The 134,725-nt window shown below is 39.5% G+C and overlaps 1 protein-coding gene, 1 non-coding gene and 1 pseudogene across 8 annotated transcripts; 2 read left to right on the forward strand and 1 right to left on the reverse strand.

Moving 5' to 3' along the window:
• The first annotated feature begins 36,586 nt into the window (after positions 1–36,586).
• LOC109554940 (ferritin light chain pseudogene) lies at positions 36,587–41,943 on the forward strand (annotated as a pseudogene).
• A 28,656-nt stretch (positions 41,944–70,599) lies between these two features.
• ZFX (zinc finger protein X-linked) lies at positions 70,600–119,421 on the reverse strand. 7 transcript variants are annotated; one of them, XM_070783911.1, is made up of 8 exons: positions 119,299–119,421; positions 94,262–94,350; positions 90,501–91,070; positions 78,830–78,979; positions 78,468–78,611; positions 77,874–78,026; positions 77,204–77,344; positions 70,600–76,357 (listed from the first exon to the last, which is right to left on the reverse strand). In XM_070783911.1, the coding sequence occupies exons 2-8, from the start codon at positions 94,320–94,322 to the stop codon at positions 75,174–75,176; spliced, it is 2,403 nt and encodes an 800-aa protein (XP_070640012.1). In that variant the 5' UTR covers positions 94,323–94,350; positions 119,299–119,421; the 3' UTR covers positions 70,600–75,173. The 7 variants fall into 7 exon arrangements, with proteins under 7 accessions (XP_070640012.1, XP_019811396.2, XP_070640011.1 ...); XM_019955837.2 differs by lacking the exon at positions 119,299–119,421 and adding an exon at positions 110,948–111,724; XM_070783910.1 differs by lacking the exon at positions 119,299–119,421 and adding an exon at positions 110,398–110,531.
• Positions 119,422–131,117: 11,696 nt separating this feature from the next.
• Positions 131,118–131,222, forward strand: LOC139181774 (U6 spliceosomal RNA). The gene has a single exon (XR_011565516.1). It is a non-coding gene; the product is annotated as a U6 spliceosomal RNA (small nuclear RNA).
• Positions 131,223–134,725: the final 3,503 nt, after the last annotated feature.

A 134,725-nucleotide genomic window follows, 5' to 3' on the forward strand; every position in this document is an offset into this window, starting at 1 on the left:
ATGGAATTCTCCAGGCAAGAACACTGGAGTGGGTTGCCATGCCCTTCTCCAGGGGATCTTCCCAGCTCCGTGATGGAATCTGCGTCTCCTGCGTTGCAGGCAGATTCTTCACCATCTGAGCCACCAGGGAAGCCCACTTTTTTCTGGAGATCCACCACAAATGTCATTGCCATAAAACCTCTGGATTGCTTTCTCTCTGCACCCCTACAACTTTAAGTCTGTTCTCCAGCTGAATTTTCAAAGCACCTTACTCTATTCACCATGGCATTTAGCCCTTTCTGCCTGGTACTCAGCTATTTTATTTTCTGGTAAAAAACACATAACATTAAACTTACCATCGTTTAATCATTTTAAGTGTACAGTTCAGTAGTGTTAAGTATATCTGCACTGTTGTACAACACATCTCTATAACTGCTTCAATTCAAAACACTGAACCTTTATGGGAATGTAAATTGGTACAGCCACTATGGAAAGCAGTATGGAGGTTTCTTTGAAAACTGAAAATAGAGCTACTGTATGATCCAGCAATCCCACTCTTGGGCATATATCTGGAGAAAACCCTGATTCAAAAAGATACATCCACTCCACTGTTCTTAGCAGCATTATTAACAATAGCCAAGACATGGAAGCAACCTAAATGTCCATCGACAGATGAACAGATAAAGATGTGTGTGTGTGTGTGTGTGTGTTTGTGTGTGTGTGATGGAATACTACTCAGCCATAAAAAATGAAATAATGCAATGTGCACCAACATGAATGGACCTCGAGATTATCATACAGAGACAAGTAAGTCAGGCAAAGACAAATATCATATGATATCACTTATATGTGGAAGCTAAATTGGGAGTTTGGCATTAATAGATACAAACCATTATATATAAAGTAGATAAATAAAGTCCCACTGTATAGCACAGGGAACTATATTCAATATCCTATAATTAACTGTAATAGAAAAAAATATATGTGTGTATACATATACTGAATAGTTTCACTGTACACCTGAAAATTAAATACACTTTAATTAAAAAAAAACTGTAAAAAATGAAAACTGAAGCTTTATATGCATGAAACACCAATTCCTCCAGCCCTTGGTAACCACCCTTCTACTTTCTGTTCCTACGATTTTGACTGCTTTATAAGTTGACTGCACTTCTTATAAGTGCAATGATACAGTATTTGTCCTCTTGTGATTCTTTTGCTTAGTATAATGTCCTCAAGGTTTCCCCATGTTGTAGCATGTAACAGGATTTAAAGCTGTATAATACACACACACACACACACACACACACACACACACCACTTTCTTTATGCATTTATCTGTCAGTGGCCTTTAGGGGGGATTACTTTCACCTCTTTGCTACTGTGCATAATGCTATGATGAATGCTATCTCTTGGAGATCCTGCTTTGAATTCTTTTGAATATGTACCAAAAAGTGGGGTTCGTGGGTCATATGATAGTTTTTAATGTTTATTTTTTGAGGATCCCCCATACCATCTTCCATAACAGTTGCACCATTTTACACTCTCATCAACAGTGCATAAGGGTTCCAACTCTCTGCATCCTCATCAGTGCATGTTCTTTCCTGTTCTTTGGGGAACAGCTGTTGTGTTCGGTCACTCAGTCGTGTCCGACTGTTTGCGACCCCATGGATAAGTGGTAACAGTACCTTGCTATTACAGTACATGTGGTGTATTAGTTTCCTAGAGCTGCTGTGACAAATAATCACAAATTGAATGGCTTACAATAACAGAAACTTATTCTCTCCTACTTCTGGAGGTTAGAAGTCCAAAATCAAGGTATCAGCAGGGCTGGTTCCCTCTAAAGGCTCTGAGGGAAGAGCTGTTCCATGCCGCTCTTCTAGTCTCTGGTGGCTGCCGACAACCCTTGGCATTCCTTGGCTTGTGAGAGGATGACTCTAACTCTCTACACCTCCAGATTGAAACAGCTATCTTTCCTGTAGCTTTTCTTTTTCTGTCCTTTTTAAGGACACTGTCATCGAATGAAGGGCCCACCCAATCGGATGGGTAAAAACAGTTCAACCCACTACAGGTGTCACTACTAGACTAAGCTCCATGAGACCAAGATCTATGTCTTGTTCATATTTCAATTCCATTCAGTCACTCAGTCGTGTCCGACTCTTTGCAACCCCATAAACTGCAGAACACCAGGCTTCCCTGTCCATCACCAACTCACAGGGCCTATTCAAACTCATGTCCATCACATTGGTGATGCCATCCAACCATCTCATCCTCTGTCTTCCCCTTCTCCTCCTGCCTTCAATCTTTCCCAGCATCAGGGTCTTTTCCAGTGAGTCAGTTCTTCGCATCAGGTGGCCAAAGGATTGGAATTTCAGCTTCAGCATCAGTTCTTCCAATGAATATTCAGGACTGATTTACTTTAGGATTGACAGGTTGGGACTTTCAAGAGTCTTCTCCAACACCACAGTTCAAAAGCATCAATTCTTCGGCACTCAGCTTTCTTTATAGTCCAACTCTCACATCCATACATGACTACTGGAAAAACCATAGCCTTGACTAGATGGATGGATCTTTGTCGGCAAAGTAATGTCGCTGTTTTTTAATATGCTGTCTAGGTTGGTCATAGCTTTTCTGCCAAGGAGTAAGCGTCTTTTAACTTCATGGCTCCAGTCAGCATCTACAAGGATTTTGGAGCCCCCCAAAATAAAGTCTGTCACTGTTTCCAATGTTTCCCCATCTATTTGCCATGAAGTGATGGGACCGGATGCCATGACCTTAGTTTTCTGAATGTTGAGTTTTAAGCCAACTTTTTCATTCTCCTCTTTCCCCCAAATGCCTAGCACAGTGCCTTAAACACAGAAAGGGTTCAGGAATTCCCTTGAGGTCCAGTGGTTAGGACTTGACACTTTCACTGCTGGGGCCCAGATTCAAACCCTGGTCAGAGAACTAAGATTTCACAAGCTGCAGAATACAGTCAAAAGAAACCTCCCCCAAAACACAGAAAGGGCTCTGTATGTCTACTGAGTTTATAGGTGAACAGACTGATGGTTGGTCAGATGATGGATATTGTCCAACCCACTGGACTGACACATGATGCAGTCAGAATTGGGAAGTGCACATTAGAGTTTCACATTCCTCATAGAAACTTCATAATCACTCTAGGTAGGGCTTTAAAATACAGTGCACAGAACTCAATGAAAAAACCACTCATCTTCATAGCCATGTAGCTTACATAAAAAACTTCTTCCAATCTTTGCAAATAGATCCCAGGCAAAGGGTGCCTGGCCTTGGGAGATTAAGGTAAACTTGGCTGAGACAACCAAGTTGCACAATGAGAGTCCATAGCCCCCCGCCCCCCGCCCCCCAGTTTCTGCGAATTCTCAACTCTCTACTGCATGGTCCTGATTTGTTGTTCCTGTGTGTGTTCTTGATTCCCTTCCTTGCCAAAGGTCAGACCCTTTACCAGATGCTGCACAAGAGTCCCAACTCACCGCTTGCCACAAGCATTTTGTACATTTAGATCTCTACTGAAGATCTGTGTAGGGGGGACACAGATCTGGTACACTCCCCCCAGTCTTCGGCCATAGTGCTCACTCCACTTTCTCCGGGATTCACTTTTCCCTTTCTCCTTTCTCTCTGGTTCAAAACACAAATTACTTTCCTTGTCATGTGCCAGGCCCTTCTGTAGTTCTCTGTTTACACTTCTGGCCCTATGGCCATCTCAGCTTCTACTTGAAACAGGCTTATTTTTAAAAGTCAAGGGAGGTAGGCATGCAAGAGAAAAGAGAAGGACAAAGGTTGGGGAGAGAAGAAAGGAAGGAAGAAGGGAGGGAAAGAAGGAAGGGAGGGAGAAAGACAAAAAAGGAAAGGAGAAAAGAACTTCTCAGAATTCTCATATGGGCTATTAAAATAATATTATTTTCTCTTCTTGTATTTTATAAATATTAACAATAACTTAAAGTGGGAAGTTCTCTGAGTAGGGAGGGAAAGTGAACAACAGCCTTTGGTCCATTTGCTGTGGACTCTCCCAAATCTTGGCCTTCTTACCGGAGTGAAGCAATCCTCTGCTCAAGTTTACATTTAATTATAATTGCAACCGTCATGATGATTAAGTCTCTCCCTTTGTCATTGTCTTTTCTTGGCATCATTTCGTTGGCTCAGCTTGCATGCTATAGCCCTCAGATGAATCACAGAGAATCTGTGCTTTTTAACTGTGGCAAAACCATAGGCAGCATTCTGTTTATTCCCAGAATCAGTTCCAAAACAGCTGTTTAATGTTCATCCTTGGTTTTGTCATCTTATTTCAGGGAATTTTAACAGCAGCATCTTCTGTTTTCAATTCCCCTGAAGAAAAAGAAAACTGTGTGCTGTGTGTAGGTGCTAGTTAATGACTTATTTCCTCTCTTTCCTTAATCAGGAAATTTCATAGTTCAGCAGCGGCAGGGTTCCCATGAATGTGGCTCTGACCTGAGCCAAACTGTGTGAAACACTCCACCGTGAAAACAGCTTGCTCTGCAAGCCTCTGACTGTTCCAAGCTGAGACCGACCAGAAGCTTCCATTTGACACAGTGGTAAGGAAAGCTTGTCAGTTTTTCATGGGTAGTGATGGTTCCATCTCTTAATAGAATCAATCAGCCAAACATTAAGTCATCCATCAACTGGTAATTTGGACACAAACTGCCTGGTGTGTTTTACTTTAGGGAGATTTCCTTCTGAAAAATGACTGTTGAATAATGGACACACTTAATATCTTGTGGTGTGAAAAAACACTCAGGAAAATTAAGACAAATTGTGCCCAATCTGGGTGCAAGATACTGCTTAGTAGAGAATCACTGCTTGAAGGCTAACAACTTTCGAAAACGGTCATTTCTAAATGTCATCAGCCATGTTTAAACTGCTTTTTACCAAAAGGGTTCTTCATGCTATTGCTATACATTAGAATTACCTGAGGACAGCTTTCCAAAAAAAATACTGGTAACTGACCCTACCTTCAAAGACTATGATTCACTGATCTCAAGTGAAACCTGGACAGTGATCTTTTTTTTTTTACTTATTTATTTTTAATTGAAGGATAACTACAATATTGTATTGGCTTCTGCCATACACCAACATGGATCAGCCATAGGTATATATATGACTCCTTCCTCTTGAACCTCCCTCCTCACTGATCTTTTTAAAGTGCTCTCCAGGTATGGAGACAAGTGAACCCTCCTAAACTATTGGTGGGAATGTAAATTGGTAGAGCCACTGTGGAGAACAATATGGAGATTCCTTTAAAAACTAAAAATAGAACTACCTTATGATCCAGCAACCCCACTCCTGGGCATAAATTCAAAGGAAACCACATTCTGAAAAGATACACGTTCACTGCAGCATTATTTAGAACAGCCAAGACATGGAAGCAACCTTGATGTCCATTGACAGAGGAATGGATAAAGATGTGGTACATATACACAGGGGAATATTGGTGGTGGTTTAGTTGCTAAGTCATGTCCGAATCTTGCAACCCCATGGACTGTAGCTCGCCAGGCTCCTCTGTCCATGAGATTCTCCAGGCAAGAATACTGGAGTGGGTTTCCATTTCCTTCTCCAGGGGATCTTCTGACCCAGGAATTGAACCCAGGCCTCCTGCATTGCAGGCAGATTCTTTCCCAACTGAGCTATAAGGGAAGCCCCAGTGGAATATTACTCAGCCATAAAAAGAATGAAATAATGTCACTTGCAGTAACGTGGATAGACCTAAAGATTATCATACTTGGTGAAGTAGGTCAGAGAAAGGCAAATGTCGTATGATATGGCTCATATGTAGAATCTAATTTTTAAAAATGATACAAATGAACTTACTCACAAAACAGACTTACAGACTTCAGAAATAAACTTCTGGTTACCAAAGGAGAAATGTAGGAATAAAATGAGGGATAAATGGAGAGCCTGAGATGAACACACACACACTGCTATATGTAAGACAGATAAAAAACAAGGACCTGTTGTACAGCACAGGGAACTCAGTATTCTGTGATAACCTATATGAGAAAAGAATCTAAAAAAGAATGAATATATGTATCACTGAATCACTTTGCTATACACAACTCTGTGAATCAACTATACTCCAATAAAATTAAAATCAAAATAAATAAAGTGATCTCTAATGTGTAGCCAACTGGAGGCACTGCTTTCTGCAAATCACAACTACAAACAACCTTTGAAACCTCTATATTGTGTATGGGGGACACACAGTGTGACTGCGCATTTTGCAATAAGTCAACTTAGTATGTAATGACCTGTCTGTGAAATAGAATTTGTTTTCTTTCTATCAGAGATATATTAGCCTGTGACAATTAGTCACTGGCAAACCTCAGACTCACTTCTGTTCTCTCTCTCCTTTTAAGCCTAATTTTCATTCCATACTATCTTTCAGAGACAAGATACCTCCAAAGCCCAGTTCAGTTCGCCACAATGTGAGCCCTACAAGGAAACTCTTCATATCACCATTTGCCAAAGTAGTCTTTGTCCAGGATCCATTTCAGGAAATGGCCCGAAATCCAACCTCTTATTAAGCCAATAACTTGGACTCCACCTTGATCTTCTCCTTTCCCTCGTCCTTCACGTCGAATCCCTTGCACCTTCCTCAAATTCAATCAGCTCAGCCTTCAAACAAGTCACAATCATGCACTGCTCACCATCGCCGGGGCCACCTGCCTACTCCAACTATTATCACCTCCCACCCTGACTGCAAATGCCTCCTGCCTCCTGCTTTCACCCCATTCAAGCCATTCTGAGCCCAGCAGCCAGAGTAATCATTAATGTGGTGATTTAGAAGCCACTTTCCTGCTGGAAGCCTTTCAATAGTTGCTGACTTCAAGTGGAAGAAGATCCAAACTCCCTACCTTGGCCTCCAAGATCTGGCTGCTGCTGCTGTGTCTCACCCAGACTTGTCCCCCTCTTCCTCTCTCCCCCTCCTTTCCTCCCCCCTCTCTCCCCACCTCTCTATCCCCCAACTCCCTCAACAGGATCCACTCACATAGGTTGCTGCCTATTCCTGGACCATAAGAGATGCTCCCTGGGCACCTTGCCTTGGTGGCTCCCTTACCCTGCTGCTCTTCTTTTACATTCCCCTCTTCAAAAAGGCCCTCCTTGATGATTTTATCTATGCCACAGCACCCAGTTTCTTTCCTTTCTCATGAGTATTTAATTTACCTGTTTGTTTTCCATCTTCCCCCATGGGAACTGAAGCTTCATGGGGAAAAGGACTTTCTTTTATTCGCAGTTGTACCCTCAGCACCTAACAGCATACCTGGCATGTAGTAGTTCAGTTCAGTTCACTTCAGTTGCTCAGTCGTGTCCGACTCTGTGACCCCATGGACTGCAGCACGCCAGGCCTCCCTGAACCTTAACCAACTCCTGGAGCTTACTCAAACTCATGTCCATTGATTAGGTGTTGCCATCCAACCATCTCATCCTTTGTCGTCCCCTTCTCCTCCCACCTTCCATCTTTCCCAGCATTAGGGTCTTTTCCAGTGAGTCGGTTCTTTGCATCAGGTGGCCAAAGGATTGGAGTTTCAGCCTCAACATCAGTCCTTCCAGTGAATATTCAGGACTGATTTCTTTTAGGATTGACAGGTTGGATCTCCTTGCCAACTTAAACAGAGTCAAAACTTAAAACAATAAATGTGTTTAATGTGTAACTCTCTCAAGAGTCTTCTCCAACACCACAGTTCAAAAGCATCAATTCTTCGGCACTCAGCTTTCTTTATAGTCCAACTCGCACATCCATACATGACTACTGGAAAAACCATAGCTTTAATTAGATGGGCCTTTGTTGGCAAAGTAATGTCTCTGCTTTTTAATATGCCATCTGGGTTGGTCATAACTTTTATTCCAAGGAGCAAGCGTCTTTTAATTTCATGGCTGCAGTCACCATCCGCAGTGATTTTGGAGCCCCTCAAAATAAAGTCTCTCACTGTTTCCATTGTTTCCCCATCTATTTTTCATGAAGTGATGGGACCAGATGCCATGATCTTAGTTTTCTGAATGTTGAGCTTTAAGCCAACTTTTTCACTCTCCTCTTTCACTTTCATCAAGAAGCTCTTTAGTTCTTCTTCACTTTCTGCCATTAGGGTGGTGTCATCTGCCTGTCTGAGGTTATTGATATTTCTCCCAGCAATCTTGATTCTAGCGTGTGCTTCATCCAGCCCGTCATTTCACGTGATGTACTCTGCATATAAGTTAAATAAGCAGGGTGACAATATACAGCCTTGACGTACTCCTTTCCTTATTTGGAACCAGTCTGTTGGTCCTTGTCCAATTATAACTGTTGCTTCTTGACCTGCATACAGATTTTTCAGGAGGCAGGTCAGGTGGTCTGGTATTCCCATCTCTTTAAGAATTTTCCACAGTTTGTTGTGATCTACACAGTCAAAGGCTTTAGGGTAGTCAATAAAGCAAAACTAGGTGTTTTTATGAAACTTTCTTGCTTTTTCAATGATTCAGTGGATGTTGGCAATTTAATCTCTGGTTCCTCTGCCTTTTCTAAATCCAGCTTGAACATCCAGAAGTTCACTCGCCTAGCGCCAGACATCCTGGAATGTCAAGTCAAGTGGGCCTTAGGAAGCATCACTATGAACAAAACTAGTGGAGGTGATGGAATTGCAGTTGAGCTATTTCAAATCCTAAAAGATGATACTGTGAAAGTGCTGTACTCAATATGCCAGCAAATCTGGAAAACTCAGCAGTGGCCACAGGACTGGAAAAGGTCAGTTTTCATTCCAATCCCAAAGAAAGGCACATAGTAGGTACACATCAAATCTTTGTGTAATCAATGAATAAATAATGACAGGATAATTCACAGAGTGGATAATGCCACAGTATGAAAAGGCAAAATGATAGGATACTGAAAGAGGAATTCCCCGGGTAGGTAAGTGCCAAATATGCTACTGGAGATGAGTGGAGAAATAACTCCAGAAAGAATGAAGGGATGGAGCCAAAGCAAAAACAATACCCAGTTGTGGATGTGACTGGTGATAAAAGCAAGGTCTGATGCCATAAAGAGCAATATTGCATAGGAACCTGGAATGTTAGGTCCATGAATTAAGGCAAATTGGAAGTGGTCAAACAAGAGACGGCAAGAGTGAACATCGACATTCTAGGAATCAGAGAACTAAAATGGACTGGAATGGGTGAATTTAACTCAGATGACCATTATATATACTACTGCAGGCAGGAATCCCTCAGAAGAAATGGAGTAGCCATCATGGTCAACAAAAGAGATTGAAATGCAGTACTTGGATGCAATCTCAAAAATGACAGAATGATCTCTGTTCGTTTTCAAGGCAAAACATTCAATATCATGGTAATCCAAGCCTATGCCCCAACCAGTAATGCTGAAGAAGCTGAAGTGGAATGGTTCTATGAAGACCTACAAGACCTTTTAGAACTAACACCCAAAAAAGATGTCCTTTTCATTATAGGGGACTGGAATGCAAAAGTAGGAAGTCAAGAAACACCTGGAGTAACAGGCAAATTTGGCCTGGGAGTATGGAATGAAGCAGGGCAAAGGCTAATAGAGTTTTGCCAAGAGAATGCACTGGTCATAGCAAACACCCTCTTCCAACAACACAAGAGAAGACTCTACATATGGACATCACCAGATGGTCAACACCAAAATCAGATTGATTATATTATTTGCAGCCAAAGATGGAGAAGCTCTATACAGTCAGCAAAAACAAGACTGGGAGCTGACTGTGGCTCAGATCATGAACTCCTTATTGGAAAATTCAGACTTAAATTGAAGAAAGTGGGGAAAACCACTAGGCCATTCAGGTATGACCTAAATCAAATTCCTTATGATTATACAGTGTAAGTTAGAAATAGATTTAAGGGACTAGATCTGATAGACAGAGTGCCTGATGAACTATGGACGGTGGTTCGTAACATTGTACAGGAGACAGGGATCAAGACCATCCCCATGGAAAAGAAATGTAAAAAAGCAAAATGTCTGTCTGAGGAGGCCTTACCAATAGATGTGAAAAGAAGAGAAGTGAAAATCAAAGGAGAAAAGGAAAGATATAAGCATCTGAATGCAGAGTTCCAAAGAAGAGCAAGGAGAGATAAGAAAGCCTTCTTCAGCAATCAATGCAAACAAATAGAGGAAAACAACAGAATGGGAAAGACTAGAGATCTCTTCAAGAAAATTAGAGATACCAAGGGAACATTTCATGCAAAGATGGGCTCGATAAAGGACAGAAATGGTATGGACCTAACAGAAGCAGAAGATATTAAGAAGAGGTGGCAAGAATACACAGAAGAACTGTACAAAAAAGATCTTCATGACCCAGATAATCACGATGGTGTGATCACTCACCTAGAGCCAGACATCCTGGAATGTGAAGTCAAGTGGGCCTTAGAAAGCATCACTACGAACAAAGCTAGTGGAGGTGATAGAATTCCAGTTGAGCTATTTCAAATCCTGAAAGATGATGCTGTGAAAGTGCTGCACTCAATACGCCAGCAAATTTGTAAATCTCAGCAGTGGCCACAGGACTGGAAAAGGTCAGTTTTCACTCCAATCCCAAAGAAAGGCAATGCCAAAGAATGCTCAAACTACCGCACAATTACACTCATCTCACATGCTAGTAAAGTAATGCTCAAAATTCTCCAAGCCAGGCTTCAGCAATACATAAATCGTGAACTTCCAGATGTTCAAGCTGGTTTTAGAAAAGGCAGAGGAACCAGGGATCAAATTGCCAACATCCGCTGGATCATGGAAAAAGCAAGAGAGTTCCAGAAAAACATCTACTTCTGCTTTATTGACTATGCCAAAGCCTTTGACTGTGTGGATCACAATAAACTGTGGAAAATTCTGAAAGAGTTGGGAATACCAGACCACCTGACCTGCCTCTTGAGAAACCTATATGCAGGTCAGGAAGCAACAGTTAGAACTGGACATGGAACAACAGACTGGTTCCAAATAGGAAAAGGAGTACATCAAGGCTGTATATTGTCACCCTGCTTCTTTAACTTATATGCAGAGTACATCATGAGAAACACTGGGCTGGAAGAAGCACAAGCTGGAATCAAGATTGCCAGGAGAAATATCAATAACCTCAGATATGCAGATGACACCACCCTTATGGCATAAAGTAAAGAGGAACTAAAGAGCCTGTTGATGAAAGTGAAAGAGGAGAGTGAAAAAGTTGGCTTAAAGCTCAACATTTAGAAAACTAAAATCATGGCATCTGGTCCCATCACTTCATGGGAAATAGATGGGGAAACAGTGGAAACAGTGCCAGACTTTATTTTTTGGGGCTCCAAAATCACTGCAGATGGTGATTGCAGCCATGAAATTAAAAGACGCTTACTCCTTGGAAGTAAAGTTATGACCGACCTAGATAGCATATTAAAAAGCAGAGACATTACTTTGCCGACAAAGGTCCGTCTAGTCAGGGCTATGGTTTTTCCAGTGGTCATGTATGGATGTGAGAGTTGGACTGTGAAGAAAGCTGAGTGCCCAAAAATTGATGCTTTTGAACTGTGGTGTTGGAGAAGACTCTTGAGAGTCCCTTCAACTGCAAGGAGATCCAACCAGTCCATTCTAAAGGAGATCAGTCCTGGGTGTTCATTGGAAGGACTGATGCTAAAGCTGAAATTCCAGTACTTTGGCCACCTCATGCGAAGAGTTGACTCATTGGAAAAGACCCTGATGCTGGGAGGGATTGGGGCAGGAGGAGAAGGGGACGACAGAGGATGAGATGGCTGGATGGCATCACTGACTCAATGGACATGAGTTTGAGTAAACTCCAGGAGCTGGTGATGGACAGGGAGGCCTGGCGTGCTGTGATGCACGGGGTTGCAAAGATTCGGACACGACTGAGCGACTTAACTGAACTGGATCCACAGAGAGATAATCTACATCTAATAATGATTCAGGGTTCACTGCAGGTTTTGAGAAAAGGAAAGTCAGCTTTTACTTAATGTGTCCACTATGGCCATTAGCTCTTGTTGACACGTGTATCACCCAAGTCATTCTTATAACACGCATCACGGAGAGCTCTGGCTGTAAGTACAGAAACCAACCAAAGCCAACTGAACCAAAACAAGAATCTACTTTAAGGCTGCTGGTGTGCCTCATGGAACCTAAGTGGAGATTAGAAAGGGACTAAAATCAAGGAACTCAAATTCTTCGAAAGCTGGGGATATCTCTCCCACTCTTTCTTCCCCATTTTGCTCTGTGCACCAATTTCTTTCTTCTTTCTCTGCAGATCAGCTTTCTGCACACTTGCTATTCACAGTTTCTGAGCTTTTATATCTCTGCTGTCCTAGAATCCAAATGGAACTCAAGTCTCACAGAATTGAACCTTCAGATTTCCTGAGAAAGAGATTCTGATTGCTCTCGGTAAGGTGCTTAACCTCGGACAATTATCTGCAGCCAGTGAGACAGAAAGACACATACAAACACTCCCTCTAAGTGGACCATGTTGAAAAATGGTGATGAGGGTGAGGGAGTTTGGAGAGGGTGAGGAAGCACTGATTTTTTGCTAAGTGGACACCTCAAAATATATCCACTAGAAACTCCAATTAGTTGCTGGGACATGCCTGTTCTCACCCACTCCTGTCTGTCTTTCCTGTTTGCTCCCTGCGACTAGTTTACCTCTGGAGGATCCAGGTTTTGGGCTGATTTGTGTAGTTCCTGGAAGCTGCCAGGCTTTGAACTGGGCCTGTATAGGAGAAAAAGAAGAGAAAAAGAGAAGCACTTTTATGTCACAGAAAGAGGGGAATTAGATCAAGGAAAGAATAAGTGTATTTTAAGCATCAAGGCATGACAAAGGATTTCTAAGAAGAGAACTGGATTAAGAAAAGAATAAGTACATATTAAGTGTGAAAGCTTGATGGATTATTTTAAGTTGTTGCCTTTGAGTCATTTTTTTTCCAAACCAAATGACTCAGCCACTAAGAGATTCTTCTGTTGTATGATCAATCTTACTTTATTGCTAATAGCGCAAGTTCAAATGATGTATTCCTGATTAAATGCTGTAATATATCTATATTTTCCATATATGAAAAATATACCTATATGATGAAGCAGCCTGTCTCTCCATAAAGTCCTTAGGTTCACTTTATGAAGCATCATTTTTCAACACTGATGCTTGAGTCTATAAAAGAGACCCGTAAATATAGCTGGATGAAAAATAAGTAGCTGAATTTGTGTATAGGAACAATGTCATGCAAGACAGAATGATAAGACATATTTAGGAAAAAGTCTTCCTTAAAGGCCATATGGTACATCGGTCAATATTCTGGCTTTGTGGCCTAGTGATTCAAATCTTGGTTTCTGTTTCTTTACTAGCTGTGTGATCTTCAATAAAATATTTAACTTAACATAAAATAGGGGTAGTAATAGCATTTGGGTGATGTTTACTTGAAATAATGGATTGTATCAGTTAGAGATTGTGCTAGACTACAAACAACAGAAACCCTGACTAAACAGTAGCTTCAACAGACCAGGGGATTAGTTTTTCTCACTCACCAAGAAGCCCAGAGGAAGGTAGTCAGTCACTGGCCTTGGTTAAGGGGTTCAAAGATTTCAGAGCTGAGGTCTTTGCAGCTCCCATGACTTTTCTCTCATGATCCCAAAATGGCTGCTGCAGCCTCAGCCATCACATCCATATTCCTAAATAGGAAAAAGGAGAGAAGGTTAGTGATTGAATCAAGAGAGCAAAAACTTTCCCAGATGTTTAAGTTAGGGCAGGCTAACAGCTTTAACAAACAAATCCCCACTCATTAGGAACACAGTGGATTAGCACAATAGTTTACTTCTCACTTCTGCCAACATCAACTGATAGCAGAGGGCAGGGGTTGTAGGGAGAGGATGGGATGCAGCTCTGCTCAGTACAATCATGTAAGGACCAATTTAGAGTATGAGGCTTCCAGGTTTATACTGGGCATGAATATCCCACCAGCAGGCAAGGGAAAAGAGAATATGGGGAATTGAATAGGAAGGTTTATGGATCAGATTGAGAATTGAGGTACTATATTTTTGTGCATATTTCATTAGCCAGACTTCAGTCACGTGGGTCCACACAAATGTAAGGGGAGCCAGAAAATAAAGACCCTAAGTAGACAATGCCTCCTAGCAACATCTCTCTGTCATGGAAAGGGAGCATGAATCTTTAGGGACACAGCTGTCTCTGTCACACTGGAGATCCACAGCCATTTGTACAGAAATTTTATTGCCTAGAACTGTGGCATCTGATTATCCCTGCCTGTAATACAGGCTGGGAAATGTAATTCTCAGCTGGATATCACTGCAACCCTAGCGAGCTTAGGTTTCTCTTAGTGAGGAAGATACTGTGTAGGCAGCTAGCAGTGCCTGCCACTGGAGAGCCCAGTGCTTGGTACTCAGTAAATATTCAGTAAATGCTAGCCACTGTCACTGTAGATGATAGTTTTCTTAGGGAAAGATAGCCTATCTGACATAGCTGTCTCTCCTTTTGAAGTTACTTATTCGGCATCCTGATTGATTGATTGCTGAGGCTGGAATGAGAAGATTTGGGTTTAAAACCTAGTTTGAGCCCTTCCCATCACCTCTGAACCTCAGTTTCTTTCTCCAAAAAGTGGGAAGGGTTCAACCTGCCTCACTAGTTTGTTGTGTGGATGAACTGAGGCAATGAGCCGGAATGGGCTGAAAGCACTATTATACACATATTACACATACAATATTAAAACTGAAAGTCAAGTGGAAGCAACCCACATGCCCATTGCACTGCTTTCCTAGGGCTGCTGTAATGAATCCCACAAACTGTGCGGCTTAAAACACAGGTACAGTCTCTCAAGAGAGGTATTGGCAGGGCCAGCCTCCCTCTGAAGTCTCCAGGGGAGAATTGGTCCTTGGCTCCTCCAACTTTTGGGGGTGGCTGGCAAGATTTGAAGTTCCTCAGCTTTCAGCTACATCACTCCAGTCTCTGCCTCTTGTCAGCACATGGCCTTCTTCCTGTGTGTCTCTTCTCTTCTTGTAAAGACACTGTTTAATGGCCCACCTACTCCCACTTTTAACCTCATTTTAACCAATTGTATCTACCATGATCCTATTTTCAAATAAGGTCACATTCTTCAGTATTAGGGGTTAAGACTTCAACATATCATTTTTTGGGAGCAACACAACTCAACCCATAATATTTGTCAAATGATGAATGGAAAAATAAAATCTGATATAACCATATAATGGAATCTTATTCAGCAATAAAAAGGAATGAACTACTGACACATGCTACAATGTGGATGAACCTCAAAACATTATGCTAGGGACTTGCCTAGTGGTCCAGGGGTTAAGACTTCGTGTTCTAAATGCTGGAGGCCCAGGGTTCAATCCCTGGTCAGGGCACTAAGATCCCACATGTTGCACAGTGCGGTCAAATAAATAAAATTACCAAAAAAAAATTATTCTAAGAGAAAGAAGCCAGACATAAAAGGTCACATTTTGTATCATTTCATGTAGACAAAATATTCAGTATAAGCAAATCTATACAGACAGAAAGTAGATTAGTGATTGCTTAGGGCTGTGATAGCGGGGACTGGGGAGTTGCTGCCAATAGGTACAGGGTTCCTTTTCAAGGAGGACAAAATATTCTCAAATTGACTGTGGTGAGAGTTGTGCAAAGAAAATGAGCAAATGCAGTCATCAAAAAAAAAAAAAAAATGCCATTTGCAGCAACATGGATGGACCCAGAGATCCTCATACTAAGTGAAGTAAGTCAGAAAGAGAAAGACAAATACCACATGTTATCTCCTATATGTGGAATCTAAAATATGACACAAATGTACCCATCTACAAAAGAAAAACAGACTCACAGATATAGAGAACAGGCCTGTGGTTGCCAAGGGGGATGGGGGAGGGGAGGGAAGGAATGGGAGTTTAGGATCAGCAGAGGCAAACTATTTTTTTTGAGGCAAACTATTACATACAGGATGGATAAACAATAAGGTCCTACTGTATAGCCCAGTGAACGAACTCTATTCAATACCCTGTGAGAAACCATAATGGAAAAGAATATGAAAAACTATATATATATATAAACTGAGTCCCTGCTGTACAGGAGAAATCAACAAAACAGTGTAAATTAACTAAACTTCAATAAAATTTACAAAAAACAATATGAGCAAATGAAACTCTGCCATTTTAAATAGGTTTACACCTCTAACCTTCAATAAATTACATTTCCAGGGTCATGAAAGAACCTATGCATGTCATCATATAAATGCTGCTAGAAAGCTTAAAGGAATCCTGTGCTGGGAAAGAAGAAAAGACTGTCAGGCCCTCCCTCCAGCACCCTTTCCCAAATTCCCCATGGGAGGAGGAGGCATAGCTGACCAAGGGGACCAGGGAGAACTGACAGTCACTGTTGTCTTCATTTGCACTCTTTGCCCAGCATCTGGAAGTCCCTCATTAAGAATGCAATGACTTTAAAAAAAAAAAAAAAAAGAATACAGTGACTTCCTTGATCTACAGTCAGGACATCACTGTGTATCTTGGCTTAGCTCAATTTTGAGCCCTCTGTCATCACTGGCTGGAGTAACCCCACTGTTTTCTCTTCCCTCATTCCTTAAAGCTAAATTCACATTTAAGCATTCTGATTCTTTTCCCAGGTCAACTTTGACACACAATTCAAGGCCCTGTTCTTAAAATTTTCACAAAATTATCCCTGCAATGTCACAACAGGATATGAAAATTTGGGACATCTATTACCACCAGACTGTTGTTTAAACTTACATTTTTATTTCTATTTCCCACAGCATCTAAACAGTTCAACTCCACTTAATCTTGCAAAGAAAAGGGGACAGACTCTCATTTTTACCGACAGAAAAGGCAGCTGAGAGCTGCTGTTTTGATCTTGCATACTGTCACATGCCTGGCCCAGGGCTGGGGGCTGTCTGGGATCCAAAAAGATGAATCAGACCCAGAATCTGCTCTTATGAATCTCTGAAACTTGTGGATAACAATGTGAGTGAAATGGAAAGAACTAAGATTTGTGACTCCACTGCCTGTAAAACTCCCCCGCCTTACCTATGTCCCTCTCTTGGTCTTGAATGATTTCTCCACTTTCTCGTGTACATTGTTCCAAAGAAAGTTTCTCTGGCTCTCTTCTCTCTTCACCTTTCAGTAATACTTCTTTGGGGGGTAAGTCTTTCCTGCCCCCAGCTCAGCCCCCAAATCAAGCAGGCCATTTCTTCTGTTTCCAGCTGCCCTAGGGCTAAATACAAATGTCTGTTACATTAAGAAGAAGAAAATGGAACTGAAAGAAAGTCTGCCTAATTTGTAAAATAAAAATGAGTTTCGATCTCAGTAGATTATGTATTATTTGTGTAAGAACTGGGTTTACATCGATCATCTTTTCCGTGGCAGTCAAGTGTGGAATGTGGTGAAGTTTAGAAATGTAATTGTATAGACATAAAAAATTGCATCTCTATAACCATCACTGGGACACTTTTCTCAAGATGTTATTTCAGTGTCCTTTGGAGCAATAACGATATCAACTGAGAATGTTAAGAGAAGCAACTTAAATGTTATGGCTCGTTTACTCCTGGGAAGGCTAATATGCTCCAGAGTAAGACTATTGCTCACGACATAAGGTACTCCCAGAGAGGCTGAAAACACTTCAAGACCATTAAAATAAAATGCCAGTCATTCCTGCTGTTCAAATATTCGTCAACTTCTAATTTAAGGCACCAACACCTAAGCATGTAATTGTGTTATTCTCTCTGAGAGCTGGAATCTGTCTAAGCCAAATGCTTGGGAATTATGGACTACTGGGGCTACAGGAGTCCAGAAGACAAATGAGGTGGATAAAACGTGGGTTTTTTGCACTGGCACATTCAACATTAGAACTCCGTTACCATTTGTGTTAAAATGCATTCAAAGATGCAAAGTGCCTGAAGTGACTTTCCTCAGCTGAATTGAAGAAGAGGTTGGGGAAATGCTTAAACCACCTCGGGATCTCAACTCAGAAATTTGAGAGAGAGAGAGAGAAAGTCACACACCTGTGCTCAGAATTATTTTCTACACTACATTTTCTCTACAGTTAATGGTCCACTTTTGAATCAGGATGTTGTCATCTTGATAAAGCTGTCCCCTCTACCTGACACCCCCCCTCTGCTGCCACCCTGTTACTAAAAATTCTTTCCCTGATGAGCGAGTGGACCACAGTCTGAAAAGACAGGTTGGATCAGAAAAGGGCAATTTTAAAAGCCAATGCTGTGAAAGGTGATGCTTCCCCATCACATGGGGAAATCATTTCTGTTGAACGCCTACTACCTTAGGAGGAGACACTTAACACTCATGGACCCCATTGGCATATCGGGGCTTTGCCTGGGACACCATGCCAATTCAAACTGTCACAGTACAAGGAAGGAAAAAAGCCTAAATCAGCTTCTATTCTTTAATAGAAAGCAATACTGTAGTTTAAATTAGCAAGGCGCTGCTGAACCACTATTTAAAATGCGTTTGCACTGACATCCCAAGAAAGGTTTTTTTTTTTTTCTTGTTTAATTGTACTGTCAGTGTGGAATGCTTTCACTTAAAACCATTCTGAGTTAGACCTTTTAATAGAAAGTGACAATTTAAATTGCCATGATAGCAGCGTAAATGGTGCTTAAATTCATGACTAAACTGATGTCGCAGCTGGCTCCAGACCAGTTTGTTAAAGCTGCAGAAAAGGTGTTGGGGGAAGGGCAGAAAGTAACTCAGTGGTGAATCATTCATTCCTTTTATATTCATGGTAATAACATTAGCTGTGATAAAGTTGTCTTGCTCCCAATGGATGTAATAATGTACATTTCTATTGCATTCCACATTATTCCACTCAAACGTTGCCCTGATTAACACCTATTACGGAGGAATGGCTCCACTCACAGACACTTACCTCTCTGCAGTTAACTTTGTTTTCTTGTCGTCACTCCAATAGTCCAAAGACAGGAGCTGTGGCTCCCATTGGCTGGCTGGAGTCCGGAAATGTAAGTGCCAGATTTACCTAGTGGCATTCTTTACTCTGCCAAAAATCAGTCAGATTCTCCTGGTAGCCCATGGAAATGCCTCTCACTGGCTTTCCAGGAGCACTGTCCCCAGAGCTGAAGGTGCCATGTGAGATGAGGTCAATTCTGCTTGAGCGGTGCTATTGGTCAAACTTGACTGCTTTATCCAAACCAACTGGTTTGCCAAGCCAGTGAGGCCACATCTGGGGGCCCAGGGGGTGAGGGCACCATAAATTCTCAGGCAGTAGTGGATCTGTGAACCTGGAAAGGCACTCATAAATGGGTTACAGTTGAGTTTGGAGCATGGGGGACAGTGGGACGGATGATGACAGGGGCTGGGAAGGATGGACAAGGAACTGAAAAGCCTGTGGGACTGAGGCCCACTCAGAGTCATCTTCAGTTTGCTTGGTTCTGAAACATATCACCTTAGAAGTAAATTAATCATCTTGTTTTTCTTTTAGGCACAATATGTGAACTAGATTATTCTAGAATCACCATTTTAAAATATGCTGCACATTCTTCCTTGTGAGAAGACTCTTGAGAGTCCCTTGGACAGGAAGGAGATCAAATCAGTCAATCTCGAAGGAAATCAACCCTGAATATTCACTGGAAGAACTGATGCTGAAGCTGAAGCTCCAATACTTTGGCCACCTGATGCGAAGAGCCAACTCATTGGAAAAGACCCTGATGATGGGAAAGATTGAAGGCAGGAAGAGGAGAGAGAGGATGAGATGGTTGGATGGCATCATCAACTCAATGGACATGAGTTTGAGCAAACTCTGGGAGATGGTGAAAGACAGGGAAGCCTGGTGTGCTGCAGTCCATGGGGTCACAAAGGCTCAGGGCATGACTTAGTGACCACACAACAACAACAACATCCCTCTTTATTATGTAAAAGTTACCTCAAACAATTAAGAGTTGTAATTGGGTTCACAGTACTGGGAATGACTCTATTGTCTTCAAATTTTCCCTAAAATAGGCATTACAATTTCTGAAATTTGAAGTGACTGTGGTACTCATTTGGGGCATAATATTAGAGTCTTAGTTTTGGCATCTGGGGAGGGGTTACAGAGAGACCATGGAAACCATACACAGATTTTTTCATAGTTGGCATTACTAAGGAGAGTTCATTTCTTTCATTAGAATTTCAAAGGATTTTGCAAACCAAAAAATAGTTAAGAACCATTCATTCAATCTCACCTTACTGAAAACCAGAAAATGGAGGCCCAGAGAGGTAGATGATTTCCCCAGATCACACTGCTAATTCTTGGCTGGTTTACAGAATCCTGGTCTCGGTTTCCCAGTCCAAAACTGCCTTTTTAATTTTTGTACAAATCTTCTTCCTTTTGCAAAACAATGGATACTGCGATGCTGTGCTTTTCTGAAAGCCACTCTCCTGGCAAATTCAACTTTCTGGAACACAACTGTTTCTGGCTGAGGCAAAAGAGGCCCCAGAGCCACTGAAATTTTTGTCAAGACATTTCATGCACCTGAGGGGGCCATGAGAGATCACTGAATACACCATTCATTTATTCTTCCACTTATTTAACAAAGATTTATTGACTTCAATGCCTATCAAGGCTTTTAAAAACAAAATTCTGACAAATTGTGTTATCCAGTTTCACAGAAAATAGCAGAGCATGAGCTGGAAGAGGACTGTAGAAGACAAAAATATAGATTGAGAGTTGTGAGATATTTGTTTGTGGTCTGCCAACAAAAGGCAACAGGGACATCTACTGTCGAAGAGCAAAGACTAAGCTGTCAAGCAGACAGCAAATGAGTTCTCACACTGTCTTGTCTGTGAACACACAGTTGGACAGAGTATGTTTTAGAAAACTCTTCATTTAAAGGGTTAAAATGTATGCCATATGATGAAAACATATGTCTACACGAAAACTTGTACATGATGCCCACAGCAGCATAATTCAGAATAGCCAGGAGCTGGAAACAGTCCCAATGTCCATCAACAGATGAATGTGATCTATCCATACAATGGAACAATATCTGAACATAAAAAGGAAGGAAGCAATGATGCATAGCACAATGTGAAGGAACCTTCAAAATATTATGTGGAGTGAAAAAAAAAAACGCCACAAAGGACTACATATTGTATGATTGCATTTAACTGATATATCGAGAATAGGCGAATCTACTGAGACACAAATATGAGTTGCTTAGGGATGAAAGATAAATAAGCAGGGTGACAACATGCAGCCTTGACGTACTCCTTTCCTGATTTGGAACCAGTCTGTTGGTCCATGTCCAGTTCTAACTGTTGCTTCCTGCCCTGCATACAGATTTCTCAGGAGGCAGGTCAGGTGGTCTGGTATTTCCATCTCTAAGAATTTTCCACAGTTTGTTGTGATCCACACAGTCAAAAGCTTTGGTATAGTCAATAAAGCAGATGTTTTTTTTGGAACTCTCATGCTTTTTCTATAATCCAACGGATGTTGGCAATTTGATCTCTGGTTCCTCTGTCTTTTCTAAATCCAGCTTGAACACCTGGAAGTCCATGGTTCACGTACTATTGAAGCCTGGCTTGGAGAATTCTGAGGATTACTTTACTAGCATGTGAGATGAGTGCAATTGTGCGATAGTTTGAACATTCTTTGGCACTGCCTTTCTTTGGGATTGGAATGAAAACTGACCTTTTCCAGTCCTGTGGCCACTGCTGAGTTTTCCAGATTTGCTGGCATATTGCATGCAGCACTTTCACAGCATCATCTTTTAGGAATTGAAATAGCTCAACTGGAATTCCATCACTTCCACCAGCTTTGTTCGTAGTGATGCTTCCTAAGGCCCACTTGACTTCGCACTCAAGGATGTCTGGCTCTACTCCAGTGATCACACCATCATGGTTATTTGGGTCATGAAGATCTTTTTTGTATAGTTCTTCTTGTATTCTTACCACCTCTTCTTAATATCTTCTGCTTCTGTTGCTGCTGCTGCTAAGTTGCTTCAGTCGTGTCCAACTCTGTGTGACCCCAGAGATGGCAGCCCACCAGGCTCCCCCGTCCCTGGGATTCTCCAGGCAGGAACACTGGAGTGGGTTGCCATTGCCTTCTCCAATGCATGAAAGTGATAAGTAAAAGTGAAGTCACTCAGTCATGTCCGACTCTTAGTGACCCCATGGACCACAGCCTACCAGGCTCCTCCATCCATGGGATTTTCCAGGCAAGAGTACTGGAGCGGGGTGCCACTGTCTTCTCCGTCTGCTTCTGTTAGGTCCATTCCATTTCTGTCCTTTATTGTGCCCATCTTTGCAGGAAATGTTCCCATGGTATCTCTAATTTTCTTGAAGAGATCTCTAGTCTTTCCCATTCTATTTTCTTCTATTTCTGTGCACTGATCACTGAGGAAGGCTTTCTTGTCTCTCCTGGCTATTCTTTGGAACTCTGCATTCAGATGCGTATATCTTTCCTTTTCTCCTTTGCCTTTAGCTTCTCTTCTTTTCTCAGCTATTTGTAAGGCCTCCTCAGACAACCATTTTGCCTTTTTGCATTTCTTTTCCCTGGGGATGGTCTTGATCACTGCCTCCTGTACAATGTCATGAACCTCTGTCCATAGTTCTTCAGGCACTCTATCAGATTTAATCCCTTGAATCTATTTGTCACTTCTACTGTATAATTGTAAGGGATTTGATTCAGGTCATCATCATAACAAAATGCCTGGATAGATGAAGCACAAGCTGGAATCAAGAGTGCCAGAAGAAATATCAATAACCTCAGATATGCAGATGACACCACCCTTATGGCAGAAAGTGAAGAGGAACTAAAGAGCCTCTTGATGAAAGTGAAAGAGGACAGTGAAAAAGTTGGCCTAAAACTCAACATTAATAAAACTAACATCATGGCATCTGGTCCCATCACTTCACGGCAAATAGATGGGGAAACAGTGACAGACTTTATTTTGGGGGCTCCAAAATCACTGCAGATGGTGACTGCAGCCATGAAATTAAAAGACTCTTGCTCCTTGGAAAAGTTATGACCAACCTAGCCAGCATACGGGGAGGGAGGAGGGAGGAGGGTTCAGGATGGGGAACACGTGTATACCTGTGGCGGATTCATGTTGATATATGGCAAAACCATACAATATTGTAAAGTTAGGGAACACATGTATGCCTGTGGTGGATTCATTTTGATATTTGGCAAAACTAATACAATTATGTCAAGTTTAAAAATAAAATAAAATATATTAAAAAAATAAAATAAAATAAAAATAAACATTACTTTGCCGACAAAGGTCCGTCTAGTCAAATCTATGGTATTTCCAGTAATCATGTATGGATGTGAGGGTTGGACCATAAAGAAAGCTGAGTGCCGAAGAATTGATGCTGTTGAACTGTGGTGTTGGAGAAGACTCTTTAGAGTCCCTTGGACTGCAAGGAGATCCAACCTGTCAATCCTAAAAGAAATCAGTCCTGAATAGTCATTGGAAGGACTGATGCTGAGGCTGAAACTCCAATCCTTTGGCCACTTGATGCAAAGAACTGACTCATTTGAAAAGACCCTGATGCTGGGAAAGATTGAAGGCAGGAGGAGAAGAGGACGACAGAGGATGAGATGGTTGGATGACATCACCAACTTGATGGACATGAGCTTGTGCAAGCTCCGGGAGTTCATGATGGACAGGGAAGCCTGGTGTGCTACAGTTCATGGGGTCACAAAGAGTCGGACACGACTGAGCAACTGAACTGAACTGAGGGCTGGGAAGGAAGGATGGGGGTAATAACTAAAGGATTACAGGGTTTCTTTTAAGGTAATTCCAATGTTCTAAAATTGACTTGTGATGGCTGCACCTATCTGTGAATATATTAAAAACCACTGAATTATGTACACTTTAAATGGGTGAATTGTATGCTGTGTGAATTCTATCTCAATAAAGTTGTCATTTTTTAAGTGTACAAATGAATGCTTAAAGCCTACATTTTAACTCTGGGGAAAATTGATCTTCTCTTTCGAGCCAAATTCTGAACCCTTCCTGGTCTTGGAGAAGGGGTAACACCAGGTTCTTAGTGGTGTCTGCTTTTGTTATAGTAAGAAAGGCTGCAGCAAAATCTGTGAGAGAGCACAGAATGTCAGAGGATATAACAAGGGAGGGAGGAAAGAGACTAGTTAGGACTAAAATTTATAGATATATGTTTATATTATATATAATATTATATGTGTGTGTCTATATATGTCACAACATTCTGTAAGAGGATAAGCTTGGGGTTTGGGCTCAGTCATCTAGTTCCCGTAGTAACCTTTAGGAAGATAATTCTCAAAACAGGGAGGGGGAGGCTATGTGATAGAAATAAGCTTACCGTCTTGAAAGGCTGTGTCTTGTTGGAGGAAACCAACTGCTGATGTCCAGGAAAAGGAAGTCATCAGCCTCTTGTGTTTCAGGATCAAAGGAGTGAAGCTGCCTGGTGGGGTGGGGATGGGGGCATGCAGAAGACAACATGAAGGTCTTGAGAGAGGGTATGAGAGGGGACAGCCCCTCCATTGTCTTTGGGGACATACGAGGAGCCCTCTGGCGCCTGGCGATCCTCGGGACTGGAAAGAGGGCAAGCGTTCTGAGTTGCACTAAGCAAGAGCCGCTGGGCCAGCCTGGGCCCAGTACTTCTAGGGCCTCCAGGCGCTGGAAAGGGTTAACTGGTGTGGCTATGGGATGGGACACTAAGAACTGTAACCTCTGGAAGCCTGTACCAGGAGCCCATCACCCAGGGAATGCAGCACGCTGGCCCAGGGGAGGAACAGCACTGGCCAGTGGCCACAGAAGACCGGTGTTCTCTGCAACGCCTGGAGGGAGCAAGGCCAGCACCAGGCAGCAGCCAGCTGGAATCTTCCGTTCGGACTGTGTGAGGCCCAGTGTTCTCAGACCGCCCAAAGGGCTGTGGAGAAGCCTGAGAGGCTGATGTTGGATTTCCTGTCCACCTGGCACACAGGGTCCTGCATCTCTCTCGACTGAATTTGCAAAAAATAAAAGAGTTGCAGCATGCTTATATGCTAAACTTTGTGGAGAAGTTCATGCTGGTTACAATGAGAATAGCAAGCCTTAGAAGCTGAACAGAATTTTGAATTTATGGCATTTTTCACAAGCATCATCGCATATGGCCCTCATCCAAGTCCTGAGGGAATGTAGCTGGTTGACGTTATTCTCCCCATTATCAGATGAAGAAATTGAGGCTTAGTGAATTGCCCAATATCACATCATGAGTAAGTGCTGAAGCTCTGATGTCGGTTATTTTGACCCCTAGTTCACTGGGCCTTGGGTAACACCATGCCGCCTCTTGCAAAAAAAAGAATACATAGGCCTTCCCGCCCCCAAAAATCTTCTGAATTTTCCTGGCTCTGGCCTGAAAGGAATGATCAGAGTCTAGAGCTACATTCTGAATAACCTCAGTCTGGCCCCAGCTGCTTTTCTTGCTTCAGTCTAGCACACTCGCTCAAAGAAAACCTCCCTCCATGCAGCTGGCCTCTCCAGACTAAGTTTGGCCAGGCCCACCCAGTTCATACGCACCCCGACCCAATCCTGCCACCTCCACTTGCGACACCAAGATGCTCTGTTCAAAGTCTGCTGAGAAGGGAGCTTTGGGGGAAAAACTTTCAGAATGTGTGCGAGAGAGAGAGTCATACAAATAAATATCCAGGAAAGAGAAATACAGGTAGAGTGAGAAGCAGGTTCCAAGGCCTTGAAGTGAAGCATGGCAGGCACGCTGCTGGAGTGAACAAGGGGAGGAGGAATGGAGAAGAGATCAGAACCCTAGGGGGCAGAGCACGTGGGGTCTAGTAGGTCTTCCTAAGGACTTGGGTGTTATTTTGAATAAAATGGAAGGGGGGATGTTCAACAAAGGAAGGACGTGATCTGACTGGGGTTTTCACGAGATTACTGGCTGCTGTGTTGAGAATGCAGGTGGACAAGGACAGAAGCGAAGAGGCCACTTGGGAGTCTGTTTCAGTAATCCAGGTGAAGTAGGTAGGGATGGAAAGATCTTAGAGATATCCTAGTTTAACCCTACTTATGAAGGAATGATGCTAAAGCTGAAACTCCAATACTTTGGCCACCTCATGCGAAGAGTTGACTCATTGGAAAAGACTCTGATGCTGGGAGGGATTGGGGGCAGGAGGAGAAGGGGATGACAGAGGATGAGATGGCTGGATGGCATCACCAACTCGATGGACATGAGTTTGAGTGAACTCCGGGAGTTGGTGATGGACAGGAAGGCCTGGCGTGCTGCAATTCATGGGGTCGCAAAGAATCGGACACGACTGAGCGACTGAACTGAACTGAACTGAACTGAACACATATCAAAGTGGAGAGATCATGTGGGCAGCTGGATATAGGGATCCGGAGTTTGGGAGTGAGGTCCAAGCTGGAGACAGAAATTGGAGAGTTATCAGCATGCAGGTGGTATTTAAGGCCCAGAGGCATTAAATAAGATCACTCAGAAAGTGAGAGTGGACACAAAAGAGGTCCAAGGATTGAACTGCCTGGCACTTCAGCATTTGGAAGTTGGGAAGATGAAGAGAAAGCAGCAAATAGGATGAGAAAGAGTGATCAAAAAGAAAAGACAATAAATGTCCCCCAACAGATGACTGGATAAAGATGTGGAACATATGTATTATATAGTGGGATACCAGTCATAAAAAAGAATGAAATAATGCCTTTTTCAGCAACACGGATGGACCTAGAAATTCCTGTACTAGGTGAAGTCAGACAGAGAAAGACGTATGATGTCACTTATACATGGAATCTAAAAACATGATACCATTGAACTTATTTACAAAACAGAAACAGACTCAGACATAGAAGACAAATTTATGATTACCAAAGTGGGGAGGAATAAATTAAGAGTTTGGGATTAGCAGATACACACTGTGTGTGTTAGTTGCTCAGTTGTGTCCGACTCTTTGCAATCCCATGGACTGTAGCCTGCCAGGCTCCTCTGTCCATGGGATTCTCCAGGCAAGAATAGTGGAGTGGGGTGCCATTCCCTTCTCCAGGGGATCTTCCTGACCCAGGGATCAAACCTGGGTCTCCTGCATCACAGGTAGATTCTTTACTGTCTGAGCCACCAGGAATACACACTACTATATGTAAAATAGATGAACAACAAGGACCTATTGTATAGCACAGAGAACTATATTCAATAATGTATAATAGAAAAGAATCTGAAAAAGAATATATAAAAAACTGAATCACTTTTCTGCAACACAACATTGTAAATCAACTATACTTCAATAAAACGTTGTTTGGAAAAAAAAAGAGAGAAGACGTAAGAGGTGAGTGGGGTATTGCGGGAACCAAGGAAGCAAGTGTTTTGAGAAAGTGACCATCTTGTCAAGTGCTGCTGCTGAGGACTGAGACGTGACCATTGGGCTCAGCCACGTGGGAGTCATTTGTGACCAGGGTAGTTCTGGTAGAGAGATGGGGACAAAACGTGGCTGGGTGGGCTCATGTGAGAAAAGTAACAGAAAAACTGGAGATAATGAACAGAAGCAACTCTTCTATTTAATACAGAAGGAATAACAGTACATGGGTATGCTGATGGGAACAGTCCCGTAAATAGAGGGAAATTGGCGATGCAGTAGAGAAAGGAGTATTGCAGAAGCCAAGACCTTGAGAGGAGATGGATCCAGTGCACAAGCGGAGGGAGCGCTCTTGGCTGAAAGCATCAACAAGTCATCCATCTCACTGGGGAGGAAGTACAGTATATGGGGCCAGATGCAGTGGGGAGGGTGGCTCTGGTGCTGGGAACTCAAGGAAGTTCTAATTCTTTCCATGTTCTTAGTGAAGTAGGAAGCAAGGTGAAGCTCAGGGGAGAGAGTAAAACTAGGGAGAGGAGAGGTTGAAAGTTTGAGGAGAGTTTTTGAAAAATATAGTGGTGAATTTTGCTTGAATTTCTATGAGATGGAGGACAAGTTCTTTACTCAGTAGTTAGAGCAAAGACATGCAAAGCCTGGAATGAGCTAACCCAGACTTAGGTTCATAGTAAGATACGTGTTCACAGAAGTAGGGGAAGTGGGGGTGCAAAGGACTCCAAGATGCCTGCTGAGGGACAGGAGGCACCCCATCCTCTCCATCGGGTGGCAGCTGAGGCCACCAGTCATTCACCGTGTTGGCCCGAGCAGGACCCCAGTGTGAGGTCTGTCGGTGCCTCTGGAAAGCAACAGATGAAGAGCCTTCCGTCCATTTTGCTCCCTTCAAATGGAAGACAGGATGGAGCGAGTCAAGCAGGAACGCCCCCCACCACCTCTGAGTGGCCACCCTACTCCTCTGTTGACACTGGTGGCCGTGGCAGTGAGGTGAGCTGGGGACTGCTATGAAGAAGGAGAGAAGAAGCCTGTTCTGACTCTCTACACTCCAAGGAGCTCCATGCAAAGGCAACGTTTCTCAATCATGCAATGTCAGCTTCTCCTGGAATATTGTTAGAAATGCAACCTCTTGGGCCACATGTGAGACCTACTACATCAGAGCATCTAAGGGAAGGGCCCAGCAAGCTGTGTTTTAAGTAGGTCATTTTCTGATGCCAATGGAAGTTTGCAAAACACCGCGTGAAGGCAGCCTGGAAAAGTTTCTATCTGCTCCTATCCAGTAGTGCCACCTATTGGGCAAGCTCTCCAGATGCTGAGCGGTTAATACAAACCCTGGGGAATTTCCTTTTATTTTTCTATAGTTAAACTTACAAACCCAAAACAAAAGGCAACCTTGTCTTGACTCTTCGCATTATGCAAACACTAACTTTACATGGCTGTAATGAATATATTGAGACTCTTACATTTTGGTTTTCTCCATAAAACATTTTGTACCCACTTTTCATGTATTAGCCTAACAGAACACAAAGTCATTATTTTTATTGTAAAATTCCATTATAACAAAATTACACAGGCACAGTGACTACATTTTTCAAAGTAAACTGGACACATGGTCCGACCGAATATAAACAAACAGAGACAAATGTGGCCTAATATTTAGAATTACTACCATCCCAGGAAATTGTAGAAGTTTGTTATCATATTACAAATCAGTCCGTTGTTCCACAGTTTTATTTTTTAATTAATTAATTTATTTAGCTGTGCCGGGTCTTAGTTGCAGCATGCGGGATCTTTGATCTTTGGGTGGCATGTGGAAGCTTACTTGTAGCACGTGGGATCTAGTTTCCTGATCAGGGATCAAATCTGGGCCTCCTGCGCTGTGAGTGCAGAGTCTTAGCTCTGGACCACCAGGGAAGTCCTGTTCCATGGTTTTAGATGTCTGCGCTATTTTCAGTTTTCAGTAGTTAAAAATAATAAAGCCATAAGGACCTTTGTATAATAAACTTCAGTTTCTATAAGTTATTTCTTTGGGATTAAAAAAACCTCTAAAGCAAAATTTCCAGCCCAAAGGTCTGATAATATCACAGAATTATTTAAAATAAGTTAACAACAACAACAACAAAAAACATAAAAATAATCCAAATGTATTAACAAAAGAATCGGGAACTTACGGTAGAGTCATCATGGGTGTTATTCTGCAGCCATCATCAATCATATTTACAACAAGATTTAAAACAGCATATTATCAGGGAATTCTGTCAAGGTTGTGGCTTCCCAGCATCTTTGGAACACCTTTCCTGAGTTGGTCCTGCGTCCATAGCAGAAGCCAGAAAACTTGCTTGGTCAGCTTCTCTTGCAGACAGGTCAGGCAGATTTACACGTGATTTAGGGTTCGTCCATCAGACATGCCAAGGTAAGACTCTGATTCAAAAGTGAGCAATGTGAAGAAGCAGAGAACACCTGGAACCCACTTTCTGGTGAGGGTGGCACTGGCTCCCAGCATGGAGAGGTCCTGGCATCCTCAGCACCACAGACAGAAAACTCTGGGTCTGTGTCTAGCAGTTTTCACCATGTAGTGTGGCTTGACCATTATTCCTGGATGAGTAGCCTTTAAGCCCAATACTCTGGCCTCTCAGAGATCTGTGAACTATCTAATTTTCTTTAACAAATTCCCTTTCTGTTTGTGTATTTGTTCCAGTACTTTTTTAATATTTATTTTTATTTGGCTGTGCTGGGTGTTAGTTGTGACATGTGGGATCTTTTTAGTTGTGTCATGCGAACTCTCAGTTGCAGCATCTGGGATCTAGTTTGGGGCATGTGGGATCTAGTTCCCTGACCAGGGATGGAACCCGGACCCCTGCACTGGGAATGCGGAGTCTTAGTCACTGGACAACCAGGGAAGTCCCTGTTCTAGTACTTTTGCAGTGGAACAAAACATCCCCAAACTTAGTGGATTATGTGGCTTAAAGTAGGGTTTCTCAACCTTAGCACAACTGACATTTGGGCCAGATAATTCTTTGGAGGGGGGGATGTCTTGTGTACTGTACGATGTTTAGAAGGCTATGGCACCCCACTCCAGTACTCTTGCCTGGAAAATCCCATGGACAGAGGAGCCTAGAAGGCTGCAGTCCATGGGGTCGCTGAGGGTTGGACTCGACAGCGACTTCACTTTCACTTTTCACTTTCATGCATTGGAGAAGGAAATGGCAACCCACTCCAGTGTTCTTGCCTGGAGAATCCCAGGGACGGGGGAGCCTGGTGGACTGCCGTCTATGGGGTTGCACAGAGTCCGACACGACTGAAGGGACTTAGCAGCAGCAGCAGGTCTCTACCCACTAGATGCCAGGAATAGCCCCCCACCAAGTTGTGACAACCAAAAATGTCTCTAGCCATTCTCAAATGTCCCTTGGGAGCAAAATCTCCTCCAGTTGAGAACAGCAAATATTGGAGAATGTCTTGAACTGAGAGGTTCTGACTTGGGGTGTCTTATGTAGTTACACCCAAATGGTGGTCAGAACTGCAGGTTGGCTGGGAATCTTTCTCATGTAGTCTCAAGATCTCTCCACATGGTCTCTTTGGACTAGTTTGGGCTTCCTCACAGCATGGTGACATCAGGTTAGTTGAACTGCTTCTGTGGAAGCTCAGGGCTCCAAGAAGGTGTCCCAAACAAGTGGGCACAGGCACACCTCAGAGATGTTGGGGGTTCAGTTCCAGGCCACCACAATAAAATAAATATTGCAATAAAGTGAGTCACACAATTTTTTTGGTTTCCCAATAGCATATAAAAGTTATGTGCACACTATACTATAGTCTACTAAGTGTGTAATAGCATGTCTAAAAAAACAGTGTGCACACCATAATTTAAAAACACTCTATTGCTAAAAAATGCTAACCATCATCTGACACTGCAGGGTTGCCACAAACCTTCAATTTATTGAAAACAAAAATTTATGAAGCACAATAAAACAAGAGTTCAGTAAAAACAGGTACGCCTGTCACGCCTTTTAGGACTGACTCTCAGAAGTTACATGTTACCACTTCCACCAGAGTCACAGGACTCAAGAGGAGAGCACGTGGACTCCACCTTGAATGGGAAGAGTGTTACAGTTCCATTGTAAGATGATGGGAGATGTTGTGGAAACTCTGGAAAACTCTGTATCTGTCACAGCACTCAACATCATTACTCATCAGAGAAATGCAAATTAAACGCACCAGAAGACGCCACAGCACGCTCACCAGGATGGCTAAAAATAAAAAGACTCACTAGGGACCAGCAAGGATGTGGGGCGCTGCAACTCTCATACGTCGCTGACAGGAATGTAAATTGGTACAATCAACTTTCCACAAAATTGTATTGACTAATGCTAAACATATGCCCAGTCTATGATCCAACACTGTCTTTCCTGGGTTTGTCACCCAAAGGAAATAAATGCATATGTTTACCAAAGACATAAATGAGAATGTTCACAGAAGCTTCAGTCAGCAGAATTAGAAAAGAGGGAAAAAAACAAATGTCTAGAAATAGGAGAATGGATATATAAATTGTGACCTATTCATTCAATAGAATGTTACACTGCAATATAAAAGGATAAACAACATATACACAACAAGGATGAATTTCACACCCTCAGCAAAGGAGGTCAGCCAAGTACACTTGGAGTAGTTCCATCTCTGTAACGTTCAACAACAGGAAAAACTAATCAGTGGTAATAGAAATAGAGGAAACGATTACCTCTGGTGGGAGGATGGGATGAATACTGACTGGAAAGAGACACAAAGAACTTCTGGAAGGCTGGGGATAATCTATATTTTGAGCTGGGTGGTAATTACACAAATGTATTCATATGTAAAAGCTAATCAAGGTATAGAGTGTTCTAGTGCTAAGCACTTTATTAAATCCTTCAATAAGAAGTAGAAATAAAGTCTTTTTCTGTTTAAAGTAGCTATGGGATTCTGTCGCTTGGAATTAAGGCCCTCCTCACCTAAAAAGGATGGTGGCCCTCACCACTGGAAGGCCAGAGTCACACCATGCTCCTATGTAGCCAGCCCCTCTGCAAATTAGGCCTGCTAGCAAGTCATCTCCTCTCAGGATGCACCCAGGAAAACTTTCCTATAGGATGGAAGTCCACAACCAAGCATCAGATCAGATTAGATCAGATCAGTCGCTCAGTCGTGTCCGACTCTTTGCGACCCCATGAATCGCAGCACGCCAGGCCTCCCTGTCCATCACCAACTCCCGGAGTTCACCCAGACTCATGTCCATCGAGTCAGTGATGCCATCCAGCCATCTCATCCTCTGTTGTCCCCTTCTCCTCCTGCCCCCAATCCCTCCCAGCATTGTAACCTTAAAATACTAAAAGCTGAGGAACCAAAAAAAGTAGCTGTTGAACTTACATAGTGAATAGCAGTGTGTACACAGTTGAAGGATAAATTTGTAAGCTGAAAGGTTACCTTGAGAAACTTTCCCAGGACACAACACAAAGAGATAAAAGGATGAAAAGAATGAAGAGAATTGTAGAGGCGGATGGGAGGAATGATTCAAGATTACAAGTTACAAGATTCCTCTAAAAGTTATTTCCAAAAGGAGATAACTGAAGCAACATCCAAAGAATAGTAACAGTCAAGAAATTCCCAGGATTGAATCCAAACACAAGGCCTTGGATTGAAAGAACCTCTGAGAGCTAATCAGTAATAATAATTTTTGAAAGATACATCTAGACACTGTAGCAAACTTTCAGAACAAGAAGGATAAAGAGGTCCCTAAAAGCTACCAGAACAAAAAGATCTGGAAAAAAAAAAATGAGAATGGGGTTGACCTGAGATTTCCTGTCAGCAAAACAGATGCAAAAATATTGTTAATTGCTGAAGTCAAGAGATAAACACATGGAGTTCATTGTTTAATTCCCTCTACTTTCCTGTAAAATTATTTTTTTATGATAAAAAGGTTTCTTCTCTATTTTTTTTATAGATTCAAGAAGATAATAAATACCTGCAAAGTGCCAAAGGAAAGTATCTTTGGACTTTGAATTCTATATTCATACTGTCAAAGAATGAAGGCAAAATAAAGACCATTTTCATATTATAAGGACTCAAAAATTTTATATCAGAAGCTCCGAGGGAACCCCAACAAGGAGAAAAATAAAACTAAAAGAAGTGATGGGGGAAATTCCCTGGCAGTCCAATGGTTAGGGCTTCACGCTTTCACTGTCGAAGGCCCAGGGGGGTCAATCCTTGGGTGGAAATCTAAGACCCCACAAGCCATCAAAAAAAAAAATTATTATTTCATATAAGCATTATGGCCTTTAATAGCAAACTGTAATAAAAATTCAAGATATATCAACATGGAAGTGGCAGGAAAGGGAAGAAGAGGTGAAATTTAAGTAAATAAAAGCTTCTTTCCTCTCTCCTCATCTTGTCTTGGTTGGTAATACAGAAACTAAGTGACCTTTAGAGGAGCGCTCCTCAAACCTGAACCTGGGCCTTTTGTCAAAGAGCCATTTCTAATCCACCAGGTCTCAGGGAGGCCTGAGATTCTGAATTTAAAACACACTCCACAGAATCTAAAACATACAACAAACTAGTGAATACAACAAAAAAGAAGCAGACTCACAGACTGAGAGAACAAACCAGTGTTTACCAGTGGGGAGGGTAGGGAGAGGCAATATAGGGGTGGGTGAGTGAGAGGAAAAACTATTAGAAATAAAATAAGCTACATGGGGAATTGCCTGGTGGGCCAATGGATAAGAATCCACCTGCCAAAGCTGGGATGTGGGTTTGATTTCCTGGTCTGAGAAGATCCCACAAGCCACAGAGCAACTGAGCCTGTGTGCCAACATGACTGAGCCCACGTCCTGAATCCACGCTCCACAGCAAGAGAAGCCACAGCATGCTGGGAAAATTGAAGCGCTACACTGAAAAAGATGAAATCAGATCACTCTTTAACTCCATACACAAAAATAAGCTCAAAACGGATAAAGACCTAAATGTGAGACCAGACACTCCTGGAGGAAAACATAGGCAGAACACTCTCCGACATAAATCACAGCAACATCTTTTTCAATCCATTTTCCAGAATAATGGAAATAAAGAACAAAAATCAACAAATGGGACCTACTCAAACTCAAAAGCTTTTGCACAGGAAAGGAAACAATAAACAAAATGAAAAGACAACCCACAGATTGGGAGAAAGTATTTGTAAACGATGTGACCTATAAGGGATTAGTCTCCAAAATTTACAAACAGCTCATGATGCTTAACAGCATCAAAACAAACAACCTACTCAAAAAATGGGCAGAAGACCTAAACAGACATTTCTCCAATGAGGACATACAGATAGATGGCTAATAGGCACAAAAGATGTTCAATATCACTCGTTATTAGAGAAATGAAAATCAAAGCTACAATGAGATATCCCCTCACACGAGTCAGAATGGCTATCGTCAAAAAATCCACAAACAACAAATGCTGGAGAGGTTCCTTAAAAAACTAAATATAGAGCTACCATATGACCCTCCAATCCAAATCCTGGGCATAGAGCCTGAGAAAAACATGATCCGAAAGGATACATGCACCCCAATGTTTCTAGCAGTACTGTTTACAATAGCCAAGACATGGAAGTAACCTAAATGTCCATCAACAGAGGAATGGATAAAGATGTAGTACATGTATACAATGGAATGTTACTCAGTCATAAGAAAGAAAGAAATAATGCCATTTGCAGCATCATGGATGGACCTGGACAGTGTCATAATGAGTGAAGTCAAACAGGAGAAATTATCATATGACATCCCTTATATGTAGAATCTAAAAGGCAAGGATACAAATAAACTTATAAAACAGAGACTCATAGATTTAGAAAACGAACTTAAGGAGTTTGGGATGGTCATGTACACACTGCTATATTCAAAATGGATAACCAACAAAGATCTACTGTATAGCACACATGGAACTCTGCTCAATGTTGTGTGGCAGCCTGGATGGGAGGGGAGTTTGGGGGAGAATGGATACACGTATATGTATGGCTAAGTCCCTTCACGGTTCACCTGAAACTACCACAAAACTGTTAATCGGCAATACTCCAATACAAAATAAAAAGTTAAAAAAAAGAGTGAGAGAAGCCACTGCAAGGAGAAGCCCACACACCGCAACGAAGCAGAGCCTCCACTCTCCACATCTAAAGAAAGCCAGTACACAGCAACGAACACCCAACACAGTTAAAAATCATTAATTTAAAAAATAAGCTACAAGGATATACTGTACAACATGGGAATACAGCCAGTATTTTGTAATAACTGTAAATGGTAAGGAACCTTTAAAATTGTATAAAAATAAAAAATAAACACACTCCACAGAAGGCACTTGAGCAGCAAGGCTTTAGACTACATTTTGGTTAAAAACTGTGTTGACTCAGGGTGAAAATATGCTAAACTTCCTGCACTCTGTTTCCAAAATGTAAAAATGATAGATAAAGTGTTTCAAAAATACTCAGGGGACATGATTTTTAAAATCATGGACTAGAAAGGAAGTGGAAGCCCACAGCAGTAAGGAAGCAAGCAGTAAGTAAGGAAGGACCCAACCCAGACAGTAAAGTGTGGGATTGCTTTTTTGCTTTGTTTTGTTCTATGTTTTAATTTTTCATTTTTTCAGTTTTAATGAGATATAATTAACATACAGCACTGTACAAATTCAAGGTGTACAGCATAATGTCTTGACCTACATAATTGTGAAATGATTCCCACAATAAATTTAGTTAACATTCATCAGCTTATATAGATACAAAAAAAGAAAGAAATGTGTTTTGCTCTGTCATGAGAAATTTTAAGACCTAATCTCTTACTAACTTTCAAATATATCACACGGCAATGTTAACTGCAGTCATGACATTGTATGTTACCTCGCTGGTACTTATTTTACAACTGTAAGTTGGTACCTTTTGACCACAAGTCTGGAATTTCAAATCCAACCCAGGAGTAAGGACTCCACCACACCCCCATTCCCAATGGGGAAACTGCTCATGGCCCCCCAGCTATATCTGAAGGTGAACAAATCCTAGCTATCCACTGGGGAGTGGAGCTAGAAACCAACTGCTCAGTGATAGAGAAAGAAAGCAGAGATGTGCACGGCCAGCCACCAGGTAGACACGTTGTGTGAGCTCTTGCTTTGGAACTGTGGTATATGTCCACAGAGCAAAATCCCTGAGCCACTGACTTTGGTCCTCAAGACACTGGGCTGAAGCAATCACAAAAGCACTTTTCAGGGACAGTCAGTGGGAGAGAAAAAAAGCCACCATGACGGTAGGCATTCAAAAAAAGAAAAAAAAAATACAAAGGCCCAACACCACAAAAGGAAGCCGACATCTAAGAGGAATCATATAAAAGAAATAATAGAACAGTTTGGAAAGAATTTTAAAATAAGCGTATTTAAAATCAACAAACAAAAGCAGGTGCTATGAATCAAGAACAGACAGAAATCTTGATAATTTTAAAAATAACACAGAGGCAGTGCACTGGGCGGTCCGTGGATGTGTCTCTTGCTACAACAGTGTTTGTTTGGATGGAACAGACCCAGGGATGCCCCTCACTCCAGGCTCTGACCACCCTCCAACCTCTTTTCCAGTCACAACCTTCAGAATCAGCCCCTCAGCTACCTTCAGCCACTGGGACCACCACCATTTTTGACCTTGACCTCCTAGATTCGTCAGAATGACTCCACTGAGGTGGAGACCCCGGTCACCGCCTAGTCACCCTGCATCTGCAGGCCTCGTGCACCAACCTGTCTCTGGGCTTGTTTCCACCGTGACCACGTGGCTCTGGAGTGCAGTGGCCACTTTGTCCGCGAACTGGCCCAGGAGAAGCACGAGGGTGCCCAGCGTCTCTTGAAAATGCAAGACCAGCAAGGCGGCCGCGCCGTCTCCCAGGACCGCAGGCACATCTCAGGATGAGTGGGGTCAAGCCAGGACACCGTGGAGGCCACCAAGCTCGGGGACAAGCACCCGAACAGGGCCGTCGCGGACCTGCAGGCCCGGGGTTCTGCGCGCGCAGCCCCCACCTCCGTCACTTCCGAGAGAGCCGCGTCCTAGGTGAGCAGGTGAAACTTATCAGGAAGATGGGCGACCACCTGACTGACCTCGGCAGGCTGGCTGGTCCCCAGGCCGGGCTGGGCGGGGCTCTCTTCCAAGGGCTCACCCGCAAGCACCACCAGGAGCCGCCTGAGCCCAGCGGGCTTGGAGGAGCCCCTCTGGTGATGTTGCTCAAAGCCCAGACAAAGGGAGAGAAATACACAAACTTACATAAAAGGGATGGTAGGATAGGAAGGTCCTTGCAGTATGGATGGAATAGAGCACAACAGGATGGGGAATGAATCTGAGAACAAACTGATGAACGCCCAACATGATGAGATAAACAAGAGAATGGGTGCAAAAAGTGAGTTCATGACCTAGAGGACAGCTGAGGAGATCACGCATCAGAGGCCACACAGTGATAAGATTTAAAATATGAGAAACGAATTAAGAGCTAGGGGGCTAGAGTGAAAGGAACCAAAACCTATTTAATGAAAGTTCCAGAGAGTGAAACCAAAAAGAATCAGGAAGTGACAATAGTTGAGAGAATGTCTGAGAATTTTTATGAACTGAAGAAAGTGTCCCTAGATTGAAAAAGCTATTTCTAGGAAAGATGGGCTGTATTATTTGTACCAATCAACTAAAAAATATGAATAAATAAGAAACCATTGAACACATGAATAGATTTTTAAAAAAATCTGAAGAGCACTTAAAAGCAAATGAAAAAGCAAGGAAATACCAGGCCAAAATCCAAAAGAAAGTAGGAGTCTATAGAAACAGTTTCAAAGCTCAGAATCACTTTACCCCAAGGGATTTGCTAATAAGGAACACTTGTGGCTTCAATTTTAGCAGCTTAATAGGGAAATTTGGACATAAAACAACCCAAGGTAGACAAAGTAATAGGAGGTCTTTCCCATGGTAAGCTGGGACTCCACTGGCTTGATGATATTTAGAGCAGGAAAAAAATTTCTTCCCTGCAAAGTTGTGACCATGAACTTACAGCTCAGGTTCCCACTGCCTGAGTAGTTCTGGGAAATTAGAGCTGTGTACCTGATTTAAAATGGTTCCAGATTGGGTCTACTCCAAAAAAAAAAAAACCAAATGGAAAACTTTTTTTAGAGAGAAAATCAATTTCATCCTAGGCTTCAGTGAATCTTCAAAATAAAATTTCAGTTTCAGTAATTATTATAGTAAAAGGTAAAAATAATCAGAGTGGCTCAGTGGTAGAGAATCTGCCTGCCAATGTAGGAGATGTGACTTCAATCCCTGGGTCAGGAAGATCCCCTGGTGAAGCAACCCACTCCAGTATACTTGCCTCGAGAATCCCATGGACAGAGGAGCCTGGTGGGCTAGTCCATAGGGTTGCAAAGAGTTGGACACGACTTAGCAACTAAATGACAACACAAAAAAATAACCAAACATGTAAGAAAACAAGTCACTGTGAGTGGGAAGCAGTTGAAACAACTGACTGCAGAATCAGACTTAGCAAAACTTCAGAGATTAATTGAAAAAAAAAAAGCTTACTTTAAATAAATAAAATATATCATTAAAAATATCTGCAAGAAAAAAATGGGGGGGGGGATGAAAAATACAATGTGAGCCTGAAGCATGTGGAAGTGCCAGAAAGTAAGGAAGTGCTCCAAGAAAATGATGGGAGTCAGTGGAACACAGGACACAACCTGAATAAGCTATGAATTGTCAAAACTGGAATAATTTGGGCAAGAGAAACAAAACAAATAATATAATACTGAACTACAATCTGAAGTTATATTTATAAAATAAATATCCATGAGTCCATACAAACAACTGGAAAAAAAAAACTAATGAGGGAGAATAGAGAAATCTCCTATACTGAAGAATTAGAAGTAATTTATGTAGAAGAGAGGAGCACTCAGATAGCTTTTAAATTGAAGTCAAAGTTCAAGACAGTGAAGCTTAACTCCCTTAAGTATGGGCTGTTCTTAGAGTCTTGTTCCAAAGAGTACAAGGGGGTGGGGGGACGTCACTTTATACTAGAGAAACCTGATAAGCACTATGTCAATCAAGTAATCAAGGTCAACATAGCCAGTAAAAGTGCAGAAAAATATATTACCTACAGAGGAGAAACAGACAGTGCACCTTTCAACAAAAACAGTAGGGGCCTAAAGAAAAGAGGAAGTTAATTTCAGTGAGATGAAAGAAAATAACAGCCAACCTAACAACCTGTACCCAGTGCAAGTATCCTTCAAGAATAAATGTGAAATGTATTTACAAGAGCCAAGACATAGAAGCAACCTAAATGTCCATTGATAAATGAACAGATAAAGAAGATGTGGTGCATATACACAGTGGAATATTACTCAGCCATAAAAAAGAATAATGCCATTTGCAGCAACATGGATAGACCTAGAGACTATCATACTAAGTGAAGCAAATCAAATATCATATATACCACTTATATGTAGAATCTGAAAAATAATAAAAATGAATTTGTTTATAAAACAGAAGCAAACTCACAGACACAGAAGACAAACTTATAATTACAAACAGGAAAGGGGGGAGGGATAAATTAGGAGTTTCAGATTAGCAGATACAAACTACCATGTATAAATAGATAAACAATAACATCATACTATATAGCACAGGGAACTATATTCAGTATAGTATAATGGAAAAGAATATGAAAAAGAATATATATAACTGAATCACTCTGCTATACACCAGAAACTAACACAACATTGTAAATACGCCATACTTAAATAAATTAAATAAAAGGCAAAAAATATTGATTGCACAATACAATAATAATTATGTTTTGAGAGGCTTAATAGACACAACTACAAAGGCACATAGGCCAGGATGGGGTATAGTGGGATGTTCTATGGCTCCTGTGGCCCTGGGAACAGGCAAAATTGTCATTTAACATTAGATTTAATAAGTCAAAGATGCATGTTTAATCTCTATTACAAGTACAGTAATTTTACTCCTGGGTATATACCCAAGAGAAATGAGTGAACATCTGCACCAAAAGTGAAGTGCAAGAATCTTCACAGCATTTTCTTGTAATGACCTACACTGGAATATAATCTGCAAAAAAAAAAAAACCCAAAACTGAATCACTATGCTGTCCACCCGAAACTAACACCATATATAAATCAACTGTATTTCAATTTAAAAAAGAGAGGAGCACTCAGATAGCTTTTAAATTGAAGTCAAAGTTCAAATATCAAATCTACAGAACGGGAGATAAGCTTGGACAACACTGGAGAGTAGTGGTAGAAGATGTGCTTTTTCAAGTTGAAGATCTATTCTTACTCTTAGAATTCTAAAGTTAAACCTCTCCTCGCTGGGATTTCAGTCCAATGACATCTAGAGAAATATGACTTTTTTGTCTCTAAATACAAGGTCCTGAAAGTATTTTTAAATGGTTCAAAAATCTCATTTGTCATGAACTAACATTTTAGAAGTAACTTTTCAGTGACTTGACAATAAATCAGAAGCATACTGATTGAGTTTACCCTGAAATGCCTGTGAGTTTAAAGATTAACAAGCCAAGAGATAGAAAAGACAGTTTAGACATTTCCAAAGGCAATGCATTTTGACCAAATGTTTGAGTCGCTCAACAAAACAAAGGACCTTGATTCTTTTTTTTGGTCTGTGATGCAATCAAAAGCTATAAAAGTACTCCAACATTGCTTTGTGTATTTTCATTACAATTTTTGTTTTTATTCTTAACATTAATTACATAAACAAAACAAATCTTAACAAATAATCTCACTTTTACTAAATTTTAAATGTTTTAGCTAAGTGCAATGTCTGGCAATGAAAGACAATTTGTGAGTTAGGTATGGTTATTAGAACATTTTCCCAACTTTGCATTTTTTGTAGCTTGGTATTTTTTCTCTTTTACTTAAACTTTAGATATTTTTGTAAATTAATTAGCCTCTAATTAAAATAAATAAATTTAAATTAAAAAAAATTTTTTTAAGATGTACTTTCTCTTTTAGTGGGGTATAAACTGGCTTTGTCTCTTCCTAGAAATATGTGTCTAGTAAAAGCAATGAAAAGAAATTAAAATGTATATATTTAAATGTATTATAAATAAACACTATTGTGACAAAAATCTATTCACTCAGTAGCTAGGGACAGAAAGTTGAAGTTACTGAAGTAAAATTAATGGGGAAAAAACAAAAAAGAATCCTCACAGCTGCAATACTTGAGATAGTCCCAGATGTGGATAGAGAAAGGATATATACATTGAAGTATATTCATGCAGTGGAGCAAAACAGAACCAGAGAGGCTCTGTAACTCGAGTAGCTTGACAATCTTTCCCAGCACAGTCACTGGAATGAATGAATTGATTTGCTTCACTCTGTTGAGGATTAAAGGATTAAAAGTTCCAGAAGACTGAGTCACCCTCACATACTTTGGGCAACATGCTGACACTTTGGCTCTATTGCAGAAATTAGAGGAAAGATCTGGCAGATGGAGACTTCAGGGGCCTCTGGAGCAGGATTTGTACCAGATCCTCAATCTGTCATTCCACCAAGATTGTACACACCTAGGGAATTGCCCAGAAGTAATCATGCTTGCTGTCAGGAGGGCTGAATGAATACTGGGTAGTATCTCCCTCACATCCATCACAAAACATTCCGTCCCTTTGGTCACTAATTATTCACATACGCCATCTTCCCATATGTACCCTTCCAAAAATTCTGTTGTCGAAAATAACATGGTTGTTTCCCATTTCAACATAAAATGAACTCACACTTTCCAAAGAGAGACCAAGGTCTCCTCAGTTTCTGCATGCAGCTGCAAGATAAAGATCTTTGGATCAGATCTGATCCTCTTCTAATTCCAACAAAATTCTGGAACCTATGGTCTAAATAGCACAAGTTTATCCCTCTTCATCTATACTGAGAGAGAAGTCAGTCAAAGATATGAGAAATTCTTTAAAATATATAAATATATATATTGGGCAAGGAATAGAATTTGAGGATCAGCAATTGCCTTTGTTTTTGCAACTAGTTATGAGGTATCCCTCCTCACATCATACAGTCCTAACTCCTCTTGCCTGACAGGTGTGAGGCATCCCAAACTTGAATTCCAGAGAGTCTCTGCCCTTGTCAGTTTTGTCTGTTTAGGCATGCGGTCGTCTTTTATTAACTGTTACCGAGGAGAGCTTCCTGAGTTCCATTCATCCTCTGCCTGCCCCCATACTGTGGCAGCAACCTATTTTGTGCTGAATCAGAGGCAATTAATTAAGCCAACATCATAACCCCCTTGTTTTTGCCTTCACACAATAGTGTTGGGAAGAGTTTGAGTGCTGGATAACCCCCAAGCCTGTCTAGATTAACCTCCTAGCTGAAACCAGTGGCTCTTTCTCACTCCCAAAGAAGCTGTACGTGATCTCAATCTCCCACAAGCTCTCCCAGTGCTATCAGTAATGGGCAGTGCACGTTCTCAAAACTGGAATGCAGCTCCACTGGATAGTTGGCATCCAAGCTCAAATTCACACCCTTTCCCCAGCCCCTGTCACACACACACACACACACACACACACACACACACACAACTGCTCTCATAGGAACCCTATAAAAAAGGGAGAAAACCTGCCAATAAATGTATAAAAATTTTTTCAACCTCACTAATAACTAAGGAAATGCAAACTAAAACAACGAGAAGTCGTTCTTCTCCCACCAGACTGGAAAATATGACATTCTGGCAAGGTTTAGGGCAAACAGGCACATTTGCTACTACAGGAAGTGTAAATTCACACAGCCATTTTGCCGAGCAATTTGGCAATGTTGCTAAGCCTAAAGGTGTGCCCCCACCCCACACCACTTGCCCTTGGAGGTGTCTGCCCCAGAAAAACAAGCTCTGGTGTAGACGGGTAGGAGATGTTCATTGCAGCATTGTGTTTAACAGTGAAAATCAAGACAGAAAAGTAAAATGTGCTGTTTTCATTTCATAGCTAAGAATGAACTAGATCCACATATATCAAAATGTGGATTTCAAAACTGAATGAGATGGCTGAGTGGAAAAAAAAAAAAAAGCAAGGGAGAGTAAAAAAAGTGAATGATATTGCAAGGGAGCGCTATTTTTGTAAAAACAAGCACATTCATGTTTATATAAAGTTTTAGAAAGATTTACTCCAAACTCATAATAAAGAGTGGAGAGGTGGGGAGGAGAGAGACCTAGATCAGGTTACTGTTGAAGAGGACTTTATCTATAATGTCCTTATTTTCACCAAGAGAATATATTCATGTTTTGTTCTTCCAACTGAAAATTAATGATAAAAACACATGAAGCTTTGAAGCTTTGGAAAATCCATCAAAATTACTGAGCCATCATTGGCCTTTGAATTAGTTATCTACTGCTGCATAACAAAACATCACCAAACTTAATGGCTCAAAACAACATTCATTTGGTTACAGTTTCTGTGGGTCAGGAACCAGGGTCTCTCACAGTGCTGCAGTCAAGATGTTGACTGGGGCCGCAGCCTCATCTGAAGGTTCCATGAGGAAGGACCTACTTCTGAGCTCACTCACATAAGTGTTGGCAGGACTGTGTTTCTCACAAGATGTTGGGCTAAGGGTCTCATTTCCAATAAGGGCCTCAGTTTCTCACTGGTTGCTGGCCAGAGGCTACCCTCAGTTCCTTACCATCTGGACCTCTCCATAGGGTAGCTCACAAGTCATGGCAGCTGGCTTCATCAGAACAGGCCGGTAAGAGGTACCAGAGAGGCTGTGCCCAAGAGGTCACACTCTTTTGTAAAGAAGGGCTACCCCATCCCCTTTGTCACATTCTATTGATTAGAAGCAAGTGACTAGTGCACACTCAAGAAGACACAAGCATCACTGGGATTCAGTTTGAAGCCCGAAAATCTAGAGCCCATGTTCTGCAATAAGAGAAGCCACTCCAATGAGAAGCCCCACCACCACAACTAGAGAAAGCCTGTGCAAAGCAATGAAGACCCAGTGCAGCCAAAAAAATTTTAAAAAATCATTGGGATTCAGTTCAGAAGCTGCTACACAGCTCCATGGGAATTCTGTGCTCTGTTTATGCTGTGTGAAAGTGGGCTATTAGTGGGGAAGGACGGAGTAACCCCGAAATGGAGGAAATGTTAGTACCCAAGAGTCCTGAAAGGGAATTCCTGGTGGTGTTAGAGGGAATGTTAGTAAATCCAGTAGATGGCACCCTTCGCTATGAGCTGGTACCCATTCCCTTAGAAACAGCACCTTCTAATACAGCCTATTCTGAGTATAAAGAGACTGAAGCCAATTGAATGTTGTTTATAGGGAATTATCACATATGCCATATTGATGATTAATTTTCCAAAGGAAGTAACACAGTTCTACAATTCTAAGTGGTATCTGTGATTTTCTTTTTAAAAAGAAAATTTTGTTGTAGATTTTGACACATGCTGTGGCAAATTATATCATGTATACGTGTGTGTGTACTCAGTCCTGTCTGACGCTTGTGACCCCATGGACTGTAGCCCATTAGGCTCCTCTGTCCATGGGATTTCCCAGGCAAGAACACTGGAGTGGGTTGCCATTTCCTCCTCCAGGGGATCTTCTTGACCCAGAGATCGAACTCACATCTCTGGCATTAGCAGGTGGATTCTTTACCACTGTGCCACCTGGGAATTCAAAACTATATCATAACCACGAGTAAAGTTTTTGCATGTAAGCCATGATCTGTGTATTACTAAGAGAGTAGTCATTTTAAATTAAGGGCACCTCAAGTCAGAATCAACTGATAAATTTGATTAACATGTGGCCATTTGTGCCTAACAAAATATTATACTTCCAGGAAAATGGCCATACCATTCATGATGCATCAATTGACTTTTAAATATTTCTTCATAAAAGATTAAAATCTCTGGGTTGTTATAAAAATTAAGGGTCATCTGTCACTATTTTTCAACCTATAGTATGTGACTTATTACCAGGGGCTTCCCCGGTGGCTCAGAATCCCCGGTGGTAAAGAATCTGCCTGCAATGCAGGAGGCTCGGGTTCAATCCCTGGGTCGAGAAGATCCCCTGGAGGAGGAAATGGCAACCCACTCCAGTATTCTTCCTGGGATAATCCCATGTGCAAAGGAGCCTGGCGGGCTACAGTTCATAGAGTCCTAAAGAGTCAGACACGACTGAGTGACTGAGTACAATGAGCACAATACGACTTATGAGTGGAACAGAAGGGACATTCCCAATGGAGCTGAACAATCTTCTGGGTGGGTGATTTCAAGACTACATGTACACATTTGGAGTGTTTTTCTCCTCTCTCCCGCTCTCTCTCATCACGTGTTCTCCAGGGGCTTGTGCTGAGCAGCGGACAGCAGCAATGTGTACTCTCCCCCTAAAACTGCCTCAGGAAGCCAGCAATCCCCATCAGGGAGAGACACAGCCAAACATCCCCCACTCCACTGCGGCCCCATAATCCTCCAAACAAGCTCCATAATCAGAGCCAGCATCACAGCCATACAAACAGAATTTCTCAAACAAAAACATGAGCACACAGAAATCACAGACCATCTGAGGAAATTCATTGCTGTAAAAGACAGTCACCAAGCTCAGCCAACACAAGAAATACCAGAGTTACCTCTGGTATTAATGGATTAATGGAGGAATAGTTGTGTGTGTGTGTGTGTTCCTTTCCACTCCACTTGAGGAGCCTAAAACATCTCAAGGCTGAGGTCATAGGAGGAGGCTTTTTAAAAGTGTAATTAAAAGTGAAGAGACATGATCTCTTTCAGCAAAATCAGATTCAAAATATCCACCAACAGAAACTTATCCTCCACAGCAACATCCGGCTGTTTTGGAACTATAGCTCCCACAGGCCACAGCAGCACAATGAACTCTTCCACTGTCCACTTCCACCTTCAGGACTTAAAGCTTTCTCCCACTCCCATCCAAAAACAGGAACTGTGTGGAGTACGGGGGTGCTAAAAAGATCAAAGGACACGGGGAAGGGGCGCAGATGTGGGAAATGGTTCCAGGAGGTGGATCTCTACCAGCAGAAGGACTGGACACAGGCGCACAAAATGAGTTGAATGGAGAGGACAACCGGCCAAGTTCTTCTTTACCCTCCAGATGGTTTGGATTATAAAGTAAAGAACCAATTCTGTGTGATTGTTTGGCAGAGGGTGTGGATATGCTACATCTTTCACCTCTCTGAGCACTTAAAAAACTCTGCTTTCTCCTGAGTAGAAGACAAAGAGAGGGAAAGGTCAGGTCATGCACGAAGTAGTTCCTGACTGTCCTGTCCCCTCCCCAGCATAGCAAGGGCCCAGTGCCTGGACTACATTCTAGTGTGCTATAAGTCATCTTTGAGTTCCAAAGTGTGAGATCCAGCTGGACTCCACGTCAAAACTTTTGTGTTGAACGAGAAAAATCAGATCAAAGATGGTAAAGAAAAGGAGTCACCCAGACAAACCAAGGCCGTGACAGACCTGACATTTACTCCAGATGACCCAAAAGAGGGACAGGATGAGGTCTGAAGTCAAAGTGGCAAATTTGGTGGAGAATATGCTGTTAGAAGTGTGTATACTGGAGAGAAAAACCAAACATATGCAGGATTATTTAAGTCTACCGAATGCAGAAAGCATGCAGTTATAAATGACAGGTCATTTAAAACATAACCTCCACGGATGACCAGTTTCTTCAGAAATGTAATTTGTTTCTGGATGGGAGTAGGGGTCTTGTGACTAATGTGTTTGCAGTTTGCATTTGCTCAGGGTCCTCCTAGGTTCCATCAGTCCACTGGGAGTTAGCAGCCTCTATGAAGCTAGTGATGATGTATACTTTGACATCACTGAAGTGGAGTATGTGCTACCAGAAACATGATCAGTTGGTGAGCCGTACCTCAGGGTACCAGATCAAAACACTGATCTGTGATTAGAAATGCCAATGAAATGGAACAAGGGCAGAAGCTGCAAGAACAGAGCATCAGTAAAATAGCTCCCATGTTAGGGTTGTTCATGGACCCTAGGTCACCAAATCTTTGTTTGTGTCTGACAGCTGCCTCACAGCCCTAGAGAGAATAGCAGAATGGACGATGGCCTCAATTCATAGGCCCAATTTATTAGTATGCATTAGTGAGAAAAGGGAAAGGGTGCTATTTACTTCTTCAGACTGGACCACCTCTTACAGCAGGTGTCTCCTGGGAGAGACATCAAGGCTAGAAGGACCAGAAGCACCAGGAGGAGGGGTTCTCAATCGTGACTGTACATGGAGTCACCCAGAAGCTTTTTAAAAATCCTGATGCCTTGGCCCCTCCTTCAGAGATCCATGTTCAGTTGGCCTGGGCTGAGTCCTATGCACAGGAACTCATTTAACCATCCAGATGAGTCTCATATGCAGCTAGGGTTGAGAACCTCTGACCTGAAATAAGGGTTTGTAATCCTAATCGATGGGCTTCTTGGTGGCTCAGTGGTAAAGTACCCACCTGCCAATGCAGGAGATGAGGGTTTGATCCCTGGGTCAGGAAGATGCCCTGGAGGAGGAAATGGAAACACATTCCGGTATTCTTGCCTGGAGAATTTCATGGACAGAGAAGCCTGGTAGGCTACAGTCCATGGGGTCCCAAAAGAGTCAGATATGACTTAGCAACTAAACAACAGCAATGATAATCCTAATTTATAGTCAAGATTTAATAAGTCATCTTGTTGTTGTTCAATGGCTAAGTCATGTCCGACTCTTTGTGACCCCATGGACGACTGCAGCATGCCAGGCTTCCCTGTCCTTCACTATCTCCTGGAGCTTGCTCAAACTTGTGTTCATTGAGTCGATGATGCCATCCAACCATTTCATCCTCTGTTGTCCCCTTCTCTTCCTGCCCTCAATCCTTTCCAGCATCAGGGTCTTTTCCAATGACTCAACTCTTTGCATCAGGTGGCCAAAGTATTGGAGCTCCAGCTTCATCATCAGTCCTTCCAATGAATATTCAGGACTAATTTCCTTCAGGACTGACTGGTTTGATCTCCTTGCTGTCCAAGGGACTCTCAAGAGTCTTCTCCAGCACCACAGTTCGAAAGCATCAATTCTTCAGTGCTCAGCATTCTTTATGGTCCAACTGTCACATCCGTACATGACTACTGGAAAAACCATAGCTTTGACTATATGAAACTTTGTCAGCAAAGTGAAGTCATCTTAGATTTCATTAAACTTCAGAATTCTCATTGTTGGTGAAGCTAATCTGAGGAAGAACATACATGTTTTCCAAAAGCAAGATTCAACAATAAAGCACAGACTAAAGATTCTAGTGTAGATCTAGGGGAGAGAAGTTATTCAAAAATATGAAATTGTATCCAAGATAAGCAAGATCCCAGTGGCTTGAATAAAGCAGAGTCTGAAACCCGAAAAGGACCCTCTTCCCCAGAGTTCAGTTGGGAGACTACACCCACTCATTTGCTTTCATTTGAGTAAGATGATTCAGAAGAGCAGGGGCAGTGAGTTTTGGACCATCCATACCCTGGCATTTTGGAAACCGAGACAAATGGAAATTAAACTGAAAATGCTACCTCCAAACATTGGGAGGTTTATATGGCCTGGGTTTGTTTCAAGTTGTTAAGGAAGATGGCCATCCAGCAGCAGCCAGCAAACGTGGTGACAGCTACTCGGTGAGTATCTCCTCTTTTTCACATTACACTGTGGAGTGTGCCACTCTCTGGCTCTAAGGTTTTTGAGAAGAAATCATGATGCACTCAGGCTCAGCCTGGCATGGTTTCTAGGATGCCAAAAAAGTAATTAAACTGACAGAGAAGGATGGAGAGAGAACTGGAGGAGTAATCTCTGGCTGCCAGTATTAAATACCAGGATTCTTTTCACAGAGACTTTCAAATACTTCCTCGGGAAAACTGTCACAGGAACAACAATTTTATTTATTTATGTATTGGCCATGCTGCGCAGTTTGCAGGATCGTAGTTCCTCGGCCAGGGGTTGAACCCACACCCTCGTGAGTGAAAGCACAGAGTTCCAACCACTGGACCACCAGGGAATTCCCTTAGAGTGTGAGTATTCACGATCTTACCTCACTATGTCCAGTTTCTAAGGGAGAAAAATTCTTCTGCATGTTGCAGTTCTTGGGTTTTTATTTGTTGTGGAGAATCCACATGTGAGGCATAAGGAGATTTTTTTTTTTTAAGTAGAGAACATAGAGAATCCAAGTTGGAAAGGAGGGGGTACAAAAAAAAAGTTGTTGGGGAGGGAGGAGGGAGGAGGGTTCAGGATGGGGAACACATGTATACCTGTTGTGGATTCATTTTGATATTTGGCAAAACTAATACAATTATGTAAGGTTTAAAAATAAAATAAAATTAATAAAAAAAAAAAAGTTGTATGGACAAGATATTGGAGAGGATTTGAGAGGGTTGGAAGGTGACTTTCAGAGCTCTTTTACCAGCAGTATAAAGTGTATTGGGAAGCAGCAGTGGAGAAAAGGCATGTTTAAGATGTCAGGTAGGTATTTAAAATGCATTTCCTCTTCAGTTTTTCTCAAGAGACCAAGTAAAGCTGTAAATTACTCATCATTAATGTTGGCTGCTGCCCTAGATTTCTTTGGATGTCAGACTTGTAATAAATGGATCACATAAGGCCTCGACTTAAAATTATTAAGAGTAGATGTAGCATACAGAAAATAACTTAAAATTAATTATTAATATCTGGAGAAAGATGAGAGAGGCTATCACATTCATAAAACAAGAGTTGGCTGTTAAAAAACAAACCAATTAAAGACTGGAAAAAACTCCAGCTGAAGAATAAGTTTTTCTGAGTGATTTTCTTAGAACACAGTGCAAACAGGGAACAAAAGAGATTACAATATTAAAGAAAAGTTAAAAGAACAAGGACAGATTCAGAAGTATCAGCTTTGACCAAATGAAAGTTCTAGAGTAGCTGAAGAGAATAGAGGGGAGACTATAATAAAATTAATGAGATGGAAAATCTCAGAGGTAAAAAAAGACACAGTTTTCATATTTAAAGAGTGAAGCAAATGCTAAGGTATGACAAATTTTTAAATATTTATCTGGACCTATTGTAGTGAAATCTCAGAACACCAAGAATGAAGAAAAAAAATTCTTTAAATTCCCAAAGAGGAAAAACATTGCCTTCAAGGGAACTAGAATAATATCATTTTCAGAATTCTCATCACTGCCTCTATGTGCTATAAAAAAGGAAATAATATAGCTTCAAGTACCAAGAGTGAAAACAGAAGGCAGACATAGTCAAACATGCAAAGACTCAAAAGTTTACGTTCCCAAACCCTTTTCAGGAATTTAGAGCATGTGACTGTGTAATTTTTAAGCCTAGAAAGAGAAAGACATAATATTAAATAAAGAGTACATACAACCAGGAAAATAATAAGTAGAAATAATTTGAGGATAGCAGCTGTACAAATAGACCTGGAAAGAAACCAAGCCAGCTGAAACAGGGAAAGGAGGCTTCCAGAGAAAAACTTCTGGGAATAAAATCCAAGCAACCTAATGCTAAATAAAATAAAGAGCTCAAAAATGGCCTGCAATGGTGAAATGACTGGTGATGAATATTCTATGTATGTAAATTTAGAACTTACACTAAACAAATGGGAATTGTAATTATAGAATATAAAGCAAATTTCAAACACCTTGATGAAGGAAAGTAACCAACAAAAAAATGAAAGGTAGCTTTTCTGTTTCCGGCAATAGCGGACTAACTTGTTGCATACCAACGCTCTCATCAAGTACAACTGGAAAAACTAGGTAGAATATTTTTAAAAATCTGTTTGAAGGTATCAGAGCCAATGCAATGAGGTCTTGAGAGCCAAGATAAAAGATGAGAAACACACAAAGAGGAGACCAACATTCATTGCTGGCTGCTTTTCCTTCAAGGCATTTACTGATTTTTTTTAAAAGCAGCTGAAAAGCTGAGAAGCTTAGCAGAAGCAATGACTCATAGTCTGAGGAGCTGAGCAGTGCTTCCAATAGTGCCAAAGGGATGGGAGAAATTAAGAGTTTAGGGTCCACCAAGGAAAAGGGACCCTGATAAATACTCCGTGTTTTCAGCTAGAATCTCTGAAGGGCCTTATCTTAGGAACAAGGATGAATCAGAAATGAATAAGCACTCAGAAAGACTTACTCTCCGCTTCAAATCAGTTTAATCCCTGATTACATTAAGGAGAACTGCCTCTTTCAGTTGCCAGCCTGAAACTAAAGTAAAACAATTCTATAAGAAAACAATTCGTTACAGAGAATCAAATTATCTCTATAATTTTTCATATATATGTCAAACATTCCATCAAAAATTATTAGGAGAATTCTGGCTGAGATGGACTAAGAAGGTTGAATTTACCCTCCCATCTGAAACAACCAAAAGATGAAAAAATACATGCAACACTGGGTTACAAGACACTGGACATTAGGCGACAGATGACAGTGATGGAGAGAGCTGGAAAACAAACAAGGTGAACACTAGGAGCACCCCACATTACGGCCTTGGGTGCCCAGGTCATGGGGCAGGGCAGGGGAGCTCAGAAATAGCCCACTGACCTCCCCAAGCCGAAGAGACAGAGCTGAAAATCTGAGGAGATCAAAATGGCTAGAATCTTCAGGAATGAGTTTCCAAGAGGAGAGAACCGCAGAGAGAGAAGTCCAGCTTCTCTGCAGAGGGCCTCCCCTGAGTATTCAGCAGAGTACTAATCAACACAGGCATGTCAGGAAACTGCCCAAGGCCAGGGAAAGAATCAAATGAAGAGATTAGAGGGAACAGGACTCAGAGTTAACACAGGGCCAAGAATACTGCGTGTTCCCACTAACCGGACTGGACAACCTCAAAATTCACAGGGAATTTGGCAGAGTACTCAGAAGAATCTGAGGTCAGTTGAGGGGATAATTAACCCTAGACTAAACACTGCTCTGATCCTGTCTAACAAATCTTAAAAACAAGACCTGAAAGGATCAAATTGTTTCCAAGGAGCTATGTCACAGAATAAAGCTTAAGAATGTTTATAGGAATACAAAATTATCCATCACTCAACAAGGTAAAATGTACAATGTCTGGTGTCCAATTAAAAAAATTACTAGGCATGCAAAGGAGGAGGAAAATACAACCCAAAATGAAGGGGGAGGGGGAATCAATCAATCAAACAAACCCCAAAATGACACAGATGCTAGAATTAGTAGACAAGACCATTAAAAAGGGTTAAAAGGTATTTCATGTCCTCAGAAGTTATGACATGGGAGATATGTATTAAAAAAAAAAGACTCAAATTGAGCTTTAAGAAATAAAAATTATAATGTCAGATATGAAATTACACTGGACAGGATTTATAGTGATCAGTAATAGCCAAAAGTTTTCCAAATATAATGGAAACTATAAACTCACAGATCTAAGAAGCTCAGTGAATCCCAAACACAAGAAACATGAAGAAAACTACACCAAGGCACATCATAATCATATCGCCCAAAGCTAGTGATAAAGAGAAAATCTTAAAAGCAGCCAGACAATTTTAAAAAATGTTACTTAACAGAAGAACATCATATTTCTCTTTGGAACAATGCAAACAGTGAAGATACATCTTTAGAATATTAAAAGAAAAAAAGTAAACCGAGAATTCTATACCAAGTGAAAATATCTTGCAAAAATGAAGGGAAGTAAAGACTTTTTCAGATTTACAAAAGCTGAAAGAAGTCATCACACAATGGGGAAACAACAGTCTTTTCCAATACCAAAGGAAAACTGAATATCCACATGCAAAAGAATGAAATTGGACCTGTATCTTATACCATACACAAAAATTAACTTGAAATGGATTAAAGATTTAAATGTAAGGCCTGAAATCATGAAACTCCAAGAAGAAAACATCGGGGAAAATCTCTTTGTCATTGGTCTTTGGAATGATTTTTTGGCTATAATACTAAAAGCACAGGCAAAAATAAACAAGTGAGACGATGTTAAACTAAAAAGGTCCTGTACAGTAAAGAGTATCATCAACAAAATGCTGCTGCCTATGGAATAGGAGAAAATATTTGTAAACCGTATAACTGGTAAGAGTTAATATCTAGTATATATAAGAAATCCATACAACTCAAAAGCAAAATAGCCAATAACCCAATTTAAAAATGGATAAAAATCTGAACAGACATTTTTTTCAAAGACGACACAAATGACTAATGGATTCATGAAAAGTGCTCAACATCACAAATCATCAGGGAAATGCACATCAAAACCACAGTGAAATATCACTCACACGTTAGGATGGCTGTTGACCAAAAGGACAAAATACAGTAAGTGTTGGCAAGGAGGAAAGGAAGAAAGGGGAACCTTTGTACTTTCCTGGTGGGGATACAAATTGGTGCAGACGTTATGGAAAACAGTATAGATGTTTTTCAAAAAATGAAAGCTAGAACTACCATATGACCCAGCAATCCCACTTCTGTGTATAAAACTAAAGGAAACAAAATGGATAAATGGATAATGAATATATGTGATTTGTACACATAAAGGAATGTTACTGACTTTAAAAAGAAGGAAATCCTGCCATTTGCAACAATATGGGTCAACTTGGAGGACATTATGCTAAGTGAAATAAGCCAGACACAAAAAACAAATACTGCAAAATCTCACTTATATGTAGAATTTAAAAAACTCAAATTCATAAAAGCAGAAAGCAGAATGGTAATTGCCAAGAGCTAAGGGTAGGAGAAATAGAGAGCTGTTAGTCACAGGGTGCAAAATTTCAGTTATGCAAGATGAATAAGCTCTGAAGATCTAATGTGTAGCATGGTGACTAAAAGTAGAGCAACCATATAATATAGCAATCCCACTCCTCTCCAGAAAAGATGAAAACTATAATTCAAAAAGATTCATGCACTCTGTGTTCATAGCAGCACTATTTACAATAGCCAGGACATGAAAGCAACCTAAATGTTGATTAAGAGTGGAATGGATAAGAAGATGTGGTACATATATACAGTGAAATATTACTCAGTCATAAAAAGAATGCTATTTGCAGCAACATGGATAAACCTAGAGATTGTCATACTTAGTGAAGGAAGTCAGAGTAAGACAAACATCATACAACATCACTCATATGTGGAATCTAAAATATGATACAAATGAACTTATTTACAAAAAAAGAAACAGGCTCACAAATTTAGAAAACAAATTTATGGTTACCAACCGGGAAAGTGGGGGAGGGAAGGGAAGAATTGGGAGTTTGGGATTAGCAGAGGCAAGCTAGTATAGATAGGATGGATAAATAACAAGGTCCAACAGAAGCGGAAGACATTAAGAGATGGCAAGAATACACAGAAGAGCTGTACACAAAAGATCTTCACGACCCAGATAATCACGATGGTGTGATCACTCACCTAGAGCCAGACATCCTGGAATGTGAAGTCAAATGGGCCTTAGAAAGCATCACTATGAACAAAGCTAGTGGAGGTGATGGAATTCCAGTTGAGCTATTTCAAATCCTGAAAGATGATGCTGTGAAAGTGCTGCACTCAATATGCCAGCAAGTTTGGAAAACTCAGCAGTGGCCACAGGACTGGAAAAGGTCAGTTTTCATTCCAATACCAAAGAAAGGCAATGCCAAAGAATGCTCAAACTACCGCACAATTGCACTCATCTCAAGGCAATGGCACCCCACTCCAGCACTCCTGCCTGGAAAATCCCATGGACGGAGGAGCCTGGTAGGCTGCAGTCCATGGGGTCACTACGAGTCGGATACGACTGAGCGACTTCACTTTCACTTTTCACTTTCATGCATTGGAGAAGGAAATGGCAACCCACTCCAGTGTTCCTGCCTGGAGAATCCCAGGGACAGGGGAGCCTGGTGGGCTGCCGTCTATGGGGTCGCACAGAGTCGGACACGACTGAAGCAACTTAGCAGCAGCAGCACACACTAGTAAAGTAATGCTCAAAATTCTCCAAGCCAGGCTTCAGCAATACATGAACCGTGAACTTCTAGATGTTCAAGCTGGTTTTAGAAAAGGCAGAGGAACTAGAGATCAAATTGCCAACATCCGCTGGATCATCGAAAAAGCAAGAGAGTTCCAGAAAAACATCTATTTCTGCTTTATTGACTATGCCAAAGCCTTTGACTGTGTGAATCACAATAAACTGTGGAAAATTCTTCAAGAGATGGGAATACCAGACCACCTGACCTGCCTCTTGAGAAACCTATATGCAGGTCAGGAAGCAACAGTTAGAACCGGACATGGAACAACAGACTGGTTCCAAATAGGAAAAGGAGTACGTCAAGGCTGTATATTGTCACCCTGCTTATTTAACTTACAGGCAGAGTACATCATGAGAAAGGCTGGGCTGGAAGAAGCACAGGCTGGAATCAAGATTGCTGGGAGAAATATCAATAACCTCAGATATGCAGATGACACCACCCTTATGGCAGGAAGTGAAGAGGAACTAAAAAGCCTCTTGATGAAAGTGAAAGAGGAGAGTGAAAAAGTTCACTTAAAGCTCAACATTCAGAAAATGAAGATCATGGCATCCGGTCCCATCACCTCATGGGAAATAGATGGGGAAACAGTGGAAACAGTGAGAGACTTTATTTTTTGGGGCTCCAAAATCACTGCAGATGGTGACTGCAGCCATGAAATTAAAAGACGCTTACTCCTTGGAAGAAAAGTTATGACCAACCTAGATACTATATTGAAAAGCAGAGACATTACTTTGCCAACAAAGGTCCGTCTAGTCAAGGCTATGGTTTTTCCAGTGGTCATGTATGGATGTGAGAGTTGGACTGTGAAGAAAGCTGAGCACCCAAGAATTGATGCTTTTGAACTGTGGTGTTGGAGAAGACTCCTGAGAGGCCCTTTAACTGCAAGGAGATCCAACCAGTCCATTCTGAAGGAGATCAGCCCTGGGATTTCTTTGGAAGGAATGATGCTAAAGCTGAAACTCCAGTACTTTGGCCACCTCATGCGAAGAGTTGACTCATTGGAAAAGACTCTGATGCTGGGAGGGATTGGGGGCAGGAGGAGAAGGGGACGACAGAGGATGAGATGGCTGGATGGCATCACCAACTCAATGGACGTGAGTTTGAGTGAACTCCAGGAGTTGGTGATGGACAGGGAGACCTGGCGTGCTGCAATGCATGGGGTCGCAAAGAGTCGGACACGACTGAGCGACTGAACTGACTGACTGTATAGCACGGGCTTCCCTGGTGACTCAGAGGGTAAAGCGTCTGCCTGCAGTGCAGGAGACCTGGGTTCGATCCCTGGGTCGGGAAGATCCCCGGAGAAGGAAATGGCAACCCACTCCAGTATTGTTGCCTGGAGAATCCCATGGACAGAGGAGCTTGGTAGTCTATAGTCCACGGGGTCGCAGAGTCGGACACGACTGAGTGACTTCACTTGACTATTGTACAGCACAGGGAACTATATTCAATATCTTGTAATAAACTACAATGGAAAAGAATCTGAAAAAGAATATATATATATATATATATATATATATATATATATATATCTGAATCACTCTGCTGTACACCAGAAACTAGCACAACAATGCATATCAATTATACTTCAATTTTTTTTAATTAGAAGAAAAAAGAAATTTAAAAAATTTAATGGGCAAACTGCATTAATAGACACTAAAACAAAGAAGATATATGGATGGTAAATGAGCATATGAAAAGATGGCCAAAGTTACTAGTCATTAGGGAACTGTACATTAAAATCTAAATGAGATAGCATTACAAACTTAATAGAAACTAAGACAAAAAAATTAAACTTACAATACGAAGTACTGACAAGCACACAGGACAAATGGAAGTCTCATACATTGCTGATAGTTATACAGAATAGTACAGCCACTCCAGGAAATGTTTTGACAGTTTCTTATAAAGTAAAACATACACTTACCACATTACCCAGGTATCCCACTCCTAGGAAACCACCTTACATAAATGAAAACTTATGTTCACAAAAACGTGAATGTCTATAGCAACTCAAATCATAATTGCAACCCAAATGATCTTCAATGGGTGAATGAATAAACAATTGTGGTACAGCCGTATAATGGAATGCCACTGAGCAATAAGAAGGAACAAACTATTACATGGATGAGTTTAATGGCACTATACTGTGTGAAAGAAGTCACTTTCAAAAGTTATATATTGTAAAATACCTTTTCCATGGAATTTTGGAAAAGAGATTATAGAAGATTGTTGGTTGCCATGGATTAGGGATGTGATGAGGGTAGGATGTGAAGGGGCAGGTTGAGGGAGATTTTTAGGATGATGGAATTTTTCTGCAACCAGTTTGTGGCAGGGGTTATAGAAACATATATATTTGTTAAAACTCATGGAACTGTACACCAAAAACAAAAAAGGAATCATTTTTACTTTATGTTAATTTCTAAAGCTCATAAACTTCTATACCAGAAAGTCAACTGCACTGTTATTTTAAAATAAAATGAAATTTCAAAAAAGAAAAATATTAATATCAATACATAAGCACTAAAATGGGGACAATTTTTAGAAGAATTATCATAAGTCTTGGTGAGGATGTGAGGCAACTAGAACTCTTAATACTGCTAGTGGAATTTAAAATGATACAACTGCATTGGAAAAAAAGTTTGTGCCTAAAATGTTAAATGTAGACCATACAAACCACTCACTCCATTTACCCAAAAGAAATGAAAACTTATATCCACACAAATACATAAATGTTCATGCCAGTTTAATTTGTAATAGCCTAAAACTGCAAACAATCCAATTATCCATCAATAGGTGAATGTATAAAAATATTGTAGTATATCCATACAATGGAATAACACTCAGCAATAAAAAGGAATGAACTATTAGTACATGTGCAAATATGGAGGAAATTCAAAATAATCATGCTGAGTGAAAGAAACAAAAGAAAGCAAAGAAAGAAGGAAGGAAAGAAAGAAAAGAAAAAGAATAGCAGGGTTAAGAGCAGACTATATGCAGCCATTGATCACTTAGGAAGGCTTTCTTATCTCTCCATGCTATTCTTTGGAACTCTGCAATTCAGATGGGCATATCTTTCCTTTTCCCCTTTGCCTTTAGCTTCTCTCCTTTTCTCAGCTATTTGTAAGGGCTTCTCAGACAACCATTTTGCCTTTTTGCAATTATTTTTCTTAGGGATGGTCTTGATCCCTGCCTCCTGTACAATGTCACAAACCTCCGTCCATAGTTCTTCAGGCACTCTGTCTATCAGATCTAATCCCTTGAATCTATTTGTCACTTCCACTGTAAGGGATTTGATTTAGGTCATACCTGAATGGTCTAGTGGTTTTCCCTACTTTCTTCAATTACTTTGCTGACAAAGGTCTGTCTAGTTGAAGCTATGATTTTTCCAGTAGTCATGTATGGATGTGAGAGTTGGACCATAAAGAAAGCTGAGTGCCAAAGAATTGATGCTTTTGAATTGTGGTGCTAGAGAAGACTCGAGAGTCCCTTGGCCTACTAGGAGATCAAACCAGTCAGATCAAAAGGAAATCAGTCCTGAATATTCATTGGAAGGACTGATGCTGAAGCTGAAGCTCCAATACTTTGGCCACCTGATGTGAAGAACTGACTCTTTGTAAAAGACCCTGATGTTGGGAAAGATTGAAGGCAGGAGGAGAAGGGGACGACAGAGGATGAGATGGTTGGATGGCATCACCAACTCTATGGACATGAGTTTGAGCAGGCTCCAGGAGTTGGTGATGGACACGGAAGCCTGGTGTGCTGCAGTCCATGGAGTCGCAAAGAGTCGGACATGACTGAGCGACTGAACTGAACTGAACTGATATGCAGCCAATGATAGAATTACTGAACTGGAAGGTATATCACAAGAAACTACCCAAAAATGAAGCATGGAGAGATTTAAAGGATGAAAAATGTATTTTAAAAAGTATGAGACACAGGATACAATATAGAGACCTAAAATAGATCTCACTGGACTCCCAGAAAGAGAGGAGAGAGAGAATGAAGAAGCTACATTTGAAGAGAGAACAGAAGTCATTCATTTCTGGTTTCAAGAAACCCAACAAATCCTAAGCAAGAAAAATCAAAAGAAATTCACACCCAGACATATCACAGCAGAATTACAAGGGTGGGGAAAGCACACACAAGGGAAAAAACTAATCACTTGCCAAAGAGCTATAGTTAGCTCAGTAGCCGACTTCTCAATGAGAACAACGGAATCCAGAAAACACTATAATGAAAATAACTGCTAACATAGTATTCTAATTTAGAGTTTACAACACACCGAGAATTAAAACATATGACAATAGTCATGGGGCAACTAAGCCCATGTGCCTTAACTACTGAGTCTGTGCCCTAGAGGCCAGGAGCCCCAACTACTGAGCCCACGTTCCCATGGGCCTAGAGCCCATGATCTAGAACAAGAGAAGCCACCTCAGTGAGAAGCCCATGCACCCCACCTAGAGAGTAGCCCCTGCTTACCACAACTAGAGAAAACCTGTGCCAGCAACAAAGACCCAGCACAGCCAAATAAATAAAATTATAATAAATAAATGATACAAATGAACCTATTTACAAGACAGAAACTGAGTCACAGATCTAGAAAACAGACTTATGTTTACTAAGGGGGAAGGGGGGATAAACTGGGAGGCTGGGATTGACATATACCGACTTCTATATATAAAAGATAACTAATAAGAACCTACTATATAGCACAGGGAACTCTACTTGGTGCTCTGTAATGACCTATATCAGAAGGCAATGGCACCCCACTCCAGTACTCTTGCCTGGAAAATCCCATGGATGGAGGACCCTGGTAGGCTGCAATCCATGGGGTCGCTATGAGTCGGACACAACTGAGCGACTTCACTTTCACTAATGACCTATATCGGAATGGAGTCTAAAAGACAGTAGATACATGTATATGTATGGGTGATTCACTTGGCTGTACAGCAGAAACACACACTGTAAACCAACTATAATAAAAAGCCAGTTTTAAAAAAGTAAATCAAAAGTCCTCATCACAAGAAAAAAAATTGTTCTTGTAACTATATATGGTGACAGATGTTGTTAACTAGACTTGTGGTGATCATTTCACAGTATATACAAATACTGAATCATTATGTTAAATGCCTGAAACTAATATCATGTTATATGTCAACTGCATCTCAATAAAATATTTAAAATTTTTTTTCCAGAAAAACATATATATGACAACAGTAGCATTTAAGTTAGGAAGACTAATCTATAGTCCTTACATTTTCTCAGAGAAGTATAAAAGTACCAATTAACATTTGACTTTGATAAGTTAAGAAGTCATATTATAATGTATAGGGTAACAATTATTAAAACAGCAAAAGAAATTTCTTTTATTTGCAGACCAACAGAAGGGGAAAAGTGAAGCAGGAAAAAACAATAAATCCAAAATAAAGCAATTAAATAGGTAAAAGGTAAATATGCATCTAAATTTACTCAACAATCACTAAAAGTGCGAAAACCAGGTCTTCTGTGCCCAAGCGTGTGATGCAATATGAAGAACCACCTATTAAGTATTCCTGCCAAAAACCTGAATATGAATCTAATCAAGGCTTCAGATCTAACTACTCATTTGCAAGAAATAAGAGCAACAGAAGAACAAGTTAAATGACATCAAGAGGAAGCAACCAGCCAAATGCAGTCTGTGAGACATTCCATATAACAAATGACCTGATTTCTCTGAAAAATTAATTCCGTAAAAATGGGCGGCTGAGTGGGTGAAGAACTCTTAAAGAATAAAAGAGTCAATTAGGGAAATTTGGATATGGATTGGGTAATATAAGATAAGCAATTATTGTAAATGGTGATGGCATAGTAGTTACATTTTTTAAATGCCATCTGCTTGAGAAGCATACTTGGGTATTTATCAGTGAAGCCACATATCTAGAATTTGCTTTAAAATACTGCAGCATAAAATGGGATGGGAGGAATAGATGAAGGAGATTGGCAAAATGTTGATAATTATTGAATATGGATAATGGGTAAATGGGGGTCCATTATCCTATCCTGACTGCTTTTGTTTATACTTGAATTTTTATAAGAAAAATATTAAAAATGTACAGGTTAATGTACAGACAAATACGAAATATTTATCAGATAAATATCATGAATATTTTAAAATTTTCTTATGTGCTACTTACAAGAGATTAATTTTAAAGCATGATGACACCATAAGGCTATAAGTAAAAATAATTTTTTTTTTGATGTGTAGAAACAAAGTTATGGCTGTTAGTATATAGGCAGGCCCCATTTATCAAAGAAAAAAATTTATGTATTTTACATTGATATCATCAAATGATTCTATTTTTTTATTTTAATAGTTATTTTTTTAAATTTTATTTTATTTTTAAACTTTACAATATTGTATTAGTTTTGCCAAATATCGAAATGAATCCGCCACAGGTATACCTGTGTTCCCCATCCTGAACCCTCCTCCCTCCTCCCTCCCCATACCCTCCTTCTGGGTCGTCCCAGTGCACCAGCCCCAAGCATCCAGTATCGTGCATCGAACCTGGACTGGCGACTCGTTTCATACATGATATTATACATGTTTCAACGCTATTCTCCCAAATCTCCCCACCCTCTCCCTCTCCCACAGAGTCCATAAGACTGATCTATACATCAGTGTCTCTTGAATGATACATTTGTAAGTACATAATAAGCTCCCCAAATTTATATTATATGGTCATTGCAAAGAACCAAGAAACTCAAGACATCCTTGAAGAAGAATAAAATGGGTAGACTTTCCCTAAGAAATATAACAGTTATTCTTGATACTCCCCTGGTGGTCCAGTGGCTAAGAATCGTGCTCACAATGCAGGTGGCCCAGGTTTCATCCCTGGTCAGGGAACTAGATCCCACATGCTACAACTAAGATCCCGAATGCCATTACTAAGATGTGGTGCAGTCAAACAAATAAATAAATAAATTTTTAAAAAGAAATATAAGAATTATTCTTAAACTATAGTAAGTTATGGGACTAGTATCCAGAGAACATAAAAACTCTTTCAACTCAATAATAGAAAGACAGACAACCCAATTTTAAATGAGCAAAGGATTTAATAGACATTTCTCCAAAGAAGGCATACACATGGCCAGTAAGCATATGAAAAGTGTTCAACATCCTTAGTCATTAAGTAAAAGTCACTCAGTCGTGTCCAACTCTTTGCGACCCCATGGACTATACAGTCCATGGAATTCTCCAGGCCAGAATACTGGAGTGGGTAGCCTTTCCCTTCTCTAGGGGATCTTTCCAACCCAGGGATTGAATCCAGGTCTCCTGCATTGCAGGCAGATTCTTTACCAGGTGAGCCAAAAGGGAAGCTCAATAATGTATTAAGTAAGTATGCTATTTACCCCATTAAATTTTAATAAAGTAGAATTAACCCACTGAAATAATGTTCTAATAATGAAATAATGTTCTAATGTCACAGTAAGTTGGAAATTGCATTCCTTAGTCATTAGGGAAACACAAATCAAAACCACAATGAGATAAAACTTCTCATCCACTAAGATAACTATAATCAAAACAACAGCCAATAACAAGTGTTGGCAACAAAGTAGAGAAATTGGCACCCTCATAATGCTACTGTTGGGAATGTAAAATCATGCAACTGCTTTGGAAAATAGTCTGGCAGTTGGTCAAAATATTAAACATAGAATTATTATATGACCTAGTAATTCTACTCTTAAGTATACATACCCAAGAGAAATGAAAACACACGTACGTGCAAAAACTTGTGCACAAAAGCTTATTGCAGCATTATTTGTAATAGCCAAAATGTAGTAAGCCAGAAAGAGAAAGACAAATACCATATGATATACCAATAGAATCTAAAATACAACGTGAATGAACAAAACAGACTCACAGACATAGAGAACAGACTTCTGGTTGCCCAGGGGGAGGCAGGGTAGAGGACAGATGGATTGGGAGTTTGGGATTAACAGATGCAAACTGCTATATATAAGATGGATAAACAACAAGATACCACAGTATAGCACAGGGAACTATATTTAATATCCTGTGATAAACCATAATGGAAAAGAATATGAAAAATAATATATATATGTATGTATAACTGAATCACTTTGCTGTATAGCAGAAATTAACATAACATTGTAAATCAACTATACTTCAATAAAATAAAAAAAACTAAATAGCCAAAAAGTGGAAGAACTCAACTGTCCATTAACTGATTAATGGATAAACAGATGTGGTATATCCATACAATGGAATATTATTCTATCATAAAAAGAATGAATTAGTGATACATACCACAATATGGGGGGCTTCCCAGGTGGCTCAGTGGGTAAAGAATCCACCTGCAATACAGGAGACGCAGGAGATCTGGGTTCAATCCCTGGGTCAGGAAGATCCCCTGGAGGAGGGCATGGCAACCCACTCCAGTATTTCTGCCTGGAGAGTCCCATGGACAGAGGAGTCTGGTGGGCTACAGTTCATGGGGTCACAAAGAGTCAAACATGACTGATGTGACTAATCACACTCGCATGTACTACAATATGGATGACCTTTGAAAACACTATGCTAAGTGAAAGATGCCAGTCAAAAAGAGCACATATCATATGATTCCATTTATTTGAAATTACCAGAGTAGCAAATCTATAGAGACTGAAAGTAGACCAATGGTTGCCAGAGGCTGGGAGGAGAGGGGGACCAGGGAGTAACTGCTAGTGGGTACAAGATTCCTTTTGGGGTGATGAAATATTCTAAACTTAGATCATGGTGATGGTTGCAAAACTCTTTCATTATACTAAAAGCATGCAATTGTGTATTTTAAATGGATGGATTTTATAGTATGTGAATTATATCTTAATAAAGATGCTTTTTAAAAAGTATAGTAATTCAAACAGGGTGGTATAGTTGCAGAAAAAGACAAATGACAAATGGAACAACACAGAACACCTAGAAACAGACTCATATACATAGGAATATTTTCAGCTGGCTCTGAAAATCAGTGAAGACAGTACTGGCTTTTCAATAAACAGTTGAACTTGTATCCATTTGAAATCGAAAAAATTTAAATTGGATGCCTAATTCTTAGGCATATATATTCTAGAACTGACTCTGTGGATTAAAGACTTAGTTGCGATAAGTCAAACTACAAAGCTTTTGAAGATAACACCAGAGAGTATCTTCATTAGAGTAGGGAAGGGAAGGCTTTCCTAAGACACATGAAGCACTAAACATAATGAAAATACTTCAATTTTGGTTCTTTAAAATGAAGACTTATGTTCATTAAACAAAGCAATAGAAAGAGTAAAATGGCAAGCCATAGAGGAAGAGAAGATACATGCAGAGACTGCTAAATTACATATAACTGGCAAAGGACTAATATCAACAAAGAAAAGGTAAACAATCCAACCAAAATGGGCAAAAAAAAAAAAAATCTATACAGGCTTTCACAGAAGAAACACAAATGATCAGCAAGTGTGTGAAAAGATGCTCAATATTATTCATATTTAGGGATATGTTAAAGCCTCAATGTAAATTTTTTTTTTTTTACATGTACAAAGTTGGCAAGACTTGAAAGTCTGAGAATATGCTTTGGTGAGAATGGGTAGGAGTGGGACTTCTCATACATTGCTGCACCTGTCAGAGTGTAAATGGGTTCATTTTGAAACAAAGCTTGGCATTCCATGTTAAATTTGAATAATGTGAGAAAACACATTCAGAAATAACAGCTATGTCTGCAACAATGAATGCTCTCCTTGCTAGCTTAACAAGATTTATAATATACTGAGAAAGAAGGATATGGAGAATTCTTATCTAGCACCATCTATAGGCTAAGCATTAAGACCTTTTCACATGCTTCTTAAAGTTGAAGCAAAAGGGGTACCCAGACTGCTGTTATTCTATGACAGGAAACTTCTGGCTGAAGTTCCTTCTACCACATAAAAATAACTCAGAAGTACTGTTAGTCCATGAGGACAAGCTACACATTTACAAATATCACCACTCTCTTGCTTTGCTCTTCAAGCGACATAGGTTTCAAATATTTAAATTTTTCAGTACAATAACAATCACATGCTGGGATGTGAAATTAAAGAGATTCTTCAGTTGAAGACAGACTTGACCCATCACCAAGAAAGTGTTCAACAAATAACTTCCAGACATGATTAAAACAGCACACACACACACGATGTATCTTAATGAGATTTCTGAATTCCAAAGATATTTTAAAAATCATATGAATTTTAGAAAACAAAGGAAACATATAGAAAAGAGAACCAGTGAAATAACATCTATCAACGGTGAAAGATTTATAACCTCCCAACTAAGGGACTGTGACCAAAAGTTTATACCTCCCAACTAAGACATTAGTTGGGAAGGCAAAAGTAGATTTTTGGGGTAGTCAAGGCCTCAGAAAGAATATAAGACACCCACATATCAGGCATGAGGGAATAAACATTTGGTATGCATCAATCAAACAACAATTTATTCAGCACAGAGATGTCAAATGGGGAGAGATAAAATGAATAAGAAACAATAGTAGCAATAAATCTTGCAATATATGCTTACATATAAATAGAGTATGATAACGTGACTGAGGATTTATAATACAAGCAATAAGAAAGGATTGTTGAAATAGAAAACACATATCAGACAAAGCAGAATTCAAGATCACACACTAAAAAGGACAAAAACAGATGCTCTGTACAATCATAAAGAAGATATGTCATACATCTATGTAACAGAAATGTACAAATGCCAAATACATAATGCAAAACTTGAAATACAAGGAAACTGAATAAAACACCAATATGATGGGAGATTTTAATATTTTCAAAAATTTAAAAATCAGATAGTTAAAACAGTATAATATATATTTGAAATTATAATGAAGTCCAACTTTATCTATAAATTTATATCAGAAATGGAAAAATATACATTGTACTAATTTTCCTGTACTGTATGTTCCCCCTAAAAAAACTTATTATCCCTTGCCCAAAAAGAAAACTATAAAATTCCAAAAAATGTAGAGGATATTTGGGACACAGTATGAACCCAAACCAATAAAACTAGTGATCAACACTAGAAAGGAGATATTACCAGAAATGCAAGAGAATAAAATAATTATGAGAATATTACGTACATCTTTATGGTAATAAATAGAAAAATCTAGAAAAGTGGTCCTTAACCATGGCTACACATTGTCATCAATTGAGGAACTTGAAAATTACTGATGCCTAAGTCCTTCCGCCTAGTCAAGGCTATGGTTTTTCCAGTGGTCATGTATGGATGTGAGAGTTGGACTGTGAAGAAAGCTGAGCGCCGAAGAATTGATGCTTTTGAACCATGGTGTTGCAGAAGACTCTTGAGAGTCCCTTGGACTGCAAGGAGATCCAACCAGTCTATTCTAAAGGAGATCAGTCCTGGGTGTTCTTTGGAAGGAAGATGCTAAAGCTGAAACTCCAGTACTTTGGCCACCTCATGCGAAGAGTTGACTCATTGGAAAAGACTCTGATGCTGGGAGGAACTAGGGGCAGGAGGAGAAGGGGACGACAGACGATGAGATGGCTGGATGGTGTCACTGACTCGATGGACATGAGTCTGAGTGAACTCCAGGAGTTGGTGATGGACAGGGAGGCCTGGCGTGCTGCAATTCATGGGGTTGCAAAGAGTCGGACACGACTGAGCGACGGAACTGAACTGAACTGAAGTCCCTCCCAGAGATTCCAATTTAATTGGTCTGGAGCGTTGCCTGGGCACTGGGTGGGACAAAGGCTGCCTCACGTGATTCTGATGTTTGACCAAAATTGAAAACCACTGAATTCTTAGTGGGCTTGGACCATATGGTCCATGAACCAGCATCACTATCTCCATGGAGCATGCAAGAAATGCAGAGTCTTGGACCCCACATCAGGCCCACAGAATTAGAATAAGCATGTTCACAACCTCCCTCAGGTGATGTGAATGCACATTAATGTTTGCAGAGTACTGATTTAGAAGAAATGGATGATTTCCCATGGCAATACAGATACCAAAATGCATTTAAGAAGAAAAGTTGGTGGGCCAGTTAAAATAGAAGAGATCATTAAAGTAAAAACCTACCATTTTACAAAGAGGCAGCAGACCCAAATGCTTTCACGACTGAGTTCTATCGAGATTATAGAAAAGTTTCCAAGTTTATCTTATGGACTTAGTTTTACATTAACATTTAAACCTGATGACAACAATACAAAACAAGGAAACACCAAAATTATGAACACAGATACAAAAATTCTTTTAAAAAATACTAGCCAATTTTAAGTAACAATATATTTAAAGGACAATAAAAATTTCATAAGTAGGGTACTTTTATCCTAGAAATGCAAATTTGGTTTAACTTTAGGAAACCTATCAATGTAATTCAGTATACTTCATTACATCAACAAATAAACAGAAAATCAGTAACTGTATCAATATGTGGCTAAAAGATATTTGATAACATTAGTTATTCCTAATAAAGTCTCTAAGTAAAATAATAGTGGAAGGAAACTAACTTTGATAAACATGTTTTCCAAAACCAACATTATACTAAGTGGTTAAATACTGGACTGTTGCCATTAAAAGCAGGAGTAACACAGAAATGTCTGCTGTAATATATATAGTATTCAGCATTGTTTTAGAAGTTCTAGCTAACATAAAATAGAAAATGGAAATAATTGACATCTTTTTGCAATATGACTGCAAACGTAGAAATTCAAGACTACTAAAACAAATTAGAATTGAGACTGTCATGTGGTAAAGTAGCTAGGTCTATGAAAAATATATAAAGATGAATAGGTGCTTTAATAGTATCTAAGTTGACTAAACTATGGTGGGTACAATCTCTGGCAAGTCTTTCAGCTGTTAAAGAGAATGAGATAGAGCTCAGTCTATTTTCCCAAAGGGACAGATATATTATGTGACTTATAGAGATGCACAGTCTTATTTTGGTCAAAAAAAAATTTACATTCCTCCAAATGTCCTCTTGCTCTGTTTACATATTTACCTTTGTACAGTTTTGTATGAGCATGAAGGGAAGGCATATAGTCTATTAACTATGATTACCTCAAGAAAATTGGCTTGAAGGAAGTGTAGAGATGACATCATTAAGCTGCCTTTATACTTATTTTGTACTGTACGGCATGTTACAATAACATGTGTTTTATAACTTAAAAATTTAACAAAACTAAAACTCAGTAAAGATTTTCTTTTCTCTGTGCTTTGTCTTCATCGTGGCGCACAGGCTCTAGAGTGCGCTGGCTCAGTAGCTGCGCTGCACCGGCCCTAGCGCACTTCCATGGTGGCTCAGAGTAAAGAATCCGCCTCAATGCGGGAAACCTGGGTTCGATCCCTGGGTCAGGAAGATCCCCTGGAGGAGAGCATGGCAACCCACTCCATTATTCTTGCCTGGAGAACCCCCAGGGACAGAGGAACCTGGTGGGCTACAGTCCATGGGGTCGCAAAGAGTCGGATACGACTGACGACATGGCCCTAGAGCACGCAGGCTCAGTTGCCCCCAGGACATGTGGATGTTAGTTCCCTGACCAGGGACTCAAGCTTCATCCCCTGCACTGAACATAGATTCTTAAACACTGGATCACCAGGGAAATCACACAGTAAAGATTCCTTTAAAGGATGTTCTGGGTGGGACTTCCCAGGTGGCTCAGTGTAAAGAATCTGCCTGCCAATGCAGAAGACTGCAGGTTCAATCCCTCTGTGGAGAAGATCCCCTGGAGAAGGAAATGGCAACCCACTCCAGCATTCTTGCCTGGGAAATCCCAAGGACAGAGCAGCCTGGCAGGCTACAGTCCATGGGGTCGCAAGAGTAGGACACAATTGAAGCAACTAAACCACCACCACCAATGTTCTGGGTAATGGGGTAAGAGGGAAAGGCATTTTACTTTCTTCTCTGTACCATTCTGAATTTTCCATAGTCTCTCCAAAAAGAATGTGCATTAAAAAAAATCTTTTAAGTCAAACAACAGTTACAGAAATACTTGATGTTTGAAAAGAAAATCACTAAACATACAACAGAATCAATGCTGTGGTTACAAAACACAAAATTTATGCGTTACCAACTGAGATTGGAAGAAAACAAAGAACAGCCCTTTAATAAAGCAAGTGTATTGTGGGTCACATACAATAAAAATAACTTGCAAGATATCCATCTTTGTATAGTTTAATACATGTTCCCTTTAAAAGCTATTTTTTTTTTCTGAAGAGAACTTGAAGCATACCGGCCTGGGAGAAATAGGAACTTAATGTTTCAAAGTCTGTCACAACTACCTCAAGAGAGGAAAAACCAACAGGAATATGCAAGGCCAAAAGCAAAGACCTCTGCTAGTGGGCTAATGCCAGAGGGCAACCCAGAATTGGACTAACCCTTACTTTATGAGACTGGCTTAAGGGAACTTTTCTTTGCTTCCCCTGAGGGTGGGGAAGATGGTTGTTGCATTTCTTTGGTAGAGGACCAAGCTGTCTCTCTATAGCTCAGAGGGTAAGGTGAACCCCACACTTTCAAGTGACTGGCTGCATTATTCAAGGCCTAGACTGGATGGAGGAAAAGATTCAGCCTCTGGGTCTCTCAATCCAGCTTTTACGATATGAAGCCACATACCCAGTGTGGGTGGTTTCTTCTATTTTCAATGTGATTAGAACCTCCCAAACTCCATCAGATAGCTTTGGAATACCTCCCCTCATTTCAGAGCTCAGGCAAAGGGAAATGGGTTCTGCATTTAAAGTCAAACACAAGCATGAAAGAAAAGCAGAAATTGGCCTCTCTTGAAAAGTAAAATATAGGTCTAGCTAACTATTCCATTTTTGTCAATGGGTTTAGCTATTTCTGAGTAATTCACATCATCAGTGAACAAAGACCATCCAGAAGTACTATGTAGGTTTTCTGCGGTGAACTTCCCTTGTGGCTCTATGGTATCAGCACATCACTACAACGCCAAATCCTTTGTGTTCACCAGTATCAGCAACACAAGTAACCTGAGACCAAGAGAATAGGAAAAATCAAGGAAAATAATTCTTGATTTTTTTTACTTTGACCTCCAACTTAGTTGACTAAGAATTTCCATCAGAGGCCATGAAAAAGATTCTGAAGTCTGAGCAGGTACAGATGCTATATGTAGGTATAACAGTGGTACTTTCATCGGGCCTAGAAGTGATGAACTACTGAAGGAGTCACATTACTTCCATCTAGTACCGTGTTGGGGATTTATTAACTGTGTGATTTAAGCCTCGTGTCCATGTATGTGTGTGTGTAGACCTTGTCTACAGGCAACACTCCACTAGAGTAACTTAAAAATAGGAATTTATTTACAATAGCAAAGGTGTCAAAAATAACAGGAACAATATATAACAAATCCAAGAGTTATTTTATGAAAAAGGCAAACAATACATACACAAAAGATAAAACAAAATCCAAAAGGGCAAACTTAATGTGACCTTAACAGCTGCATATGTGGCAAAATGGTTTTTCAGATATGAATTACTTAAGTACTGCTGGGCCAATTCAACACACTTTTTTCAGCCTTTCTTTTTTACTTGCTGAACCTTCCTGTGAATTCTATTTACTTTTGAGGAATGTAACTTTGGAGAGGCCATACAAGATTTATGAAGTACATGCAGGATATTTACATGTATACTAAAAGATAGACTTACTGACAGGCTCACATTTCAAAAGGGGTATAAAGTGGTATGAAAGTGAACGTATAAACTGAGTCCCATTTCACCATCACTGCTTCCTTCTAGGGCATGTGTGTGTGTTGTCTGCTATATAAAATTAATGCACCAGTAATCTTTATAAAGTTCCTCAAGTGCTCTAAAGCAGTGCTTCCAAACTTGAGCATGCATCAAAGTCATATGTTAAGACATGTTAAAACACAAGTCACTGACTGGGTCCCACACCCAGTTTCTGATTCAGTGAATCTAGGGTGGGGCTGAGAATTTGCATCTTTTTGACCAAGTCCAGGTAATAATGCCACCACTGCTACCAGGCCACATTTTCAAAACCACTGCCCTGTACTATCACCCTTGTAAGATTTCAACTACTCATAAAGCTTTTCCTTACATGAATCCTAGAATTTGTGAGAAATAAAGGAAATTGTTAATACTGAGGTTCCCAGAGAAGAGAGCAATACATTGTCTGTGGTTGGGATCAGACAAGTAAGATGTTATCCATCAGGGGTTCTATCGTGATTCAGTTTTCAGCATGGCGTGGTTTTGTCTTTTTTATGGCTCTAGACAGTAACATTCACCTATCTTCTTAATCATTTACCTCAAATTTTGATTAGTGTTTCAACTATTAGAGAAACACTTGTTCCAACAGTTACATAAGCTCTCATCTTTAAAAATCAAAGATGACTCAAATCTGTTTTATTTTCTTCTGACTCCTGATAACTTTTACCTGACTTCTGATTTTTATTATAACAATGACTGTTCTCTAGGATGTTAATGTCTACTAAAGCCTTCCAACTGTGTACAAAGGGGTAACTCTAGGGCAGGGATTCTGCTGTGGAGGTACGGACAACCCCACTGACTAAATGTGCTATTGGACTGATGCTGAAGTAAACTTTAAGTGCTCTCAAAAACCATTTTGTGCGTGGGGAAATTTATCTTGGGGGAATTAGAGATGCTAATAAAACAAATCCTTTATGAAGATAAAAGTAAATAAGAATTTCAAGGACATGCTCATCAAAAGACTTCCCAGTCACCTCTTAACTTCTCTGAAATGTTACTTGCAAATTTGCAGACCTGAAATATTAGTAGTATTTAAATCCAAGTAACAAAATTCAAAGCGATCAAGCATTGTGCATTCTGCTGCGGCATGTAAGGAATTAAGAAATGGGGAAAGGAAAATAATCCACTGCTTTTGATGTTTATTGGGTTTACAAAAACTGTACATTTTTTTTTTCCCTTAAGAAAAAGCATTAACTTAGTACTGGTATCAAATAGACTAAACATTAACAGGAAAATATTCTGATTTTTATTTTTGCACGTTATTCTCAAGTACACAATTACAATAATGTCACACATCCCTATATGATTTTCTTTTTATGTATTTTACTTTTTTTACAAAGTGTACAGAGGGAGGGACATACAATATTTAATAGGATATTTCTACAGAACAATAACTTATATTATGTCCTTGTAAAAATCTGTACCTCTTTAAAACATTTAACTGAAACATCCTTTTAGCTTTGCTAATCAAAATCATTTTAAGAATTAAAACTAGGTTGTAACTAATGTCAGTACATAACAGTGACTACGATTTCAGTTTTTCTTTATACAGACAAATACACTTTATCATATTCACTTGACCAAACCCTTAAATACCTTTTAAAGGTTTCAATATTGTGCTTTAAAAAGAAAAGAATGGTGTATGATTCCAGACCGTGTAAGAGAAATATAAAGTGTGTAAATTGTTGTGTTCTTTATCTTTCAGTTAGTTTTAAAAAATATAAATGACCAATTATATTTTCTGTATTAATTTTTACAGGATGTTTTAAAATTAACAAATTTCTACTTTAAGTGTTTTCTTTTACATTATTTGTGGGAAAAATAGAAATTAAGGGAGATTTTAAAGGTTCTCACAAAAAAACAGACAGAGCTTTCAACTGTACTGCAGGGCAATGAATCACGAAATTGTTAGTTACTTAAAAAAAAAAAAGCACGTTACGGGGGGCAAAAGGGCACAGGCGTTTCTATGCCTTGGCTTTCACTGGCATTCAAGGATGGTGTTTGTACCAGCCTAAAGCACTTGATTTAGAAATGGACTCAATCAGTCTAGCACTTCAGAGGCTTGCCAAACACTATTAGATTTCTAACCCTAAAAATATAACTCTTGCAAAGACGTATCAATGGCAAAGACAAAGATGAAAGCTAAAAACCTAATAGCACAAAGGGGATAGAGCACCATAATGAAGTGGCAAGGCAGCTAACAAGTGGGGAAAGAAATTCCAAAATCTCCCACAATGTGCCAGATACTCATGTGTCAACAGCCAATGTACTAAGGATTCGCTCAGTCGTGTCCGAGTCCTTGCGACCCTGTGGACTGTAGCCCACCAGGCTCCTCCGTCCATGGGATTCTCCAGGCAAGAGTACTGGAGTGGGTTGCCATTTCCTTCTCCAGGGGATCTTCCCGACCCACGGATCTAACCCAGGTCTCCTGCACTGCAGGAAGACGCTTTAACCTCTGAGCCACCAGGGAAGCGAGACCCCAAAACCTATTTTCTGTTCTCCAAAATTCACCTTAACCAAATTCTAAGTAACCAAGTACATTCTATGTATTTATGACCCTGAATCATATCTATTTGTTAAAAAAAAGTTAACTGCTAAAGAAAAACACAACTGTGAAAGACTTGGTGATATTCCAAATAAGGCCTCAAAATTTTCTCATGCACTGAGAATACACCTTTACCTTCTAATCAAAGCCAACGTGAGTGTTACGTTTTTGAAAGGCTGCTAGCTGTAACGGAGAAGTAACGAGCAGTCTCAACTTGCCAAGTTGAAGTCGTAATTAGCACCCATTCTGTGGTACATGGAACCGCTGCTTCCTTAGTCCCCTCACTTGGTGACACAGAGTCCCCTCACGGGCTTCTCAGAGAGAACTGAGGGAGTATATATCTGGATACTCATTAGCTTTTCAGAAAAATATAAAGGCATGAAGCTGAAGTTATATGAAAACATTCTATGTAGAAACATCTTAAGTTCTATTTTTCAGTTACCAAAGATATTTAAAAGAAAATACCTTTACTCTTTAAAAATACTAGTGTCCTTATTTTCCTTCTAATTCTTCACCTGAGTAGTCTCTCCAAAGAGCATGATTTACAAAATGCTCTCTCATGCATCCCTGCATCTTTCATGTTATTGTAAATTTAATACTTCTCATTATTATAGATTTTAAACAACTACTAACTGGGATTGTGTGTATAAATATGTAAAATAAGCAATACACACGATACACATGATACATGTCATATATATGTGCATATACATAAGTCAGGGTACATTTACATATATAAAGTTGCAAAAGATCCTATGAGCCACGAATTACCTCTAGGAGATTCCAAATGCAGTCCTCAGTAAGTCTCATTTGTAGCACACAATCATTCCAACACAAAGCAGCACAGACAAAATACAACAGGATCAGGCAAAAATTTTCAGTAAAGCTTTCTAAAAGTTTGCTATGCTGACAAAAGGTGTAAATACTCCAAAGAAAGCACCCCCTGAAAGGATATTTTGTCTGCTGAACAAAACGAAAGGTAAACCCGAACCCAGCCACTGCTCTTCACTCAGCAATGCCAGGGACGCAAAAGCTCGAATGAAAACTTTCATTGTCACGTGGTCTGAAAATATTAAACAAGAAGAGTAAATGACTTCCATGTTAGGATAATTAGACCTGACCATAAAATCTCCCGTTTATGTTAGTAGATGTCTCTGACAATTTTATTGTGAGAAATTTATGGGAAAAAATAAGTCAACATGAGTACTTTCAGAGTTACCAATCTAAAATTACCTCAACTTTAAGTTAAATGGTCTTAGAAGAGTACCATCAAGGTAAGCAAGGTAAATATTTAAATAAATATAAAACTTCTAAGATAGAAAAATTCAGTATAGAATCAGGGATTACTTTATTAAAAGCAACTTGCTTGTTGCTGCTTTTCCCCATTTATTAAACAAACTGAATAGAATTCAGAACACACTATTGAACAAAATATAAAAAAAAAAAGTCAACTAAAAGCAATAAATCTATTTGTACACAGCATAAATCAATATACAGTATTGTATGTGAACGAGACTGACTGGCTTTTAAAACGATTTTTCTGCTTCAAAGCCAACATCTCTACAAAAGTCTGCCGAAGTATTATTAGGGCAGGCCAACTTCTTTATGATGTCGCATTATGTGCTGGTTCTTTTCTGAAGGTCTTCGGAACCCTTTCTTGCAGTACTCACAACGGTGAGGGTAGTCTTTTGTATGAATGGAAATAACGTGCCGTTTAAAGCCTGAGGCATCTGTAGTGCTATACTCACAGTACTCACACTGATACACTTTCCTGCCACTGTGTGTCTTCATATGCTTTTTAAGCTCATTCTGTTGCCTAAATCCCTTTCTACATCTCTTACACCTAAACGGAAGATCTTTTGTGTGAACTGAGAGAATATGGCGACTTAGAACAAAAGGATCTGCAATCTTAAAGTCACAATGTCTACACTGGTGCATTTTTTTACCCTTGTGGGCAGCCACATGTTTCTTGAGTTCTGAAGGCCTATGAAAGCCTTTATCACACATGTCACACTTATGGGGATAGTCCTTTGTGTGAACTGAAATTATGTGTCGTTTCAAATCGCTTGAGTTCGAACTCTTGTGGTCACAATGCAAACACTGGTGTGTTTTGCTTTCTTGGTGGATAAGAGCATGTTGCTGGACCTCTTTGGTATCTGAGAAAGTCAGAAGACAAATGTCACACTTGAATGGCATCTCTTTACTATGCTTAGTTTTTACATGCGTTTTCAAGTTAGAAGAGTCTGCGGACCTATATTCGCAGTACTGGCACTGGTACGGCTTCTCGCCAGTATGGATTCGCATGTGCTTTTTGAGCTCTGATGGATGACGAAAACCTTTACCACACTCCACGCATATATGAGGAAAGTTCTTGCTATGGACCGCCAAAAGGTGGCGATTCAGTAACCCTTGTTCAGCTGTCTCGTATTCACAGAATTTACATTTGTGCATTTTGTTAGCTCCTTTTTCCTTATGCACCATTTTATGAGTAAACAAAGCCCCAGCATGAGAGAAATGCTTTCCGCACTCATCGCATTCAATGGCCTTCTCCGCCTTGCTGGTAAGCTTGTGGCTCTCCAGGTGGTTGTGTAAACTTATCTTCTTGTTGGTAGTGTAATCACAGTCAGTACAGCGGTACTTCTTCTTGGTAAGGTGTTCAGGATGGTTTTTCATGTGCCTTTTCAAAAAACCTCTCGACTTAAACTTTTTCCCACAAATCATGCAAGGATAGACAGTCAAGGGATGTCCATCAGGGCCAATAATTATTGCTAAGAAAGGAAAAGAAAGGAGCATGAGTGATCAAACCAAGTTCTGTTTTGGTTTCTTCAAGAATTTAAAGTGTGTGTTCTGAACATTACTGGGCAAGTACTCCTATGTTAGGCTACTTGCTGCTTAACATTCCTTTTACAATTTTTCAACATAAGAGATTAGCAGCCTCATCATGAAGGGTACCTGGTCTGAAAACTCCACTCAGTATGACTGTACCAATCTCACTCCCTTCAGCTTGGAAAAAATAAATGAAATAAATATGTAACTTTTACCAACTAGCAACTGAAGCTATACCAATTAAGAAATCGGTGGAAAATTATTGATAAAAAAGTTTCATAATCACAATTGCCGTTTTGGTTATTCTTAACAACATAACATGTCAATTTACAGTAAAGCTTAAAGATGTCTAAAAAATTTTAGTATGCAAATCAGCATGTAAGAATAGACAGGAATATGCCACATGAACTGAAGTACTTGTCCTGCTGCTCTGTAAATTATTCCTGCTTTATGCTGACATAATCAGATTCTTTAAATACGTTCATTTTTTTAAAAAAAGTTAATGCTTATAAACATATCTCAGGGATTTCTTTGCATAGCCACATAAAAATCACCCAAGTTTTGAATTTTTTAAATCTACATTTGATCCACTCACTGTTGTTTTTAATCCAAGGAAATCATTCATGAATATCACTGAATTCTTAAAATTATATTTTTAAATTCAATACACAAAAACTCTATGTGGTCTAGCAGCTAAAATGCCATCACAACACCTTTAAGGATACATACTAGAGTTTCATCTGAGAGCTCGCAAAGCACGCTGCGCTGTGGAACTCGTATGCCCTCACCTGTTTGGTACTGCCTGGAATCAGGTCTTCTCCTTTTCTTTGGTTTTTGTTTAGCCAGTCTGCCAAGCCCAGCAGACTCATCTATGTGCAAGAGGGCACTTGCAGTGCCATTCCGGTTTTCAATTCCATCAGAATTATTACCTAACAATGTGCATTAAAAAACAAAATTATAAAGTATTATAAATTATAAAGAATTAGGGACTCTATTAACTATAACAACGAAAATAAGCCATGATACTCATGAATGACGGAAATTCCCCATTCTAGGTAATGGGTTTTATGACCACATCTATTATAGCAAGACTGTAAGAAATGCCTAGCTTCCATATCTAAAAAACATATGTCAGCATTTTGCCCCATGGACTCTCTTGTTGTCTCCCCAAACTGTAAAGTCATGGGCCACATATAATCAAGATGCAAAGTTTCAGCTTGAAAGCTTGTGTACTTCTTGCACTACTTCCTTCTACATGATATACACATGAAGGAAATTCCTTAAAAATAAAGACAAAAAGTAGACTTTATAATCTTCCTCTATTCTTATTCAAATCAAATAACCCTTACAGGATGCTGGTATTTCAGATTTGTGAAACCTAAGACCACAGAAACTGTTTTTAATCATGAATTCACGTTCAAGAACCAACTCAATCCCAAGAGCTGCAACAGGACTTACCGTAAGCTGCTGCCCATGCTATCGGCATGAAGGTTTTGATTTCGTTGTCATCCATCTGCTGCTCATGGGCGGCAGCGGCTGCTGCAGCGGCAGCAGCATCCTCCTCTCCTACAATCACTTCCATATAAACTTCATCTGCAATTTCAGCAACATCTAAGTAGAAAATTTTAGAAACTTCTGTGACCACGTTTACAGAGATCACAGGAAAGATATTTTCACGTGAATTCGGTTAACAGACAAGTAGAAAGAAGGTTCACATGTTATATACCTAGAACACAGCTTTCACATAGTAAGCACTCAATATTTGTTGAATGAATCATGTATTTCTTGGCTTTTAACATAATTTGCTTTCTTTATCTTTCCATATTCTTTTCCATTATGGTTTATTATACGATTTTGAATACAGTTCCATAATTTGTTTTTAAAGCCATATTCTAAGCACACATAGTAAGTCATTGATGTTTCTCTTGGAATACAGCAGAATCATAGTCTCTATAATACTGCTACTTGTTTCCTCCAGTTACTGGTCATATTTTTAAAAAAAAAGAGCTACAAGAACAAAAATTCTCTCCCACAAAAAGGCCACCTACTTACTTAAATCTTCATCTTCTTGCTGAGAGTCGTTGACAGTCATATAAACCATCTTTTCTCTTGGCACACGAATACTGTTATTCTGATCAAGTAGTTCAACTCCATGATCATTCTCAGGCTCACTCTCCACAATGTCTACAGTCCCACCTATCAGGGAAGATGACAGCTCAAGAATCTATGTGAAAACTTCATTTTCACTTGTTTTACTTATTACATTTGCATACTTTTCTACTGCTATATTGGAATCCTCGCTTAAAAGGTTATTTTCAGAAAAGATTACAAATATTCACTGTCTAAACCACCAAACAGTAATTAGGGTGAAGTGTTTGATCAGGATGGATACTATGCTGAAGGTCTTCTCTTACCTAAGTCATCCTCTCCAGGATCAGCTTTAAAAATGTACACCTTGATAACTTCAGGGCAAGTGCCATCTACTTTACAAGGATCGATCTCTGACTCTGCATCCATGGTCATTCCAGAGGAACCATCGTGTTCTATTTTGCCAGCATCATCCACTAAAAAGGGCAGGAAATATATAATAACAGCAGATATTTAAATAAAATGTTACCATTTTCAAACACCCTTTTTACAAATATAATCTCTTAACTTGATTCACATAAAACTGGACGATTTTTACCTCAACAAGTAGACATGCAAAACTGATTGTAACAGGTACTGGAAATGTGGCTAACTGTTAAGATAGAGCAGGGTCACAGAAGGCTTTGTACAACCAGGCAGAGGGGTTCAGACTTGACTCTGATAGACAGGTGGTTTCACAGTCTGGTCAGGTATGACAATCTCTCAGGAAACTTAAAAACACGTGCACGGCCAAGCAGTTCTACAGAATCAGAAACTGCCAAGGGTGGGGCCTGACAGATTTAGAGGTGCCCTGCCCCAGGGATTCTGATCAGCAGTTCAAGAACTTCTGCTGTAGATGGTGCATGAGTCTCACAGAGCTGGCCTTGAGAAAGGTAGCTTCAAAGGAATCAAGACACAAAGCAGAGATACCACTTTTGAGTCTACTGCAATAATGCAAGAAGGCCTCAAAAATCAGGACAGAGGTAGGATGCATGGGGAAGAGGGCTATCCTTGAGTTGTATCTAGGACTAAAATTGCAGAACCTGAAGCCCAAATAAAAACTGAACAAATGGATCTCTTCCACTGATAAAAGCAGAATCTATTTTCATTATTCAGTCTTTTACAAAAGTAGAATTCACCTTCAGATTTTCATCTTGAAAATGTGTCTACTAACTTAAACTACGAAATTATTCTGAATATGAAATATTACAGAAGTGATTTACTTTAAAAAGAAAACACTTTGGTGGTCCTATTAAGTACTAAAAATTTCACTGTGATTTTAAAGATTCCATTAGAAATGAATTTCTAAAAACAGACAAAGAAGACTTTCATAACATTGAGTCATCACACATATGATTTCTGCATAAGTGCCTCCTTCTAATGTTGTAATGAAGAACTAAAGTTTCAGAATAAGGCCTCTCCAAAACAGAAGAGCATAATTTCTGGAAATTAAGACCTCTTCTAATAATAACTATCATTTGCATAGCATTTTGCAATTTCCTTAGCATTTCTATATAGTTTTATTCCATTTGATTCTTACCTTTTCCAGAAAAAGAAAGGAAAGCTCTGAAATGATATGTGATTAGCCCCATCAGTTAATAAGGGGTGGGAGAGAAAGTGGGGAGGTGCCTGTCTTTAGAACTTAGACTTCTGTCCTCATCCTCAGATTTTTAAAGAAATGTATGTTCACTATATAAAATTTGGTATTAAAAAAAATTACCAATAGTCTCACTAACCAGAGATCGCATCATTAGTAAATTTTCTTCCTAGTTTTTTCTTTTTTAAAATTAATTTATTTTAATTGGAGGCTAATTACTTTACAATATTGTCAAGTCTTATGTAATAATCATCATTACATCCCATTTAGTATCTTAAAAGCTAAAGAAAAATTTGACTTATCAACAATCTCATTTGCAAAAGTAAAACTACAGCAAAATATAGGCACACTTTATCCTTAGGTTACATTTTCTCAGAACTTTGTAGATACTGTTCCACTGTCTTCTAGCACTGAGTATTTCTGTGTGGATGTCCCTATAATACTTTATCCTCAAAGTTCCCTAAACATCACTGTGATTATGACTTAGTAGTTTTATCATTTGGTCAACTTGAAAGAAAGATTTAATCTTTATTTCAAGAAAGTTCCTTGAAGATTCTAATCTTTATCTCGGAAAAATTTTTTCCATTATTAAGTATTTTTCTAGTTCAGTTAGTCCCTTCTTCTGGAATTTCACTTATGTGCACTTGTCTCCTTTATCTGTCTCCCATATCTATCCATCTTCCCCATAATCATTTATATCTTTTTATTTTTAACCATTTCATTTTTGTGATTTTCTTAAGCCAGGTATCCCTCTGCCCCTCCCTGGTTATATACTGAGACATATTTATTCTTGTAGTTACTTCTATGGGTGGCTTTTATCTTGATCATATTCTTACTTTTCAACTTCTGTCAGTTTACTATTTACCTCTAATGTCTTGTAATACATTTTTGAACCTCTGTATCTCTTCTCTGAGTTTTAAGAGATCACATTGTTTGCAGTTTCATTGAGCCTGCAGGTCAGTGCTAACCAATAGAATTTTGTGACGACGAAAATGTTCTATATATCTGCACTAGCCACATTTGACTACTAAGCACTTGAAATGTGGTTGGTGCAATTTAGAAACTATGTACTTAAATTCATCTTGCAAAATATTAAATAAAATATTTCAGAGAGCTGAAGAACATGAATCTTCAAAAGGCTCACCATGCATGATAACACAACACATGAAAAAAGGTCCACACCTAACTAAATACAATCTATGATCATATTTCAGACCAATGGGGATGAAAAGATGATCTGTAAAACTTTCAGATGAAAAAGAAATATCTACAAAGAAACGAGAATCAAAATGGCATTAGGCTCTTAAACCAGACGTTAGATGACAATGAAACATGCCATCACAAATTCTCAGGGAAAATTCATTTCAACCTAGACTTCCATACCTAACCAAGTTTATCAGTTAACTTAGAAGTTCACTTTTAGACTTCCCTCTCTTATCTTCCTCAAGAATCCTCTTTTTGAGGTTAAAATTTCAACTTAATTCTATTATATAGCCTATAAAATATTTCAAAGAATTGGTTATAATCTGATCTCCTTTAATTCTTGAAACTTTCCTAGAGAGGTTCAAAGGCTTACTTAGTCTCTGTAGACAGAGACTTAAAGGATCAGAGCCATTCCAATGCCTAACCTAAGTTACAGTGATCTCCAACTTGGCATCAGAGATATAATTAGTGAAAAATATAGGCCAAATTACACTGAATTGGCCTAAAACACACAGTTAATTAAACCTTGTTAACCAAGAACTGCTTTCTTCACAAATTCAGAGGGAAGAGGAATGATTGCTCCAATTCCACCCTGCTGCTGCTGCTGCTAAGTCGCTTCAGTCATGTCTGACTCTGTGCGACCCCACAGACGGCAGCCCACCAGGCTGCCCCATCCCTGGGATTCTCCAGGCAAGGACACTGGAGTGGGTTGCCATTTCCTTCTCCAATGCATGAAAGTGAAAAGTGAAAGTGAAGTCGCTCAGTTATGTCCAACTCTAGGTAGCGACTGCAGCCTACCAGGCTCCTCCGTCCATGGGATTTTCCAGGCAAAAGTACTGGAGTGGGGTGCCATTGCCTTCTTCGAATTCTACCCTATGCCTGCCTTTACCCAAAAATGCCCTGATGGGACAACAGGAAGGTTTTAAATGAAGCCAGTCCAGGGTTAGTCTTGCTAGCCCAATGGATGTCACCAACAGAGAGACTCTGTGTGGATGATTATTATGGCTAGTAGTTATTGACAGGCATGCTTTGTGCTGGAAGCCTGGTGTGCATGACCTCTAATTCTCACAACCACACTGCTGGTCAGGTAGTATTACTGCCTTTTCACAAATAAAACTTCAAAAAGGTGAAATTAGTAATTTGCTCAAATTCATACAGCTTATAGGCAGCAGGCATGGCATCCAAGTTGAAGGCTGGCTGACTCTAAGCTACATGTGCTATTTCCATACACCATGCTGCTTCTCTATCATCCCTATGAAAGGACAGGTATGTTCTCTCTCCCTCTCTCCTGTCTCTCCACTAACCAACTCCCATTATCCCATCAAGTAAGCAGAGATCTGTCCCAAGAGCAAGCTATCAGACAATTTTTGTCTAGGGCTCAAGCAGATAAACAGTAAATATGAATCACAAGCCCAATCTGAAGCTCCAATTGTATCTAACACTTTGAAGATGTAGAACTTTTAACCCAATCTTTTTCGTGGTGGGGAGAAGGAACTACAACATCTTTATCTTATTTGAGCACTTTATCCCCTGGCGGCTCAGACGGTAAAGAATCCACCTGCAATGGAGAAGACCCAGATTCGATCCCTGGATCAGGGAGATCTCCTGGAGAAAGGAATGGTAACCCACTCCAGTATTCTTGCCTGGGAAATCCCACGGACAGAGGAGCTTGGCAGACTACAGTCCATGGGGTCGCAAAGAGTCAGATATGACTGAGTGACTAACACTTTTCATTCCTAATACAAATCTATCTGATATCCAGACTGGACATTAAACTGAAAGCTCTTAATTCACTGTAATTTTAGTGTTGTGATTTCTTAGTAAATTTCAGAATGCCTACAGTAAAGATAATAATTTTCTATGGATTAACACAAACCTTTCTGAATTTTATCAAAACAAGCATCTTCTCTATAATAGTTCAATAAATAAGACTTTTCTCACATTTCAGAAATATTCCCATGTGGATATGTATTTTTTAAATTCTGAAATTTTGCTGTGGTTTATCAAATGGTTTAAGGAAGAAAACTGATAGAGCACATATATTTTAAAAAATGGTAAGATACATACACATTCAAGAATCAGCCCGTAGAACAAAGAAATAAATATTTTATCATGTTTCCTGTGCTAGTAACTCCTAGAATCAATAAACAAGTCCTTTGACTGTATTGATCCTCAGAGTTTATGCATCAAACATAAAGGGGTTTGGATTTATTTAACCATTCCCCAAACAACTTTTAGTTGGATGTCTTCACTATGAAGTTGTTCTTAATTAGGAGCTAACACAAGACCAACTGGTCAAAACACCTAAACCAGAAGGCCAAGGCCACCACACTCCACATCCTCAGGGGTGCAGTTGACACTGTGGCTAGACAGTGAACAGTGGCAGGCAGCAACCCTGTAGACAGACCCTCAGCTTGTCTACATGCTCCACCTCCAGCAATGGCTTTGCCATTTGCCCAGTTGCACAGAAAGCTCCCTGAGAGGGAGCTTCAAACCCTCCCTCTTCCTCAACCCTAAATTTAATCCAAATCCTACTTTCTACATACGTCACAAAGCTGCTTCTGCCAAACTCAGTTACTGAGAGAACCTTATTTCAAACCATCATCAGCTGTTCCTCACATGGACTTCTACAACCTCCTCCTATAGTGTATTTTTTTTTTGTTTCTGATTTTACGCTGACCTTGTCTGCTCTCAACATTACCATTAAGGTTACTTTTCTAAACTGTAAATCTAGGTATGTTATTATTAATCTACTTACAACCTTCTAACAACTCCCCTCTTAGTACAAGATATTTAAGAGCCTGTACGATTTGTGCCCTTCCCTATCTTACCACTCATTTCTCACCACTTCCTTCATTTGCCTCAGCAAACGCATTATTTGTACCCCAAGCAAAAGTCTCTGAACTTATCTTTTCCAGCTCCTTCCATTTAAGCATGCTCCATTCCTCCCCTCTTGGCTGCCCACTGAACATTTCATTCCCCTTTCAAATTAAGTTCACCATACACTATTTTTTAAAGATGTGATAATGGTGTTACTGTTTCATTTTTTAAAAATCCTTGTCTTTGCAAACTATATACTCAAATACTTACGAATGAAATGATAGGTAGAATTTGCTTCAAAACAACTTAAGGAAGGAAGGAAATGCATAGGAGTAGAGATGAAATAAATTAAGATATGTCTTCAAGCAAGCTTCCACAGAACTTGGGCTTGTAACACTTCTATGGCATTTAGCTCAATCAAGTGTACCCCAAATTTCCTAACATCTTTTCACTTAGTGCTTCCAAAATACTTGGTACATCCAGTTATATACACACTCAATGGTAGTTACCTGTTTCTGTTTGTCTTCTCTCCATGACTGTGAACTTTAAAAAGTCAGAGACATTCACTGTTTATTTCTAACAGCTAGCATGGTTCTTGGCTTATCATGGTTTATCAATAATGTTTGTAAATAAATATATACAAAAAAAGTAAACATGGGCAAGAGTAAAACAATAATAGTTCACATACAATTCACTTATCTCATGTAAACATATTTTGAATATAACATTTGAAATAACATTTTTGTAGTAGAAAAACAATGGAATAGGGCATCAGCGCTGTCTGGGTAGATTCTGCTATAATGGGTTAATAATTAAGAAAGCATTTGGGCCCCCTCTAAATTATTTCCTAACGTAGATATTGGCAGTAATATGGTAAGTTTTAGTAAATCATTGCAACTCTTATTTGCCTCCACTATCCACCAATAAACACTACTTATCCCAAACTCTACTGCTTTGTAGTATTAACTGTATATACACACACACGAAGAAACGCAATATTAGAGTAGGGACTAGAAACTGTGGAATAAAACACACTTGATTTCAAATGTTCACCCTAATGCTAGCTGTATATGTAACTTTGGACAATTTACTTCCACTGAGTCTCAGTTACCCAATCTGTAAAACAGTGATAACACCAACATTATAAGGTTGCTGACACTAACAAAGTATAAGCTTAGGCACAAAGATATTATTTAGTGAAGATTTACTATTACCTATTTTTGTTGTTACCAACCTGTTACAAATCTCCAACTAAATAATCTCTCTTAGGACAAGAGGATAAATCTCTTAGAATAAGTTTTAAAAATTGTTCATATTGACCTGATAACAATCAAACCACATTTAGATAAAAACCAGAGATAAATGTTGAGAACATTATGCTAGGTAAAAGAAGCCAGACACAAAAGACCACATATTATAGGATACCATTTATATGAAATGTCCAGAATGAGCAAATAAAGAAAGCAGAATGGTTGCTTAGAGTTGGAGAGGATGAAGAGGGATGATATGAGTGATACTTCAAAGAACATGGGGTTTCTCCTTGGGGAAATGAAAAAAATTTCTAAAACTAATTGTGAGGATAGCTGCACAAGCTTATGAATATACTAAAAACTGTTGAATCGCACACTTTAAATGGGTGAATGGTACAGTATGTGTACAAAGCTGTTACCATAAAAAAAAAAGTTTATTTCAAAACTTAAACTGAATATAGGATTAGAAAGGAGTATCTAACTCCTATTCATCTCCGATCTAACTGTTCTAATTAAAAGACATGAAAGATGTCAACAAGACCTAGAGTGACATCTCGTTGATCAATCAGAGGCACCCAGAGAATATTTTGTTTCCTGCAGCTGTTGCAAGGTAGTGCCTAACTCATCATCACCAGATCTTCTCTAACTTTCCCTATTGTACAAACTGATGTTTCACCAAGTAGCATCTTGACCATGCAGCTGCAAAGTGAAACTATAGGAGGGTGAAGATCACTGCAAAGAAATTAGGGATGTCTGGAAGCTGTCTCAAATTAATGGAGAACTTAAGGAACAATTTGAGTAACAAGTGGATGACTCAAACACTCCACTTTCAGAGAGACAAAAAACTCCTAAGTGCCATAAAGCAAAGCTACCAAACCCAGCCTGACCAGAACCAAGAGCCACAGCTACTGGAAGGGAAGAAATGTGTCATTAATACCTTAGATGAGGCATAATGTCCACAGATTTTCAGCTATAGCATTCATATATTCAACAAATATTTCACATCTAATATGCCAAAGGGTTTGATGGGGAAGATATGTAAGTAGCTAAGATGCAACAGATAGTTCTTGTCCTCAAGAAACACTTTAGAAGCAATCACAACATCTAGACAGCAAAGATAGAGATCATTCTGACTTCAAAGGCAGCTTATACTGTGAAAGAGTGTGCCAATGTACACTACCCACAACACTACTACTTGCTATGTCATCATCTTTTTAAATGAGACCTTCAGAGGGAAGAAATCTGCCAAGATGGACACTAAAGACTCTAAAAGCTATTTAGCAGTCTCTTCGATTCAATTCCTTTGGAGAAGGAAATGGCAATCCACTCCAGTATTCTTGCCTGGAGAATCCCATGGACATAGGAAACTGACAGCCTACAGTTGATGGGATTGCAATAGTCGCACACGACTTAGCGCTATCTTTCTTTCTTTCGATTCAATGATTTCCTGAAATTTTTAATGAGAAGAATATTTGAACATCTGTTCATATTCTTCTTTGACCTATCAAGTAATGAATAAACATCACAGGAATTCAGAGATACCATCTCTCTCATGTTATGAAGAGCATTAAAGCTGAGTGCTAATAATGGCATCTCGGCATTCTCTATCACGGATAAAATCAGGCCATTCCTGTGTATGTTTGGCACAAAGCCCTCTCAATCCTAAACTTCTGAAATCAATATAGGTTTTAACTTAAAATGCAGCATAAAAGAAGTGTCTTTACTGGGAGGCAGAAACAAGAGAAAAGCTAATTAATTACAAGGCATTCAACTGGTTTGATTCCAAAGCCAACAGTTTAATATGATTATTACTTTGAAGGGAAAAGGGATGACTGTTCAACAGTTTGTGTTCTGCACCTATAAACCTATAAATGCTCAACACACTTCCACCATCCAGCCAACCATCAAAACCTGTACTCATGCTTTTTCTATCCCTTCAGTGACCAAAATGGCAATTTATACAAACTGCTTCACCTACCCCACCACTTCCACCAACTTCTCAACCCATTATAGCTTATCTCCTCTACATCCTCTCCACTGGCCCATGCTTTATTGAAATTATTCTAATTAAGATACCAATAACTTTTTATTATAATTTTTAAAGTTCCTTTCCACTTACAGTTATTACAAAACATTGGCTATATTCCTCATGTTGTACTATACATCCTTGAGCCTGTATTATACCCAATAGTTAAAATAAAAATTTTTACATACGGTAATATACATGAGGGATGGGATGGGGAGGGAGGTGGGGGGTCCAGGATATGGGGACACATGTATATCTGTGGCTGATTCATGTTGATGTATGGAGAAAACCATCACAACATTGTAATTATCCTCCAATTAAAATAAATTAATTAATTTAAAAAAAGAAAAAAAGAAAAAAAATTTTAATTAAAAAATAAAGTTGCCTTTCCACAAAAACAAAGGCTCACTGAAAAAGACACCAATGACTTCTTAACTGCCTAAAGAAAAAGGCCACTCCCTCCTCAGTGACTGACACTCTTAGAAATTCTTATCTTTGACAGTGTTAAAGATTTTTCTCTTCCTCTTTTTCCTAAACCTTTCTGATTTTCATGGGCTCTTCTCTGCCTACTTCTTAAATTCCCAAAGGATCAATACTTGACATTCTTATTTGATAAGCACTTTCTGGGGCCCACCATCCATTTCCAGATAGGACAGGATACCAGCTATACAACCTCTTGTCCCGAATTTCTTCCTCTCTAGTCACAAACTCTCTCAAAAGCACCAAATTCATATTTTTAACTTCCACAGAAACATCCACCAGATTGTTCCCAGCAAACAACCCAAACTTTAAACAGGTCCTAAATCACTTTCTTTCCACTGAATTTATTTCTCCTCCCAGGTAACAGCATAACCAGGCAGTCATCTCCCAAGGTAGAATACCTTAGGGTCCTCCTTGAATTCTTTCTTCCTTAAATCCCTACCCCTAAATCTATCACCAAATCACATTCATTTTACTTCCTAAACTCTCTTAAATTGAACTCCCCTTCTATACTCCCACTATTATATAGGTACTCAGATCTTCTTTGTCTCATCTAGGAACCATTTCGACTACTCTCTATCACTAACTCTCCTCACCTATTCTTACTCCATATTACTACTAGGATTATCTTCCTAAAATAAATTCAAGTTTCAAACAGGGTATTAATATTTTTCCTTGTCAGAGTGGCAAAAATTAAAAGGGGAAACAATGTCCTACGCTGGTCAGAATGTAGGGAAATGGACATTCTCATAAACTTGGTGGGTGGAGTTAATACTAGGATTAGGCAAACTATCAAGGCAAATATAACCAGACTTGTAAATATGTGTACCCTTTGATCCATCAATACTAGTTCTAGGAATGCATTCTAAGTAATTAAACAGAAAGTGCACAAAGATACAAGTACATCCTAAAGTTCCCATGATTCTCAGAAGAGGCCAAGACTCTTTTTGACATACTATACCATTTTCCTGGAATGGCTCCTCCTCATCCATGACCTTCTTCATCTTGTTAAACTAGGAACTCATCGTTGAGTTCAAAGGTCAGCAACTCCATTCTGTCTCCAGATTAATTTAGTCATACCTCTACATCATAGTGTGACCTATCTTTCTCTCCCATTGTAGACTGCAAGCTCTCCAAGAACAATGGTTTTTTGTGTTTTTTTATTTAGCATATATCCATATTCTTGGGTTTCCCAGGTGGTGCAGTGGTAAAGAATCCACCTGCCAATGCAGGAGACACAAGAGATGCGGGTTTGATCCCTGGGTTGGGAAGATCCCCTGGAGAAAAAACGGCAACCCACTCCAGTAATTTGGCCTGGGAAATCCCATGCACAGAGGAGCCTGGCAGGCTATAGTCTATATTTGCACTATCTACACAAATTTCTGAAACACAGTAGAGGCACAATAAACGTGTTGGAGTGAAGGCATTTTTCTTCTTTTCACAAACAATTCTCTGATTTCCAAAATCTTAAGAACTTTTAAAAGGTTATTTCCTAAAATGCTGGTGGACTCCAACATGTTCTATTAAATTAACTGTAACAGGTATTCAAGCAAAGCAAACAGTCTTGTAAATTTGTATGAGCAAACAGTCTGTGAGTCTTGTTTGAATTTAGTTCCTAAAGGCATGGGAATTTCCAGACTGGGTCAGAACTGTGGTCTATTCAACTGTGGATTTTATCTCTGACAGAGGCACGAAGAAACAGATTGTAAGACGACACAGCTGTCCTCCCAGATGTTAGAGGTGTGTTCCAAAACAGTTACTTTTCTTCGATAATCTAGTATGAGTCTGTCACATTTGAAATCATGTTTTGGAATCATTTGTTTAAATACTATGCCAGAGCTCTTTTCCATGCTGTTATAATAAACAGCACTTTACATACTGTATAAGTACATAAGTCGGAGAAGGCAATGGCACCCCACTCCAGTACTCTTGCCTGGAAAATCCCATGGACGGAGGAGCCTGGTGGGCTGCACTCCATGGGGTCGCTAAGAGCTGGACACGACTGAGCGACTTCACTTTCACTTTTCACTTTCATGCACTGGAGAAGGAAATGGCAACCCACTCCAGTGTTCCTGCCTGGAGAATCCCAGGGATGGGGAGCCTGGTGGGCTGCCGTCTATGGGGTCGCACAGAGTCAGACACGACTGAAGCGACTTAGCAGCAGCAGCAAGTAAATAAGTATTATGTTAGTACATCCATATACAAGAATATAAGTAGTTTGACTACACATTTTTCTTGTAAGTTTCAAGAGGGTTCCTAATTCTAATAAAGGCTTGTAACAGCCTAATCACATCCTTCATGATTTCACAAAGTTCAGTTCTATTCCTTTCCACCTTTGTCTTTCTAGACGAAAGAAATTTCATCCTTCTATTGTGTCCTTAAAAAGAAATGACTCTATCCTGTATCATTTCAGTTTTCTTAATTTTGAGTTATCTTACAGGGTCCAGACTGAAACAACAATGAAGAAAGGTCAATGAGATTTAATTTAACTTTATAGAAGTCAAGAAAATATCCTCCCAACCTAAGTTAGGAAAGACAACCTTTGAAAACACCTTTGACAATCACTGTACCACAAGACTTACAGGAAATCATAAGGTAGTCCTCACAGTTGCCTTTGTCATCCTCCTGCTGGTCCACAGGGATCCCGTTGGCATCTATGACTGCTTCTGAGGCACAATCTGCTACCAATACTTCTTCTGACACTACATCGGCTGTCAGAGGATCAGTGACGATTTCTGCCTCTACTACGCTATCATGAACAACGTGTTCAACGTGTCCAATGTCAGACACGTGTATGGACTCACTCGTCAAGACGTGTTCTGGCATAGACATTGAGGCTGAAGTAATATCAGAAGCTAAGACGTCATCTGGGACTGTGCAATGTGCTAAAGACACTTCTTCTGTTACATCTGAGTCCAGCACTTGCTCAGGAATGATGACTGTTTCAGATACATCTGCTTCTTCCATGATATCTGGACATTGAACATCTTCTATAACAACGTCCTCGATAACATCTTGGATTACAACTGAGTCTGGGTCATCGGGAACAAAGTTATGCACAGTTATGTCTGAATCCACAACATCTGAAACAAAAACAGTTTCTTGTACTTCCACAACAATTTGATCACCATCCATGTGTGTAGCATCAGCTCCTTAAAAAAACAAAAATTAAAATCACAAATTTCAGGTAGACCTGCATGACTACCTCAATTAATACAAATGTTACTTAAGTTCTACCAGGAAAACAGTCTAGAGCGCCTCAGTTGTCTCAAACATTAAGACAGATTAAAGAAATAAAGAGGAACTCTATTTTTGAATCATATCAGAAATTAGAAATTCTTAACACAAGAATTTTTATACTCATCCCAAATCAACTGATAAGGAAATAATAGAAAAATTGAGACAGTCACACAAAAAAATATATTCATGAAAGTAATTTCCTAGACTAAGATTAAACCCACATGTATAGATACTTGAGGGATGATTATGATTATAAAAATTAGTAAGTAAAGCAACTTCAGGAGGTAAATATACCATTTCCCTCATTATATGTTTTTCACTTCTTTCCCTTCTTGCTCCATGTCTCTTTCATGTTTTTTCTTCTTTTCATCTCTCCCATGTTTTCTTTTACTTCCCTTCCATTTTTTCCCCTTTCTCCTGTTTTGTTTGAGGACAATATCCCACCAATATCCTCCATTTATGACTATGGAAATTCAGAAACTATCTTCTGAATCTAGAATATAAAAAGGATTGGGCCATAAATAAAACCAGGGCTAGAAGGCCACAGTTATAGAGGAAAGACAATTGGTTAAGGAGCCTCTGTGGAAAGGTAAGATGAATAGAAGTGTAGCTGCTCTGCAGCAGTGGAGGGTAAAGTTAGTTGGAGCAGGGCCTGATCCAACTTCACCAGGGTAGTCTGCCTCCATCCAGCTTCCTCCCATCTTCCCATATCCCAATCCCCCAGGGAGTTCTTAAGAATATAAGAAACCCTATTCTAGTCCACTCTGCAGTTAACGAATGAAGGTAGAGGGTTGAATCATTTGAAGCCCAGTGAGATTAAATGACTTCACCAAGATCACACAGTTTGCACAGATTATGGTGCTCAGTAAATATTACTCTGAATGAATGCCACAAATGAGAATCAAAATCAGATATCCTTGCCAAAACATAATGTAAGACAAAACAAATCCAGTATCTTGGCTCCTGATCCAGAAAAAAGCAAACATATTTTATAAAAGTCTTACCTAAAAAGCTATTCAGTCGATTAGCACTTCTGGATGTGACTCAGACCAAGCTGAGTCCAAGCAGCTGCCTAACTCAATGACTGTATCAATGGCCAGGCCCACAGAGACACACATGGCTTTTTAAAAAAACTTTTTAACAAACACAAATAATCAACAAGGGCCAAAGAACCTTTAAAAATGTAAGACATCTTAAAGCCAGTTAATATTCATTTAAATTTTAATTATTCCTAGAAATAACAAAGTGTTTGCTTTAATTCCCATAGAACTCACACAAAATGTTTTATACTGTTTTCAATATTCTCAATGTAACATCAAGTAATAGAGCACTGTAATCTCCATTTTGCAGGCATGAAGATGAAAGCATTTAGTGGCAAGAGTACCGGTTAAAAAATCTAAACCACAGGGCAGGATTTGGACACTTATTAGTTTTGTGACCTTGGGCAAGTCATTTAACCTCTGAGTTTAGGTTTCCTCATCAGTAAAATGAGGACAGTAGTATCTGCCATGCATACCTCACAGGACTGTTGTGATGATCAAATGGGAATATATGGGAAGTGTTCTGAAAAACTGTAATGAAAGGTTTCATTATTATTAGGACATATGGAAATGGACGCCCTGGCAGATTAAGTGACTTGCTCAAAGATAAACAAACACCATAAGTGTTAACAATCAGGGCTAAAATGCAACAGCCCTTCAATTTACCCCTCAGCCCATGATCTAGGCTTGCATGCAGCAAGATTAAGCTAGTAAATAGCGTGCGTTTTTCTCAAAGAGCTTAGTCTCTCCTTCAAGCACATTAATTATACTTCATGTTCTAAAGAAGAAAGAATCATAACTTTGCATTTATCATTATCAAGCTGAAATTACCAAAGGTGAATCAAAAGACTATCCCATATTGTTAAGAAAAATACACAAACCCCCATTAGATTTAGAGATTAAAGAAAAGTTAAAATTAAATATCATTAATATTTAATTTCCTGATAGTTAATTACTATTTCCTTAATATACTGTAATAGTCATTTCAAGTCCAATGGAAAACTCATTAACATTTTATTTATAAGGATTCCTAGTTAATGTTATATAAAACCATTTTACATTACAAAACCTAGCATAATAACTTCACTATGTTATATAATGGGAACCATGAGTAATTAAAAATTGTGAATACTTTTTTTCTTCTATTTTTAGAAATTCATAAATTTAATTTTTCTTGAACAGTTTGGGGAGTGAGGTAAGACTCCATCTTCCTGAAGCAAATGGCTCCTTTTGTTACCTTGTGAGAGAGAGGATTTTAAAAGTAGGATGGTGTCAGAAAACAGACTGCCTTAGGTTTATACTTTACCTGCTGGATAATGGGAAACAGAGAAATGACAAGATCCACATGTTATTTTATGATGAGTACTCTGCTGGGCTAGGCAAAAAAGACTAATGGGAAGGAAAAGAATTTAAAAGTTACTGAAGACTAAGAATGAGATGATAGAGTTCGTCTATGTGGAAGAAAGTAGAATGAAGAGATGTAAACAAGGAATATCTTCAAAGGAAGAACTTTAATAGAACTTAATGCTATAATTGAACTATACACTAAGGTTTTGATCCTATTGCTGTTGCTGCTCCTGCTGCTGCTGCTAAGTCGCTTCAGTCGTGTCTGACTCTGTGCGACCCCATAGACGGCAGCCCACCAGGCTCCCCCGTCCCTGGGATTCTCCAGGCAAGAACACTGGAGCGGGTTGCCATTGCCTTCTCCAATGTGTGAAAGTGAAAAGTGAAAGTGAAGTCGCTCAGTCGTGTCCGACTCTTAGCGACCCCAAGGACTACAGCCTACCAGGCCCTCCGTCCATGGGATTTTCCAGGCAAGAGTACTGGAGTGGGGTGCCATTGCCTTCTCCATGCTGTTACTGACAAGAATATGAGTGATGGTTAAGAGGGAGCCATATTTTTAGGCAGGGAAATAATAATGTACTCACTTCAACATCTGTAGGTTTGACAGGATAATAAGATACCTAAATGTGAATATCAATGACAGCATCTAGCAATTTGTCCATCTGACAACCAACTCCAAATCTGGTAGTTGGGAAGCGGAACAATCCAAATAGTTATACCTGTTGTATCAAAAAATGAGTTTGGTTCTTGTGGTTGTAATTCAAGTCCATCTTCATCCATGGCCTTTAATTTTCATCAGTCACAGCTCCTAAATTAGGGGAGAAAGTAAACCAAGCATTAGGTGTTTTATATCATGTATTAAAAATATCATATAATATTTACACTTCTGAAACACTCAAAATTATGTGACAAATGAATATCTATCAAAAATGTATCTAGGTGAAATAAAAAAGTTAAAATTAAATTGCCAAAACCATAATGATATATAGGCATCTATATGACAAGCAAAGGTAGATAAATCAAAAAATCAACTTTGCCTAGACTTTCTGAGATACTACTTACATACATCATACATACAGCAAACATCCTGATGTTCTGACACATGCATAAATCTGGGTAATCACTATTCTACCCAGATCAAGATAGAGAACATTCCCAGCATCCCAGCACTCTTGTCTCCTCTCAGTCTGTAATATTCCTCACTCACACAAGGTCAACTGGCTTTATTAAGACTCAATCTGTAGCTTACTGGGAGGAAATTCCTGCACAATTTTCTTACTGCTTCTCTAAATTTAACGCAGTCTGCTATCTTCCAACCAATACATTAAACAACAGTTAAAAATTCAAAGTGTGTGTAGCAAACACCCTTTAGGATCTCTGCCTAACTTAAAATGACCTAACTAACCCTCCAGTCTAGAGAAGTAAATTCCCACAGTGAATTTATACTCTCCTGGCCATAGCTGATTGGCACTAACTATAAAACAGTACAAATAAGTTCATCTTTGAGCACAATAAAATCAAAGTCCTATCCCTAGAATTGAACCATGAGCAAAAGTCACTCAGTCTATCATTCTCTCTCTCCTCTCCTCATGGCTGGAACATAGGAGGTGAGGAAGACTATTTACCAACTTCAGCTTAGACTAGTGAGATAAAAGTTTACAAATAAAAAACAAAAAGAATCCAGTGAATACCTTGAGAAATAGAGAAAAGGGAGCAGGGAAGGGAAGCTTACCAATTATAGCTTTTTAGCTCCTGGTTCTAGATCTTTCTGAGGTCCAGCTACAGTCTGCCTTGAGTTTTGCAAGCCACCCCAATGACCTTAATGCTCCCTTTTCTACTTAAGCCAAAAATTTACAATAAAAAAATTAACCAATCAAATAATATACTACTTAATACTAATCACTGCTTCAAAAGAGCAGACATCAGGGATTAGGGCTTACTCATGTTACAAGTATTACATAAACTTCCTCCCTCACTGGTTTCCTTATCTCTACTTTCTCACTTTCTAATCCAACCTAAATGGTAGTATTAAACACATCTTTCTTTTACTTTTATCATCTTTTGCTGATGATAAAAGTGCCACAGGAGCTTGCTAAAATTTCAAACAACAGAAACAAGAGTCATTTTTTTTAAAGCATCAGCTAGGTGATATCAGGCCTCTGTTCAAAAAATGTTTAATGGCTCCCTGTTTCCTTCAAATAAAGATGAAACTTCTGCCATATTCTAAGTGCCAGTTGCAAATTATCTTTTTCTCATTACCTTCCTAAGTCTCTCTCCTTCAAGCAACATCCCCGAACACCACATTCACACACTTCAACCAAACAAAAATGCTCAATATGCACATAAGATCCAAATTCTATACTTGGCTCAGAATTTCTTCTACCAGGAACACCTTCCCCCAAACCCCCTTCCCCACACCCAAAAAAGAAAAAGATGAAAATAATATCCCCCCTCCTCTGAATTTCTACAGCATTTTATCCTTTTTCCCTTTTTCTGACTGTACTTGTTTGCTGTAAATTATGATTATTTTCAGATGCTAAACTTGCATTTATATACACATATATAATCCTTAATGAAATATCCATGAGAAACTCAAGTAACATTAATAAACAGATTTTCAGTTTGTCAATTCTGAGATGTATTCTATCCATTTTCAGGAAAGTGAATGTTTCATGCTATTTATTTGAAGTTGTTCAAATTAAACGGACCAAAAACAAAAATATTTCAACTATAAAAAAATGTAAAAAAGAAAAAAAAAGTAAAACATAAATGCTCTGAATAAATTGTCACTGCTCTCTCCCCAACAAAATCACCTCTGGCCATAGTCCATTCTCCCGTTTTAAAAATGTAACTACAAAATTATAAATGTAAGCTAATTTTCTAAGCATAATGACATAGTCTTAAAACATGAAACTAAGCCAATTTAGAAGGTAATAAATAGGGTTCCTTAAGGTATTAAGGTTCCTCTCCCCAATTTCCCTACATAAACCCAAACCCATCAGCTCTAAGAATTTTCCATCTGCACAGTAACCCCTTTTCTCAGCTTTTCTATTAAAGTGTTTGACAGCTAATCCCCTCATTCTCTCCTTCCTCAGTTTAAGTGACACTCTTGTCTCTCCCTATCTTCCCAGCTTCTGTCTACTCTGCTGGCCCTCTCCCCTTACTTCAGTCATGCCCAGGATAGGACACTTAGCCCTATTCTCTTCTTTCTCTTTATTCCAGAGTTTCAATTACGATTTACACAAAGGTAATTCCCCAAATCCAATACTCAGGGTAGTTCCTAACACTTCCACCAGGCTGTCTGCTGAAGATTTTCATCAGGAGAAAATCCTGCTTTCTCCCGATATGACCACTAAGGCCTTTTCCTTCTTCCCTGCTTATATTCCACCAGGTTGTCATACTGTGTCCCTTCCTTCTCCACAGGTTCCCTGGAATCTGTCCCTTTTTATTTCTAGTGTCACCATTCACTCTCGGTTTCACATTTCCTGATCCCCAAGGGACAAAAATAGCCTCTCAACTGGCCTTTCACTTTCTGCCACTCCCACAACAAATGACCAGGAACCTCCAAGTAAGGGCTGGTGCCAACTGCCAGGGCATTCCTGCGATCTGTGGGCAGACTAATTTTCAGAAGTACTGTTTTGTTCAAGGCACTCCCTGCTCAGAAAGCTCCAGCAGTTCCCCAAAACTCAGGGTGCTCTAAAATATTAACCCAAGTTACCATATTAAACTTATTTGCTATTATTCTCTATATTTCACATCATATCCATTTCCTCAGACACTCTGGTCCAAATGGAGGGTGTCTGTCCACTCACCTTATTTTGACTCAGGTAAGCAGTAACTGTTCAACAGTTTTGACTGGTTATTTTTCCTTCTATTTTGTCATTATAAAAACTCAAATCAGGAAAAAAACATGTTTTGAACTTCCAGGCAGAGGTTACTGTACTTTGTAACCCCTCTGGGTTAGAAACTTCTCTGATCATCAGACTGAAACCAATGTTCTTAGAATGGGACTAGGACACCTCTATGGATTGTGACAAAGTCGGGGTGGTAGGGGGCGCACACTGATAATGTAACTGAAAGTGCCCCTACTTTTGCTGCAAGAACCATGTCCAGGGACCAGCTGAATCTGAAGACAAATCAGCAGAATGGTTCAGAGAACCAAGAACCCAACGATTTGGGTGAACACATAGTTTTAGTCTATCAAATGCCCTCAAAATAATTCCAGGACCCCACTGTCACCTTAAGCTCAGTAAAATATTCCCTTCCTGGATGCATGATCTTAAAAATGCTATGCAAGAATTCACAGCAGAAAAACATACCATTTTAAGAGAAATAATGGATTGAGCTAAACTCAGGAAATTCAAATAACTTTCTTCCATCCTTTAAAATAAAGCAATAAAAATACCATGCCAAGTTAATAAGTATAGCGGTGGCATTTTATGTCTTAAATTAGGGATAAAGAATATAATTTATTTGTTTTATATCTTGTGATACCTAGACACTTTCACAGTCTTCCTCTCAGGCAGATTAACAGGGTACTTATGTATTCCCTCTGCTTTTTGTCATAAGCATACAAGAATCACTTGTCTGCTTCTGGTCTTCCAAAAACTCAGTGCCTTTTAATTTCATGATATAACTCTAGTTCCTCTCCCTAAGACATGCTCAGAGACTCAAACTGTATTATACATATTAGATGCAACCGCTCAAGTCACAGGAAACACAAACAAAGGCAGACCCGTCTGTAACAGAATTTTTCTTAAAAAGAAAATGAAACTGCTTAAAATTTACATTTAAAGCCTAATATGTTCTCTCTTAAGCTACATTTCTTTACCAATTCTTTCCCATATTTTTCAATGTGGGATATGTAGCTATCATTTCTTCAGATATCTAACTTTCAAATCTGGAATGCTATTTCACTTCTCTCACCAATTCAGCCCTTAAATTTGTCTCACAGCCAGCCAGTCTTAAATTCATCATGTTCCCTTTATTTTCATCGCTACCACTCTAACAAGCTCTGGTGGGCTTCCTCCAGAACCCAGTGGCAATCTTCCAATCAAAAGTTTGAGCCCTTTTTGAATTGAAGAAATTTTCTTCTGTTTCTACACTTCTTCCATTTTCTCTGTTCATTCTTATTAGAATTTCTATTACAGAATGCTAGAACTCCTAAATCTAGCCTCCACATTGCTTTAACCTTTTCTCCTGTATTTTCTATCCTTTTCTATTACATTCTCAGAATCCTTAAACCCTTTCTTCTAAACTAGCTATTTGATCTTCACCCCATCCACTGATTTTTACTTAAAATATGTTTTGGGACTTCTCTGGCGGTCCAGAGGCTAGGACTCTGTGCTTTCAATGCAGGGGGCATGAGTTCGATCCCTGGTCAGGGAACTAATATTCAGCACGCCAAGTAACATGGCCAAAAAGCTTTTTTAAAAAGTTTTAATTTCAAAATAAACTTAAGTTTTCTTTTTCACAGTAACCTTTTTTCAGTGGATACTGCATCTTCTCAAATATCTCTGAGAATTTATTCTGTACTCTATATTAAACTGTTCCCTCTGCTGTTTCATTATTCAATACGTTGAATTTGGTGCCTCTCTTTCAGACAAATGGTATTCCTCAAAAGCATTGTTCTTACAGGTTCTCCACGTATATTTGTGGATGAGGGTCTAGACTACATTCTGATAGCTGGGCTATATTCTGTATTTTCTCAGCCCAAGTGAGAATCCCTGGTTGCCTAGCAATGAACCCAAGTTCTGACCAAAGGAGTCCTGTCCAGAATAAGGCCAAGGGAGAGAAAGGAACCATGTAATTAGCCAGACTTTCCTTTATGGTGGATGAGTATCCCATAGCGCAGGTACTGGAGGTCCAATATCCTCAGGATAGCTATAAGCTACCTAAAGCACTGCCCTTTTAGCTTTCTCCCCACAATACTCACATTGGAATTTCCTATGGATGAATTTGCAATTCAAAAAGCCAAATTTCTGGCATTAGCTCAGAAGGACAACTACTAGAGACATCTATACGGATAAGTAAATGGCTTGGCTTTCCATAACTTTAATTATCTGGTTGTGCCCATGGCTTGCTCTTTTTCCTAGGATGTCCCCACTTCTGACACTGGGGATAACACAAAATGACAATTTGGGGACGGTCCTTCCAGTTTTTCAAATAGGGATACATTTCATTAAGCTAAGCTCTCTAGGGCCTTGTCATTGATTCCCAATTGCTTTATGCAACCAGAAATTCATCATATTCTGGACTACAAGTGGCATATCCCTCAGGTTTTCTTTTTTCTTTGAATTTGTATACTTCTTCCTCAATGTGATTTCAAAAGAAAGTAAAAATAAATGTGTTCTCTAGTCTACCTTCAAGTCATTATTAATTTGTATGTGTCAAATAAAACAGCATGGAAATATGTAAAAGGAAAAAGAAAGAAAACTATGAGATAGAAACGGAACCAAAAAAATCAATAGTAGTAAAAACTTACAACTTTTATCAACACCTGACAGATCAAACACTCAAAAAATAAGTAAAAATATATATAAGTAATATTAAGCTAAAAGGTTTAATTCAAATTCCACTAACAGAATATTCTAAACAACCTTGCCACCCTCTGTGTTAAGAGGAAAAAAAAATGCTTCCTGTTGTAAATGTCAGAGCCTGTCCTTCCTTGTCCTGTCCTACTCAGAATTCTGTACATTTTGCTCAAAAATTTAATGCCAAGTTGTTACAGATTATAATTTTTCCCATAAAACCATTTGTGCCAATCAGTCATTTCAAGGTTTTTTGGTTAAAGTCTAAGAGTTCAAACTTTCAAAATCTATTAAAATTTTGTCCTAAAACTAACACAACACTGCCTATTAACTATACTTCAATTAAAAATTTTTTCTTTAAAAAAAGCTTTTAAACGGGAAAAAAAAATTAGACCTAAAAATGACAAGTCTTCCTAAAATCTTATTTTTCCAAAGCCCCTATTCATGTTCAGATTAAGAGTTGCCAAAATATTAATACCTAAACGTCCACTAACAGATGAATGGATAAAGAAAATGTAATATATAAATACAGTGGGATAGTATTCAGTCTCAAAATCCCATCAGTCAGACTCAGAGAAGCACAGAGTAGAATGGTGGTTCCCCGGGGTTAAATGGAGGAGATGTTGGAGAGATAATGGTAAAGGATAGAGAGTTCTGCAAATCCTCTATATGGCATAGTGTCTATAGCTAACAATACTGTAGTGTACACTTAAAATTTCCTAAAAGGGTAGATCATATGTTAAGTGTTCTTACTATGAAGAAGGAGGTGGTGAAGAGAAAAAGGAAGAACAGGAAGACAACAACAGGATTCCACTAACATGAAATGGGAAGAAAAGGCAAATCCATACAGACAGAAAGTAGACTGGCAGGGGCAGGGGGTGGAAACTGATTGCTAACTGGGTACAGGCTTTCTGAGGTGATAAAAATGTTCTAAAATTACAGGTGATAGGAGGACAACTCAATCTACAAAAAATTCACTGAAGTGTACAGTTTTGAAGGGTGTATTTTGTAACAGCTTTCTCTCAATAAAGTTGTTTAAAAAAACACACAAGTACACGCAAATCAAAAACTAGTTCATGTTACAAAAGGTATTTTTAGATAGGAGACTGATATCAGTATCACTTTATAACAAAAAGAAATATATTAAAACTTAGATGAAACACTAGAAGTATTTCTTCTCAAGTCAAACTTAAGACAAGGATGCCCACTATATTACTTAAGATTGTATGGGAACTGATAGCCATAGCAGTAAGATAATGAAATGCAAGATATAATTATTATTTGAAAGAAATTATATTTATTTACATATGACTTACCGAGGAAATTCAAGAGAATCAACTAAAATCTTAATTTCAGAATGAATTCATGAAGTGTGCTGATACAAAATTAATATACTTGAAGGCAAAGGTTTTTCTTTTTTAAGACAAAAGCTTGTTTATGCCATAGTTAAAAATGTAAAATAGCACTGATAAGAATAACTGAAAACTCTACTAAAGGATTTTTTAAAAAAATACAAATACAAAGAAAAATCAATCTTGCTCTTCAATATATTGGATCAGTAATATTAATTCTCTTTGATTACTACATTCAGTTAAAATTCCAACACACTTTTGTTGTAAATCAACTGACCTTATATATGTAGGTCTACTTTCAGACTATTCTGTTCCACTGACCAATTCGGCCTTGCACCCACTATATTAATCATTATAACTTTATAATAAGCTTTGATATATGGTAGTGTAAGTTTTCCAACTTTTTTTTTTCAAGACTGGCTTTGCTATTCCAGGCCCTTTTCATTTCCATATAAATCTGATATGGTCTATAAAAAAAAAAAAAACAAAACCTGTTAGGGTTTTGATTGGGACTTCATTGAATCTGTATGTCAAAATTGACATATTTATAATATGGACACTTATGATCCATGAACATTGTGTCTCTCTACATTTATTAGCTCGTCTTTCATTTCCTCTCAGTAATGCTTTTTAACTAAAGGTCTTAGTAAGTTGTGCTGGGTTTATTTGAAGGTATTGAATGCTTTGTGATATTATTATAAATTGTACTACTGGCTTTTAAAACAAAAATATCAAACAATCAATCAACTGTACTGGCTTTTAAATCTGATTTTCAAATTGTTTGTTGTTAGTATAGAGAAATACAATTAATTTTTGTGTATTAATCAATGTCCCCCAACTATAAAGTAGTAAAAACAGAAATAAATGTCACAGAGATAATAACACCCCCCAAAAAAATTCCCATAAATTTGAAAGTCTCAGTAATTCAATGGGCAATAGGAAAATTATAAAAATCACAATACATTTAGAAATAACAAAAAATCAATTCATATCAAATTCACAGTATCCAGTTACAGTTCAGAATAAATTTTATAGTTTTAAAGGCATTTAACAGTAGAGATTAAAAACTAATGAGCTAAACTTCAAATTAAACTTTTAAAATGTCAGAATAGATGCAAATAAGATAGAAATATTAACCATATGAGCAGAAACAAAAAGGGTCAATAAAAAGAACTATTTTAAAAGCCTTAATATAGTCAAGTTATTGGCAGTATTTAATATAGGCAAGTTATTGGCAGTACAAAAAAGGAACAAATTAATGAAGTTAGACATTTTAAAGTCATTAGAGAAGACTATATATTTTATACCAATATATTTGAAATGTTATATCTTTCTAGAATACTTTATTTTGTATAAAGAAAACTCAAGAAAAACCAAAAGACTTATCATGAAAAAAACTATTAATCAAAAAACAATTCAGAAAAAAAAAGACACCAGGCAAAGACAATTTCACAGATGAATTCTAACTTTCTAGAAACAGATCATCTCTATTAAACACAACTTGTTTCAGGAAGAAATACTCAATATATCCCCCCTCCAAAAAAAAAAAAAAAAAAAACCCCACCAAAATATCATTTTTAATGATAAAATATTAGAAGCACTCCATTAAACATTAAAGTACCTAGACAACAATGCCTGTTATCAATGTTTTCATACAAGTCTGTGCTAGAGGCATTAGTCAATGAAGTAGAAGAAAAAGAAAACAAAAAACAAAGAGGCAAAAAGGAATCAAAAGAAGAAATGAAACATCTTTATTCACGTACACTTATGTATTTAGAAAATACAAACGAATTATAAACTCCCACATTTCACTGAATCCAAAAATACCACCTGTTTTAAGATGCATCCTTGTTCTACCTACAACTAAGGAAAATACACTGTCAATTAAACTGATACTACACTTTAACATCTAGAAATTTCATTTTAGACTTATCAAGACAATTCTTTTAGACTGATTTAGATGTATTTCCATCATAGCCTGTGCATATACAGAAGAAAAAAATAGAAGCAAAAGAAATTGATAGAGGAGTACTCCTAAAACTTCACATTCAGGGTCCTACTCTGGAATGCTCTTCTACTTAAAGCTCTTCAATTTTTTCTAACAATACTTTCCTCTACCAACAAGAGTATTGGTGATACAGCATTTCGCAAAATATTCCATTATTATCTATGGGATTTTCTTTCAGGTAAAGACACTCACTTCACAATTCCTTCTGCCTTCAGTTGTATTGCTGAGCAAGAAATTACAAAACAACAATCCACATACTCATTTAAGTGATGCATATAAAGACGATAACATCAAGACATGGACAACCATGATTAAAGAACACTATCAACTGAAGATCTATGTGACTCTCTGAGGGGGAGAGATGTAAGATGTAATGGAGGGGGGGGAATGTACTTCAGAATCTATGAAATATAGTAATATGCAAGTTCAACAAGGTTACACTATCAATACATTAAGTCCATAGTACTCCCTATATATCAGCAATAAATAGAAACAATATCTAAAAAATATTCACAATAACAAAAATTATACAAATTTTTTCTAGCAAAAAATCTAATAAAAGCTGTGCAAGAGCTTTATGAAAAGCAGTAGAATACAACCAAGACTCAAATCCCAGCTCCACTATTTAGCATATATCTGTATTTATCTATGTATTATTCTGTAAATTTGATGAAAATACAATAGAAATCCAATAGTTTTTCATACAAACCAACAAACTGACCCGAAAATAAAGGAAGGAAAACAGCTTTAAAACTCTGAAAAAGAACACTTATTAAGATTTAATTAGGGAGGAGGGAGAGGGGTTCGGGATAGGGAACATGTGTATACCTGTGGCAGATTCATGTTGATGTATGGCGAAACCAATACAATATTGTAATTAACCTCCAATTAAAATAAATTTATATTAAAAAAGATTTAATTATAAAGCTATCATTGTTAAATCAGAGTGGTAAAGGTATTATAGTCAAACAGACCAATGAAATCAGAAAAAAGTAGAAACAGATATATATATGAGTACACGATAAACTTCAAGAGTAGTGTTACAAATTAGTGAGGAGGAAGGCCAAACTACTCAGCAAATTCATATTAAAAAGATAAAATTAGACCCCTACATCACACAATAGGGAAAAAATTCCAGATGAATCAATGACCTAAATATGAAAAAAGTACAATATCATTTATGACCTTGGGGCAAGGGAATAATTTCTTGCTGATATGAGAAAACATAAGACATGTATTTAAAAAAAAAAAAAAAAAACTGAGAAAACTGACTACTTTCACATCAAGAAGTCCCACACAAAAAACATTCCACAAACAAAACTAAAAGATTAGCCACAGGCTAGAAAATGGTATTTTCAGTGTGTAAAACTACACATCATTAATATTCAGAATATAAAAAGAATAACCATAAACCAATGAGGAAAAGGCAACAATCCAATAAAAAATGGACCAAGGTTAGGCACAAGTAAGTCACAGAAAATTCATACAGCCAATAAATACATGGGAAAAAAAGTTCAACAACATGAGTAATCTAAGAAATGCAAAATGAAAACAGCAATGAGATACCATTTTTACCCAAAGACTGGAGAAAACTGCAAAGTCTAATCTTTTGGCAGTGGTCTGGAGAAATAGAGGCTCATATACAGTTGGTGGGGATGTCAAATGGAGCACAAGTCGACAATTCCCAATAAAACTGACAAATGCACTGACTCTTGAACGTAGCCACTCGACTTCTACAATCTCAAGAGAGAAGAACCCCCTATTAGGATGCTCAGGGCCACGTTGTTTGAAATTGCAGAAAACTGCTAACAATCTAAGGGCCCCTCCCTACGAACAGATAAATAAACTGCAGTATATTTACACATTAAAATATAAGTAAAATGAATGAGGTAGATCAGTGGTTTTCAAATTTCTTGGACTCAGGACCTCTTTACACTTTTTTTTTTTCTTTACACTCTTAAAAATTGAAGACCTCAAAGAGTTTTTGTTTATGTGGGTTCTATCTAGACATGTTTATGTTAAAAATTAAATCCGAGACATCTTAAAAAGATTTATTAGTTCATAGAAAATCAACCCACTGTATGTAAACATGAACACTGATTTTTAAATAACTATTTTTCAAAACAAAAAAATTGTGAAAAGAGTAGCACTGTTTTACATTTCTGCAAATCTCTTCAAAGACAGGCTTAATAGAGGACAGCTGGATTCCCATAACTGCGTCTGTGTTCCATCTATCATGACATCATGTTTCGTGGCGCCTTTGTACAGTACTTGTGCAGTGCACAAAAGAATGAGGCTGGAAGAATCTCAAGGATCCCTGGGAATTCCTGGAGCACTCTGAGAATCGCTAAACCGGATTCACATACAAGCATAAAAAAAAATCTCAAAAAACACTTTACTAAGTGAAAAAACATATGTAAAATGATAAACACAGTACGATACCATATATGTAAAGTTAAAACACACAAAGCAGTACTTGATATTGTTTCTGGTACATACGGATTAAGACAGTGGTTATTTCTGGCAAAGAAAAGACAGGAACGGGATAGGGAGGCACTCTTTATAATCTGTGATGTTTTCTTTAAACACAGAGCAAGTTATGAAACAAATAAGTGTAAGATATTTAAGATCTGTTAAATCTGAGCGACACTTGTTTTTTAGCAATTCGGAGATATTTCATAATTTTAAAATTTTAAATATTTTTTCAATCCTAATGGTTGTATTTTCAAGATCGTGTAGCTTCCTCAAAATGTACCTCCCTTTGAGTAAATTATAGTTACAAGATTCCTGGATTTTATAAAAAAAAAAAGTTCTTTGGAAAATAATTTGACAGGAATAAGAGGAGACTGGCTATATTAACCCCAAGTTTAAGCAGTGGGGGTTACTCAGCTTATGTGGTATGTCTTACTACATACACCCCTTGGTCAAAGAACACGGTGACTAGACAGATACTTTAATAGTTGAAAACTATCCAACTACATACAATTCTCTGCACCCAATAATTGAGATAATTGTTTTTAGGTAACTGTCTTTACTATGTGCCAGGTGATGCTCTGGGACAAGGATAAATGAGAACCTGTCTCTACAGGTTTAGGAAAGATAACAAAAATATAAATACACAGCTAAAACAGAATAGGTTAAATGCTAAATTAAAACATACCGACACTGCTATATGAGACAGAAGAATAAACCTGGAAAAATGATAGTGCCATAAAAGAAAGAAAACAAGCTAGAAGCAGGAGTTATTTTAGGGGCTCTGGGTTTAAAGAGCAATTTCCCCCCAAATAAACAGTACTGGGCATCTACTATGTTCCAGATAAATTTGGTTTCGGCCATGTTAGACACCTGAATAGAGGTGGTTAATAGGCAACTGGAAATGCTAGATGAGAAACTAGAAAAGAGGGTGGGCATCGTAAATGGCACCAAAACCACGGGAGAAGATTCAAGAAAACAGCATAGATGACTGACCTGGAGGAAAATCCCATGCCAAAAGACAGAGAAGCACAGAGTTTCTGAAACACAGAACACTTTTACGAGATACACCTGCTGACATGCTGTGGGAAAGTTTCCCAATTTGGGAAGTATCGGATCTAGAAAAGTGGGATGAACAGAAATAAACGTGCTGGTGAAAGGAAAAACAGCTGAAGTTTTTTTAAGATGAGCAAACCCAGGAATGTTTTTAAGGACAGGGAAAGGCACCAGCAGTTAGAAGGCAATGATGCAAGTGGCAGAACCACACTGACAGAGAGCTCCATCCTTTGGGACCAGTGGATCCCACAGGCAGAGCGTCTGGGCCTGAAGGAGGCCAATTCTTCCTGCAAGCGAAGAACAGGAGGACAGCTTAGGGAGAGACAAAGGAAGAGCTTGAAGTGGCAGGAAGGAAATTCAATTGCTTATATCTGATAGTCGTCTATCTTTCTGGCCTAAGTAAACGATTAGGTAATCTCTGCTGAGGCTGAGTGGTTTAAAGGACAGGTTTAGGAGTTAAAAAGTAAAAAAGAAAAGTCTGGAATTGCCAGTGTACACAAACACAAATGATATAAACAAGGACATCAGTGGCAATAAAAGTCTAGATGGGTTTAGAAAAGAAGCATTTACAAACAGCAATTCGAAAGAAAAGTTTTTCTTCAATGCATTATGCGCATGCTTTTTAAAAAAGGCAAACTTGCATCTATCTGAAAGATACACAAATTGAAAATCAACACCTCGTTTATCCAAGATGGCCAGTGTTCCACCAGTTTTAAACCATAGATGTCTGTCCTCTTAACTATACAACTTGAGTCTAACTCTGAATCTTATTCATCCACTCTTGCTGTACTGGAACATCCACTGCTGCTGCACTGCATGTGCAGCAATAACAATTCTTTTAGAGTTCTATGTATTTCCCAGTTGTCAAGATACAAAGCAACTGGTTCTTTCAAGTTTACGTTTACCTTTACCATCCCAACAACCACAGCCCACCCTAGTATCTTGCTTAAGAGTCAGCCTCCTACAACGCACTGTCTCAAACGTTTCTAACCCATGGCCCTTTACAATCAACATCAGACTCTTTAAAAAAAAATGGAAAAAGTGAAACAACTTTCTAATAAATATTTATGCTACCTATAAATTTACGTTATCATAAAATTCTAGGAGACACATTCCCAAAATGTGCATCTAGACCAGTTCAAATATTAATCAAAACATGAGAAGGCTTAGTTTAGCGAACAGCCTTAGTTACCCTCTTAATCAAAAAGGTGGTTCCTCTTACAAGCAGAAAAATAGGGATTCCAAAAAAGCCATCTGAAGGCTGCTGCCTTTTTAATCATCATTAAAACTGACTTCTTTAAAAATTACCATGGGGATACTTACAGGTTCATTCCTCCTTTTGGTAAAGTAACCCACAGCACTGATCCTGTAATGTTCAACCACGGTAAATGAAAAGCTAGAAGTCCCTCCCCATTGGTTTATTACAGAAATTATAGCAACTCTTGAACAAAAGGTTACTTGAAGTGAGAAATTAGGACAAGAAAAAGGAGCAGTTATCTTTTACAGATTATTTTTTAAAAGTAGCAAAATTGGCTTTACTTTCGAACATTCTTGATAATCATTCCTGTAGTGAAACACTGCTTTTCAAGGTTAACTTGCTACTCTCATATCTCAACTTTGAAACTCTTCTGAGGCCACCGGAAGGTCCAAGAGACTATAAAGCCGGGCTCAGGTGCGTCATCACTCTTGATACTTGAGGGCTCTCTGGGCTTTTCCCATCAAGTATAAGCCTCTCTACCTGCAAAGCAAGCTCGATCTACCTTAGCCACCACTCCCACCAGCCAAATTATACACACTCGCTGTTTTCTGTAGGAAGCGTTCACCCTTGAAACGCCCTTTCCCCACCCCCATCAAACAAAGTCCTACCCATCCTTCAGTAACCTCAAAATGTGACCTAACTTTGCTTTCCTCTGAAACCCCAATAACTGGTTGTACCTTCCCCGCACCACCTCAGTCCATCTCACCTCATCTGCCTCTGAACAACGAACTTCTTGGAGTCGCCGTCTGCACTACAAGAATCTTTTTACTCTTTCGGAGCACCACCTGGCACTGGGCTCCGAGTTCACGGGAGAGTAGAGTATGCAATCAAAACTACTTACAAGGTGGAACTGCACCGTAGAGTTTTTCACATCAAATAGAGAAACTGAATACCATACCAGGCACAGGAACAGCACTGCATCACTTTATGCTGTCCTTTAGTAAGAATATAAAACTTCTGCCCTTTTCTTACTCCTGGCGGAAAAAAAAATGCTACCAACAGATCGCTAAGAGCTTAAATGTATCTTTTCTAGAAAGCTGTTGCCGAATTAATGAAATTCAAATGACTCCGTAAGATTTTTCATTCCTCCGTTTGCGTGCTGTGCAATTTGCATTTTTCCCTTATAGCATAAAAGTGGTTAAGAACTTCTTACCTATCAATTTTTTTTTTTTTACTCCTTAATTTTTTTACTCGAGAAGACGGTGATTGTTGGAAAACAACTGCATCTAGGGCACCCTAACAGTCACGTGTGACTTCGATGTGGTAAAAATTAAAAAATGTCTTGGGGTCTCTTTTGCGTGATGAGTCCACATGCCTCGGCGGCCATCCGTCCGGACGACCCTCAAATGACTACCAGCGCGGGGGAAGGGACCTGAGGGACGAGATGGCACCGGCACCCGGGCGCCAGCTATGGCCGCCTGCGGCAGCTCAGTTAAAATACAGCGGAAGCAGGAGCCAGTCACGGGGCTGCGGGAGGCAGGGCAGGAAGGTGGCGCTGCCGCCGAGCGCCTGGAGCCCGAGCGCCCATCATGGCGGCGAGGGCAATGGCCGCTGTGGGGAGCGAGCACGCCCCCTCCGCACGCACACGCTGCCGTGCCGGGCCTCCGGGACCCGTCACCGGAGCCGCAGCCGCCGCCGCCCGCTCTCCGACCCCCCCTCACGGGCTGTAGCGGAATTTTCTCTTCAGACGCCGCCTTCAAGATGGCGGCTCCCCCTCCCGGCAACCCCCTCAACCGTCCCCAGTAGCAAGCGCCGAGGTGCCGCCATCTTGTCCCCCGTCCCTCCCCCCCCCCCGTCGATATTTACATAGCGAAAATCGGCCCGGCCGGCCTGCGGCCTTCACCTCACGCCTGCAGCCTTCGCCTCCTTGCCAGGCCTCACCCCCGCGCGATGCCCCAGGCCGGCCGCGACACCGACCCGGGGCCCCTCGGCCATCTCCAGGGCCACCGGGCAACCCTCCCCCAACGCCCGCCCGTTTGCGGAGCGCGCCTCCGCCGCCGCTCAAGGCAGCCGGGCTCCTCCCCGGGCCTAACTGCGGCCTCCTTGGGGCCTGCTCGGCGCCGCGCGCCACACCGCCCGGCCTAGCGCGGAAGGGCGCCACGCGGGCCGCCGACCAGGCCGGGACCAGGCCCCTGCGCGCAGGCTAGGCCCTACGGCCGCGGCGGCGCCCGGAACTCACCGGACGGGCGTGCGGGCGGTCGGCGACGGTGGCGGGTGCTGCAGGCCGGCCTTTCTCTGGAGCACTGGGCCGGGCTCCGGCTGGTGGGGCGGGCGGAGGGAGGGAGGAGGGGCCGAGTTCGGAGCTGACAAAAAGCGGCCCAGCTCCCCGGCACGGGCCCGCCGTCAGCACGTCACGTCACCGCCCGGGAGAGAGACCCAGGAAAATGCGGAAGGATAGATAGGCCCCCTCCTTTGCCCGGTGTGTCCCCCTGGCGCCCCGGTCGGCGCGCTCACGCTCCGCGACCGGGGAGCCCAGTGGCCTCGCTGCGGCGGGGTCTCCGGCGGCCGCAGTCTCCGTGACAGCGCCCCCCTTCTTTCCACCTCCTCCGCGCTCCCGCCCGCCGCCGCCGCTACACACGCGCCGCTGCCGCCGTCTGGGCCGTAAAAGCCCGCGCGGGGCCGTGGTCTGTCGACCCCGTGGCGAGGCAAGCGGCCCGCAACCGGCCCGGCCGCCCCCCACCATCTCCCGAGGGCCGCGGCCGGCCCCCGGGCCCTCCCCGGAGACCTACCGCCTCTCCGCGCCGGTCCTGGCCCAGGCGCCTGCTTGAGTTGTTTGCAGGCCCTCAGACCCCCGCCCGCAGTAAATGTGTTTTCTTCATCCCTGTGGCTGGAGAAGAAGATAAATTTAGCAACCCCCACTATCCCCTGCCTTCGCTTAAAAAAAAACAAAAAAAGCAACTTTGAAATAAAATGAAAATAGACTTGCCAGTCTAAATGGGTGTGTGGCCAAAAGGAGGGGGAGAAGGGTTATCCTAGAGCACGTAACAACCGTTTAATTTTTTCTTTTTAATAAACGTTCAGAGAACCTAATTGATTAGTTTACGGCAGAAAAAATAAAAAGTGTTACGTGTTACATTTTGAAACTTGTTTCGCACATTGCAACGAACAGGAATTTGTAACGTATATTTTCTCTATATCTGTGTTTTACGGTTGGGGAGTCTGAAATATATGTCTTGTGTGATTGTTTCATAAAGAATTTTTCACATTCTTTAATAAATACAGAAGGAGCAGCAGAATGGCGATATGGGTGTTTTTTACAAAGTCCTTAAGCCTTTCAAAGTTTAAAGAGACTTAGTAAAATATGTATTTGAGTAAATAAAACATTTATCAACTCCAAAAATGTGTATTTTGCAATTTCGCTACTGAAATTGGTATGCTTTTTTCATAGTGAACCCAAACTATGTTTAAAACTTCCTAGTTAAATGCTAAATAATGTAGCCTTTACATTAATTCGAATCTGATATGCTTTATTTCTTTGTTCAGCTCACTAAATGTTAAAGATATTTCTAAACAGTAAAGAACACAAAAGTTATAAAGCAAACAGCATATTAGTGTGAAATCTCTTCAAATATAGAGGCCTTCTATTTTAGTATCCCGTGATGATTTTTTAAAACTCCCAGAATGCAATTTGTCCTTTCCTTCAGACCTCTTAAAACTATAAAGTTGCTTTCAAAAAGGAAAAGCAAAGGTACAGTAAGAAGTACTCTCTGAAAATGTACTTGATGGTAAATTTCCTCTCAAGGCTTTAAGCTTGATTTTTTTCAAGCAATTAAATGATAGATGACATGTCATCATTTATAGAAAATTCCACTGGGCTGAGATACTGACTATTCACAGAAAGGTAAATAAAACTAATATTTTTTCAAGTTTAAAAAAAAAGTGAAAAATAGCTTGTATACCCACACTAATATGATTTCAAAATATTGGTAACCAGCATTTAATAGGTACTTTCCAAGGGCCTCCTTTTAATGCTATGACATGTCAAGAATGGGTCTCATCAATCATGTAACTAAGCAACATAGGACAAAACCTAATGTCAATATTCTTGTTCTAGTTCTTCCATAATTACCCTCCAATACTTCTAAGTCCACTAGCACTTGAGGAAAAAGTGTCAAGGAACATAAAAAAGATGTTTGTTCAATTTAAAAAGCCAAAAGCAGTTTAGGTACAGACACTTTTAAAGACTGTTAGGGGACTTCCCTGGTGGTCCCAGTGGCTAAGACTCCCTGCTCCAGATGTGGAGGAATGGGTTCAATCCCTGGTCAGGGAACTAGATCCCACATGCCTGCAACTAAGACCTAGCACAACCAAAAATAAATATATTTTTTAAAAGACTGTTAACTTTGATGGGAAACAAGGAAAGGATGGCTGAGTCCTATTAATTATATTTAACAAACCATTATTGAAGTCCAACAAAGATTAGTCTATGGATGATTGTACAGATGAGGTCAGCTATAATCTTTTTTTTTTTTGCGTTTTTTAAAAAGGTATTTCAAATCCATTTATGGAAAGCTGTAAGAAACAGTATATGATAAAAATTTCACTGGAACTACATTTAATACAAAATTCTCATGTTATAAAAGTGAAGTCGCAAAGGAAGTATGAACAGCAGAGATCAGAAATTGTTCAATGGTTCGATATTGGCCCAGTGGCTAAGACTCCATGCTCCCAATGCAGGGGGCCCAGGATCGGGGAACTAGATCCCACATGCCACAACTAAGACCCAGCACAGCCGAAAAAAAGAAATATATTTTTTAAAAAGGAGATTGTTCCATATTGTATAAAACACAATTTACAGGTTGTGAAAATATTCACAGTAGGACCCTGAAGACACCTAAAATCACTGAAAGCATTTGATAATCAAGCACTAAGTGATTAAGCACCTGAGACCTTGCATTTAAGGGACCTACTACAGCCTCTCTTGCACTGATACTTTTTTTTGTTGTTTTAGTATTAGGGACCTAGAGAATTCTGGACACAGGGAGTAAAAAGATGGTGCTTGCCCTTGGGGAACTAAGAATAAGGAGCCTGTGTATGGCTGAATACAAACATTCTTAAGTGCTTTCATTTTCTCACTTAAATAAACACACAATAAAGTGAAATTTTATTTAGGGAGATTGAGAGCAGAACATTTCAAAGGCATATGCTGTGAATACAAACTAGATGGTTTCAAAGCAGTCAAAGGGATTTTGGTTATGTGCTAAAATTTATTTGTTCCTTCAGGGCTGTTAATGTATATCAGATAGTTAAAAGCAACTACTCAAGGTTTTGACAGTGTTTTAATAACTTAACTAAAAATCCCTGACATGTTTATGGGTCCTTGAGCCAGGAATAATACAAGGCCTTTCAATCATCTCTTCAGAAAAAGATTATTCAGAAAAGAAGCTGTTAAAAAAAAGAAAAAAAGAAGCTGTTGCTTTTCATTTCTCATCACTGACAGAAATCCAAATAAGAAATAATAAATTACTAGCTTATGAGAAATATAGACCTTCTTGAATAAAGTTGTGGTAATTCATTATATTATATCCCAAAGGTTAAAAAAGCATTTACTTTCCCGTAGCAAGAACCTAGTTTTATTGAACTAAGCATGCCCTATAAAAATTTATCATTTATCTGGTACTTGATACTTGTTATACTTAATATGAACACGTTGCGTCACGTTGGAATTCAGCTGACTATAATTAATGCCAAGTAAGAATTTTTACTCTGAACCTTTAAACCACCCTACCCAAGGGAAATAATTTTAAAATAAACACTGACTGACAATTAGGTGGTTTTCAAACAGTATTTTTCACACAAATCATTAGTTGAATAAGACAGTTTAATTCCTGAGAATTACTAATAGCTAAATTCTACCTCATGGATTATAAATCACAGGACAAAGCAAACAGATTAGCTCCAATGAAGAGGTAAAAATTAATATATGAGGTCTAGAAACAATAACCAGTAATAATGAGCACCCCAGGCACCCAGACTGGGATCTCTATATATAATTTCCCACTACAGGACCAGGGTTTCTGGGAGAAATGACTGATTCCTGGGCTGGAGCAGAACAGTACAAGATGAACCAGCGATATCTTCTCATAAAAGAAAGCAAAAAAAGAAAGTGTCAGAAGGTCTCAGGAGCCAGTTTTAAAGAGGCTCCAGCTGGCTAAAGATGAAAAACAATTGAATGTTAAAAGAATAATTGCTTTGGATCAAAATACATCAAATATGTCCCTCAGTTTATACTGAGGCTTTTAAAAATGATCACCTAATGGTGATGGTTGCACAACTTTGTGAATATACTAGAGACTAGTGAATTTTATAGCATGTGAACTATATCCTGACATCTAAAATATGATCACCTTTGGAGAATACTAGAGAACCAACCAGACTTCCCAAGTGGCACTAGTGGTAAAGAACACACCTGCCAATGCAGAAGAAGCAAGAGACATGGGTTTGATCCCTGGGTTGGGAAGATCCCCTGGAGGACAGCATGGCAGCCCACTCCAGTATTCTTGCCTGGAGAATCCCATGGTTAGAGGAGCCTCGTGGGCTACAGTCCATAGGGTCGCAAAGAGTCGGACACGACTAAAACAACTTAGCACACAGCCATGCAGAGAACCAACCATTATTTTAAAAACTAGTAAAGGGAAAGATCAAGTATTTATCCTGTATAAACTATACTGAAATAGCCAGAATACTGGAGTGGGTAGCCTTTCCCTTCTCCAGGAGATTTTCCCCACCCAGGGATTGAACCCAGGTCTCCCAAATTGCAAGTGGACTCTTGACCAGCTGAGCCACAAGGGAAGCCCAAGAATACTGGAGTGGGTAGCCCATCCCTTCTCCAACAGATCTTTGCAACCCAGGAATCAAACTGGGGTCTCCTGAATTGCAGGCAGATTCTTTACCAAATAAGCTATTAGGGAAGCCCTGTATGAACTATAAGTTAAAAAAAATAGTTGATGAAGGGAATATTCTTTTAATAGAAGTATCCCTTCTCCAGTGGACCATGTTAATGCAGAGTTCCAAAGAATAGCAAGGAGAGATAAGAAAGCCTTCCTCATTGATTAATGTAAAGAAAAAGAGGAAAACAGTAGAATGGGAAAGACTGGAGATCTCTTCAAGAAAACTAGAGATAACAAGGGAACATTTCATGCAAAGATGAGCACAATAAAGGACAGAAATGGTATGGAACTAACAGAAGATATTAAGAAGAGGCAGCAAGAATACACAGAAGAACTATATAAAAAAGATCTTCTCAACCCAGATAATCACGATGGTGTGATCACTCACCTAGAGCCACACATCCTGGAATGCGAAGTTACGTGGGCCTTAGGAAGCATCACTACGAACAAAGCTAGTGGAGGTGATGGAATTCCAGTTGAGCTATTTCAAATCCTAAAAGATGATGCTGTGAAAGTGCTGCACGCAATATGCCAGCAAATTTGGAAAACTCAGCAGTGGCCACAGGACTGGAAAAGGTCAATTTTCATTTCAATCCCAAAGAAAGGCAGTGCCAAAGAATGTTCAAACTACTGCACAATTGCACTCATCTCACATGCTAGCAAAGCAACGCTCAAAATTCTCCAAGCCAGGCTTCAACAGTACATGAACTGTGAACTTCCAGATGTTCAAGGTGGATTTAGAAAAGGAAGAGGAACCAGAGATCAAATTGCCAACATCTGTTGGATCATCAAAAAAGCAAGACAGTTCCAGAAAAACATCTACTTCTGCTTTATTGACTATGCCAAAGCCTTTGACTGTGTGTATCACCAGAAACTGTGGAAAATTCTTCAAGAGATGGGAATACCAGACCACCTGACCTACCTCTTGAGAAATCTGTATGCAGGCCAGGAAGCAATAATTAGAACTGGACATGGAACAACCGACTGGTTCCAAATTGGGAAAGGAGTACATCAAGGCTGTATATTGTCACCCTGCTTATTTAACTTATATGCAGAGTACATCATGAGAAATGCTGGGCTGGATGAAGCACAAGCTGGAATCAAGATTGCTGGGAGAAATATCAATAACCTCAGATATGCAGATGACACCACCCTTATGGCAGAAAGTGAAGAAGAACTAAAGAGCCTCTTGATGAAAGTGAAAGAGGAGAGTGAAAAAGTTGGCTTAAAACTCAACATTCAGAAAACTAAGATCATGCCTTCTGGTCCTATCACTTCATGGGAAATAGATGCGGAAACAATGGAATCAGTGAGAGACTATTTTTTGGGCTCCAAAATCACTGCAGATGGTGACTGCAGCCATGAAATTAAAAGACGCTTACTCCTTGGAAGAAAAGTTATGACCAACCTGGACAGCATATTAAAAAGCAGAGACATTACTTTGCCAACAAAGGTCTGTCTAGTCAAAGATATGGTTTTTCCAGTAGTCATGTATGGATGTGAGAGTTGGACTGTGAAGAAGGCTGAACGCCGAAGAATTGATGCTTTTGAACTGTGGTGTTGGAGAAGACTCTTGAGAGTCCCTAGGACTGCAAGGAGATCCAACCAGTCCATCCTAAAGGAAACCAGTCCTGAATATTCATTGGAAGGACTGATGCTGAAGCTGAAACTCCAATACTTTGGCCACCTGATGCGAACAACTGACTCATTTGAAAAGACCCTGATGCTGGGAAAAATTGAAGGTGGGAGCAGAAGGGGACGACAGAGGATAAGATGGTTGGATGGCATCACCCACTCAATGGACATGAGCTTGAGTAAACTCCAGGAGTTGGTGATGGACAGGGAGGCCTGGCATGCTGTAGTCCATGGGGTCACAAAGAGTTGGACATGACTGAGGGACTGAACTGGACTGAACTGAACTGAAGAAGCATCCCTACAATATATGAAGAAGACTTGATAGAATATCACCATTTTTCAACCACTAATAAATCAATGGATCTGAACAATGATCATCAATAGCTGCTAACCAGAGTAACAAGCAGACATATGCCTCATGATGGAAATACATAGTGCATTGATGGAAAAAAATGAAACCTGAACCTAATCAACCCACTAGCTCTCTCTGCCAATTTACAGGAAATAAAAGAACAGAGAAACATATCAATGAAACAACAGGGATGTAATCGATAAAATCTAGATGGTGGGAAACACTATGGGATCTTCTTTCTTCAATAAATAAATTATAAGGCGAAAAACATTGGAGGGGAAACCAACAGATGAGAAAAGCAACAAAAGATATCTCAGTCAATTGAACTGTATGAACTTCATCCGAATCTTAAGTCAAGTTAAGTATTAAAAAAATCAGACAATTAGAGAAATGTGAACACTGACTGGATTGCTATCGACACTAACCAGATAAATGCTGACATAAACTATTGTTAATCTGGTTTAGGTGTAAAGATGGTGTGATCATATGTTTGAGTCCTTATCTTTTAGAGATACATTGTCAAAATATTTACAGATAAAATGATATGCTGTCAGAGATGGCCTTCAAAGAGGGTGAGTGGAAAAGAGGTTGAGGCTGAGTGGTAGATAGAATTGAAAGAAGATTGCAATTGAGCAGACAATTGTTGAAGCTGTAGGATACGCACATGGGTGCTTGATGCATTATTCTCTTTGTGTATATATTTGAAATTTTCCGTAGCAAGTTTAAAAAACAAACATATATAAGCATAGAAGGAAAAAAATTACCTTCAAATTTCAAAGAATCTTTGGAGAAGGGCAAGCATTACAGATACTAGTTGTTTCTTTTCTCACTTTTCTGTGGACCATATAATACCACTTCTTTTCAAAACAATAAGAATAAGCACTAAAAGAAATAAAATTAGACTACATATTAGGAAAACAGCAATGCCTTTCAAATTTGGAAGGGAACACATTGTTAAAGATGTGAATTCCTGGGCCTCAGTTCCTAGAAATTCTTATTTTTAGTAGGTACAGTACACAGCTGAGGAATTTGCAGTTTATCCAGGAGCCCAGGTGATACATAAACAAGTGGCCCACACACCAATAGCACTTTAAGAAATTCTAGTACATCCTTTAATACCTCTTTGCCCACATTTATAAAAACTTTCTCTTTGAGTATCAAAGAAGTAAAATTGCTAGATGTGGCACATTTTCAGTATTACTTTCCAAAATGACTGTACTAATATACATTCCCTCCAGCAGAAGAGAATTCCCAGTTCCCCATTCCTTGGCCAACTCTTGATGTGCTTGTGCTTTTCAATTTTTGCCAAGAACATAACTATCTTACAGAATGACCTTTCAGCTAGCAACATTTGTTAAAGCAGCTCTTGAAAAATTTTCCACATTTTGAACAAAGACTTCTTTTTAATGACATAACGGCTTTTCACCCGAAAACACATTCAATAAATATGCTAAAAAGAAATGATAATTCAACCTTAACCTTAGAGCAACTACAGGACATTAGAATTATTAGTCAGAGACTCTCATATGGAACAAATTTGAATTGTGCTCAGTGTTTACATAAACCACAAATGTTTTTTGATTGTTTTTGCATACAAACATCAAGCAAATAGAAACAAACAGCCCAAACTGAGAACAAAACAGGAAGAAGCATCTGGCAGAAATGTGGCAAGTTTCGTAATTCTCCAAAAGGTGAGGCGAGCCAAAGACACAGCAGAAATCTGACCTAGTAAAATTAAAGTTTCAATAAAGTGTGAATTGTGCATATAAGATTCCTAGTCCTTGGTAATAGAGCCCCCACTTTATGGTAGTGACATTAAGGGAAATTTCACATGAAGATGAAGTAAGCAGTAAAAAGAACATGACATGATGTGGTCTGGTGAGGAGTCTGGGAAGGATTTTGCTATGAAAAATGACATGTGAGTAGATCTCCCCACTCCAAAAAAAAGGACTATGAATAAAAGGGTTAAAGTGGCCTGTGCTCTGGAGCCAAGCTTCTCAAATGGGTACACAAATTGCCTGGGAATGTTGTCAGAAAGGCTCCCTGTGACGCAGTGAGTCCAGTTTGGGGCCTGAGATTCTGCATTTCTTACTAGCGCCCAGGCTAGGCCTGCACATCAAGGGTCTGTGGAACCTGCATAGTTGCCCTTGTCCCCATAACTTTGCCTGAAGTCTATCACTGAGAAGTAGTGTATGGCAGGTACCTGCTGGTACTGCTGCTAGAAAGACAGCAGCCCTGGCCCGGGAAACAGCTGACCCGGGAAACAGCTGAAGCCTTCTCCACAACCACCCAGCATAAAGGAGCTGGCTTTCTGTAAGCAAGGAGTTCTGCCACCTGGACCTTCTGTGGCCTGGGGAGTTGGGGGTAGAACAAGGAAGAAGTCAATAGCTATTGAGATTAACACTGCCGACCACGTCCACGCCTCCAGGAACTCATCAGGCAGAGGAGGACAAAGATAAAGATAGGAAGAACAGAGCGTCAGCCCCAGCACCCAGGGACTCGCTGTTCCCACCAAGGCGTAGGATGAAAGCTTAGAGAAGGTCTTCCTAAGCTGGAGGAAGATCTGTATCTGTGGACTGAAAGAACTCACCACGGTTCACAGGAAATTAAGTACCTGCCCACAGAGATATTTGGCAACAATGTTTAATAAGGGGCAGGCGGGGGTGGGGAGTGGGGTGGGGGAAGCCCTGCCATCATTCAGGGAGGAGAAAACAAGTCATCATTAATGGAGGGCTTGAGTTCCACAGGCCACATGTTACTTTCCATGAATTCTCTCATTTAACCCTCATAGCCTTCCAATAAAATGGTGGTGCTGGCTGTTAAGTGGACTGGATTCAGCGACTGGGACCATCTTGTCAGGATCCCTCTGCCCTCCAGCTGCCTCAGCTCTCTCATTGCGCTTGGGAGCAGGCAGGCTTCCCCCAGATGCACTTGCAGCTCTGGGCTCACAGTGTCCCAACTCAGCTGCCCCAAAAGAAGACAGAGTCCCTCTTCTGGTTTCCCCACAGAAGGACACCGGTTGTTTATGTTCTGTGCTCACCCTTGGATCCATGACGGTGGGCAAGAGGATGGAGTGAGATATTCAAGCAGGGGCTGAGGGTACTATGACTAGAAGTCCCACCAGAACTAAAAGGTTAGAGCGAGAAGAAACAGACAAAGAAAAGAGAGGAAGGCTGGTCTGGCTAACAGATCCAAAGGGTCCATGACAGGGAGGTCTAGGAGCTGCCCCACTTTACAAAGGACAACAGTAAGGATCAGAGAGGATCAGAGAGGTCAAGTCACTTTGCTCAAGGTCACACATCACGGGGCAAGTCAAAGAGCTCTGGTCAGAGCGCCACAAAGCGAGGCGGTCTGACCAGAGCTCTTAACCACTGTGCTCGAAGGCAACAAAGCCAGTTTGATTTCAGACTTCTCTACAATATTGGTTTTCAGAAGAAAATGAAGCAACAGGCCAACTTTTGGGGGGAAAAGACTGTAACTGAAAAGATCTGTGTGCTCTGCCAAACTGTCTTTCTCTCTCTCTCTCTCTCTCTCTCACACACACACACACACACACACACTCACACTGTGTGACAGGCACTGTTCTAAGTTCTAAGGGGACCTCTGTATTCCTCTGCTTGAGCTGAGGGAAGAGGAGGCTGGTGGCCCACTTCTCCCAGAGTGACACGTCTGCTCTGGAGGAGGGTAAGTGGGCAGGGATTGTAGCCCCTCGTCTTATCATCTCGCTCTTCCTGATATGGAACCTTTGCCCTCTGAGCAAACAGGAGCAGGAATGATGGAACCCAGTACTACACAGCCTACCGCACGTGTGCAGACCTTCCGTCCTACCGTGAAACCTGGGCAGGGGAGAGATCGCCAGTCATCTGCCCTGCCCCTACCTGGATATATACCTTCTGCAACACAGAGCTGGCTGTGATGAGAGGTGGTGTTGGCCTGCCTCCCTGGAGTGAAACCAAAGCTCTAGACCAGGAGATGTAAGGGAATGGGGCCTCATCTTTCTGGTTCTATTTTCTAAGAGTTCTAAGAGCAGAGCCTCCATCATACTGAGCTGGGGGATGGGAAGCAGTCCTTGGCTTAAATTCTACTGACTCCCATTGTTCTTCAGTTCAGTTCAGTTCAGTTGCTCAGTCGTGTCTGACTCTTTGCAACCCCATGAACTACAGTACACCAGGCTTCCCGGTCCATCACTAAGGTCTGTAGATTTTCTTGAATAAATGCTTCTCTATTTGCTGTATGTCCTTAAAACAAATTCCAGATACTTAAAATGATTGACTTTTTAAAATAATTTTTACCAGTTAAATGGTTATTTCATTGAGGAGAGTATCTCCTGACCTCTTTATCCCACTATTTTAAAAGTCAACTACCATAATCAGGTTTTTTTTTAAGGCAAAAATAAGTTTTCTTGGTAGTCTTATATTCGTGATTCAAACATATTCAGTGTGTCTCAATTCACTGCAATTATTTGTTTTTTTAAGCTATGCTGCACCTAGGCTGCCGGAGAAGGCAATGGCACCCCACTCCAGTACTCTTGCCTGGAAAATCCCATGGACGGAGGAGCCTGGTAGGCTGCAGTCCACGGGGTCGAGAAGAGTCGGACAGGACTGAGCGACTTCACTTTCACTTTTCACTTTCATGCATTGGAGAAGGAAATGGCAACCCACTTCAGTATTCTTGCCTGGAGAATCCCAGGGACAGAGGAGCCTCGTGGGCTGCCGTCTATGGGGTTGCACAGAGTCGGACACGACTGAAGCGACTTAGCAGCAGCAGCACCTAGGCTGCAGGATCTTAGTTCCCTGACCAGGGATTGAACACAGTGAGAGTTCAGAGTCCTAACCACTAGACTGTGAGGGAATTCCCTGATGCAATTACTTTAACTGATGTTCAAATTATCCCAAATTATTCTTGGCTACAAAGAACTGCTTTAAAAAGTTGCCTTCAGATTTCTTCTGAAGTGACACTAACAGTCACAGAGAACTTTCTTGCTATTACAATACAGGGTACACGACATTCCATAGACCCACAGAATGCTTCTGAAAAACTTAAAAGTCATAGTTACCAGGGAATTCCCTGGCGGTCAAGTGGTTAGGACTCCACAGTCTCACTGTTGAGGACCCAGGGTTCAATCTGTGGTCAGAGAACTAAGATCTCACAAGCTACATGGTGCCACCAAAAAAAAAAAAGTCAAGCTTACCAGTATCAAAAGGAACACATAGGACTTCCAAAGAAACAAAGAAGATAAAAGTAAACACTCAAAAGAGAAAAATAAATGTAAAAACCACAAAGCAAATAAAAAATGATCACGCACATGCTCAATCACTAAGTCATGTCCAGCTCTTTGTGACCTCGTGGACTGTAGCCTGCCAATCTCCCCTGTCCATGGGGTTTTCCAGGCAAGAACACTAGGGTGGGTTGCCATTTCCTTCTCTAGGGGATCTTTCCGACCCAGGGATTGAACTCACATCTCCTATGTCTCCTGCATTGACAGGTGGATTCTTTACCACTGTGCCACCAAAAAATGATGAGAAAACAAAGTAGCATAGAAAAATGAAATGAATAATAAAACAAATGTATTAGTGATCATGATAAATATAAATGGAATCTACTCCCTTATTAAAAATTAGTATTCACAAATTGAATTAAAGTTCAATTTTATATAATTTAAATGAAGCACAAGATGAAACAAAAAGATTAATGTAAAGGAAGAGGAAATATATAAACAAATACAAATTAAGAGAAATCTAATATGAAAAATATTAGTAGAATTTGACATTTAAAAAATGACACTGATGAGGTACCATTTCACACCAGTCAGAATGGCTGCGATCCAAAAGTCTACAAATAATAAATGCTGGAGAGGGTGTGGAGAAAAGGGAACCCTCTTACACTGTTGGTGGGAATGCAAACTAGTACAGCCACTATGGAGAACAGTGTGGAGATTCCTTAAAAAACTGGAAATAGAACTGCCTTATGATCCAGCAATCCCACTGCTGGGCATACACACTGAGGAAACCAGAAGGGAAAGAGACACATGTACCCCAATGTTCACCGCAGCACTGTTTATAATAGCCAAGACATGGAAGCAACCTAGATGTCCATCAGCAGATGAATGGATAAGAAAGCTGTGGTACATATACACAATGGAGTATTACTCAGCCATTAAAAAGAATACATTTGAATCAGTTCTAATGAGGTGGATGAAACTGGAGCCTATTATACAGAGTGAAGTAAGCCAGAAGGAAAAACATAAATACAGTATACTAACGTATATATATGGAATTTAGAAAGATGGTAACAATAACCCGGTGTACGAGACAGCAAAAGAGACACTGATGTATAGAACAGTCTTATGGACTCTGTGGGAGAGGGAGAGGGTGGGAAGATTTGGGAGAATGGCAATGAAACATGTAAAATATCATGTAGGAAACGAGTTGCCAGTCCAGGTTCGATGCATGATGCTGGATGCTTGGGGCTGGTGCACTGGGACGGCCCAGAGGGATGGTATGGGGAGGGAGGAGGGAGGAGGGTTCGGGATGGGGAACACATGTATACCTGTGGCGGATTCATTTTGATATTTGGCAAAACTAATACAATTATGTAAAGTTTAAAAATAAAATAAAATTGGAAGAATAAAAAAAAAAGAAAAAAGAAAAAAAAAGAAATAAAAAAAATAAAAAATGACACTGAAATTTAAAAAGAAATTTATACATAGAAGGATAGAGAAACACTAAACAATATGATTACTACCCTGCAAACAAAAGTCCAAGACAGACAGCTTCACTGAGGAATTCTACCAAACATACAGAGAACAACTTATACCTACCTTTATCAAATGATTGCAAAATAACTGAAGAGTGGGAAACAGTGCCAAATTCATATTATGAAGACAACATCACTCTGATACCAAAATCAGACAAACACACTACAAAAAAAAAAAAAAAATTATAGGCCAGTATCTTTTACGAATACAGATGTAAAAATCCTCAAAAATATTAGCAAAATGAATCAACAACGTGATATAGCACATTAACAAAAGGAAAGACAAAAACCAAATAATCATCTCAACAGATGCAGAAAAAGCATTTGACAAAATTGAATATCCATTCCTGATAAAAATTCTCACCAAAATGGGTATAGAAGGAACATAAGGAAAGCCGTTTACAACAAACCCACAGCCAACATAATACTCAGCAGTGAAAAGCTGAAAGCCTTCCTTCTAAGTTCAGGAACAACACAAGGATGCCCACTCTTGCCACTTCTATTCAGCATAGTATTGGAAGTTCCAGCTACAATAATCAGAAAAGAAACTACAGGTATCCAAATTGGAAGGTTAGAGGTAAAACTTGTCACTATTTGCAGATGCCATGATATATGTAGAGAGAACCCTAAAGTCTCCACACAAAATCTATTAGAGCTAACAAATGAATTTAGCAAGAGAGCAGGATAAAAAATTAATTCACAGAAATCTGCTGCATTTCTTTATACAAATAATGAAGTGTCAAAAAGAAAGTAAAAAAAATCAAATTTAAAATCACATTAAAAAAAAATCAAATACCTACCAATAAACTTAACCAAGGAGGTGAAAGACTTCTACACTTAAAAAGATAAAACACTGATAAAGGAAACGGAAGATGATTCAAAGAAATTGAAAGCAACCCCATGCTCTTGGATTGGAAGAATTAATACTGTTAAAATGGTCACACTACCTCCAAGCAATCTACAGATGTAATGCAATCCATGTCAAAATACTCATGACATTTTCCAAAGAAATAGAAAAACTACTCCTTAAAGTTATATGGAACCACAAAATGCCCAGAATTGCCAAAGCAAGTCGGAGGAAAAAGAACAAAGTTGAGGACTTCCCTGGCAGTCCAGTGGTTAAGACTCCGCCCTTCCACTGCAGGGGGCATGGGTTCGATCCCTGGTCAGGGAACTAAGATCTTGCATGCCACACTGTGCAGTGCCTGTTCCCCACCAAAACAGAACAAAGCTGGAGGCATAACCCTCCCAGACTTTAGACTATATTACAAAACTACAGTAACCAAATAGTGTGGTCTTGGAAAAAAGCAGACATATAGATCAATGGAACAGAATAGAGAGCCTAGAAATAAACCCACATCCCTACAATTAATTAATCTATGACAAAGAAGTCAAGACTATACAATGGAGAAAAGAGAACCTCTAAAACAAGTGGTGCTGAGAAAGCTGGACAGCTACATGAAAATAAAGAAATTAGAATACTCCCTTATACCATATACAAATATAAACTCAAAATGGTTTAAAAACCTACGTATAAGACATGACTACATCAAACTCCTAGAAAAGAACATAGGCAAAACATTCTCTGACATAAATCATAGCAGTATTTTCTTAGATCTGTCTCTCAAGGCAAAAGAAACAAAAGCAAAAATAAATGGGATCTGCTACTGCTAAGTCGATTCAGTCATGTCCGACTCTGTGTGACCCCATGGACTGCAGCCTACCAGGCTCCTCCGTCCATGGGATTTTCCAGGCAAGAGTACTGGAGTGGGTTGCCATTGCCTTCTCCAAAATGGGATCTAACCAAACTTAAAAGCTTTAGCATAGCAAAGGAAACGATCAACAAAATGAAAAGACAACTTGTGGAATGGGAGAAAGTATTTGCAAACAATGCTTTTGACAAGGAGTTACTATACAAAATAAATGAATAGTTCATACAGTTCAATGTCAAAAAAATCAAACAACCCAGTCAAAAAATCAGCAGAAGACTTAAATAGACATTTCTCAAAAGACACAGAGATGGCCAACAGGCACATGAAAAGGTGTTCAACATTGCTAATCATTAGAGAGATGCAAATCAAAACTACAATGAGGTATCACCTCACACCAGTCAGAATAGCCACCATTAAAAGGTCTACAAATAAATAAATGCTGAAGAGGGTGTGGAGAAAAAGGAAACTTCCTACACTGTTAGTGGGAATATAAACTGGTGCAGTCAGCAAAAGAAAACAGAATGGAGGTTTCTTAATAAACTAAAAATTGAGCTAGCATATCATCTAGCAATCCCACTCTTGAATATATATCTGAAAAAAATGAAAACTCTAATTCAAAAAGATATATGTACCCCAATGTTCATAGCAGCACAATTTATAATATCCAGGACATGGAAACAACTCAAGTGCCAATCAACAGATGATTGGCTTAACATGCGGTATATACAGACAATGGAGTATAACAGGCATAAAAAAGAATAAAATATTGCCATTTGCAGCAATATTTTGAGGAGGAAATGGCAACCCACTCCAGTATTCCCACCTGGAAAATTCCGAGGACAGAGGAGCCTTGTAGGCTACAGTCCACGGGGCGGCAAAAGAGTTGGACATGACTTAGTAACTAAACAACAGGGAATCATATTCAAAACCTTGTAATACTTGTAATGGAATACAACCTGAAAAAAAACTGCATCACTTCGTGTCCTGTAATCATAGGACCCTAAAATGAGAAAAACTTAAAAATGTACAGTTTATTACAGGGAAAGCACACACTCTGTATAGCAAGGGTATGAAAGTCAAAATATACATCACAGGGACTTCTCTGGTGGTCCAGTGGCTAAGATTCCACACTCCCAATGCATGGGGTCCAGATTCAATCCCTGGTCAGGGAACTAGATCCCACATGCTACAACTAAGAGTTTGAATGCTGCAACTAAAGATCCCAAATGCTGCAACTAAGACCTGGCACAGCCAGATAAATAAATAAAAATAAATATTAAAAAATACATCACAGTGTATGATTCATAGCAGGGGTCTAGAAAGAACAAGTGTAGGGTTCCATTGTTTTTCCCCCTCTGGTCCCACCAGATGTTTTGTACTCATTTTGTATCTTCCTGCCCCAGTGCCTAGAATCAGCCATTTCTTCAAGGAGCCCTGATTCCATTTATGGGAGAATGGTGTTTAGAAACAAAGATCTGGATGAGAGGTGTGCTTCCTACTTTTGGGGTGTAACTGTTTCTAGGCCATTTCAGCAGCCAGAGCCAGAAAATATATCTAAGTATACTATCTGATATTTATAGACCTATCTATATTTCTGTATCTATTTACCAACTGGAGTACAATATTTATGTATAGCTCTTTTTGTTGACAGTCTTACATTAGTTAAAACATGGGCTTTTAAAAACAATATATTGACAAACATTATTATACTAGTTTCAGGTATGTAACATAATGACTCAATATAAGTATATATTGCAAAATGATTCCCACAATAAGTCTAGTTAACATCCATCACTATACATAATTACAGAATCTTTTTTCTTGTGATGAGAACTTTTAAGATCGACTCTCTTAGCAACTTTCAAATATGAAATATAGTACTGAACTATTGTTAAATGAAGCACAAAATGATTCATGTAAATGAAGTGGAAATATATAAAACAAATGCAAATTAAGAGAAATCAAAGATAAAAATACATTAATAGATTGGGCTTCCTTGGCGGCTTAGTGGTAAAAAATCTGCCTGCCAGTGCAGGGGACATGGGTTTGATCCCTGGTCTGGGGAGGTTCCACATGCCACAAGGCAAGTAAGTCTGTGCGCCACAACTACTCTAGAGCCTGTGAGACACAACTACTGAGACCAGGTCCCACAGCTACTGAAGCCTGAGCCCTAGAGCCCATGCTCCACAACAAGAGAAGCTACCTCAATAAGAAACCCGTGCAATGCAACAAAGAGTGGCCCCGCTTGCCACAACTAGAGAAAGCCTGTGTGCAGCAACGAAGACCCAGCACAGCAATAAATACATAAATAAAACAGCGATATGGAAAGACATCCATGTCCTAATCCCCACAGGGATTTTGCAGATGTGACTAAATTAAAAATCTCGTGATTGAGAGACTACCCTGGATTATCCAGGTGGGTCCTAAATGTAATCACAAGGGTCCTTAAAGAGGGCAGCAAGAAAGTCAAAGGAGATAGTAGGAGACCTGAGAATGGAAGCAAAGGGTTGGAGTGATGTGAGGAAGGAGTCACAAGCTGAGGAAAACAGGCTGCCTCCTGAAGCTAGAAAAGTCATGGAAAATGAATTCTTCTCTAGAGGTTCAAGAAGAAACCAGCCCTACAACACCTTGACTTTATTTAGCCTAGTGAAACTGATTTCAAATTTCTGGCCTCCAGAATTGTAAGAGAATAAATTTGTGTTAAATTTTTGTAGCAGCAATAGGAAACTAATACACCTATCTTTAGTTTTGCCTTTTTCAAAATGCCATATGAGGACTTCCCTGGTAGTACAGTGGATGGGCATCCGCCTGCCAATGCAGGGGACATGGGTTGGAGACCTGTCCGGGAAGATCCTACATGCCATGGGGCAACTAAGCCGTGAACCATAACTGCTGAGCCCAAGTGCTGCAACTATGGAAGCCTGTATGCCCTGGCACCCATGCTTTGCAACAGAAGAGGCCACTGCCGTGAGAAGCCCATGCTTCACAACTGGGGAGTAGCCTCCACTCTCCACAGTTATAGAAAAAAACCCTTGTACAGCAACAAAGACCCAGTGCAACCAAAAAAAAAAAAAAAAGCCATATCAATAGAATCATACAGTACTTTTGGGTCTTTGGAGTCTGGCTTCTTTTGCTTGGCAAAATGAATTTAAGATTCACCAATGTTTATATTATACATACTTTACCACAAAAAGAAAGATTCATTCATTTTGTTGAGTGAATCAATAGATCTTTCCTTCTTATTACTGACTAGTATTCCATTGTATGCATGCACCAGTTTGTTTATGGGTTTCCCAGGTGGCCAAAGTGGTAAAGAATCTGTCAGCCAAGCAGGAGACATGGGTTTGATCCCTGGGTCGGAAAGATCCCCTGCAGAAGGAAATGGCAACCCACTCCAGTATTCTTGCCTGGGAAATCCCATGAACAGAAGAACCTGATGGGCTACAGTCCATGCGGTCACAAAGAGGCAGACATGACTTAGCAACTAAACAGCAGCAGCAATCAGTTTGTTTATCCATTCACCTGCAGAAGGACATCTGGTTGTTTCCAGTGTTTGATAATGATGCTATAAATATTTGCATACACGTTTGTGTGTGTACATAAATATTCATTTCACTTGACTATTAAAACCAACTCATAGGTATTCATAGCTTTTAGGACATGGAGATGTAGATTTAAATAGCATTACCAGGGAAACATATTACTAAATAATACAAACAAACAAAAAAACCAGGCTTTTAAGGCCAAGGTTACTTTCACAGAATAAGCCATAAGTTCTCAGTTCCAGATGTCTTACAAGACCCCTTTGTTAGACATAACATTTTAAGGACATCTTAAGAAACCAGAATATTGTCTTCTTATTCTGTTGCTGGGATTTCTTACAACAGCAGTTAGGAGGGCCTATGATTTTTTCAGACTAAATGCTGAAATTTCATTATTTAGAACTATGAGAAATAAGGACAATTCTAAGAAGATTAAACTTACTATGGAAAAGAAAGGGGCAAAACAGAATTACAAACAATTGGAATAGGAACATATAATGTTATCTATCTACGGTGTAAATAGAAAAAACCTAACAACAAATATTTGAATTTCTGATTTACAATATTGGCAATCCATTCACTCCTCGTCCGTAGTATTGTTTGCTATGAAACTTTGTCAAATGGTTTCATGAAGTCATTAAAATGTACCTGTTCTTTTTCCAACAGATATGCAGTGACACTTCTGCCAAGGGAGTTTTGCCTGAATAGAGAAAAAAATAAGACATTCAAATGTAGAAGTGGCAACATTTTCCCCTAAGGCACCAAAGCCACAGAGGAAGAACTCTGAATTGCAACACTCAATGCAAAATCAGGTTCATGTCACATAATCTGCAAAAGGTTTATAAAACCAACTGCAAAGCATTTAACAAATATTTGTCAGGGTATGGGATTTTCTCCTATTTACAAGCTAACAAATTAGCCTGTTAACATTTCCTGGATGCCAGCAGCACAGTAAGCAGTAGCAGCACCATCAGCATATTTGTGTGGGTTCCCCACAGCCCTAAGCCCAAAAAGAGGCCATGCAGAGGGGCCAGGTGGTCATACTATGTACACAACGCATGTCTGCATCACAGCCAAAGGACACCGGCCGTGGGGAATTGACATCTTATATAGCAAGCTTGCTCTTTACCCCAGAAGGAAATATCACCTCCCCCCTCAAGGCAGCTCCTTGCACATACAGCCCAGAGAAATGAGTCAGGTAAAGTGGTCAGGGCCTTGCATTCTTGGCACATACAGCAAGAATAAGCAGGGACACTCTGGGCTGTGTCAGATTGTATCTCCCAATTATACTATGCCCAGAGAGAAAAGAGGCCATCTCTCCTCCCACTTGAAGTGAACAGTAAGACGTACTGCCCACAGTTTTGCCCCTAGAAATACCTTCTGCCTTTGGCTGGGCAGCAAACTGCAAAAACCAGGCCTGTGCTTTTTCTCTGTTAACCAGTCATAGAGAACTCTCGGGAAGCCATAAATGTGGATTAAGTGAGAAATGAATTGATAGGATCAAGTACCATAGGAGTTTAAGACACCTCTCCAGGCAGTTTACTGGTGCCTTCTGACTAGCCTGGACTCAATCGTATATATAACATTATCATTTTCAAACAGAATACTGGTGTCATATCCAACTTTATGCTTCCATGGATTAGATAACATCTCGTTTCTAGTGGTCCTTTCAAGTGCCATATCTCACTCTCCTTTTGCCTTCCAAATCTCCTGTCCATGCTCTCGAATGAGTGAACCTACGCAGAAGCCAGAGAGCAAGGAAATCTATTGATCCAATCCCTTCCCAGGGTACAGCAGAGGCAGAGAGGGCGGAGTGAATCTGGAAGGGCAATGGAAGATATCCAGCACAGCCCATAAATGGCATTGATGTCATTGGTGTGATTTTCTAAAACATTAAACCATTCTTGGTAAGGTTCCAAACAAAACAACACATACTCCTTTCAATTTACACAGTAGTTCCGTTCCTGGAAAATTCCAGGATATTAAAACTGCTCAAAAAATACTTTGAGTTATGCTCGCTTCAGCAGCAGTATACTAAGATTAAAATTATACAGAGAGGATAAGCATGGCCCCTGCACAGAATGACATGCACATTTGTGAAAGCATCCCATATTTTTAAAAGTAAATTTTAGAAAAAAAGTACTTTAACTTTACATGTAAATAAGGTTAGGCTTAGGCTTGGACAACCACAGATAGGTTTTTCATACACATGGATGGCTAGAGGGACATTCAAAAATTATGTAAAACGGAGGAACATTCATCCCTGTACAAATGTCACAGACACTGAAGGACACATGACATTCTTGGCTCCTGCCCTCTAACTGCCAGGAGATCCCTGCCAGGGGATTCCTGTCAATCACTGTAACAACCAAAATAGCCCCATGTGTTTTCAAAGTATACCCTTGATGGCACTGCCCCCGGGGAGACCCACTCTCCTAAGGCGAAACATTCATCCTTACAGAATTTGAGTTTGATACTTCACCCCTTAGTGGCTGGGGGAGACAACAAATGAAAGAAATGACTTCTCGATTCATGGCTCCTTGTTCAGTCCAATATACAGAAGTCTCTGACCCAGCTACCAAACACTTGCTGCAATTTCTAGCAACATGGAATTGTGAACTTGAATTTTATGATTTGGTATAAATAAAAAGTAAGAAAATAAATGGATGCAAAGCTCAAACTTCACATGCAGCCAGGTAAAGTTTATAAATAACCACATTCGTGTCACTTGAAATTAAACTAACATTTTTCTACTTTTAACTTACATATTTTTTTTTAGTTTTGTTTCTTTTTTCGGCTGCACTGTGGTGCATGTGGGGTCTTAGTTTCTCCACCAGGGGTCTAACTTGCATCCTCTGCTTGGGAGCATGGAATCTTAACCCCTGGACCACCAGGTAAGTCCTTTAACTTACACATTTTAAGTAACACACACATGTTATATAAAATTACAAAATCTAGACAAAAAAATAAAAAGTAAAAACATCATACTCTGTGGCAAACAGAATAATGGCCCTCCTCAAAGATGTCCCTGACCTTATCCCTGGAACCATTTACATGGCAAAAGGGATTCTGCAGATGTGACTAAGTGAAGGATTTTTTTTTAATCAGAGGATAATTGCTTTGCAATTTTGGTTGATTTCTGCTATACAACAACATGAATCAGCTATATGCGTACATAAATTCCCTCCCCCTTGAGCCTCCCTCCCACTCTACCCCCACCATAAGTGAAAGATCTTGAAATGGAGAGATTACCCTGAATGATCCATGTGCACTCAATGTAATCACAAGGATTCTTAGAAAAGGGAAGGAGGGGAATCAGAAGGCCTCATAAACCTATAAGAGAATAAGTTTGTATTGTTTTAAGCTACTAATTTGTTTCAGAAATAAGAAGAAATTCATAAACACCCCCTGCCAGCCGTCACAGAGATCCACCACTGTTAACACCTCAGTGCCTGTACTTGAAGAGATTTTCCTACATTATTATGTGTATGTGTGTGTGTACTTTTTGCAAGGATGTATCACAGTGTGCACGCTATTTTATAACCTCCTTTTTTAAGTCAACAAACTCCATCTTTCCATTTCATCAAATACCTAAACCATATTAAAAATTTCCCAAATAACATAAAAAACAAAAAATCAGTTGTTTCATCCAAATCATGATCTGTTCAAGGACCACCCACAGCATTTAATTTTTAGGTATCTTTTGTTATGATGTTGACTATTGAAGAGATGGTCCTACAGTTGTTCAGAGCAACCTGCCACCTTCTGAGTTAGTTTAGTTTCTCTATTTTGAACATCATTATCAAATCATGGGTTTTCACAGAACTCATTTGTTTCCATTAATTGCCACCATTAGTCTTCATAATGTTCTGAATGTTATGACTGTGGCCAGTGGGACATAACCCCACTGATTTTTGAGAACATTATGGATTGTGAGCATAAAAGATGTCCCTAGATCTCCTTGTACTTTCCCTGTCCCAGCCCTGCAGTAAGCTCTTTCTCCAAAAGGACCCAGCTTCCCTTTAAGGGGAATGGTCTTCAGAAGCTACAACCTGAGCACGAGGGAGTGTTCATTAGTACTGAGGTGACATTGCTTTTAGGTCATTTTAATGGACAGAGCTAAAAAAAAATACATAATTGTGGCAGACAGACTTTATGGTGCCACTGTGATCCCTGTCTTCTGGTGTTCATACCTTTATGTAGCTACCTTCTCCGAAAAGTGGGAAGAACTATGACTTGCTTCTGGTCAGTAGTAGGTGCCAAAGGTGAAAGGATGCACATGATCATATATATATACATATATGACTATAGTATGTATGACTAACACCAGTCTTGCAAGGACACTATCTCCCTTGCTGGTTTTAAAGAAGCCAGCTGCCATGTTGTGAGCTGCTTATGGAGAAGGCCACTTGGGTAAGGAACTAAGAACAGCCTTTGGCTGAGAGCCAGCAAGAAACTGAGGCCCTCAGTCCAGCAGCCTACAAAGAATGAAAGGCTGCCAACAAACATGTGAGGTTGGAAGCAGATGTGACCGCAGTCCTGGCTGACACCTCGATTGCAGCTTTTTAGTCCCTGAAGCAGGGCATCTAACTAAGCTATGCCCAGACTCCTGACCCACAGAAAGTGTAATATAATAAATGTATCTTGCATTAAGCCTCTAAGTTGGTGGAAATATTGTTATGTATAATAGATAACTAGCACACTATTTAATCATGGATATACATGAATATTTTCAATTCCATTTTAATATCTCAATGTTTTCCTCAATTTCTTGGATTTTATCCTAATATTTTTACCAATAATGGAACCACTAGTCCTATCCTCTGGAGGACTGCACACTAAATTGTGAATGAAAAACTGAAAATGAGGGATCTCCTTTCCATTCTTCCTCTCTTCCAATGGGAAAATTTATTCACTCATATTTTTTTTCTTATGGCCTTACTCATCAAGTAAACTAATACTTTTAGCCCTGGGATTCCTTTAAATTGTTACTACAAATTATAATATTTCCTGTAAATATAGTACTTTATGGTTTAAAACAAATTTGCTCATGTATAAGTTTCTATAATAAATTTTGGAATAGCATTCAATTAACAGCCATTTGATTTAGGTAAAATTATCATACAAATTATCTACTTCTCCCTAACGATGTTTATTTCCCCAAACAAGGTATATCTTCTCTTCAAAAAACAGAGTTTTAACAATTAATACACTGTTTGATTCTTCATATTTTTAACTCACATATTAAATAAAAATTCAAAGTCCAAACTCTGAACAAATACTTATGATAAATAAAGAGGTCCCTAATCTAAACCAATCACTTCTTTCTTGGAATATTTAGTAACAAATACTTAATTCATAAAATTATACAAGCACATTTATATTTCTATTATTTTTGCTCAAAAATTAAATGCTGTCAAATGTCTTCTTGAAATGATGTTATTTGTTGTTATTGTTCAGTCACTCAGTCGTGTCCAACTCTTTGCAACCCCATGGACTGCAGAACGCCAGCCTTCCCTGTCCTTCACTATCTCCCGGAATTTGTTCAAACTCATGTCCATTGAGTGGGTGATGCCATCCAACCATGTCATCCTCTGTCATCCCCTTCTCCTCCTGCCTT

This window comes from Bos indicus, chromosome X, assembly GCF_029378745.1.
Source record: "Bos indicus isolate NIAB-ARS_2022 breed Sahiwal x Tharparkar chromosome X, NIAB-ARS_B.indTharparkar_mat_pri_1.0, whole genome shotgun sequence".
In the NCBI taxonomy this organism is placed as follows: domain Eukaryota; kingdom Metazoa; phylum Chordata; class Mammalia; order Artiodactyla; family Bovidae; genus Bos; species Bos indicus.

What these genes read in the sequence shown, in the direction of transcription:
- ZFX (XM_070783911.1), bottom strand. Translation starts at nt 94,322, where the DNA reads ATGGATGAAGATGGACTTGAATTACAACCACAAGAACCAAACTCATTT. An exon ending in GGACTACCTTATGATTTCCT is followed by an intron (nt 78,980 to 90,500) that starts GTAAGTCTTGTG and finishes TGCCCTTTTTAG; the next exon opens with TGGATGATGCTGGCAAAATA. An exon ending in GCAAGAAGATGAAGATTTAA is followed by an intron (nt 78,027 to 78,467) that starts GTAAGTAGGTGG and finishes TTTTCTACTTAG; the next exon opens with ATGTTGCTGAAATTGCAGAT.